The sequence below is a fragment of the Chiloscyllium plagiosum genome, unplaced genomic scaffold, assembly GCF_037043375.1.
Source record: "Chiloscyllium plagiosum isolate Xiang-an unplaced genomic scaffold, Cpla_swu_hap1 HiC_scaffold_39, whole genome shotgun sequence".
Lineage (NCBI taxonomy): Eukaryota > Metazoa > Chordata > Chondrichthyes > Orectolobiformes > Hemiscylliidae > Chiloscyllium > Chiloscyllium plagiosum.
The window spans coordinates 63,794,196-63,938,374 of NW_028270177.1; the positions used below are offsets into that span (position 1 = coordinate 63,794,196).

At 46.3% G+C, this 144,179-nt stretch overlaps 1 long non-coding RNA gene across 1 annotated transcript; it reads right to left on the bottom strand.

Moving 5' to 3' along the window:
- Positions 1 to 67,496: 67,496 nt before the first annotated feature.
- LOC148138740 (uncharacterized) lies at positions 67,497 to 100,374 on the bottom strand. The gene is made up of 6 exons (XR_015753806.1): positions 100,291 to 100,374; positions 97,065 to 97,151; positions 93,242 to 93,346; positions 88,258 to 88,364; positions 77,488 to 77,593; positions 67,497 to 68,019 (listed from the first exon to the last, which is right to left on the bottom strand). It is a non-coding gene; the product is annotated as an uncharacterized LOC148138740 (long non-coding RNA).
- Positions 100,375 to 144,179: the final 43,805 nt, after the last annotated feature.

The window sequence follows — 144,179 nt, forward strand, 5'->3', positions numbered from 1 at the left end:
CGAACTTTCCGTCCCACACCCCCATTTCATTAATTTAGAGATGCCAGTGTTCGACTATGGTGTACAAAGTTAAAAATCACACAACATCAGGTTAGAGTCTAACAGGTTTAACTGGGCACTAGTTTTGGGAGCGCTGTTCTTTCATCATGTGGTTGTGGAGTCATTTCCTATTTCATTAAGGGACTGCAGAATCTTACACTGACTCTCACATTGATACTCTTCACTCTGTGCTGCTGCGGTCACTGTTGCTGGGTGAACGTGCCCCAACCCCACCATAGGGACCTGCAGACCAGTTGCTTCATTTGCTTACCGCTGTTGTGAGGCCAACCCTCAGGTAGCAGCTTTTACTGATATGGACTTGCGATTATTGGGAGTCAAGCTCAGGAAAATGACACAGGACAATTTCGAGGAAAAGTGACTTCATTGAGAAAGATTAGTTTCACGGGTTTTCTGCAATGGCTGAGCAGTATTACCACTGGACTGTTAATTCAGACAATAAGCAAACGAACCAGGGACCCGGGTTTGACTCCACGTGTTAGAATTGAGATTCAATAAATAGCTGGAATTACGAATCTAATAACACCTATACATCCATGGTCAAGTGTTGAAAAAACAAAACCATCGGGTTCACTGACGTCCTTTGAGGAAGGAACCTGCCATTCTTACCTGGTCGGGCCTCAATGTGACTCCAGACTCACTGCAATACGGTTGAGTGTCAACTGCCCGCTGTGCAATTAGGGGTCACAATCAATACTGCCGAGCCAGCGACGCCCTCATACTGTAACAGAATAGAAGAAAAAAATTAATTCGGCACTAGCTAGATTACTTTGTGCAGTTCTGCAATTCACAGTATAGTAATGATGTGATCGCACTGGGAACGTTGCAGGAGAGATTCAATGGGATATTGTCTGGGCTGAAGAGTTTCAGTTATGAGGAGAGATTGGAAGACTGGGGTTGTTTGTCGCTGAGCAGAGGAGATTGGAGAAGATATGACTGAGATGTACAAAATAATGAGGGATATGGATAAGATAGACTGAAAAAAGCGTTTGTTATTGATGGAGGGATCGAACACTGGGGCCAAGAGATTTCGGGAAAAGGCAGAAAGTTTTGAGTAGATGTGCGGAAAGGGTCAGAGAGGTGGAAACCCTTCCAACCTGAAAAAATTGAGATGTTAATTTGTGATGCCAAAACGTATAAGACTATAGGCTAAACAATGAAAAACTTGATTCAGGTCGTTAGCAGTTGTGTTGGACAAGTGCAGCCACAATAGGCTGAAGGGCTTCCTTCGATGTTTTTGTCCTCCACAGTATCGTGGTTAGTGTCCCCTCCTGTCACAGGGCTCAATTCTCCGCTGGGGGCATCGTGAAAGTTTTAAACCTGTAGCTCTGTTCCCCAGTGAAGGTTATTAATGCCTGGCCTTCCATTCTCGATTGGATATGTCACAGGAAGGACAGTGCTGTCTGAATCAGCTGGGGAAGGACTGCAGCTCCTGGGGCAGAGAGCGTCAGTGAAAGTGCAAGCACGTAATTTCTGTAAACTGCACAATGTGTTTGTGTTGCAATGAAAACCATTATATAGAGTTGTTCCTGACTGATATGTTTACTTAAAGCAGGAATCTGAGTAAGAAAAAAGAGTAACCTCACTCAGATCCGAGTGCAAAAACATTTCCGGCAGCACTAATGAGGATGTACAGCGTAGAACCGCGTTTGGATGCATTGAATTCGGGTTTACGGGGGCAGCTTGCTTTCACTAGGCGGAATTACCAGTGTGTAAAGCCATTACACATGATACAGATAGTGTTCAATGTGATGGTACATTTGCTCAGTGGGTCGCACTGCTGTTAAGTCTATAGGTTAGGTGGATTGGCAATGCTAAATTGCGCTGATGTGTCCAGGGAGTGAATTCAGTAAGTTAAGTGAATTAGCCATGGGTAACGCAGTGATAAGGTCAGCAGTCACACGATGCCAGGTTTTATTGCAGCAGGTTTATTTAAAATCACAAGCCAGAGGCCTGCAGTGATAGAGAGGGGAGCTAGTTCTGGTTGAGATGCTGTTCAGAGTGTCCCTGCAGACTCGATTGGCTGAACTGTACTTTCTGCCTTGTAGAGAATCTGTGATTCTATCAGAGAGGACACTGCCAGATTTTACTGGGGAGCTAAGGCATTAGAGATGATGCTGACGGCGTTTAGTGGGGATGGCATTTTAGTTATTTGTGTTTTGGAAAACTTGAAACTGAACCAAGGAAAACCGAATGCAAGTTTTCCAGGGTATGTGAGGTTTGGAGAGAGTAAATAGGTGGTAAATTCACTATTACAAGTTCGTATATTTCTGAACGTCAGGCTTTCAAAACCATCGATGTGGGACAAAGAAATGATGAGAGCAGAATTTCTGTCACTCAGAGAATCCGTTTCCAAAATATTTGGAAAGGCACATTTAGAGACACACAAGCAGTGAGTTTTTCCAGGAGAGAGACAACCTGTGGCTGGGTAAAAGTGTAAAAGTGGGATGTGGGAGTGGAAGGTGCGAGGAAACAATGTCTAATTTGGACGACTTCAGATATAAAGAAATATCGCACACCTATGCAGCTGAGTAAGATTCAGCAAAAAAAATACCTCAGAGTTTTGAAAGATTTCTATTAATATTTCACATGAAGCATTACAAATGGAACTGAGCAGATTTTGTATATTGTCAAGGAAAGAAATTCCATAATGAATAGGAAGTGACCCGTCTCTTAGAGATCGATTTCGTGCTTTAATCCCATGGTTTAAAGGTGGGATGACAATCGCCATGATGTTGGGTTCATTTGATACCCACTGAAATCTGCCAACGTAATTGAGCATCAAAACTGGCATCTTGTTTTGAAATGTAACCTTTTGTTTTCTCATCAGTATTTTCTTTAAGTTGGAATGAATTCGGAGCAAAATTCAATACAACATTAAACATTTCAATCATGTAAATGCAATTCACTTCCGATCATTCCAATGAACAAAGTGAAGTTGCAGCAAAATTAATAATATGAAACGAACAACACCGCATTTCCGGGAATTTTACCCACTTGAGGTTCATCCATTTGAGAAAGTCCATCGATCTAAAACATCACCTTCACTTCTCCCTCCGTATATACTTCTTCACGTGAGAGAGAAACTGTCTGAAGAAATTATTCGTCAAGACTCAGTGTATGAATGTGACGGGAATTACATGTTTGCTGGTTCATTCTGAGACAGTACCGACTCGGAATAAATCAAGGACAGGGTATTCCTTCCAAGGACGAGGTCAATTCCTTGGATTTTGCTGATATTATTATTCCGATGAAAGAAGAAACATAATGGTGTGAATTCGATTCTGCTCAGGGAATTTCCTCTCCCCGAGGTGCACCATATGTAATCTTGATGTGGTTATATGTGAGCCCCTTTTCCATGGACTTAAGTGGCCCAGAGTTTAACGCGTCAGGTTGCTCTTTCATTGTGCATGTGTGGTTTTGAATCCTACTCTGGCTGTTACTTCTATCAAACGCAGCTGTGGATTCCCTTTGTACCTCGAATCTTTAGGATACACTGGATGGAGAATCTTGCTCTTGTCCTTCATTGCATTGGAGATTTGTGATAAATTGATACCTCATCAAAGTCGAAATAAAGCAATTTGATTCTGTTGTTAGTTAAATTGGGATAATGAAAAGGAGTGCAAACGTTTCTTTCCTCCTTTCATTCCATCTTGACTTTCTATGAATTTACTTCGAATGAAAGTGAAACAAATAAGGAGAGATTGGGTGCAATAGTTTATCCAGTGGGATTGTGAATTTGAATGTAACATTCCACACAACGTTCTGATCAGTATTTCAAACTGTCAATTGGAATTGGAACCACAGAAAACTTTTCCAATGAAACAAAACTTTCATTCTTTCACAACCTTTTGCTGTGTGAATCATACCGCGATCCATCAACCAGCATGACGCCAAGTTGGCAACAATATTAGATCCACCAATTTTCTTTAGCAAACACAACTTCTGCACATACCCATCTGCGGTGTGCCCAGTGCCATTTGTTGTCTCCAGGCCACAGGACATTTCTTGTTCATGAGCTTATGAGCCTAGTTCATAATCTGTATGATCAGTTTGGAAACATTTTCTATCACTTCATCCCATCCCCTTAGAATTTTAAATTTATCAATAAAGTAAGGAGTAGGACCACATGATTTAAGATTGGAAGTAGGCCATTCAGCCCATCGAGTCAACTCCACCATTCAATGAACTCATGGCTGATCTGATAATCCTCAACTCCATTCTCCTGCATTACCTCGACAAAGCTTCATCGTCTTTCTCGCTAAATATCTGTCTGGCACAGTTTGAAAATACACAGCAACTCAGCCTCAACAACAGTTTTGGTAAGGAGTTCCACGGATTCACTGGCCCCTGAGCAAAGAAATTACTCCCCATTTCTGAATTAAATTGGCAATACCTAATTCTGAGTTTATGTCCTCTGGTGCTCCCCTCATACCAGAGTAAACCACCTGCCAGTAACTACCCTGTCAAGTTCCCATGAATATTGAACGTGTATAAATGTTATTACGTGTTTATAGAGCTGCACTCAGCGTCCTTTGTTTCAAGGAGAATAATCCCATCCTAACCAATCATCCCACAAAGCTCCATTTTCTCCTCTGTTGACAACATGTTCATTAATCTCTGCTGTCCCCTGCAGCGTCCTTACATATTATTACGGCACGTGGAGACATTTATGCAAAGAATCCATTGAAATTTCAAGCACAGACGGGAATTGAAACTTGAAATCAGACAGCGACTGGAATCAGATTGGTCCACACAAGGACGAAATAGAATAATGATAACTCTGACAAATGAGGATCTAATCATATCCCACTGACATTCAATGGCTTTACTGTAACCAAATTATCCAGTGTAATAGTCCACAGAGCTAGTATTTAGAAAGATAAACAGATAGAAACTGGTTATATAAACAATTGGACAACAAAAACATGTCCTTTGGTAGACATTTTTTGATTATAAACTCAGCTTGTGTCTCCGTGAATCTTAAATCGTTTGCAAGCCACAAATGAGACGTGGAACATAACTCTCTCCATTTGCCTCGATAGGTGTAACTTCAGTAACACTTAAGGAACTGGACACGGTCCACGACAATGCAGTCACTTGATTGTACCCTCGTCAATACCTGCATTATTCATTCTCTTCACCGCTTAGGCACACTTGCAACAGGGTGCACCAACTACAGGATGCACTGGAGTAAGTCATGTGGGCATATTTGACAGAACCTTCAAAGTTCAATAGCTGTACTGACCAAAAGGACAAGATTGGAGGTTGCAACGAAACACCACCATTTTCAAGTTCCCCTCCAAGGCCCATAGCACTCTGATCTGGAAAGGAACCAGTGATAAACTCATTGGTGAAACAGAATTGATGGGCAAAGTTGCATACTTCTGCTTTCCATGTTTTATCTTACAATTAAAAAGAAATGTTTATGTGGTGACTTGACTTGTGCTCAGTCCTTTAGCTGTTCCCTAAACTGGTAATTGCAAAATTGGCCAACAATAGAAAATATCCGAAAACGCTCCCAATCAACTGATTCCCCTCAAGATTAGAGTGGTGTTGGAGAAGCACAGCAGGTCTGGCAGCATCTGATGAGCACGAATAATGAACATTTCAGGCAAAAGCCCTTCATCAGGAATGGGACTGGGAGCATATTGGTTGGAGAGATAAATGGGAGTGGGGAGGGGCTGGGGAGAAGGTAGCTGCGAGTGCAGTAAGTGGATGGAGGTGGAGGGTGAACATGATATTTCAGGGAAGAAGGTGTAGTGGAAAGGTGGGAATGAAGATGCACAGGTGTGACAGGTCAGGAGGACGGTGATGAGCTTGAAGTTGGGAATTGGGGTAAGGTAGGGGGAGGGGAAATGAGGAAACTGGTGAAGTCCCAATTGATGCCCTGGGTTTGAAGGGTCCCGAGGCAGAAGATGAGGAGGCCCAATGTATGAGGCCCAAGATCTGCATGTGCTCGGGAGAGTGGGAGGGGGAGTTGAAATGTTTGGCCATGAGGGCACTGGGATTGATTCTTGCGGGTGTCCTGGCGATATTCTCTGAAGTGCTCCATGAGAAGACATCCGGTCTCCCCAATTTAGAGTAGACCGCATCGGGAGCAACGGACAGAAGAAATGACATGTGTGGAAGTGCAGTTGAAACATTGATGGATGTGTAAGCCTCCATTGGAGCCTTGGACAGAGATGAAAGGGTAGATGTGGGCGCAGGTTTTGCAATTCCTGCGGTGGCAGAGGAAGGTGCCGGGAGGGAAGGGTTGGACATTGGAGGGCGTGGACTTGACTAGGTAGTCACAGAGCGAATGGTCTTGGTGGAAAGTGGTAGGGTTGGGGAGGAGAACCTATCCCTGGTGATGGGATCCGTTTTGAGTTAGCGAAACTGTCAGCGGATGATGTGATTTATGCAGAGGTTGGTGGGAGAGAGGATGAGGACCTGGGGGTTCTGTTTTGTTGTGGTTGGAGGTTTGGGGTTCATAGGTGGAGTACGGAACATGGATGAGGTGCGTTGGAGGGCATCTTCAACCACATAGATTGGGAAGTTCCGGTCTTTAAAGAAGGAGGCCATCTGGTATGTTATGTGGTGGAACTTGTCCTTTGGGAGCAGAGGGTAAAAACAATTATTGCAAATGCTGGAAAGCAGAGTTTAGATTAGAGCGGTGCTGGAAAAGCACAACAGTTCAAGCAGAATCCGAGGAGCAGAAAAATCGAAGTTTTGGGCAAAAGCCCTTCATCAGGAATGCAGGCAGAGAACCTGAAGGGTGGAGAGATAAATGAAAGTAGGGTGGGGGTGGAGAGAAAGTAGAATAGAGTACAGAACACACCAGATGGTCTCCTTCTTTAGAGACCGCAATTTCCCTTCGCATGTGGTTAAAGATGCCCTCCAATGCATCTTGTCCACATCCTGAACCTCCGCCCTCAGACCCAACCCCTCCAACAATAACAAGGACAGAACCGCCATGGTGCTCACCTTCCACCCTACCAACCTTCGCAGAAACAAAATCATCCGCCGACATTTCAACCACCTCCAAACGGACCCCACCACCAGGGATATATTTCCCTCCCTATCCCATTTCACCTTCCACAAAGACCGTTCCCTCCGTGACTATCTGGTCAGGTCCAGCCCCCCAACAACCCATCCTCCCGTCCTGGCACCTTCCCCTGCCACCGCAACAATTGCAAAATCTGCGTCCACACCTTCTCCCTCGCCTCCATCCATGGCCCCAAAGGAGCCTTCCACAGCCATCAAAGTTTTACCTGCAAATCCACCAATATAATTTATTGTATCCGTTGCTCCCGATGCGGTCTATTCTACATTAGGGAGACAGGACGCCTCCTAGCAGAGCGCTTTATGGAACATCTCTGGGCCACACGCACCAAGCAACCACACTGCCCAGTGGCCCAACATTTCAACTCCCCTTCTAACTGAGCTGAGGGCATGGAGCTCCTCGGCTTCCTACACCGCCACTCCCTTACAACCGACGCCTCGAGGAAGAACACCTCATCTTCTGCCTCAGAACACTGCAACCCCAGGGCATCAATGTAGACTTGACCAGTTTACTCATTTACCGTTCCCCCACCTCACCCCAGCTCCAAATTTCCAGCTCAGCAATGTCCCCATGACTTGTCTTACCTGCCTATCTTCCTTTCCACCGATCCACTCCACCTTCCTCCCTGACCCATCACCTTCATCACCTCTCCCACTCACCTATTGTAGTCTATGCTACTTTCTCCCCACCCCAAACCTCCTCTCATTTATCTCTCCAGCCTTCAGGCTCTCTGACTGTATTCCTGACGAAGGGCTTTAGCCCAAAACGTCGACTTTACTGCTCCTCAGATGCTGCCTGAAACGCTGTGCTTCTCCTTTGGGAGCAGATGCGATGGAGGTGGAGGAATTGGGAATATAGGATCACATTTGTGCAAGAGACGGGGTGGGAGTAGGTATAATCCAGACAGCTGTGGGAGTCAGTGAGTTTGTAAAAAGTGTCAGTAACACTGAACTTGAGGGATATACTTCCCTCGCCCCCCCTACCCACTTTTCACTAAGACTGTTTCCTGCACGACTACCTAGTCAAGTCCACGCCCTCCAATGACCCACCCTCCCCTCCCGGCATCTTCCCTTGCCACCACAGGAATTGCAAAACCTGCACCCACATCTTCCCCATCACATCCTTCCAAGGCTCCAGTAGATCCTTCCACATCCATCAAATGTGAATCTGCACTGCCACACATGTCATTTATTGCATCAGTTGGTCTCCTCTACATTGGGGCCAACAGACACCTTCTCGCAGAGCACTTCAGCGAACATTTCCAGTACACCTGCAACATTCAACCTCAACTCCCCATGACCAAACACATCAACTCCCTCCCTCCCCCCCCCCCCACCACTCTCCCATGGACATGCAGTTCCTGCGCCTCCTCCACCGCCATTCCGTCAACACCTGACGCCTCATCTTCCACCTTGTGATGTTCAACCCCAGGGCATCAATGTGGTCTTCACCAGCTTCCTTATCTCTCCACGCCCACCTTATACGAGTTCCAACCTTCTAGATTGGCACCATCCTATTGACCTGTCCCATCTGTCTATCTTACATCCCACCTATCCGCTCCACCCTCTCCTCCGACCTATCACCTTTAACCCCATCTCTATCCACTTATTGCACTCTCAGCTAAATTCTTCCCAGACCCAGTCCTCCCGTTTGTCTCTGCACCCTCGAGGCTCGCAGCTTTATTCCTGATGAAGGGCTTTTGACCGAAACGTCATTTTTTTCTGCAACTCGGATGCTGCCTGACCTGCTGTGCTTCTTCAGCACCACTCTAATATTGATTCTGATTCCCAAAATCTGCATAACGTACTTCCGTCCAAATGATTCCCCTGTCCATTGAGCTTTAGCGATCGTGAATTCCCACTCCATGATCTCTTTGTCCGTCTACACCACACAGAATACTCACTGTTATTGTTTCTTCTCCCAAAATTCATTAACTTTCAGTGATCTGGATTCAAATCTATTCAGTATTTTACCTTTCTACCTGATTGATACATCCCTGCAGTCCCTGGCATTCTTCACCATAATCAATTATTGCATCATCAGCAAAGTTCTAAATCATGGCTCCTACAACTAAGTCTAAATCACTGATATACATCAGAAAACAGTGAAACTCCACTGGAAACACGCATGCGAACAAGTTTCATTGCTGGTTGGGCTTAACAGCTGCAATAACAGCAGAATCGAACTTCTGCCGTCATTTGTAAACTTGCTGGTGACTCTGCCAGTTGGTCTTCTGAGGGATCACTTCTCACATATGGGAGTGGTGAATGATCTATGCGCACTGTGACTGAGTAAGTGAGTTTACACCTCAGCGGGTAATTGAATCCCTTCCTGCCGTCACCCTATGGCCTTGACTTCTTGGCGCTGTGGGTATCCTTGTGTCTATTTAGTTTGATAATCAGTTGAATTCGAGTCCACACAAACACGATTCCCCCTTCGCCTGTTGTCCATGCATTTTTATTCTTCTTTAATATCCCACGGAATGTGGCTATCATTGGTCTGAAGAGCATTTATTGTTCATTCTAATTCACCTCGAACTGAGTCAGGGGCCTTCATGGCTGAACCACATTGTTGTGGGTCTGGAGTCACATGTTGACAGGACTGATGACAGTCGGCAGATTTTCCTTTCGAAGGGACATGAATGAATAAGTTTTCAGCAATATAAAGTTGTTGTCTCTGTTCCTGAGATTGGGTTTATTTTCCAGATTTTATTCATCGAATTTAACGAACAGCAGCAGCCATGTTCCAGTCTCCAAAGATTACTAGCCCAATAGGTCACCGCTGCACTAACAACTCCCTGCTGCATTTCTCCATTCAAAGAATGACATTGTCAATTCAGATTATCCCAGATGGAGCGAGAATAGGACGCGTTTCTGTGTGGAATGGAAGCAATGAACGCTGGATTTGAGTGTTTACTGGAGCAAGAGACTGATGTGGGGACGATGTGAGCAAAAGCAGTTCTTACTGTCAAAGTAACAAAATACTACTTTGTTAAGGAAAATCTCTTAGAACGCTTTTAACACATCGACCTCTCACTTGAAGCTCCAGCACGCTTCCTCTGAGCCAATTGACCAGAAGCACTCCCAGCCTCAGCATTTCACCCTCTTGGATAAGTCAACAAAGTCTTTTCCCTGGGGTCGCGAGTGCAGAATGTGAGGGCATAGATTTAGATTGAGAAGGAAAAGATATAAAAGAGACCTCAGGGGTAACCTTTTCATACACAGAGTGGTGCATGTATGGAATAAGCTGCCATAGGAAGTGGTGGAGGCTGGCACAATTGCAAAATTTCAATGGCATTTGGATGGGTATATGAATAGGAAGGGTTTGAAGGGCTATGGGCCGGGTGACAGGTGGGACTAGATTGGGTTGGGATATCTGGTTGGCATGGGCCAAATAGTCTGCTTCCATACTGTATATCTCTATGACTCTATGACTCCATGAAGGCACCTTTACCAATCATGTCACTGGTGCCACAGAATAGCTACACATGCTCATTTCCACCCCCACTTCCAGTTTGGTATTCGCGGCTGCACCACGAAGTTTGTCTGATTCCGGTTCTAGGGACTAGGGTTATGTGACTGACTGCAGCAATGGGTGCTTCCTTGGGGGGGAAGTTGGTGAAGAAACTGTTATTAACACAATGTTAATAACACATTGTTATTGAAACATAAATTACACCCTATCCCCTGAACCTTTTGTTTTCTAGAAATCTATCAAACTCAGTCTTCAACACGCAGTCCTCGATAGAACCACCACAGCGTCTGGATATATCGAATTTAAAGATTCGGCTAATTCTGAATTCTCACATATCTGCTATTGCGCACCTAATATTCCTGTTGTGCATCTGCTACTCTTCCTAACATCTCCTCTGTCACTGTAATTATTGCTGTTTTTAAACGCGTGTCTCTGCATGACTCAGTGATGGTTTGAATGTTAAAATATTCTGCATTGTGGCCGCAGTCAGCTCGTTCGAATCCGAGCTACTGCATTTTACTCCTTGTGACTCATGCTGAATAAACACAGAAAGGAATTAGTTGATTTTACATGAAAGCATTCTCAGGGATTATGATTTTTCCCATCAAACCCCTCTCTCTCTCACATCTCTGCGAGTCATATATCAGGATTGAGACTCATCCATTCTCGGAGAATTCCCTCCCTCCCGCAATCACTTAACTCCTTCAAGTTCCCCCTCCCATTTCCCTTACAATCACTTTCACATTCACCTCCTTCAGTCTGTGCTGCTGCGCTCACTGTTGCTGTTTGACCATGCCCAAGTTTCACCATCGGGACCTTCAAACCAATTGATCCATTTTGATACCGCGGTTGTGAGATCAATCCTCATGTCGCAACTTTTACTGACATGGATCAGCGATTCTTGAAACATCAGGCTCAGGAAAAGGGCACAGGACAGCATTGAGGAAAAGAAACTTTATTCACAAAAACATCAGTTTCTGTGGACTTTCGCATCATTTATTTTACTTGTTCATTCAGCTCTAGCGAGACTGTTGTGTGTAGTTATGCAATTCACATTATAGCAGGGATGTGACAGCGCTGGAAACGATGCAGGGGAGATTCGCCAGGATATTGTCTGGGCTGAAGAAGAGAGATTGGACAAGCTGGAGTTGTTTTTCTTAGAGCAGAGGAGATTGGGGGGGCGGCATGATTAAGATGTACAAAGCACTGAGAGATATGAATAGCATAGATTGAAATAAATGTTTACTTTGATGGAGCTTTCGATCACGGGGGGGGGGGCACCGATTTAAGGTCAGAGGCGGAAAGATTATAGTGAATGCGTGGAAAAACGTTTTCAAACAGTGGGTGGTTGAAATCTGGAACACAGTGTATACAAGACTCGAAGAGGCAAAAATCCACATAACTTTCCAAAGTATTCAGATGTGAATTTGTGATGCCAAGACATACAAGGCTATGGGTCAAGTGACATTAAAAAGGAGTTACGATAGTTGCGCGATTCTTATTGAGCAATACAGATACTCCGTGCTAAGTACAGGTTATTAATAGCTGTCCTTCCATTCTCGAAGGGATATGTCACAGGAAGAACTGTGCTGTCTGAATCAGCGTGGGGGAGTACTACTGCTCCCGGGGAGACAGACTGTCAGTGACAGTGTAAGCACGTGACTTCTGTCAGCTGTACCGAGTGTCGGTGTTGGCATGAAAATCATTAAGTAATTGTGCTCCGTAATTAGGTATTTGCTTATAGCAGGAAGCTAAGGAAGATATGCATTCTACTGCCCTTTCCCCACTAGCCCATACAACAGAATACTGGCACAATGCGGGACAATTTCTCTCTGTACATCCTCGTGCAATCCTCCTTGACCTCCAACACTTTCCCATATGGCACCATTCCACAAAATCTCAGAAGGTGAAATGATGCACGGTTATGATGTCCCTCCTCATTGTAAGGTTCCAGTGATTTATCTGCCCATCACTCAATTTAGCAAACTGCATTTTCTGCTCACAATGTGTTCTCGTCTGGATTGGGGAGAGAAAAACAGGGTGGGTGACAAACGTGTGTACACCTACGTTCTGTCTGCAAGCAAAGACACTGAGCTTGCAGGTTCCTGTCACTGCAACAGCCCACTGTGTTCCCCTGCCTCCATTTCAGTTTGGTCTGCTGCAGATCTCCCGCATAGCACAGCGCGAGTTGGAAGAGCGGCACGTCATTTCCTGCTGACAGACCATACAATCTTCAATACCCAACATCGAGTTCCATCATTTTAGACCCTATCCACCTTCTTTCACGTTCCTACCCCACCTACTCACACCATTCGTTCCAAAGGCGGATCGTTTGGCTCGAAAATCTCTCCTAGTTGCAATAAACCTGCTGATTTTGTTCAGGTATTTCTGCTTTTCTTCGGATAATTTTGTTCTGTTCTGATTGCCAGCCTTAAAGAAACGTGTGTTTACACGGGAGCGTGGTCAGAGTAGATTTACCAAGGTGGTGCCTGAGCTAGGCCATTCCCTCTTCGAAGATAAGCGAAAGTGAGGGCTGCAGGTGCTGGAGCTCAGAGTCGAGAGTATAGTGCTGCAAAAGCACAGCACGTCAGACAGCATCTGAGGAGAAGAGAATCGATGTTTTGGGCACAAGTCACAGCCATTCCATTACTGGCCGATGCCTGGAGGAAGAACGTCGCATATTCCAACTTAGGACCCTGAAAACACTCGGGATAAATGTGTATTTTAACAACTTCCTCATTTCGCCTCCCCCCGCATTATCCCAGTCCCAACTCGGCTCTGCTCTCCGGGCCCGTCCATCAATCCTCCTTCTGAACTATCACATTCTCCCTCACCTTCATCCACTTTCCCATCACCTGACCACGAACCCCATTCCTCTCCCTCAACTCCAACTCAAAATCCTCATTCCTGATGAATGGCTTATGACCGAAGCATCGATTCTTCTGCTCTTCGGAGGCTGCCTGACCGGCTGTGCTTTTAAAGCACGACACTCACGCCACTGCAAAGATGGATGAGCTCGTCTTGGCCTCTTTATCTGAGAGCGGAGAAAGCTGAGAGAGAAATTGATTAATGTGCACAGAAAGGGATTAGGTCTGTGTGACAGTAATAAACTTCTCATGGAAAGGGTTAATAACCAGGGATATCGATGAAAAGCTGGAGAGAATGTTCAGAGAAGATTTAGGAAGAATGTTTACATCCTGAGAGTGTTGTTTGTTTGGAACTCACTGTTTGAACGTGTGGTAAAGCTTAGAGTCATCAAAACACTTCAGGAGTATTTAGCTGAACACTTGAGGAGCTAGAGCATGCACGGATAAGGCCCGGGTACTGGAAAGTAGGGCGAGGATAAACCGAAGTTAGATGAAAGACTTGAACACCGTAACTTTGGGTGCAGTAAAATGGAGGTTAGCGCAGCTCTGTAGCTCAATGAAAAACGTGTTGGACCTCTACTGCATTGTTAAGATTGCGATTCAAAGTTTGTGGGTTTGAGTCCCACCAGAATCGGAGTGTAGTTCAGATTTCAGCTGAATCAATGATTGTTCTGCTGACTCATCATCATTTCCCATCGTCTGGAGTTCTCGTCCCTGCTACTGACCAGAGAAGACTCCTCACATTCTTGGTGGTGAGTTTTGATGGAATCGTATCATTTGAAACATGATCAGCCAAGAATCCCATTGCATAAGCTCAATGTCTCTAAACACATTTCCCTCCCACAGTTGCACAGAATTTTTCGGTTTATTCAGTGTCTTTTTCCCTTTGGGCGATAGGTTGATGTGGATGGGCTGGGAAAAGACTTTGACTTGTTCGGTCAGCCATAATTATATCAAATGTCGGGGTAGTGCTGGTGGGGGAAATGGCCCTCTCCTATTCCTCCCTGTCTGTGCTGTTTCTGACAGAGGGTTTTAAACAATAACATGATGAGGACACTGTGAACCTACACCACGGAAAACCAAGGACCTCCCCTTTATCCCACCGCTCTCACAGCTGGAATACGCAGCTCCTGTTGCAACTTTAGATCAGACAGTGGAGGATTCTTCCAGGCGCTCTGTCAGACTACATACTCCTTCACACAGGCTTCCCACTGGACACATGGAGCAAGCAAGCGTGTGGATATTGGGGATTCAGCGACAGATTTTCCCTTTTCCTGGCTAGAGTTCTGGCCACGGGAATAAACATGAATTTCGGGCATTATCTATCTCACTGTGGATTCTTATCACTTTACAATTTAAACTGAAAATCAATTTACTCTTGCATGATATTCTTATATCTTCAATATTCCTGAAAACTGTGCAACATGTCCTTGGATGTAGCCATGGTGAAGATTGATGATGAGTGCAGTATGTTTCATGTTGTCTGTAAGAACTTGGGGAAGGAGGTTAGTAAAGTGTCGTTGAATCGAATTCTGTGCCAAATTGATGCAGACCGAATGAGAAGCCCTGTGACAGCGAAAATATAACATTTCCTGTAAACAACGCAGCGACCCACAGAAAAACAGTTTTCAATCAAGTCTACTTTGTACATAAGTTTTCTATGTCCCATTTCCTGAAGCTGATGCTCGAATAGTCACAGGTCCATATGAGTTGCTTCTCCTCTGCCTTAGCTTTAATTTCAGAACCACAGCAAAAGTAGAACAGGCGGGTCGAAGGTCCCAGAGGTACGAGTAGGGCACTTTGTCGGCTTGCTGCCGGAGGCTCCAGTGGAGCAACCGATCAGCGCTTGGCACTGAACAGTGTGTTAAAATGCCACGGTTGTAATTTCAATCCTTATCTAAAGCTGGTTTTACTGACGTTGATCAGGTGTAATTGGAGCACCAGATTAAGGCGTAGTTGAAGAATAATGTCGAATAAAGTAGCATCTATTCTAAAACTCCAGTTTATGATTTGTGGGATTGCTCTGTCTTTGGAAAAGGTAGTAATTATTAACCGTAAAACTGCACATATTCGCCAGGTAATTATCCATCTGTGGATCGAGAAACAGAGGTGATATTTTAGCTTGATGACCTTTTTTAAATCTCTGACACTGCACTGGATTACATTCTTGGAAAGGCTGTCAAACTCGTTTCAGATAATCCTGGTTTACTTCTAACTCACACAGCTCATTAAACCGTTCGAAATGAATTAGATTTATCTCTTTCGGTCGATTGAATGTTGTCAGTGAATCTGGTAAAGTCATGACAAATAGTTTTGCTCTGTGCAGAAAAGAGAGTTCCAACAGGAATAAGGACGAATCTTGTCCCTGGATTTTTCGGGAGGAGATCAGTGAGTATGAAATGGACTCAGTCCCGTTCCTGATCATTGTGACCAAATGTTCAAGGCAACAGATGGCAAAGATAATTGTGCTTGACATTGACAGGTCCATTCCTACTCACTAGAGTCACAATTGCATTACAGATCGCATGAGCGGTGGAGATGATGATCATTATGGCAACCTGAGAGAGTGTGGCAATTAATCCCACGTTGTTAGTCTCACTCTATACCATAAACCAGTTAGCCAGCGGACTGAGCTAACCCGCTTCCATTTAATGCAAAGCTAAAACGAACAGCTCAGTACATTAACAATTTGTAGTAGTTCACGTCGAATCAGTTGCTACACCTTTCAACACCACCAGCTCTTCTTACACTTAACATGTTCAGTTGCAGATATTATCCAATTTCTTTCAGATGAACGCTAAACAATTTGTGAGTGTGTCACTTTTGTCTCCCCATCCAGGCAGCCCAGAATCCCTGCCCCTGTTAAATTCGCTCCTTGTGTGTCTGCAATTGGCCTTTGAAATATGCTGGAATCATCTTCTAATTTTTTTCTCTGTCTGAAAAGTAATCTCCAATATCAAAAACTCAGAAAAAAAGTACCTGCTGCAAACATTGTTGTCGTTCCTCGCTGGTTTTAAAGCACTAACCTCTAGTTATACACTCACCTGAACGAGGTAATTTCCCTCTTATTTACCCTTACCAACCTCACATCCGCTGGAAAACCTGCATTAGGACACAACTCAGTCATTCCAGATTTATGTTGCGTTAATCTTCATCTATTCCACCATCCCATTAAATCCCTTCTTTTCTTTTCTCGTGGCTATACCTCCCAGTAAATCTCATTTCCATCGTCTCGAACGATTTTGTATCAAGGGAACTCTGACCATATCCTTCCTAACCAAATTGAACCCCCCAACGCCCGTGTATTTCATCAGTAAATTTCGCCCCGAGAAATGATGCTGGGTCGACTTCAACTCATGAAAACTTACCACAATGCTATGCAATCTCATTACTGGTACAGGAAAGATGAAGGCTATTTCAATTAAAGCAGAGTCTGTTGGCTGCAGCAACATTGGGTCAAATCGCAGACACATAGGTGACTGTTGTTCTCATTTTTATTTCTTCTCAACGTGTGCTGAACTAACACAGTGCGAAATAAATTAATATTGTTCGACATAAGTAAGGGGCATGTTAAATCTGAGGCTATGAGAATAGGGCAGTTTTGATTAATATTGACCAGAGATTGTTCAAATCTCAGGCACATGAGATTGATAGAGAGCGATGTTGAGAGAAATAAACTGTCTTGGCAAATGCCGGTATTATGAAGTTGTGGGTGTAACGTACTTTTAATGGTGCTGAAATGTCTGGCTAGCACAAGGAGTCCAGAACAAGGCAACAACATCACATTTGATGAAAACAACTAAGAACTGTGTTACATGACTACAAAAATCTAATTTGACTTCGGCCAATCTGTTTAAATTATGTCCCAATCAAGTTTGAATTGTGTATTTTTACAATGTTAAAACCAATGAAACGGTCCGACGTTTTGTGGGACAAATATCGGACATTTGGAACAGTTACCCAGAGCGACAAAGAACAGCAAAGAGGGCAGTTAAAAGACCAACAGATGTAGGATGGCAGTAAAATCTCCAAGAGGTGTCTCTCTGGAGAAATAGAATGCACAGAAAAAAAGCATCAACACCGACCTGGAGAAAACATCTCCAGAGGAAGATACAAAGAGAACATTCGACAACTATCTGGTTTTTAAATTTGAACTTTTTTGTAAAAGTTATTGGGATCAGAGTGAGGGAAGGTATTGCAGAGCAGAAGGTTTCGAGAAAGGAGTTTTAGGTTGATTATTCTCTGTCAATAAAAAACAATAACGTTGTTATTTTTAACTTTAAGCAGTGATTTTTGGGTTGGTTCTTTGCCTCTGGAATTTTAACAGAATACAGCACGTTGTGAATCCTTTCTGTTTTGCTGGTTTACATTAGCAGAGGAGGTTTACCCCCTCATGTAACACCAGATTCTGTGGTTGCTTTGTTGTTTTGCTCATTTGTGCATTTTGCCTCAGTAACGATTTTGAAATTGTCCCTACACAAAACGTCCGTGCTTTTGCAACATTGTACAAAAGGTGCAGTGTGTCTAAGTGACAGGGATCCCTACAATAACATTCGACGCTGATTCAATCTATCTGTCGTGTTATTGACCCATGGAACAGCACTGCGCACTCTCGTCGAGTCTGGAAAACGATCCCTACACAGATAATGTTACATCCCGCTCTCAAGGGGCTTTTCATTCCATCACTTTCAATTTATCACAGAATCCGATTCAACAGATTTTGTCACTGAGTTATTTCTTTGTTTGTGTTCAAATCCGGTGAGCAGAGGGTCCCAGTTGGAGCGTGCTGAGCCCATAACCCACAGGTTAGACCAGACTCTTTGAACTGTACTATGCTTTTCATCATTTCACTAACAGCATGTGGATGTATCTATGTTCTGCAAATTTTCACGCCTGTTTTAAGGAGCAAGATAAACAGTTCCTGGTTCCTGCTTTTGTTGTCACACAGACCAAAATTGTAAATGCTGGGAACATGCACTGGTCGTGACTGTTTGCTCTCCCACATCGGTTTTCTCCCCAGCAGGTGGTAAGATGATGGTCTGAATCGCTTTCTTCTGTTCCGTGTCATTCTGAGATGATGTGAGCTTTGAAATCTGTTCTCTGAGCTGGCGGTAACGTGATAAAACTTATACAGATCAGGTACAACGTGCCTGAGGGTCAGGACTCGCTGCAGTAACATCCCATGCTGATTCAGACAGCAAAGCCCTCGCTGTGATTTCGAGAAGGACAAAGACACAGACACATGACTGAGAGAGATTCTATCTTTCCCTGCAGTTCTTCACATTTCTATCTGTCTCAGATGGCGTTATTTGCACAAGGTTCCCTAGAGAATATTAAGTCCTGTGCATGCGCGATCTCTCTTTTGTACAGCTTTCCAGAACTTCCATAACTCCCACTACCTCTAACCCCCTCCCGCGCTCCACAACCCCGTGTTTGATAGTGGGCTGAAAAGCGCGTTCATGTTTCTCTCCGATAACACTAATTGCTAATTGAAGATGAGTTCGTCCAGCTGCCAATGATGGGAGCCCGCTCGCAAAAGAAGTGGCTAGCACAGCCTCCGGGGAACCAGAAGTCAGAATGACAAGGAGCTGTTATTAAAACTCAGTGCGGCCTTCCCTCCGAAGCAACAGAAAACCCCTATTTTTTAAACAAGGAAATTCTCCTGATTTATGGATCATGCTTCTGTTGCAATTCTGGTTTGTTGGTCTTGGGTGTGATATCGCCTCGGGTGGGTGATGTACGTGTGAGAAGTCACACTTGAGCACTGGAGTTTTGCATATGGTTCTATTTTTGACTCAGAATGTATAATTTTGATGAGCTCGAGTTCAGATCAAGGCACCGAAGCTTAAAGACACACAAAAGCAACTTCTTGGAGGTCGTTACAAGACTGAGAAATGGATTCCATAACTTCAAATGATGCTGATCCTGTTAATGTGGATTTTGCCGAGTGCACGTCCTGTGCGGAGTAACCTGAAATCTGTCCAATTTTTTGTTTTACTTATGCTGTGATCTGCATGTCCTTGATTAGTATGATCTGCCTTTACCAATCGCAAACAAAAGTTTTCACTGTACTGAGGTTCATGTGACAATCAATCAATCAAATAAAGACAATCAATCGACCGCCATAGACATTTCCTTATTGTTTGGGGGCTGCATAGCCTCACTTTGCACTGTGACATTTTTTGTGATTCTGAGTGAAATCACAGTTAAACCAACAGAATGTGGCAAGTTAGTCACAGGTTATATTGACACAGCCGGGACACATCTGCACCACAGAGTGTCACACAATAATAGTTAAGACCTTTTGAAATCATTTTCTGAGGTACATGCCACACGCCAGACGAAATGCTGAAGACTGTGTGAAACTGCTATGGTCAGCGCTAACAGAGCGGCCCAGTGGGAGCGTATTGGGCTCATGACCATGAAATTAATGGATTGAAAACATCCTCTACTCGTTGACAATTCCATGTTTCAGTGTGTGTACTGCCCCCTTCAGTTCTTCTCTATAATAGATCTCCATTCTACGCATTACCTGTTGTTTCACTTTCCGCTTCCTTTCATTCAATGTATCAGAAATGAATATTTCATACTGATACACACGGGAAATTAACACAACTGAGGAAACACACTTGTGAAGTTCTGGAAGCTCTTTACCTGTTCTCTGTCGGTGTGCCCTGATCTGATTCGCAAAATCTCTTGCCAGAGCTGGGAATAAACTGATGAAGGTGAGATACATCAGTTGTAGATTGCTCTATGTGCATGACGCCCTGCAGTTATTCCCCACGCCGTTTCACACAGCAGTGTTCTTCCTGTGATATGAAAACGTGTGAATTACAATTCGATCAATTTGTTGGAGTCAGAATTGCGATACAGGGACAGCTCCGCATTATTAGGACATAAATAACCACAGGGATATACAAGCGGCAGAGAGTCGCTATGGACTCGATGGGCTGAACAGCTTCTGTCGGCGCGTGAGTGACGCTACACTTTGATGCTGTCCCTCTTCCTGTCTCTGGGACAGAGTGGCTGATGGTGAAACAAGTCTCAGTGTTCACCCTATCTTCTGCGTTAAACTGTCTGCAACCCGCAGGTCAGGGGCGTGGGGATAGCTCTCAGTGAGTGAGACTTTCACTTGGATTGTCTTTATCTGGGAAAGTTGGGGCTCAGATGTTCACTGCTGCCCGATTGCAGCAAAGAAGCCGATGTTAGTGTTCCAAAAGCCTTTCTGCTGGATTGCTGTGTGAAGATGGATTTTGAACAGCAAACGGGCTGCACAAAAAATGCCCTCACATGAATTTACCTGAGGGTAGAGAGTCCGGAGTACACTTGTGTCTTACACATGAGCTCAACATCTTTATCGCTTCTCAGATAAATGATATTTTCAGGAAGCTCCCAATCAAACTTGCTGATTCTCAGCACTTGAGGGAACTGGCTGTGCCAATGAGAGCGAGGTTTTGAGTGTGTCCGCGCTTGCCTCCCCGGTGGAGGGAAATAGCTGAATACTCTGCCAATGGAAACAACTTAGTGCAAACGGAAGGGATAAATAGCACTGTCCCGTGAACAAGGAGATGGAATGAGAAAACACTTTGATGTTTAGAAATCTGAGGACAAATTAGGATGTAGTTGGACCTGACCGAATCTCAGCTGGTTTGGTGTTGGCAATGTAAGAGTGTCTAGCGCACGATCTTCGCTTAGTAGCTTGTGTTAATACTGGCATAGGCGAATGTTTGACTTCAAATCGCCATCGAGCCTTGGTTGTTTGATTTCACTTTTGCCCGGTCGTCCTATCAACTGCTTGATAAAAGGATGTAAATCATTAAGTTGCACACTTTGAAATTCCTTTGAGTTTTGGGGTCAGAAGTGTCATTGTAGTGGGCATGGCACAGTACCACATGTGGTGAAAGTGAAACAAGTGTTAGAGTATGTTCACCCACAGAGTCCCACTCTGAGTAAATCCACCATCTGGATATTCGCACAGTTCTGGGTGTGAAACTTTAGGAAGTGGGGACGTGAAATGATTGAAAACAGCGCTGCACAGGTTGATGAGAATGGTGTGGTATATGAGGAATGTCAACAATAAAGGTCATTTGGAAAGTTGGGACAGGTCTCCTTGGAGAGCAGAAGGCCAAACGCTGGCCTTGTTAAACCTTTCCAAGACATGAGTGGGTTAGACAGATGAAATAAGGAAGGGGGGATGCTCCCAAAGCCTGAAAGGATCGAGAACGATTCGGCAGAGTTTTAAAGACATTAGTGAAAGAAGAAAAATGTACATGATGAGAAATGTTTTCACAGAGGGAATGGTTAGGGTCTGACATTGACAAAGACGCAGTTTCAATCGAGTTGTTGAAAAACTAATTCAATGTTCATCTTGAAAGTAAAAATGTGTAGAGTTACAGGGAGAAGGCAAGAGAATGCTACGAAAAGAGAAGCACATTAATCTTTGTAGGGAGCCAGCACAGCTAAGGTGTTTTGTTACACATTTGTGATTCTGACTGGAATCACAGTTCAACCAACAGGATGTAGGGAGTTAAACAACGGTGATATTGGCAAAGCCAGGACACATGACACAACAGAATGTTATCCAGCACGTACATGTCACAGGGAGGATGGCGCTGTCTGAAAATCCTGCAGGGTGTCCTGCGGATCAGACACAGGAAATTTCACTATTCGAACCGAATCAGCCCTATGAAGGGGAGCCAAGGAGCCGGAGGCGCCGGCTTCAGAACTCAATTACAAAAGAAGCTTAGGCTCGAGTCACCCCACTGCAATTTCTGTGGTTGCGGCGTGTTCAAATAAAAAGCAGGACTGGGAGTTGGCTGTATGGAGACCCTGGACTGTTCGCATCTTGTCATTAGTGTTCGCTTCCCACACGGTAAATCGCGGGCTCAAGCTGCTTTACGTTCCTGGCAAGTTGAGGTTTTAACAAATTGGGTACGATTCCTGGAGAGTTAACTGTGTTGTGAGAGAGTGCAAATCTTCTCAAAGTGACTGTGCTGTCATGGCAGTGCTCGCTTCCAGCACGAAAAACCGCAAGTAGCTCTACTGCTGCTTTATGTTCCATGCAAGTTGAGCTTGTACTGGAACCGAATGCAGACTGTTATTTCATCGCTGTTGTGAAACAAAATCCTGCGGTGACTCGACTCGCCCTAATTTGGTTTTCTGGCGAATGCAAAAATCGTTCCGATGAATTTCGGTGTCATATGTTATTGAAGTTCTCCCATTTCCTTCATTTCCGTCCTGGAAGGGACAGTCGAGACTGTGATCTAATCGAGACTGTGAGTGGTGAAATTCACTTAAATGGCCCATTCTTATTATGTTCTTTCTTTCTCTCTTTACAGCATTGTCTCGAAAATGGTGGTGCACTAAGTCTGCAGTATGTTTGAAAGAGTAGTTTGGAATTGTTGTTCGTTGTGAGATTACTTTATAACTCATGCCCTCGGGCTGTCTCACATTTAGCATTCATACATCTCTGTGTCTGAAAATGCATTTGGTTTGCCAGTTTTGTTTGTGTTCCGTGTTAAATGCTTTCAGTTTTGCGTTTCGCTCAATATATTACGAATTAACAGGGTTTCTGATTTAACTTCCAGCAGCAAAAATCCTCAACTGCGAATCTGGGAAAATTTCCTGGAGTATGGTCAGTCGGAGCAAAAGTAAGGAAGTCGTTCGTTTCTGCAGTGTTTCACAATACTACCTTTCCCGTGAGCAGTCGAACAGACTAAATGATTGTGTCACAGACTGCGATGGCAAACTCCGCTAAAAAGTAATCCTTTACAGCCGGTGTAAGCAACACAACCTTATTGGGGTACACCGCGTGGAAACAGATACTTACGTGTATCTCGTCCATGCTCACCACATAGCCAAAATTAAACAAGTCCCATTAAACAACGAGCTATTGGAAACAGAAAGGTGAAAGGTCGAATGGCTTCAACTTTCAGTGCTGGATGCCACTGAGCCTGAGGATAATGTAGCGGTCGTCACGTTCGCTTAACACGCGCAAGGTTCCCCAGTTCGAAGCTGCTTTTTTCTTCAACTGCAGCCTTTTACATGGACAAGAAAGGAGATTTCTTGCTTGAGTTCCCATCTGCAAACCTGCCTTCGAATTTTCTGGAACAAATCAGCTCTCGTAGTGAAATGTAATGCAACTCCATTTAATTACTGTGCAAAGCTTTGTAAAGTTTTTCTCCAACCTGGTTCTGTTCATATGCCATTCCGTTTGAGAGTGTAGTTACCGCCTTCTGATCCTTTCACGAAGAGCAGTACCGCATTTGCATTTCTTGCACAGGCGCTTCGGTACAAAGACAGGGAAGAAGCTGATGCGCTGGTGTCACAGCGCACCACGGATTCCTGAACTAATCGGTCTGTCAACTGTACCCCAAAGTCGTCTCTGGAAGACCTCATTTGGAAGCTGTCTGTCGTTATTCAACGTGCGAGAATTAGCACCAGATATCCTGAATCATGTTTTGGAGCAATTCGCACGTTAGTGGCTCATTCAAGCAGCAACAGCAACGAAAGAAATTCCACTCTCAGAGGAACCTCCGGACCTGTGCTTTCATAGCGTCGCTAGTATTAAGGTCCGCCCCGAGATCTAAGTCATGTTGGAACTGAAACGGAGGAATCGACAGAGAGGCTACAGAATGACATCGCATCCATTTGGTTTTCTTTAAATCACTGACGAGCAGGAAAATCACTGACGAGCAGGGGAGGGCGAGTGGGGAAGTGAGGCAGTTGCAGCTCTGGTGAAATTACTTCTTTGTGAGTCACTCAGCAACCAGAGACATGAAGGTGACTCAGGCGTGAGAGCTCTTCACATCGAGAACAAAAAGCACTCAAGGTCAGTTAGCACCTTTTCCGGAGTGGGGGTGGGGTGAGGTAATTACCTTTTGACATCTGTTACTATGTTCAGAAACTGTCTTTTAGATTGAGGTGAACAGAAACTGCATTTCTAAAAAGCACCATGGAATTTAGCAAAATTTATTGAGTCGCTTCTCCTCGAATCCCACACAGGTTTCCAACTCAGTTGGTATCCATGTGGCTCATATCCAAGTGTGAACATCTCTGCAGCAAATTGCACGGTTCAGGTAAAAGGCAAGGAAAGTGGCATCTCGGACTGGCTCTGAGGTCAGAGTATCCTCACAATGTGATCTGTCGTTCTCGGATTGTAATGCTACCTCCGGTTTTAGGGTGGAGAACATTCTTTGGGACTCTTATTCTGCAAAACAGAGACAGTGACTGAAACGATGCTGCGCGGTATCATGTGGAACATGGCCTGCTCAGCTTTGTGCATTTTCCCTGTAGTCCGGTGTGTTTCATGTTCCGTGTAAACATGAAAGTTGTCCTGTTTCGAACAATGGGTGAAATCATTTAGCAAAGCAAGAGTCGAAATTGCAGTAATGTCAAACAGTTCATGGCTTGTTTCTGTAGTGTAGTGTAGTTCGCTTAACACGCGAAATCTCCCCCGTTCGGAAGTGGGCAGAAACTGCTTTGTTCTTCAACTGCATGGACAAGAACGGAGCTTTCTTGCTTGCTTTCCCATCTGCAAACCTGCCTTCGAATTTGCTGGAAAAATTCTGCTCTCGTCGTGAAATGTAATGCAATTCCATTTAATTACTGTGCAAAGCATTGTAAAGTTTTTCTCCAACCTGGTTCTGATCATATGCCATTCTGTTTGAGAGTGTAGTTACCGCGTTCTGATCCTTCCACGAAAAGCAGAACCGCATTTGCATTCCTTGCAAATAATGGATTAAATCTAAATGTGAAACTCACTATACTTGTTCAAAATACTTTTTTATAAATAATTGTGCCATTATTGTAATGGCAGTGACTTGATAATTAATGCTGTGTTTTGAAGAATTAAAATGATTCAATATTTCATAAGCACTTTGCTGTGATGTTGATTGGATATTTATTAAGATCAGTAAACTGAGGAATAAAACATATTACCTAGCTTTATGGATTGAAGAAAAATGAGCCATTCAGTGATTATTGAGCAAAATTCTTCTTCTTTTAAGTTAAAATAGCATGTAATACAAGAATTGTGAATTTCCATCCACCGGATTCCTTGTAGAGATATGTTACATCAATTTATATGATTAATATTATGATCAATGTTTAAAGATTTGTGTCAGAATTAGGAAGACAATTAGTAGGTCATGAAAGTGAACTTGAAACTGAACAAACAATGTAGTCAATGACATGTGGCATCTCAGCGATTTTAATAATATTGTCATTATTGTACAATGATGAACAATGTTGGAATAGAAATGACAAAAAAAAATCAACATGGTCAAAGCAGTTCTTTTCTCACAATGAAATGAAAACAATAATCATTTTGTAGCACGCATGATTTGAAATAGCAGTTTTTTAATGTGACAAATACAGTGAAGACTAACCCTTTTGCAAAAATGTAGGAATTTCACAAATTTAAAATGCAGCAATTGTTCAATTTGTAATAATAATGGTTATAATTTGAATTGTCTCTTGTACACACACAACAAAAAAGGATCTTAAAGATTGTTAGATTGACAAAAATTTGCTTCCCAACATTATTGTAGTACAGTCAATATCCGTGATAAAGTAGAATAATTGGTTTAAACAATACAAATCAACATTAACGACTGAACTGAAATATAGCACATCAATTGCATTAACTGCATAGAATAGTAAATAAATGCTTACTGTTGTCATTTGTCCTCGGAACAATAAGATACTTACTCAGGTTATTCCACTGAATAGTAATCAGCTGATGATGAATATCTTTGTGTCGCTTTATGTGCACTGTTTTGTGTGAACATTGATTTCAATAAATTTAGATATTTACATGAATTAGGAACAGACTGATAACTAGATGTGAAAGATCTTATTTAAGATTAGACAATTTTTATTATTCACTAGGTTTGCTGAACAAAACACAGTTAAATCATCATGCAATAAATGAGATTAGAGAGAAATATGCAAATTCAATTTTAAATGAATGCACTGGCATATTTTCACAGCATTTCAATCTTACATTTAATATAAATAGATGAGTGGAAAACTAAAAACAAATTTCAGACAACTCATAAACAGATCAATAACTAAAAATTGATATATAGCAGGAAGTGACATTTGTTTATTTAACTGAAGAAGAACTTGACTTTTTTCTCATATTTATACCTTTGAAGCATCACGTTCTACGTGCAGTCTGAACTACGCTCTTCAGAACAAAAGAAAATCAAGGAATATCTTTACTTTGCATATTTCATCTTTGTGAGTGCAAGATTATCAAATATTTTCGCAAAGAATATTGATTGAGTGGAATTAGATACATTCTGTTATTAGCGCACTGAAGAAAATATATAGCAGATACTGTGATTATTGGAATGAACAAATGAAAAAGTACCTAATGCTCAATTGAAAGACAATTCATTCGATTCTTAGATATTTTCGTATCGACATTCAGAGCTGCTCTGGCACAGCTCTGTGCAAGGTGGGAATTGAAATTGTACCCTCTGGTCTGGTAACAGAGACATGACTAGAGTTGCACAAGATTCCTTCATAACATTCCCAACCAGGCTGGGCAGGGCTGAAAACTAATCAGATGTTTATTGTGATAATTGGATTGGAATTAAATGTTTGGATACTGTGTGCAATCTACTGAAAATTCAGTAGTAATTTACAATAATGATGGGAGTTAACAAATGTCTTAATTAAACATGATTTTATGATCATTTGTGGAATGACAACTTGACAGAATTGTGTGATTACTGTGCATTATAAATAAAAACGAATATAATTATTCTATATGTTCATAAGTTTCTCATTTTCTGAAATGCAAATTAAAATGTTTTTGATCTACACGTAAATTGGAACAAAATGATGAATTGGTCGATCAATGTGCCTATTCACCTGAAGACAACTTTCATTCTTTCTGAAAATGTATGATTTCTAAGAAGTCACCATTTCCTGTGATTGTTTAATGAAATAAGATAGATGCCAAGCCCTTTTTGTGTGCTTCGAAAAATTCATGGGGATTTAAATGATTTTGCACATGAAAAATATTCAATTGTTATTGTGATTAAAAACACAATAAATGTTAACATTGAAGTGATTTCCAATCAAATAAATTCAAAAGTGTTTCCAAGTTTAAAATGAAAAGCAATATTCAGAATGATTGAGAGATTGTACATTGCAATGGCCTTGCATTAGTTATTATATGAAAACATGGTTCCACATGTACACCCCTTACCGAATTAAACAATTATTAGGTATTGGCAACAAATCGATTTGAAAACTTCTATTAATGAATTTAAGAATAATGAAGTATGTCCCCTTCCTATTTCACTGAGTAATGTTCAGAAATGAAGATAAATTTTGCAGTGTAAAGTAACTGGTGTTCTCTGAATTCCAATGGCTGAGAAGACTGTGATCTTTCAAATGAGCAAAAGTCAGATATTTAGAAATGATATTGCAATGGCAATTATTGGTCTTTTGTGGGTGTATTGGCCTTATGAAACAGGTGTTAATATTGTAGCACTCACACTAAAAAATATGGGAGTTATTAAAGGCACATTGTACTTGTTACAAAGCCTCTGTTAAAGTATTGCGTAATTATTGTAATTGATCATTGTTTCTAAAATCCTGATAGATAAATTGACTTAATATTTTGAATGCACTTTGCTCTGATGTCGATTGTATATTCATTAAGATTAATTAACTGAAAATTAAAATATAAAACGTGGTTTTAATAATTAAAAAATCTCAGCAACAATTGAACATAGTTCAACTTTTTTTTGGTCGGTTCATGTCTATTTTATTAATGTAACTTTAATCATGATAAATGTTTAGACAAATGTCAGAACTAGGAAGAAAATAATTAGGCCGGGAAAGTGAGTATTATTATGAACAAAACATCGACTTAATGACATTTGGAACAGGAAGTCATTTTGTAGCAAATGACTAATAATTTGTGATTATTGTTCATTGACAACTAATGTTGGAAGAAAATAAAACTATCCCAAAATGAAATTAAAATAAATATCATACTGAGGGTCACATGATTTGAAAAACGGAAATTGTCACTTAATGTGACATTTGAGCTGAAGAATCGTCCCCCCCCCCCCCCCCCCACATGTAGTCTTTTCAATAATTTAAAATTTAGTATAAGTTGAACTAAATAGCAAATGGATGTACCTACATTGTTTTCTTGCACACAAAAGCAAGTAAAAAAACGATATCGCTCTGCAAGTAATAATTTCACAGATAATAAGTGTTCGTTATGAATTTAAATGACACCAAAGCTGTAGGAGTGATTTCCCCTGATAGGGAATGAAGACTGAGGAGATAGGCAGAACTCAGGCAAGTGGAAGATGTTTACTCATGCTGCAATCAGTTAATGCAGGGATCATCCCCCGAGGCCAATGTAGGAAGGGAGGTCCATGACACACTGTAACGCGTACAGTAAAAAGCAGTATTTTTACACACTTTCTGTATTACAATGTCCACAGGCAATGTGGTTACAGTCCTTTCCTCCTTATACAGACACCCGATCATGTAGAACTCCTAATCATGGATGACATTGCTATGGATAGCCCGAGCTTCCTATTGCTACATGATGTTTTGCAGGTGCTATAATCGCCAGGCCTTGGGATCTCTCTGTGCATTTTATTTCCTCAGATTACAAAATTAATTTCTGCAGTCCTTTGGGCCTCTCACTCTGCCTTATTTACGATTCTCAAGAATATGTAATTAGAAACTTTTTAAACGTTCTGGCCAACTTTAAATTAGTAACTATTTCTGACAATCAAACCCTGTGTGTTTCCCTGATAGCAGCTGTGGAAGTTTGCTGGGCTCTATCCTACAGCTGGTGTTTATTCATTCACTGGGACAATTATTCTTTCATTAATGAAAGTCAGGGTTGGTCATGTTTGTGTATGCAGGCATTCTCTTATCACTGTCTGGAATATCACTGTCCTGTCAGTGTTGGATGAGGAATCATTGCTTGGTTTGTGGGTGTGTTGACCTGGAATAAAAGATCAATTTTTCTTTGTAAAATTGGCACGAAGAAATAATGATTTTAAATTGAAATGTGAACCTCACGATATTTGTTACAAAACCTAAATTGAATTACTGTGTGACTGTTGGACTAACAATGAATTGGTAATCTATTTTACAACACTGACACATTAAGTGATTCAATATTTCCAAACGGGTTTGCTGTGATATTGATTACATAATAATTAGTATCAGTGAACTGAGAATTAGAATGCTGGCATGATGTTTTGGAAAATACATTCGATATGCAGTGATAATTGATCATTCAACATTCTCAGATACTCCTGCAATCGGTACTTGCTGTCTCAGTTTTTCTTCTGTAGAAATACAATATATAATCCATGCAACTTTTCATGTCATCAATATTCAGACATTTGTGTCAGCATTACAAAGAAAATAAATCGATAAGGAACAGGGGTATCATAGCAAAAAACAGTCAACAGCATTTATAAAGGAAATTTTTAAACATTGTCTCTGAGTGAATACATGAAAAAGTTTAATGGGGATCTGTTACAATGTATTGAGCCACATTTACATTTTTATCATGACTGGGGGGAACCTATCAGAAAACTCGCCTTTATTTAGGAATTCCTTTATCTCAAAATATGTTACTATCAGCATCCTTAGTCGTAAATAATGAAGTTTGATTAATGGTGTGCGAAAGATTTGTGTAAATTATAAGAAGGCATCTCTTGCATATATTTAGGATGGTGTGAAAGCGTGATGTTTGGTGTGGTTATTCATCTTGAGAATAATATAATACTGACAAAAGGTTTTGCACTGAACAGTAATTAGGTGGCCTTGAATACCATCGTGTGGCATTATGTGCAGTGATTAATTTATTTCAAGAGCTTTGACTTACTTTCCATGATTTGTAAAATGATTAATAATTTTGTGACAAACATCCACATGTGGTCATGAGCTGGATTTAAAGAATCCAATGTGTTGGTGTGAAAACCCTTCATTATTGACATTTCCAAGAGAGATGTATAATGCTCAGGCACTGGCTGGAAGTCAAGGTGTAAGAAAATCTGATTCATCCTGGAGATGATTGATTCTAGCTGCTGTTTGCTGGAATTTGATTGATTTTGTATTTGTCCCGATTTCTCTGCCTGTAGGTGAATTTAGAACATCCAATTTCTGTCCAAGGGTCACATCACATCACTGGACAGTTAAAATATAATTCACATATTGTGACAACAATGAATTTTCAATTAAACTTTTGGTTTTAAAACGATTTGATGTTTTCCGGGAATTTACACTGACATTGATTAGATATTTATTAAGATAGATAAACTGAGAATTATAATCTAGTTGCAGGATTGCTGAATTGTTAAACCACAGACTTAAGAGTTTAATTTTTGAAATGATTTGGAGGCGCCTGTGTTGGACTGGGCTGTACAAAGTTAAAAATCAAACACCAACATGTCTATTTTGAAGAATTAGCTTTCAGATCGCTGCTCGTTCATCAGGTGGTTGAAGGAGCAGCGCTCCGAAAGCCAGTGCTTCCAAATAAACATGTTGGACTATAGCCTGGTGTTGTGTGATTTTTAACTTTGTTTTTTGGAAGGAATGTTTTCTTTTTACAAATATACAGGCTGTTCGAGAATTCTATCATGCCTTTCATGATTTTCTTTTAGAGACCACTCATGTATAATTCATACAATTTTCACTGTAATCAGTATTTTAAATTTCCATCAGATCTAAGATGAAAATGAGGACCAATTACTGAGTACTTCCATAAATGTAAAGCACAATAAATTCACTTTACAGAGTCAAGATTCAAATTTGATCTGAATAAGCAAATAAACATTTTGAATGGAAAATATCTGAAAATGTTTACATTTAATTTTGAACGAAATCAAATTACTTCTTTTTGAAATACATGACCTGAAAACTTGTTTGAAAACATGAACAAATCAGGACTATCAACATGTCTTGCTGTCAGTGTTCTCGGCCAATTGTCATAAAGAATAAATACCACTTTCAGCAACAAGTATCATGTGTAATTACTGAACTGAAAAGTAAGAGGATAGCTCTTGTATTTATTGGCAAGAATGATAACCAGATGGTTACTGTGGTTATTGCACTCAGTAACAATAAGATCAAGACCAATGGCTGTTAGAATCATTGGCCACGCGTAACGAAGAATAAACACTGCTTTGAGCAATAAGTATCATGGATAATTACTGAACAGAAATTTCAGAGGACACCCATTCTACTTATTGGAGGGAATGATGACCAGATGCTTACTGTGGTGATTCATCTCAGGAATAATAAGACAATTACTCAGATTATTTCCTGAACAGTAATTAAATGGTCATGAAGACCATTGTGTGGCTTTATGTATTGTGCTTTGTGTGAGCATTGATGTCAATAACATTGTGATAGTATACAAGTGTGCAGCTGAGGTGAGTTGGCCATGTTAAATTGCCCATGATGCATGGATGTTTCAGGTTAGGTGCATTAGATTTTGTTAGAGTGGTGCTGGAAAAGCACAGCAGTTCAGGCAGCATCCGAGGAGCAGTGAAATCGACGTTTCAGGCAAAAGCCCTTCATTAGGAATACAGCCTGTATTCCTGATGAAGGGCTTTTTCCCGAAACGTTGATTTTACTGCTACTCGGATGCTGCCTAAACTGCTGTGCTTTTCCAGCACCACTCTCATCTAAACTCTGGTTTCCAGTATCTGCAGTCATTGTTTTTACCGAGGTTAGGTTCATTAGTCAGGGGAAATGTCGAGTAATAGAGCAAAGGAGTGTCTGGGTGGGTTACTCTTTGGATGGTCAGTGTGGACTGTTGGGCCAAATGGCCTGTTTCAACACTGTAGGGATTCTATGATTATATGATTTTGGATTAAATTGATAAGCGAGTGCTAAAGATACTACTTAAAGTCAACAAAATCTTTTAAGTTTAGCAAGGTACATTGAAGCCATCATGCATGAAGTGAGATAAGTGAGAGATAGAGAGAGAGAGAGAGAGAGAGAGAGAAATTAAATGTTCAAATGAAAACACGCCAATAGTTTCACAGCATATCAATCTTACATTCAATATGAATAGGTAATGGAAAATAAAAATAAATTCCTGACAATTCATGAATAAGTAATAATTAGAAAATAAATTTGATCAAAGCACATACCAGTATTTAGATGAATTGCAATATTTAGTTGTAAATGTAGATGATCAGCTGACCAATGAACAACATGAAGTTGCATTTGGTTATTTTGCTGAACAGGAATTTCGACTGTTAATATTTTCATCTTTATAATACCGGAGAATAAGGATTTATGTGTTTGAAACGTTTGAACGAGGTTCCTTTAAACAGTAAAACAAATCATGATTACCATGTCTTAGACTCTTCAAACTTTAAGGTTGAAACATCGTCAACTATTTTTCCAAGGAATGTAGAACCAGCAGAATTAGATGCATCATTTTATTAGTGACCTGAAGAAAATAAATAGGAAATATTGTGATGATTGAAATGCAGAACAGATTGAAGAATATCTAATGTTGTTTTGAAAAGCAGTTCAATGTATACTCAGATATTTTCTAATGAAATTTCCGAGTTGCTTTGGCACATCTCCGCTGAAGGTGGAAATTGAAATCATTCCTCCTGATCTTGTTGTAGAGACACTGTCAGAGCTCCACAAGGACCCGTTATAATATTACCATCCGGGAAGGGCAGGTGTACAGTCAAATGCTTACGGCGGCAACTCAAATGAAAATTAATCAGATGTTTCTTGTAATTATTTGAATGGGAATTAATTGCGTATTTCCTGTGTGTAATGAACTGACAAAACGAATTAATAATTTACAGTAATAATGTAACAAAGCAATAATGACTTTAATTAAATATGAATCTCGTGATTATTCATGATAAGAAAAAACCTAATCATTTGATCAGTGTACACTGATGAACGAAACTCAATCAATCAAATAGTTCCATATGTTCAATGCAGTTTGTCACAGAATGAAAAGAAAATTAGTATGCATTTGCAACATAAATGATTAGGAAAATAAATGAATTCGTCACTCAATGCGACTATTCATCTGAAGACAACTCCCCTTCTTTCCAGAAATGTTCAACTTCCCAAAGTTTAAAATGTACTGTGACTATTTCATGAAACAATAAAGATGTTAGTTCTTTTTGTTGTACTTCAAACAGTCATAAAAAAAATTAAATGATTTTGTTCCATGAAAAGTGATTAACTTGTATTGTGTTTATAAATACAGTAAATGTTAACATTGAAGTTGAACATAATTAAATCAATTCAACTGTTTCCACGGTTAAAATAACAATTGATATTCACAATGCCCACTGCAAAATCTTTATTTTATTTAATTTATGAGCCATAATTTCGTAGTCATACCCTGAAATATATTGAGCAATGATTAGATAATAGCAACAATTGAATTGTCAAAATTATATAATTTCATTTAAGAATGCTGAGAAATCTCAGTTAATTTTTTCACTGAGCAATGTGGAGAAACGACCAGGAATTATTCTAATGAAAAGAAATTACACTTCTCTGAATGCTTCAGGCTGAGATTACCGCGATCATTCAAAGGAGCAATCATCAGATATTTACAATGAGGTATCGAATGGGAAGTCATTGGTTCCATTATGGGATCGTTCACCTGAACAGTAAATTGATTTTTATGTTGTAGTGTTCGTACTAAGAAACAATTGATGCAATTAAAATGCGAATAGCACTATATTTGTTAGAAAGACTAACTCCAATAATTGTGCAATTATTGTCATGGCAGTGACTGGAAAATTACGTTGTAATCTAAAAAAAAATTCAATATTTTAAAAGCACTTTGTTGTGATGATGATTGGATATTCATTAAGATCGGTAAACTGATAAATATAATATGGTAGCTAGCTTTATGATTCACAAAAATGAGCCATTCAGTGATTATTCAGCAGAATTGCTTTTGGTTAAAAAATGCAGAATTACATGTTTCCATCCATTGGTTTGCTTTTTGAGATGTAGCTTTAATTTACAACTTTTTTGCTCATGACCAATGTTTAGACATTCATGCCAGACGTAGGAAGTAAATAAGTAGATAGTGAAAGTGCATATTGCGGTGAACATAAGATACAGGGATCTTCCATAATTTTGTGATTATTGCACATCGACAAATAACTCTGGAGTAAAACATAATTAGAAATCAACATGGAAAGCAGTTTATTTTTTCTTATAACAAATTGAAACAAATCCTTATGCGTTGCACATGGTTTGAAAACACATCAGTCACAAAAACACCAGTCAGAAATAAAATCAAGGTCATTAAAAGCATCTGTTTAAGACAATAAGACCCTTATGATGAGTATTCTGCTCAACAGTAATTAGAGGACCTTGAACATCTTCATGTCGTTCTTGCAGAGAAAACTCTTTCATTATTCATAAAGATTTAATATTGTAAATATGTTGACATGTGTATCAGAACTAGGAAGAAAATGAGAAGCAATTCATATGATTGTCTTCGTGAAAGAAAGTCAAAATAAATTAAATTTACAGTGCAACCTTTCAGTATTTTCTCTGAATAAGCAGATAAAGGTTTTTAACGTGCAAAATCAATATGTTTTCACCTACAGTTGTACTAAGCCGAAAGTAAATTATTTTATTTTGCAATACTTCAACTGGAACCTTGATTGGCAAGCTACCAAATATGTTGATGTTAGCATCCTCGGTCATTTGTAATAAAGCATGGTTATTGGTTTTAGCTAAATATTTTGTGTGCAATTACTGAACCAAAATGTAAGAAATCAAATGCATTTATTGGATGGAACTGGTCACCAAATGTTTATTGTGGCTCTTGTTCTCAGGAACGATAAGATACTTCCTCCGGTTTTTCTCCTGAGCAGTAATTAGATGACCAGGAAGATATTTGAGTGGCTGTAAGTGCCCCTATTGTGTGTGCATTGATTTCATTGACATTGAGATATTTTGCTTATGCAGGAAGGGATTAATAATCGCGTTAAAGTTCTTAATTAAAGTCATATTTTCTTTTTAAAAATTATGAGAATTCCTTTGTGAAACAATGATTTAGAGATGCCGGATTTGGACTGGGGTGAGCAATGTTAAAAATCACATGACACCAGGTTATAGTCCAACAGGTTTATTGGGAAGCAGGAACTTTCAAGGTGCTGCCTCTTCATCAGGCAATCTTCATCTTTTCATCTGCTCGGTCAAGAGAATAAGGATTGGTGTACGTGAGGTGTTGAAATGCACAATTAAATGTTTATTGAAACTCTTCTGCAGAATTAAGTTCACAGAATAAACAATATTTGAACATTCTTGAGCTGACTGGAAGTAAAATCCTGTTGCCCACCATATGGATAATACTTGGATGTATTTTGATTAAATAAAATGATTTTCATTACCTAGATACTTTAAAATGTTAAAAACTGCAGTGTCCTCAAATCTAAAATTTAGATATAATGTAATGTGATACATATTTTTATTCATAACCTGAAGATAATAAATTGCAGATTGAGAGATTATTGGAATGAACAACAGACAGAAGCAGATTGAAAATCAATTTAACCTCTGCCTAGATATTTTCTAATCACCATTCTAAACTGCTCTGGCGTATCTCTGTTGGAGATGGGAACTGAACCCACACCTCCTCGTCTCATAGGAGTGACGCTACTAGAGATCCACAAGTGTCTTTCATTATGTTCCTAACAAGGAAGGGTAGGATTATAATCAATTGTGATTACTCAAATGAAAACTAATCAGTATTCATTCCGATAATTGGGATGGGAATTAATTGGACTGTTTCTGTGTGCAATGGACTGAGAATGAAATGGTAATTCTCAATAATGATGGTACTAAGCATATATGCTCTTACTTAAAAATTAAAATCACGGCAATTGAAAGAAAGATAAATACACATATCGTGTGCTTATTGTAAATTCATGAAAAATACAACTACGGAATATGTTTAAAGCAGTTTTTCTTATAATGAAAAGATAACTAGAATGATTAGCAGCAGGATATAATCGCAAAAAAAAATCATTCAATGTGACTATTCAGCTGCAGGCAGCTCCCCTTCCTTATACAAATGTATAACTTTCAACAATTCAAGATTTACTCTGATAAAGAAAAAAACGTGCGCATGTAAATTCTTTTTTCTTGTTGACAAAAAAGTCACAAATTTGAATTTTTTTAGCTTTAAAATATTTAACTATAACTGTGATCAGAAATACAATAAATCTTCACGTTGAAGAAAAATATAATCAAATCAAATCAAATCAAATCAAAATACACATCGATATTCACAATAATTGGGAGAGTGAACACAACAATATCTTTCCATCAGTTCATGTACTGAGCCATAATTGCACTGTTATATCCCTTACTGGATTGATAAATTATTATATATTAACATTAACTAAATTATTAATATGCTGTCAGTGAACTGAATATTAATGAGAAATCTCATTAATGTTTGAACGACCAATGTGTCGACATAAACAGTAATTATTAGTGAAATGTCTTAGATATCTCTTAATCGATGAGGCTGTGATTACTTTGATTGTTGAAACGAGTAGCATTCAGATATTTATATTGAGAATTGGCTGGAAAATCAATGCTTTTCGGTGTCGACCTGAAAGATTTTGTTATTGTAGTATAGGCAGTAAGAAATAATGGATTAGAGTATGATGTGCATCTCACCTTACTAAATATTTTCAAGTTTTCTAACAGGTTTCTGGTCCAATCTTCAGTTTAACAAGGGTAATTTTGGGTCAGAACATCAGTAACTGCAAACATTTTCAACACATCTCCATCAAAGTTATTAATCTGATAATTCAGAACAAATATCAAAAAATTACCTCTGTAAATTTAATTGACTATATTTTTAGATTATAGTAAAGTTCTTTCTCTACTTATTTCCTTCCTATTTATGACACCAGTGGCTAAATATTGATTAGATAGTGTCATATGAGTGAGACATTAGTTTTCTCTCAAAGGCCTGTGCAGCACAGGAATGGGCCATTTGGTCCATAACGTTGTGCTGAATGTAATGCAAAAGAAACTCATCCCTTCTGCCGACCCTTGGTCCATATCCTTCCAAATTATCGAAATGAACATTAAAGAGCCTTAATGTATCTGCTTCCACCACCAACACTGGAAGTTCATTCCAGACACCTAACACTCCCTGTGTAAAAACAAATTTCCCCTTACATGTCCCTTGAACTTTCCCCCCTAACCTTAAACGCATGTCACATAGTTTTTGACGCTTCAACTCTGGAAAAAACTTTCTGACCATCAACCCTATCTACGTATCTAATGATTGTACAGACTTCCATCAAGTCTTTCCCCAGTCTCCGCTACTCCACAAAAAAGCAATCTGAGGTTTTCTCGCCTCTCCAAATCCAGGCAGCATCCTGGTAAACGCCCTCTGTACCCTCTCCAAAGCCTCCATACCCTTCCTGGAACATGGCGAACAAAAGTGAACACAATACTTTAAGTATGCCTTCACCAAAGTCTTATAAAGTTACAGCATGACTTCCTGACTCTTGTAACCAGTTCCCTGACCAATAAAGGCAAGATTGCCATTTGCCTTTCTAACCACCTAATTACTTGCATGGTCACTTTCAGGGAGCCATGGTCTTGAACGCCAAAATCCCTTTGAATAATAAAGCTGTTCGGGTCCTGCCATTAACTATCTACTTTTCTTTAACATTTGAGCTTCCAAAGTGAAACACCTCGCACTTGTATGGATTAAACTTCACATTTAATTACTCTGCCCATATCCGCAATTTATCTTTTTCCTGCTGCATTATTTGACAACCCTCTACATTGTCCCCAACTGCACTGAATGTTATATGATCTGCAAACTTATTAACTCACCCAATTACATTTTAATCCATGTCACTTCTATATAATTGTATCGCAAACAGAAGGGTTCCAGTACAGATCCCTGTGGAAAAAAGACAGAAAATGAGGGGAATGCAGAATTCTTGAAGAAATGAGTTTTTTTTCAATGACAGAACAATTCTGATGAATAATCTTCTAAGTGTGATTTTTAAAAAATTAACCCAATATTTTAATTCTGAGTTTACTGATCTTAACGAATATCCAGTACAAACCGCTTTGAAAATATTGAATCATTTAAGTGTTGCGTTCTCACATTAAATATTATTTAATTGTCATTTCAATTATCACACCGTCATGAGATTTACATTTTAATTCAATCCATTATTTATTAGCGCCAGTATCATACTGAAATATTAACATTCTTTTCAGGTCAACACCTGCAATCAACCAAAGTTCTCTCACCCAACAATCATTCTAATTCTCTCATTCTCTTTCATTTGAATTCTCGTATTAATGGAAGGATCATTAATCAGTCTTATCAATTAAGAGATGGCGAACTATTTTTCACATAAATATTTCAGATTTTCCCAACGTATTGCACAATTACATTGCAATAAGGGTTTTCTCATCATTCTTAAATTTGTTATCAGCCATTTTAAAACTAATTATTACCAAAATCTAACCTGTAATCATTGTTGAAATCCAATATCTCCAGTTGTAGATGTGGAACTATGTCTCTTTACATCAACTGATACAAACAATATTGCACTCTACAATCTCTTAATCTTAGCAAAAATAATTTTAAGTGTGGAATCTTATCTGGATTGAATTGGTTGTGAGAAAAAGTGCAGTCTGAAGAAAGGTCACTAGGCCCAAGTATTAACACTGATTTCTCTCCACAGAGGCTGCCAGACCTGCTGAGTTATTTTCTAGCATTTACTGATTTTGTTTGTGATTTCCAGCATCCACAGTTTTGTTTACATTCTTGTATTGTTTGTATTTCACTTCAATTCTAACATTTCTACATTTCTGATTATTACAATAAGAGCCAAGTATTTTTCATGTTAAGCATTATTTAAATTTCACGTGTTCCTTGTGTAAATAAACCAGAATTAACAAATGTTTGTTCTATGCTTTTACAATAGATCTTGAATTCTTAGAAATCACATTTTTTTTGAAAATGAGGGAAGTTGTCTTTCACTGAGTAGTCACATTGAATGACTAATTCTTTATTTCCAATTCATGTGCATTACAAAACAGGTTAAATTTAATTTATGCAGATGAATAACTGCTTCAAACAAATTGACTTACTTGATTAATCTGAGATTTATGTTTATTTAAGACCATTGTTGCTTCGTTCCATCATTATTACAAATTACTGATTCTTTTTATCAGTCCATTACACACTGGAACTGTCTAATACAATCCTAGACCAATTATAACAATAAATATCTGAGCAGTTTTCCCTGTGAATAAACAAGTAAGTATGTGATTATAGTCCTGCCCTTCCTGCATGGGAATATTATGGAGGGCTCTGGTAATGTGTGTACTAGTAGACCAGGAGCCATGGGTTCAATTCCCACCTTCAACAGAGATGTGTCAAAACACCTCAGAGTTGATTAGAAAATATCTAAGTGTCTATTGAATTGCTTTTCAACCAACATTGTCTCAACTTGTAACTTGTTCATTATAATGATCACAACATCTTGAATTTATTTGCTTCACATCACTAATTAAAGTATGAATGTTATTACACTGCTTCTAAATACCTCTCAACTTTTAATAACTTTGCAGTCTTAAAGATTCTACGGTGTAAATAATATTTAAGTTGAGGGGGAAAGATTTAAAAGGGGTCTGAGGGGCAACTTTTCCACGCAGTGTGTTTCACATATTGGGATGAGCTGTGAGAGGAAGGACAGTGGCTGGTACAATTACAACATCTAAAATACTGTTGGGCAGTTTATTGGATAGAAAACGCCCAGAGGGATATGGGACAAACACAGGGAAATGGGACTAGTTTAGTTGAGGAAACCTGGCCGGAATGCCAAGTTAGGCTGAATGGCCTGTTTCCGTGCTGTATCAGTCTAGCATTCTACAATTCAAACTTCACTGTGATTGGTAAAGGAAAGAACAAAAGGGTGTTAATTCTATTTTGTGTCCATAAAAAACTGACATCAATTTAAAATATTTTTTTCGCATGAAATAGTTCGCTCTTATTGTGATTAGAAATACAATGAATGTGAGCATTGAAGTGAAATATAATTAAATCAATTCAACTGTGTTTCCATGGTTAAAATAAAAATTGATATTCACAATCATTGTGAGTTTGTACATTGTAATATCTTCACATTACTTCATGTAATGAGCCATTATTACACATTTATACCCACGACTGAACTGAACAATAATTAGATATTAGCAACACTTAGATTTTCGAAAATCTACCAGTACACTTAGAAGAAGGATAAATTTAATTTTGCGCAATGACTGTGCAATGTGCAGACATGAACAGGAATTATTGCAGTGAAAAGTAGTTATAGTTCTCTGAATTCATAAGGCTGAGATTACTGTGATTATTCAAATGAGCAAAAGTCAGTTTGCAAAGCATGTTAGATGCAAAATGATTGGTTCCACTGTGGGATAGCTGACCTGAAAACAAAAGCATTGTTGCAATGGATTACATTAATATATGGATTAAAATAATATATGGATCTGACGATACATGTTAGAAAGACAAACAAATTATTCTGCAATTATTATAAGGATAATGAATTCCTAATAAATGTTGTATTCTGAACAAATAAATTGACTCAATATTTTAAAAACACTTTGCTCTGATGTTGATTAGACATACATTAAGATCGGTAAACTGAAGACTGAAATATAATACAATAGATAATAGATAATAGGTGCAGGAGTAGGCCATTCAGCCCTTCGAGCCTGCACCGCCATTCAATATGATCATGGCTGATCATTTCTAATCAGTATCCTGTTCCTGCGTTATCTCCATAACCCTTGATTCCACTATCTTTGAGAGCACTATCCAGCTCTTTCTTAAATTAATCCAAAGAGTGGGCCTCCACTGCCCTCTGGGGCAGAGCATTCCACACAGCCATCACTCTCTGGGTGAAGACGTTTCTCCTCATCTCTGTCCTAAATAGTCTACCCCGTATTTTTAAGCTATGTCCTCTGGTTCGGTACTCACCCATCAGCGGAAACATGTTTCCTGCTGCCAGAGTGTCCAATCCTTTCATAATCTTATACATCTCAATCAGATCCCCTCTCAGTCTTCTAAACTCAAGGGTATACAAGCCCAGTCGCTTCAGTCTTTCAGCGTAAGGTCGTCCTGCATTCCAGGAATTGACCTCGTGAACCTACGCTGCACTCCCTCAATAACCAGAATGTCGTTCCTCAAATTTGGAGACCAGAACTGCACGCAGTACTCCAGGTGTGGTCTCACCAGGGCCCTGTACAGCTGCAGCAGCACCTCTTTGCTTCTATACTCAATTCCTCTTGTTATGAAGGCCAGCATGATATAAGCCTTCTTCAAAACCTGCTGTACCTGCATGCTTACCTTCATTGACTGGTGTACAAGAACACCCAGATCTCTCTGTACTGCCCCTTTACCTAAATTGATTTCATTGAGGTAGTAATCTGCCTTCCTGTTCTTGCCACCAAAGTGGATAATCACACATTTATCCACATTAAACTGCATCTGCCATGCATCTGCCCACTCACCTAACTTGTCCAGGTCACCCTGTAATCTCTTAACATCCTCATCACATTTCACCCTGCCACCCAGCTTTGAATCATCAGCAAATTTGCTAATGTTATTGCTGATACCATCTTCTATATCATTAACAATACCTAGATTGATGGATTGAGGACAATAAATGAGCCATTCAATAGTTATTGAAAAGAATTTATTTTTTTGTCAAAATGCAGACAATACAGAAGTAATGTATTTCATTCAATTAGTTTACTTGCAGAAACATGTGTTTTAAATTTATGTAATTTTATTCTGATTGATGTTCAAACATTTGTGTCTGAATTAAGAAGAAAAAAAAAAGATAATGAAAGTGAATATGAGAGTGACCACAAGATACAGTCCATGACATTTGATAGAAATAGGAATTTGCATAATTTCAAGACTATTTAATGTTAATAAATAATTGACTCCTCAGGTACTGAAGCAGTCCAAGTCCAAGTACAACAAGATCTGGACAATATCCAGGCTTGGGCTTACAGGAGGCAAGTAGCATACATGCCACACAAATGCAGGCTATCACGTATAAGTCATAACCTAACCACCATCCCTTGACATTCGATGGCGTTACCATGACTGAACACCCACTATCAACATTATCCTGTGGATAATCATTGATCAGGAACAGAATTGGTCTCACCACATAAACATAGTGGCTACAAGAGTAATTCAACTCCTGGCTCCTGAAATTCTGTCCAAACGCTACCAGGCACAAGTCAGGAGTGTGATGGAATACTCCCCACTTGTCTGGATGAGTGCAGCCCTAACAACACTGAAGGAACTTGATACCATCTGGAATAAAGCAGCCTGCTTGATTGGCACTGCTGCTACTGAGCATCAGTGGTGGTGAGGGTGGATGCTTGTGAATGTCCTAGCTGCGATCTCTGCCTCTTCTTATTAACAAAGATAAAAGAATCTTACATTGCTCAACTTTCTCATCAAAATCGAGTACAGTATTCACCCCAGCCCTCTTTTATACCAACCAGCAGCATTTCTACCACCAAAAGCAGCTCCTCTTAAATATTTTGTCAGTAACTTGTAATTAACAGGTGACTACAATTACAACTGAAAATGTGTTGCTGGAAAAGCACAGCAGGTCAGGCAGCATCAAAGGAGCAGGTGAATCGACGTTTCGGGCATGAGCCCTTCTTCAGGAAGGTCCTGAAGAAGCAGTGAACCAAATTTTGAAATGATCTTTCTGAGGGAATCAAGGAAGCTGGATGAAATAAACCTCTCCCGACACAGATCACAGATATGGCAAAATATATTCAGATATGGGGGTGGGAAACTGAGGAAGGGACCACTCTGGGAGTTGTCAGTTTAGAAGAGTTAGGACCAACTATTGATGTAGAGACACAAACTGTAATATGGTAATAACCTGGTCAGGCCCGGGACAGGAAGCAAAGGAGAGGCGACATCTCCAGAGTAGATACCTTGCAGGGAGACTGGAACAGTCAGGGAATCTGGGGAGTTATAGCTAAGACCCAAACAGCAGGGTGGATAACTCAAACAGGAATGTGGGTTATTACCTGTAGATCCTGTAAAGATCGAGGGCCCTCTCACTCCCCACACAAACAGAATCCCATCAAAGCTGGGGCCAGGAGGCAGTAATTGTGACAGTAACAGATTGACAGAAGCAGGGAATAGTCAGACCGATAGTATCCCAGACTAACTCACAGAAACCGGATGGCTCATCCCACTTCACTATTGAGTATACCTCGCTCAGTAAATCCGCCAATAAAGAGTATCCTACGTTAGCGAACCACACCACTTTATTTAATGGATTGAAATCGCAGCAGGATATAGCCTCAGCCCTTGATATTGTGAATGGGTTCTGGTCCATACCTGTGGACCTGGAATCCCAGATTAAGCTGGCATTTACTGTCTGAAGAAAACAGTACACCTGGATCCAGTTACCTCAGGGATCCCACAATATTCCACTATATCCCACCGATATATGGCTGATGGAGTTAGTCACATTGATCTTACCAACACCTCATTACCTCAGTTGGTGAGAAAGAACATATCCAGATATTAAACAAAATATAGGGTCAGGTCAGGCAGGCCGGCTTAAAATTAACCCACAGAGAGTGGGAAGGTAGGGAGAGATGTTCCTGGGTCATCACATCAGGGAGATCAAATCAGGAAGGGAGAGAGGACATTCCCAGCAGAACGACAGACCATGATTTCAAAACTATTCACCCCCACACCGTGAAGGGGGTAAGGCAAACTTGAGGATTATTTAATTACTGTCAGAGTTTTGTGGAGAATTCTCCAGAATTGTCAGAACCATCACAAGCCCTGACAGAAGCACTGACATTAGACAGGGGTCAGGGAGTCAGCATATACACAGACAGTCAGCATGCCTTTGGTATAGTTCATGACCATGTGTTAGCCTGTGCTCGGTGAGGGTACATCACCTTGTCTGGGGGCCACATAGAGCACGAAGTACAGGTCAGAGAGTTAGTGGGAGCAGCTAACTATCCCAGTGAAGCAAAAATAATGAAGATTAGAGCTCACAGGGAAGTAGATACCCCAGACCAACGGGGCAGTAAATATGTGGGTAAGGCAGGTGAAATACTGACTGAAACAGGGCAGACATTTGGGGAAGTGGCAGTGGCAGTAGCCGCAGAAGTGAGTAAGGAAAGTTTAAAGACCTTCGCAGATACAGCCCCAAAATTGAGAATAATTTCATCAATAGGCTTATAATTCTAGATTTGTATTGAAATCAAATTCCACATCTGCTGTGATGGGATTCGAATCAGGGTCCCCAGAATATTACCTGGGTCTCTGGTTTAACAGTTCGGCAACGATACCACGGGGCTGTTACCGAGCTACAAAGTGACGGTTTTAAGGGTGGAAACCAAAACCTTGATCAAACTGGTAGAAATTAAGGAGAGCTGATAGAATGAGGAGGATTGAAGGGAATGGGGGAAGAGAATGACCAAGTTTAGGTTCAAGGCAGCTGAAACTAAAGCCACCAACAGGGAGGAGAATAAAAGAAGAAACACTCACACAGCTGGAATTGGATAAATGCAGATACCTCAGGGAGGTGTGGAACTACACAGGGAGGTCAGGGTGATGGCCCGGGTAGGTTTAAAAGCAGTGAACCAAATTTTGAAATGATCTTCCTGAACATAATATAGATCAGGTTAAAACTGAAATAGGTGTCTTACACAACTTGCTGCAAGGACACAGACAGTAGAATCTGAAGTGATCATGAGTATATGGAGGTAGAATGTGGGAGACAAGCTGGGACTGTATTGGAGTAGTCACTGTGAGAGGGAACAAATGCTGGATGCAGGGTTTCAACAGCTGATAGACTGACGCTCAGGTGAGCCATCGGAAACTGAGCAGGAGACCACCATCTAATAGGACAGATAAACTGATCCATCAGCCTGAAACTGACTGACCACGTGGCTGTCTGTGACTCCAACACAAGTGAATGGAAACATTGCCTAGAGCCTGTTTCTGTAACATTCAACACAACCAGGAAATTGAAAGTGAATAATTAGCTGAAAACATGGCCACTGCTCTGTTAGAGTCAAAATCATTCAATGTTCAGTTATTGAACATTATTGACTCTCAGAATATTCTAACCTGCAGAATCACAGTAAAAGGGGAAAGTAAACAACATTCTTGGCAAAGACATAATGAACCAACTGCTTGTATAAAAACAGCTCAAAACAAAGGGGCTGAATCCTCCACAAACTGACAAACACAGGCACCATCAGTTTATAGATAGACAATGAAATTCTTTTGAAAAACACTTCCCTGCTTATGGTGTGTGGTAGCCACCATTCTCAGTGAGAACTGCCACTTATTTCCTTTGAAAAGAATCTCTGTTTCCCCTCAGGAAAGCAGGTGTGTTTGGCACTTACAGACTGACTTACAGACAAAGGAAACCTGATCTAAGACTCGCATGTTAATTAAGCTATTAGTGACAGTCCATTGCACACAACAAGAGCTTAGACCACAACAGATTCTAGTGAAACCAACAATGCAATGAAAAAGGTGAATTAGTCTTTATAATCATGCAGCCTCTCTCAATCAAATAATCCCAGTCAACTTCCAAACATTTTTAAACTATTAATACCAATGTATACATATTTATTTCCTTTCCTAATTTCCTCCAAAAAATATATCTGACTATTCTCTTCAAAGTATATTTTAAATGGTCAATTCATAATCACAATGCATTTCCAATTATTCTTCGTACAAAACAACTTTCAAACTAAAATAGTTTTCACGTCAATAATGACACTGGAAACTTTGTTATGTAGTTTACCCATATTTCCAAATATTGTTTTGGTTCATTATTATGGTGAAGCCAAAATTAAAGTCTATTTATTTTCTCTGATATCCTTCCATTACTTTATTCCCTAATAACAAAGCCCATGGTGTAATGGGTGACAAGCATTAAATAAAATTGAATTTTCATTGCAAGAACTGGAACAAATAATCACATATTATTCAGTTCATTCATTGTCGTTGATTATCAGGGTTATTTTCACTGTATGATCACATTAAATTCACTTAAATAATCACAGTACAATTCTCACCTCTATAGATATGTCGAGTGAATGTCAAATTATTCTTATTTCAAGTAAAACCGAATTTACATTTTGTTCTGTTTTATTCCAGGAATGACAGGATGTGTTACATTATTATGGGAAACAGGAACAAGTGAAGGTGGTGCCTCTCAGACGTGAGGCCTTAAAGACAAAGGGCCAGGTGGTAGTTACAGTGGGGGAGGTACCTAGTGCCCCGCTCTCCTCAGAAGGCAGTGAGGATGGTGACACTGACTGGAACGGGTTAGATGCTGAAGCGCCCACGTATGGACAGAGGGACGGCAATGGGTGGGATGACCCACCGCCCTGTAAGGCCCAGAAGGCCGTGTCTATGGCACCGCTCGGCATCAAAGCTCAACTTGGACAGACAGTAGGGAGCAACAAAGGGAACTGACAGAAACTAAACCTGAACCGTTCACCCGCTGAATGACAGATGTTGGTAAATTAACACTCAGCCTGATAGAGAAATGGTAATAATGGGCCTTATTGGGACAATATGGATTAAATAGTTGAGGTACAGTCTCACCGATGACGAAGTCAGGTCAAGATCTTTCAGGCCAAGATGCCCTGACGTGTACAGCAGAACCTGTCCCTGCAATGAGAGGATGGGGGTGTGAGCCGGTTCCCATCAGTGCACAGCCGATCAGTGGCTCCAGGCATTTACAGATATTACAGGGACACACTGGGGAGGGGACAGGCTGAATGGGCTGAAGTAACCTTGGTGACTCAGGGACCCAAGGGTAATATAGAGGATCATACAGAGAGGAAGTCTGAGGTGCATAAGGACCACGGGGGATTACCAAACCCCAGCCTGTGATGATGAAATCGGTTTGCTTTAAAAGATGACATGGGACCCTATTTAACTGTAATTATAAACTTGGGACTCCCAGCGGGACATAATTCTAACCACATTCTGAATTGGGCCATGAGAACTGAGGCAAACGCAGAAACACAGGGGAATACCTGCAGTACAGGGAGGGTAACCAGAACGGCAATGTTACAAGGGAAGCAGGAAAGGGCACATAGCCAAGGAACGTAGGCAGAGAGAGGGAGATAGATGTTCACAATGTGTGTGGTCTGTGTTCACGTAGGCACATTCATAGCCCATGAATATTTATTGATGCTGTGTTTGCTGTATTAATAAATATTAATCAGGAGCAGCTATATCAGTTACCGATATGGATTTGCGCCCACCCTCTCAATTACTAAAATGAGAGCAGTTGGAGAGGAAATCGAGGAAGGTGGATGAAATAAACCTGTCCCGATGCAGATCACCGATATGGCAAAATATATTCAGATATGGGAGTGTGAAACTGACGAAGGGACCATTCTGGGAGTTGCCATTTTAGAACAGTTAGGAGCAACTATAGATGTCGAGACACAAACTGTAACATGGGAACAACCTGGCCAGTCCCGGGACAGGAAGCAAATGAGAGGTGACATCTCCAGAGTAGTTCCCTTGCAGGGAGACTGGAACAGTCAGGGAGTCTGGGGAATTATAGCTAAAACCCACTCAGCGGTGTGAGTAACTCAAACAAGAATTTGGGTTATTATCTGTAGATCCTGTAAAGATTGAGGGCCCTCTCTCTCCCCACATAAACAGAATCCCATCAAAGCTGGGGCCAGGAGGCAGTAATTGTGACAGTAACAGATTGACAGAAGCAGGGAATAGTCAGACCGACAGTATCCCAGGCTCTTTCACAGAAGCCGGACGGCTCATCCCACCTCACAATTGATTATAACTCTCTAAGTAAATCCGCCATTAAAGAGTATCCTGCAGTAGCGAACCACATCATTGTATTTAATGGATTAAAATCGCAACAGGATATAGTCTCAGCCCTTGATATTGTGAATGGGGTCTGGTCCATGCCTTTGGATCTGGAATGACAGAATAAGCTGGTGTTTAAACAGTACATCTGGATCCAGTTACCTCAGGGATCCCATAAAATTCCAGTATATCCCACCGATGTATAGCTGGTGGAGTTAGTCACATTGATCTTACCAACACCTCATCACCTCAGTCGGTGAGAAAGATCATATCCAGATATAAAACAGAGGTCAGTCAGGCTGGACTTAAAATTAACCCACAGAGCGTGGGAAGGTAGGAAGGGACAAACCTGGGACATCATGTCAGGGAGATCAAATCAGGAAGTGAGAGGGGACAATCCCAACTGAGCGAAAGACCATGATTTTAAAACTATCCACCCGCACACCGTGAAGGGGGTAAGGCAAACTTGAGGATTGTTTAATTATTGGAGGACTTTTGTGGAGAATTATCCAGAATTGGCAGAACCATCATAAGCCCTGACAGAAGCACTGACATGAGCCAGGGGTCAGGGAGTCAGCATATACACAGACAGTCAGCATGCCTTTGGTATAGTTCATGACCATGTGTTGGCCTGTGCTCACTGAGGGTACATCACTCTGTCTGGGGGCCACATTCAGCATGAAGTACAGTCAGAGAGTTAGTGAAAGCAGCTAACCTTCCCAGTGAAATAGCAATAATGAAGTTTAGAGCTCACAGGAAAGTAGAAACCCCACAACAACGGGGTAGTGAGTATGCGTGTAAGGCAGGTAAAATACTGACTGAAACAGTGCAGACATTTGGGGAAGTGGCAGTGGCAGTAGCTGCAGAAGAGAGAAAGGAAAGTTTGAAGACATTCCCAGAAATAGTCCCACAACAGGAGAAACAGGACTGGGAAAAGGGTGGGGCAGTAACAGGACAAGACAGAGTATGGATGATCTAGCAGTGCCACTACACTGTGTAAGACAAACATTATTAAAAACATATCATGGGCAGGCCCTTGTTGGGCAGGATACAATGCAATATCAGGTGATCCACTACAGGGGTGGCCTGGAACAGGGAGAGACACATCAAGATTTTGTCGAAGGGGTGTAGCCTGTACACAGTGTGAGCCAGGGAAAAAAAATCAGGATAAAATAGAGGCAGCGGCAGTGACTCAGGGCCTCATGGGAACAAATACTGATCGATTTTACCCACACCCTCATACCAATCCCAGGGAAGGAAATCCTGCTGGGTCTTAATAGACAGGCTTACTCAGTGGGTGGAAACATTCCCCTGCAGTTTCTGCCCAAGGGAACGTAGTTTAACAGCTATTTTGTTTGTCCTGTTTAATACTGAACAGAAATACCATCCCCCATACCACCCCCAGAGCTCAGGTACAGTAGAAGGAATGAAGCAGACACTGAAAGCTAGTCTGACTAAAACCCTGACAGAGACAGGCAGGAATGGGTTATGATTTGCAGATGCCGGTGTTGGACTGGGGTGTACAAAGTTAAAAATCACACAACACCAGTTTATAGTCCAAAAGGTTTAATTGGAAGCACACTAGCTTTCGGAGCGGCACTCCTTCATCAAGTGATAGTGGAGGGCTCAATTGTAACACAGAATTTATAGCAAAAATTGACAGTGTGATGTAACTGAAGTTATACATTGAAAAATTGATTGTCTGTTAAGCCTTTCATCTGTTAGAATACAGTAATAGTTTCACTTCTTTCATGTGTAAATCACAAAACTCTTTTGTGATTTACACATGAAGTGGTGGGTTAGTGTACTCCCCACCATCCTAATGAAACTAAGGTTCAATATAAGTATATTTAGAAATATATTTATAAATTTATAAATATGTTTGCAAATATTTTTATAAATCTATAAATACCTAACACTTGTTAGGTATTTCTGCATTTTTGAATGCTTGTTTCAAAGTGTTGTGCTTTTGACCTGTGTTCAGGTTTTGATGTATTTGTAAAACAATGGTCCCAATTCAGGAAGGATTTTAAGCTGAGAAAGAACACAAACCCTGTTTTATTTATTCATTCTTGACATGTTTTGTTGCCTACTCTAGCATTTATTGCCGATCCTTAAAGGCCTGGACAAGGTGACAGTGAGGTGCCTTCTTGAACTACTGTCATCCTTGGGGTATAGACAAACCTACATTGCTGTGAAGCAACTCCAGGATTTTCACGCAGTGATATCCAAGTCAGGATATTGTGCAACTTGGAAGGGAACTCAGAGGATGATGTCTCCATGGTCCAGCTGCCATTGTCCCTCCAGGTGGTAGAGATTATAGTTTCATGAATAGCTTTTGAAGGAGTGTGGGGAAGTTGCTGCAATGCATCGTGTTTTTCATACAAACTACTACCACTGTCCATCAATGATGAGTGAAGTGAATGTAGCAGGTGGCTGATGGAGAAAGATTCACATGTCGTGCAGTGTATAAGGAAGCCATTTGACCATTGTGTCTGCATCAGCTGTCACCCAGTGCAATCTCCTACCTCCTCTCTCTTAATCCGTACATTGTTTACTGTAAAGAAACAGTCTAATTCCCTGAGTGAATATCTTGATTCATGTACCCAGATTATAGGGTCTGCTTTGTGTTGGATGGAGTTGAGTTTCTTTAGTGTTTTGGAGCTGCACTCATTTAGGAAATATTCCATCACATTCCTGACTCATGTCTTGCGAATAGTGCAAAGGCACTGAGGAAAACTGTTAGGTTGTAATTGAACATGTTTGCTTGAAATCATAAACTTCCTGTGACTGTGTGCTTCCATCCACTTTACCTGACGAAGGGGCAGCACTATGGAAATTTGTGATTTCAAATAAACCTGTTGGATTATAATCTTCTATCGTGTGTCTTTTAACATTGTCCAGCCCTGACCAACCCTGGCATCTCCACAATCAGGCTTCGTGGAGTCACTGCAGATTTCTGAGCCTCTGACCCCTTGTAATGACAGAGTTGAGATGGCTGGTCTGGTTCAGGTTAAAGGATAATGAAAACAACAAGATGTTGGCAGTGGATGATGCAATGATGTCAATGCCCTTGAATGTCAATGCGAGATGATTAGATTCTCTCCTGTTATAGATGAACATTGCCTGGCAATTAAGCGCAATCAGTCCCAGGTTGAATCTTGTGAAGATCTTGCTCCACGTGGATATAGACCATTTCGGTGACTGAAGAGTAGTAAATTGTACTGGGCATTGTACAATGATCAGAAAATGTCCCCATCCCCAACCTTCTGATGTTGACAAGTTCAGTGATGAAGCAGCTGAAGATGTTTGGGTCTAAGACACCATCCTGAGGGATCCCTGCAGTGATGTTGCAGTCTGAGATGATTGGACTCCAGTAACCACAATTATCAAGCATTTTGTTAAGGATGGCTCCAACTATTGACATTGATTGCAATTTTTCTCCTTGATGCAATACTCCATCCAGTGCAGCCTTGATGTCAAAGGCAGTTACTCCCCAGCTCTCTCCCAGTGTGACAAAACTGCTGTGCAGTGAGTTGAGATCAGTTTGAACCCAGCCCGACATTGTGCATCCTTTCCTGCAGTCAGAGGAATGTGAAGTCACTCTCGGCTGTGACAAGTCAGTGAATACCCAGTTCAGATAAGAAGACAAGTCTCTCCCATATTCCTCGTGTTTACAGGATTTCCCACCTTTGTCAGTGCATTTTGATTCTGATAACACTGAATCATTGTCCACGTGACCGGTCTCTGCCCAATGGGAACAATGATTTTTTCCTGCATGTTCAAAATTCAGGTTACTATAAACTAGCTGACTGTCAGATTCTAATCTGCTATATGGTTTGCAGTTGGGAAACACAAACCAAATCATCGATCCCCTGTGTGCAGAAGGAGGTCACTCGGCCCGTAAGGTTTGCACCAACCTATTGAATAACATCCCAAACAGACCCACAGCCCCCTACCCTCTTCACATAACCCTGCATTTTCCCCTGACTAATCCATCTAACCTGCCCATCTTTGGACTGCGGGAGGAAACCCACACAGACACGGGGAGAATGTTCAAACTCCACACAGACAATGGTGGGTGGAATCGAACTGGGATTCCTGGTGCTGTGAGGTAGCGTTGCAAACTGCTGATGGAGTAACCCCTAAACCCTGTTAATATCCATGCAGTTTGTTAATCAGATATCAGAAATATCATCAAAGGAATGTGGGAGAACATACAAAAGCCCAAAGTCATGTTGTGAAATGGAGCTGAATGAAACTGGAAATTTATGGGGCTGGTTGGAGCAGGAAGTCCTCATGAAAGCTCCTGTATTGTCATTAAAACCCCGACCACCCATTCAATCACATTGGCTGGAAGACCAACCACACCCCTCATGTACTCCCAATGGCCGGAGGACCAGCTCCATCCTCGTTCGCTCCCATTGGATGGAGGACCTGCCACACCCCTTCAGTCCTCCCACCACACCACACATTCACTCCCAAAGCCTGGAGGACCAGGCCCCACCAGCTCAGTCCTCCAGGCCCACTCCTCATTCACTCTCATTGGCTGGAGGGCCAGATCCCACCAACTTGGTCCTCTAGCCCTTACTCCCCCCCCCCCTCCCACATTCACTGACAGTGACTAGAATTCCTAATTCATGGAAAGGATGTGGAGGTCATGGTGATGGGGGTGGACGAAATCACACAACAACAGGTTATAGTCCAATAGATTTATTAGGAAGCACAAGCTTCCGGAGCACTGCTCCTTTGTCAGGTAGATACCGGAAGCTAGTGCTTCCCAATTAACCTGTTAGACTATAACCTGGTGTTGTGTGATTTTTAACTTAAATTGAAGTTTGTCAGGCACTTGGGTGAGCTATGGGGGGTGGGGTTGTTTTGACCACAAAGTGCTGAACTGACTTATGTAAAAACAAGGACTGCAGATGCTGGAAACCAGAGTCTGACTTAGAGTGGTGCTGGATAAGCACAGCAGGTCAGGCAGCATCTGAGCAGCAGGAAAATCGAGGTTTTGGGCAAAAGCCCTTCATCTGGAATAGAGGCAGGGTGCCTGCAGAGTGGAGAGATAAATGAGAGGGGGTGGGGTGGGGAGAAAGTAGCATAGAGTACAATAGGTGAATGGGGGTGGAGATGGAGGTGATAGGTCAGAGTGGAGGGTGGAGTGGATCGTTGAAAAGGAAGATAGGCAGGTAGGACGGGTCATGAGGGCAGTGCTGAGCTCGAAGGTTGGAGCTGGGGTGAGGAGGGGGAAGGGGAAATGAGGAAACTGGTGAAATCCACATTGATACCATGGGGTTGAAGTGTTCCGAGGTGGAAAATGAGGCGTTCTTCCTCCAGGCATCGGGTGGTGAGGGAGTGGCGGTGGAGGAGGCCCAGGACCTCCATGTCCTTGGCAGAGTGGGAGGGGGAGTTGAAATGTTGGGCCACAGGGCGGTTTGGTTGATTAGTGTGGGTGACCCGGAGATGTTGCCTAAAGCACTCTGCTAGGAGGCATCCAGTCTCCCCAATGTAGAGGAGACAACATTGGGAGCAACGGATACAATAAATGATATTGGTGGATGTGCAAGTGAAACTTTGATTGATGTGGAAGGCTCCTTTGGGGTCTGGGATGGAGGTGAGGAGGGTGGTGTGGGCGCAGGATTTATAGCTCCTGCGGTGGCAGAGCAAGGTGCCAGGATGGGTGGGTGGGTTGTTGGCGGGCGTGGACCTGACCAGGTAGTCATGGAGGGAACGGTCTTTGTGGAAGGCGGAAAGGGGTGGGGAGGGAAATATATCCCTGGTGGTGGGGTCTTTTTGGAGGTGGCGGAAATGTCGGCGGATGATTTGGTTTATGCGCAGGATGGTAGGGTGGAAGGTGAGCACCAAGGGGGCTCTGTCCTTGTTACGGTTGTAGGGTTGGGGTGTGAGGGCGGAGGTGCGGGCTGTGGATGAGATGCATTGGAGGGCAACTTTAACCATGTGGGAAGGGAAATTGTGGTCTCTAAGAAGGAGGCCCATCTGGTGTGTTCTGTGGTGGAACTGGTCCTCCTGGGAGCAGAAATGGCGGAGGCAGAGGAATTGTGATTACGGGATGGCATTTTTGCTGGGGGTAGGGTGGGAAGAGATGTAATCCAGGTAGCTGTGGGAGTCGGTGGGTTTGTGAAAATTGTCAGTGTCAAGTCGGAAGGGGTGGGAGGTGTCAGAGATGGTCCAGGTGAATTTACAGTCGGGGTGGAATGTGTTGGTGAAGGTGATGAACTGCTCAACCTCCTCGGGGGCGCACTAGGTGGCACCAATGCATTCATCAATATAGTGGAGGAAAAGGTGGGGAGTGGTGCCAGTGTAACTACGGAAGATGGACTGTTCTACGCAGCCAACAAAGAGACAGGCATAGCTGGGGCCCATACGTGCTCCTATGGCTACCCCTTCTGTCTGGAGGAAGTGGGAGGATTCGAAGGAGAAATTGTGAAGTGTGAGGACCAGTTCAGCCAAACGAATGAGTGTCAGTGGCAGGGTACTGTTGGGGACGTCGGGAGAGGAAGAAACGGAGGGCTTGGAGGCCCTGGTCATGGTGGATGGAGGTGTAGATGGATTGAATATCCATGGTGAAGATGAGGCATTGAGGGCTGGGGAAACTGAAGTTTTGGAGGAGGTAAAGGGCGTGGATGGTTTCTCGAATATATGTTGGGAGTTCCTGGACTGGGGGAATAGGACAGTGTCAAGGTAGGTGGAGATGAGTTCAGTGGGGCAGGAGCATGCTGAGACAATGGGTCGGCCAGCGTGGTCAGGCTTGTGGATCTTGGGAAGGAGGTAGAACCGGGCAGTGCGGGGTTCCCGGACTATGCAGTTAGAAGCTGTGGATGGGAGATCTCCTGAGCTGATAGGTTCTGTATGTTCTGGGAGTTGACGGTTTGGTGATGGGGTTGGGTCATGGTCAAGGGGGCGGTAGGAGCAGGTGTCTTCGAGTTGGCGTCTGGCTTCAGTAGTGTAGTGGTTAGTGCGCCAAACTACCACGGCACCCCCTTTAATCTGCTGGTTTGATGGTGAGGTTTGGATTGGAGCAGAGAGTGTGGAGGGTGAGAGTTGTGAGGGTGAGAGTTTGGAGTGGGGGAGGGGGTAGACAGGTTGAGGTGGTTAATGTCTCAGCGGCAGTTGGAAATGAAGAGATCGAGACCAGGTAATAGGCCAGTACGCGGTGTCCAGGTGGATGGAGTGTGTTGGAGGCCGGCAAAGGAGTCCTCGGAAGGTGGGTGGGAGTCTGATTGTAAAATTGAGCTCGGAGGTGCGGAAGAAGTTTTCGACATCATGGCATGTATTAAATTCATTGATGCATGAGGTGCTATTGTCATGGAGATATTCCTGATAGACAGCCACCATTCAAAGCCATAAACCACAGAGTACCTTTTCCAGTCACACTGACATTTGAAATATTGATCCACAGATGGAATGCACACCTTTCCTTCCACATGAAAAGACCAATGATATTCAGATGGCACAAGGATTAAGATCAGATGTAAGGTTTTGAGACAGCGGGAGATGAGTAAGTGATTCTGCTGACTATTGGCTGGAAATATGCAGAAAATGCTGCCTATTATGGTGGTGCAATGATTGATAAAAACAATTATATCAAATCTGAGGGAAATAAACTTGCAGAGTGTAGGGGACATATGGGGAATGAGAATATGGGATTCTGCTACAGAGAACCAGCTTGGATTTGATGGGTCTCTTTCTGTGGTACAATGCATTTTATTTGGACTTGCTTAACTTGATCTGGTCACTTGCCTTCAGGGGTTAAATTATCATTGAGATAAATCTGCTCAGTGTTCCTACTCAGACCAACACAGGCTGTCTTTCCACAGCAGGAGATAATGTTTACTGCTTTATGCTGGGTTGTTGGGGTGAGGGAGTCCACAGTTAGGGTAGAAAGAACTGAACACCTGCTCCAGGGTGGTTTAACCAGAATTGTTAATATCTCAGAACATTTAGACCCACACCAATACATGAAATGCTTTCTGACAGACTGAGGAAATAAACTATGTTCCTTCCACATACAGCAGGGCAATGACATCCATATCCTGGTACACGGAGTGACTGCACAATGTCTATTTGGGATTTATAAACCCTTCCCATTTCATAGAGACATGCCTTGGACTGTCCCAATCCTGGGAAGGGCTGTGTCAAAGGATTCAGACAAAACCACATCCAGCTCTGACAGTCACTCTATTTATCAGTGTCAAAAAGTGTGGTGCTGGTAAAGCACAGCAAGTCAGGCAGCATGTGATGAGCAGGAGAATCGACGTTTCAGGCATAAACCCATCATCAGGAATGTGGGGAGGAGGGTCCCACGGTGGCTAAGAAATAATCGGGTTGCAGGGTTTATTGGAACCTAATTATCAAAATGTTTTCAACAGGAAACAGCAGCATTCAGACTGGGCAGTAACACGGTGTGTGTAACAGTCTGCCAGCATTTATCTGAAATGGCAAAACACCAGTGCAGCCACACTAGTGAGAGACTGTGGAAATATGGGGAATGTCAGAAGGGAATTCTTTACCTATCCCACCTGGAAACGGGCCAAACCAGTCAGACTGGGGAGAAGCTGTTCACCTGCTCTGTGTGTGGGGGGAGAAGGGATTCACTCAGGCATCCATCCTGCTGGGACACCAGTCAATTTACTGATAGCCACAGTTGAAGGATTTTTTTCTCTTCACACCAAGGAATGAACAATGGTTTTGGCAGTTATAATGCTAATAAAGTTATGTCTGTGGAGACCTGAGTTTTGGAAATGTTCACAACATCGTTGAACATGTACAGATTCACACTCAGTAGAGACTTTTATTTTCCTTTATTCATTCACAGGATGAGGATGTCACTGGCCGGGCAGCATTTACTGCCCATCCCTAATTGCCTAGGGGGCAGGTAAGAGTCGACCACATTGCTGTGGTTCTGAAGTCACAATGTAGGCCAGACCAGGTAAGGATGGCAGCTTCCTTCCTGAAAGGGCATTACTGAACCAGATGGGTTTTTCTGACAATCGATTAATGGTCATCATTAGACACTTAAGTTCCAGAGCTTATTTTTATTGAATTCAAATTCCCCAAGTGCTGCAGCAGGCTTTGAACCCAGGTCTCCAGAACGTTATCTGTGGCTTTGGATTAACTGTCTAGCGACAATACCACATCGCTGTCCATCTGCACAGAGTGAACAGTGATTTTCTGGTTAATCAGAACAGGGTAATCACATATACGTTTGCTGAATGATTGCAGGAGTTGGATGTTGACGGGCTATTGACATCCATCTCCAAACCATGATCCTGGGGTTTGTTTCTGATGATGATTGGAAACACCATCAGTCTTGTTATCTTTTGGGGATAAAAACAGTTTCAGTTAGCTTTCTATTAAATGCATGGCAATCAAGTCGATCCCATAACTCTCAGGCTGATTAGTTTCTTTAGAAGAAGTCTCCATCTCCCCAACCTCCTCCATCCTCACCCCCAATAGTACAATAATCTCACAGAGTATCTTTGTGACTATGAATGAGACAATCTGATCAGCTGCTTCTTTCCCTACTCCTATGTCAAGTGGCTCTTAAACTCCCCTTGCTGCAGTTGTGATCCTGCATCATTGTACAGTGTTGCTCGTATTTCATGTCTTGGCCTATCAGTGTTCATGATACTGCATGTAGCTTCTTGTAAAGGGCTGATAGTGTAAGAGTTGAGCTCTTTCCTTCCAACAACAACAGTAGAGTTGCACTCCAACAAAGCTTACAGAATCATGGCCCAGCATATTCCTCAACTTACCTCTTACCATCAAACCACAGGATCAGCTCTCATTCAACTGAGAGAGTTCAGGAGGGCATGCCAGTAATAACAGCATGAATACCTAAAAATGAGGTGTTAACCTGATGAAGTTACCAAAGAAGACTACTTGTATTCCAAACAGCGTAAGCAGCAAGTGATAGACAGAGTGAAGCAATCCGGGAAACAACAGAACAGATCTAAGATCTGCAGTCCAGCCACATCCAGTTGTGAATGAAGTCAGAGCACATCTGGAGTTCTGAGGACAGTTCTTTTCAAGATATTAACCAACAAGAATGTCAGACACATGGTGGGGAATCCCAGTCTCATGGAGTGCACATCCTGTTCCATGTGGAAAAACGAGGACAATACTTGTGTCAGCAACAACCACAAGAACACGGAGGTCAGCAATACTTGTGTGACCACGGCCAATATACTGCACTCAGTTCTGTTCCCCACATTCCAGGGTGATGTGTTCTCACCAGAGAAGATTGATCAGAATGTTTCTCCAATTGGAGAATTTCTGCTCTGAGAAAGGCTGGATATGCTGGGGATGATTTCCGAGGAGGATGAGCTGAGCTTTTATTGAAGTGATAAGATGCCGAGGAATCCAGATCGAGTGGATAGGAAGGAGCTATCCATTAACAGATGGATAGACCCTAAGACCATAAGACATAGGAGTGGAAGTAAGGCCATTCGGCCCATCGAGTCCACTCCAGCATTCAATCATGGCTGATGGGCATTTCAACTCCACTTACCCGCATTCTCCCCGTAGCCCTTAATTCCTTGTGACATCAAGAATTTATCAATCTCTGCCTTGAAGACATTTAGCGTCCCGGCCTCCACTGCACTCTGCGGCAATGAATTCCACAGGCCCACTACTCTCTGGCTGAAGAAATGTCTCCGCATTTCTGTTCTGAATTTACCCCCTCTAATTCTAAGGCTGTGTCCACGGGTCCTAGTCTCCTCGCCTAACGGAAACAGTTTCCTAGCGTCCACCCTTTCCAAGCCATGTGTTATCTTGTAAGTTTCTATTAGATCTCCTCTTAATCTTCTAAATTCCAATGAATACAATCCCAGGATCCTCAGCCATTCCTCGTATGTTAGACCTACCATTCCAGGGACCATCCGTGTGTATCTCCGCTGGACACGCTCCAGTGCCTGTATGTCCTTCCTGAGGTGTGGGGACCAAAACTGGACACAGTACTCCAAATGGGGCCTAACCAGAGCTTTATAAAGACTCAGTAGCACATCGCTGCTTTTATATTCCAACCCTCTTGAGATAAATGACAACATTGCATTCTCTTTCTTAATCACGGACTCAACCTGCATGTTTACCTTTAGAGAATGCTCGACTAGCACTCCCAGATCCCATTGTACTTTGGCTTTATGAATTTTCTCACCGTTTAAAAAGTAGTCCATGCTTGTATTCTTTTTTTAAAAGTGCAAGACCTTGCATTTGCTCATATTGAATTCCATCAGCCATTTCCTGGACCACTCTCCCAAACTGTCTAGATCGTTCTGCAGCCTCCCCACTTCCTCAGTACTACCTGCCTGTCCACCTAACTTTGTATCATTGGCAAACTTCGTTAGAATGCCCTCAGTCACTTCATTCAGATCATTAATATATAACGTGAACAGCTGCGGCCCCAACACTGAACCCTGCGGGACACAGCTTGTCACTGGCTGCCATTCCGAAGAAGAACCTTTTATCCCAACTCTCTACCTTCTGCCAGACAACCAATCCTCAATCCATACCAGTAGCTCACCTCGAACACCATGGGCCCTCACCTTACTCAGCAGCCTCCCGTGTGGCACCTTATCAAAGGCCTTTTGGAAGTCTAGATGGTCCACATCCACTGGGTTTCCCTGGTCTAACCTACTCGTCACCTCTTCAAAGAATTCTAACAGGTTTGTCAGGCACAACCTCCCCTTACTAAATCCATGTTGACTTGTTCTAATCCGACCCTGCTCTTCCAAGAATTTAGAAACCTCATCCTTAATGATGGATTCTAGAATTTTACCAACAACCGAGGTTAGGCTAATTGGCCTATAAATTTCCATCTTTTGTCTTGATCCTTTCTTGAACAAGGAGGTTACAACAGCGATCTTCCAATCATCCGGGACTTTCCCTTACTCCAGTGACTTTTGAAAGATCTCAACCAACACCTCTGCTATTTCCTCAGCCACTTCCCTCAGAACTCTAGGGTGTAGCCCATCAGGGCCAAGGAAATTATCAATTTTATGACCTTTTAGCTTTTCTAGCACTTTCACTTTTGTAATAGCAACCATACTCAACTCAGCCCCCTGACTCCCTTTAATATTTGGGATATTACTCATGTCTTCCACTGTGAAGACTGACGCAAAGTACTTATTAAGTTCTCCAACTATTTCCTTATCTCCCATCACTAGGCTTCCAGCATCAGTTTGAAGTGGCCCAATGTCTACTCTTGCCTGTCGTTTGTTTCTTATGTATTGAAAGAAACTATTACTATCACTTCTAATATTACTGGCTAGCCTACCTTCATATTTGATCCTCTCCTTCCTTATTTCTCTCTTTGTTATCCTCTGTTTGTTTTTGTAGCCTTCCCAATCTTCTGATTTCCCAGTGCTCTTAGCAACTTTATAGGATCTCTCTTTTTCTTTGATACATTTCCTGACTTCCTTTGTCAGCCATGGCTGTCTAATCCCTCCCCGGATAATCTTTCTTTACTTGGGGATGAACCTCTGTACAGTGTCCTCAATTTTACCCACAAACTCCTGCCATTTTAGCTCTACTGTCTTCCCCACTATGCTCTGCTTCCAGTCTATTTTCGTCAGTTCCTCTTTCATGCCCTCATAATTACCTTTATTTAGCTGTAACACCATTACATCTGATTTTGCCTTCTCTCTTTCAAACTGCAGACTGAACTCTACCATATTATGATCGCTGCTTCCTAAGTGTTCCCTTACTTTAAGATTTTTTATAAAGTCTGGTTCATTACATAGCACTAGGTCCAGACTAGCCTGCTCCCTTGTGGGGTCCATGACAAGCTGTTCCAAAAAGCCATCCTGTAAGCATTCCATGAATTCCCTTTCTTTGGATCCACTGGCAACATTATTTACCCAGTCCACCTGCATATTGAAGTTCCCCATGATCACCGTGATCTTGCCTTTCTGACATGCCTTCTTTATTTCCCGGTACATGTTGCGCCCCTGGTCCTGACCACTGTTAGGAGGTCTGCACACAACTCCAATTATGGTTTTTTTGCCTTTGTGGTTCCTCAATTCCACCTACACAAACTCCACATCATCCAACCCTATGTCATTCAGTGCCATAGATTTAATTTTATTCTTAACTAACAAGGCAACCCCGCCCCATCTGCCCACATCCCTGTCTTTTCGATAAGTTGTATATCCTTGGATGTTTAACTGCCCAGTCCTGAATCCCCTGCAACCATGTCTCTGTGATGCCTACCACATCATAATCATTCACGATTATCTGTGCCGTTAGTTCATTTACTTTGTTACGAATGCTACAAGCATTCACGTAAAGTGCCTTAATGCTAACTTTCTTATCATGAGAGATATTGCAAATCATAGATATCCTAAGTTATCCCTCCTTTTTGCTGTATTCCTAGTCTGCCTTCAGCTTAAATCCACCTGACAACACGCTATCCTGCTGTTTATCTTTCCATTTAACTCCATACTCCCAGTCGCTTTCACTTTCCGGTCGCTTTCACTTTCCCTACCACCCCAACTCAGAAGTTTAAAGTTCTACTGATCACCCTATTTATCCTCTTCGCTAGAACATTGGTACCAGATCGGTTCAGGTGGAGACCATCCCAATGGTACAGATTATGACGGAGGATGTGCTGACCATATTGAAAAATCATGAGGATAGATAAGTCTCCTCGGCCAGAAAGGATATAATTAAGATTGTTATGCGAAACGAGGGAAGGGATTACTGTGTTTTGGCGAACATCTTTGCATACTCACTGTCCGCTGGAGTCATACCAGATGATTGGAGAGTGGCAAACGTTATTCCCTTATTCAAGAAAGGCAATCAAGATAATCCTAGGAATCATCGATGAGTCAGTCTTACATCAGTTGTGGGCAAATTATTGGAGAGGATTCAGAGAGACAGGATTTATTATTATTTGGAAAAGCATAGATTGATTAAAGATAGTCAGCATGGCTTTGTGAGTGGCAGGTTATGCCTCACAAACCTTACAGAATTATTTGAGGTTGTGACAAACACATTGGTGATGACAGAGCAATGGATGTGGTGTATATGGATTTTAGCAATGTGTTTGGTAAGGTTCCCCATGGTAGGCTTATTCAGAAAGTAATGAGGCATGGAATACATGGTTATCCTGATATAATTCAATGTTGAGACATTTGTGTCAGAGACTGCAAGGGGGAAGTGAGAGAGAAAGATTTTTTTTAAAAAGCAGAAAGGAAAGGAACTGGTGAGCAGAGGAGCTCCAATTAGTTTCTCACCCTGCCAACATCGTATTGGGTGAGCTTGGATGCAGACTAGTCGAGCAAAGGCCTGACACAGTAACACAGACAGAATCATAGCTTAAAATGCCCTAGACATCATCGTCACCATCCCTGTATGTCCTGTCCCACCAGCAGGACATGGATGTAACTGAAATGCTGGAACATGCAGGGTTATGGACTAAGGTCTGCAGAATGTGATCAATGTGATTTATTTGACATTTCTCCAGAATATTAAACTCCAGTCTAATTTGAAAATTTATTAACATCATCAGACTTGAACTCCAAATATCAGAAAAAAAAATCAGAGATTTACAGCGCAGGTCGAGGTCACTTGGCCCATCCTGTATGTGTTGCTTGTAATATAACTACCTAGTCATTACAACGTTCTGTACTCACCGATGAGAGCAACTATTTCAGACTGTGTACTCTGCCCTCTATGTTGTTATAATCTATTTTTCCAATGTATTTCTTTGATAGCTGCTCACCTTGTTTCCTGGTTTCTTTCCCAGCCCTAACTCCATTCCTTGTGGCCTTGAGGGACTACCATTTCTGTTATTTAATCTCTCCTGCCTTCCCCCGTGTGACAGACTGTCTTTTTGTCCTTGTCTCACCCCCACCTTGCTCACAAACTGTTACATTTCTGATGGTTCCCAAGCCTCTGTGACTTCACTGCGCCCCCTGGATCAGTGGCACAAATTTTGAATTCTCTTCCTCCAGAAATAATTGGAAATCTTTCTGGCTGCATTCTCCCCCAGATTTTATTTTGAAAAACAGAGCATTTGTGTCAGAGTCAAGTATTTGTGTGCCTTCATCCACAATTCCCAGCATTTGGGTGTAATCTGTGACCTGCCCACAGATGTGCAGTTTCACTGGATTGACCATGTTAATATGGCCTGTAGTTTGCAGGTTCGGCGGGTTGGGTTAGCCATGATAAATGTGGGGTTATGGAGGTAGGGTGGGAGAGCAGGTTATTGCAGACTCGAAGGGCCAAATAGCCTCCTTCTGCACCTACGGGATTCTGTGATTCTCACTAGTTGTGATTGTCGTCACGTTTTCCTCATGCCATGGCCATTCAGCTCAGGTACACATGCTGCCTTGGTGTTTCTATGGGTACTCTCTCACTCCTTTCCTTCTGTTTTATAACAATTTCACACTGTATTTGAGAGTGAGAATGATTTTGTAAATATAAATACTCCAACCGAAACCCGGGCAGGTCAGGACCTGTTTCTGCTGCTGATGTCGCTCACAGGGAACAGGAAAATAAAGGTTCAGTCATACATCTTACAAGGACACAGAGGTTACAATCAGCAGGAATGGCTACACAGCTTAAACCTCTTTTCTCAAGAGGAAGCTGAGACACAACCTGGTACAAGCAGGAAGCTTTGTGCCTGGTTTTCAGAGAGTTGAGATTGAAATAATTGGGTTGGAAGCATGTTTCATTGCCCCAGGACATCAAAGGTGCTATCTAAATGTGCATATTTATTTCAGTCTATCTGTCTGAGTTAACAATCAGATGGACAGGTCAATGTCTGAGTGTCTTACCAAATCCCTGATTGAATGTCTCCCCCACAAACTCAGGTGCCTCACCACTCACTGGGTCATGGAGAAACTCGGCCGTTACAATGAGAACTGTCTTCGCTGTCACCTCTCCTCGTGCTTCCGCCGAATCCCCACTTCCCTTCATTAAATCCCAGCTGCCTATAGTCCACCCACATGGACATGTTGAAGAGCATGACAGGAGATTGGATTGAAACTGAGAGTTCAATAGCCAGAATGAAATAGGAAGAAGGAAATAAACGGTGATTGTGGATCCCAGGGGATACAGACTCCAGGATTAGTCCTTGTGGGCATTCCCGCAGTAATACGAGATAGCATTCCATGATGACAGTTAAACCCGGGTGGCACGAGAGGGAGCCAATGAACATGAGCAGGTTTAGTTCAAACACAGGAGGTTTGTTCAGTCAGTAACAGTGTGTTAGACATGGAGGTTAAGTGAACCGTGAGGGGAAATGTTGCCACAAGCTGCAGATGGACAACTTTCATTGGAACAGGAGGATGCCATTCAGCCCTTCAACCCTGCTCTGCCATTCAATAGGTCATGGTTGATTTGTGGCCTAACTTGCAGTGTTCAAACCTCTCCAAACTCATCAATAAACTCTTCTGCAACAGACAAAATCAATATTCAAAAACGAAACATCTGCAAATGCTGGGAAATCAGGAACAAAAACAGAAATTGCTGGAAAAAGTCAGCAGATCTGGCAGCATCTGTGGAAAGTGAATCTTTGGGTCCAGTGACCGGTCAGGTGACCACCTGCAGCTGACCATTCTGCCTTTTCTGTAACACTCTCTGGAACAGGTTCTGGTGCGAGAGGAATGAGACTGTCAATAATAACTGAGAAAACATGAGGACGTGCTCAATCAGAATAAAACCCATTTTGGTCTTTCACTTTTAATTCAACTGCAAACATTATTCATCATCATTTCAGAAATAAGATAATAGACCAGAAATCAACTCTTCATGTCATTGGGTCTGGGAAACTGAGTTAATTCTGACCTGGTCCAGCCTACGTGTGAATCCAGACCCTGAATAATGGGGTTGACTGTGAACCATCTCCTGGGCAGTTAGAATGGATGACAAATGCTGCCCCAGCAAGTGATGCTGTGATCCCATAAACAAACAAAACAAATCCAATCGCTGTGGTTCGTTGTGAACTCGCCGGTGTTATTGGAAGAGGACGAATGGGAAGGTTTATGGGGTAAAGGGAGAAGATTGGCATTCGGTAAGGTGATCCTTTGGAGAGCTGATGAGCCAATCAGCCTCTTTATGCACAGTAACAATTCACTGAATATTTCATTCTGAGCCATCTAAGGAAATATCAGGGCAGGGTTTGTAAAGAGGTCAGATTGAATGAGTGTCTCGGTGAACACATGTGAGACATAGGTACAGAGAGGTTTTGGGATGGATTAAATTTTATTTTATACATTTGCATAGTCATTAACTTTACAGCAATTAAAAAAGGGAACGATCAAGAGAGTGGAATTAGAGCAGCAAATAAATCTTAAACATTTATGCAGCTAAAGGGGATGCTGGGTAAAGATACCGTGGTTAGTGCTTATTTCATTCCAGGAACACTAGCCTCGGAGCACATCCTTCCTGTACCCATCCTATCGAGCTCTTGAAGATTTTTGTTCCTTTGAAGTGTTTCATGTTTAGATACTCCAGAGAAGACAGCTTCACGCTCCTCAATCTCTCCTGCCAGTGCAATGCTGCTGTTAGAATTCAACTCACTGGTGCATGTTACTGGCTGCTTCATGGACTGGAACTGGCAATTGAGACTGAAAGGTTACTGTATAAAATATCTTCAATGGTATTGCCAGATGTGAGTGGTTTTAGGAAAATGACCTTGACTTACGGGCATTGAGTGTCAGAGCACTTCCTGTTGTGGGGCATCCTGTTTAGATACAATCTATTGATAACTATGAGAACTGACTTGCACTGGCTCCGTCAAAGTGGTCAGAGCATTATGGCTGTCATCGAAGCTGGTAACAAACTTCCCATGGGTTAAAAATCATAAATGATAGAGTAGCTACGAGGTCTGATGGCACTGTTGGAGTATTGATGTTGTTGTTAATCTGGAGTTGACTGAATTTATATTGTCTCTTTCTGAATCTCAGGATGTCTCGCTGGGCAATAAGTCTCCACAAACAGCAAGGAGCATCTGTTTTGATTTAAATTGGGATTATAGCACTGCTGCTTCACAGCACCAGGAACAAGGTTGGAGTCCAGCCTTGGTCAACGGTCTGTGTGAAGTTTGAAGATTCTCCCCAGGATAGTGTGGGCCCACTCCAGGTGCTCTGGTTTCCTCCCAGAGTCCAAAGATTTGCGGGTTAGGTGGATCAGTCATGCTAAATTGTCCACAGTGTCCATGATTGTGCAGACTCGGTGGATCAGCCATGGGAAATGTAGTATTACAGGGATGGAGTGCTCCAGGTGGGATACTCTTTGGTTAGTTGGTGGGGTTTGATGGGCCAATGCTCTCCTTCTGCACTATTGGGATTCTATTCTATGATTGAGGATAAAGGCTACACAGCAGTGTGTCCTTGGAGAAGGAGCATGTAGTGTGTATCAATGCTCTCGATGCCTTTAGATAGAGGTGGGCACCACAGGGGATACAGTGTTTTATCTCCACTGCTGCCCCCTCACCCCCAACTCTACTTTGATTTAGTCCCTTCCCACTCTGTCATTTGTAATAGTTTGCTTTTTCCGTAATGGGCTTTGTTTGTAAATATTCAATTGGTTACACGGGTGGTTTCCTGCTGGTGATTATATATTAACAAGACCCAAAATGGCGTAATGATGATTTTGATGGTGGGAAGGTTGCTGTGATAACATGTCTAGATAGGAGAAATGGGAAAAAAGAACACTTCACAGCTCACAGAACGAGAACTGAAAAGCAGTTAAATCAAACCAAAAGTTCAGACAGGGAGGGAATATGTCCCTGGAGTTTGAGTAGCTGGAAAGTGATGGTGTCCGGGAATAGACAGCATTTTGTTTTACAGGGCGTTTGAAATTTTTAAAAACTGTTATATTCAGATAGTCTCATTTCTTTTCTTTTAGTTTTATTTAGTTTTGTTTAATTTAAAAACAAATTCACAAACCTTGTGTTAAAGACAAATGTTAAATAAAATCCATCAAACCATGCCTCACTGAAAACTGTTGTGGAGGTGCAATCTCCTGGAGAGTCCCTGCCGACTTCTTCCTAACCGGGCTCCATGACTATATGCATACCTGGGAGATAGCAGCAGGAGGAGACCATTCGGCCTTTCAATCCTGCTCCACCATTCAGTGGGAAACAGCTGACCATCCAGCTCAGTCTCCCGTTCCTGCTGTGCTCCAATCCCCTTTCATGACTTTACCTTGAAGAACTATATCTAAGCCCTCCTTTAGCTTCACTGCCATTTGTTCCAGTGACGTTGCGGTGTTACTGTGTGGGTGTACGCAGGGGTAATGTGATGGTGCTGCCTCCTGGACGATGCACTCAGCGTCCCTCTTCATCCTGCAGTAACATCGACCGGGATTCAGCAACAAGAGATAGAAACCATTTCCAGGATATGGGCATCACTGGCTCAGCGAGCATTTATTCCCCATCTCTAGTTACCCTTGAGAAGATGGTAGTGAGCTGGTGTCTTGAACAATTCGCAGTCGATTTGGTGCAGATAGACCAACAATGCCGTGAGGCAGTGTGTTGCAGGATTTTGGCCGAGTGATTCTCCATCTTTGATTCTTCATATGCTGGTTAACTTAATCATGATTTTGAGATTTCAGTCTGCAAATCTTCACCATCTAGCACCCTGTATAAAGGATTATGTACAGATTAGAAATTCAGAACAGACAATTCTAGTTTCTCTGGAATATTGTTTTCCCCTTTCTTCTCCAAAAGCTGTAACACTCCAGCCCACTTACTCTCTCCCATCATTCTGACTCTGCTACTCCCTAATGTACACCCTCCCCATTCTCATGGAGTTGCTGACAAACAGATCCATGCCACCACTTCCCGTCCCTGGTTAGACTCTGCACCCTTTCTGGGTTCACTTCCTTTCTCTTCAGTTGCTACAAGTCAATAATATAACAGCAGAATGAAACAAAAGGAAACAGAAAGGGAGGTGGCAGATCCTGGAGAGAAGAGGAACCTTCAGTCTTGGAGAATGGGTCAGATCCTTCTTTGTTTCTCATTGGTCGATTCCAGTGTTATGACGAGTTGGGGATGGAACTTGGTCCCATGTGGGTGTGGTGACACTTTGACCCTCCAACAGATCAATACTACAAGCAAATACGTTCCTCCTCCAGATAAATACAGTGTGAAATACTTTCCACTAGTTACGCCAAAGCACATGCTCCAAAACCCACCACATTCTGCACGTGTGCAGTGCCGGGTTTCCCCACAGACGTGTGGTCCCTGCCTTGGAATTTGGAAGTTGTAGTCCCCATGCAGCCACTGGAGGCCTGTCTCTGGAACGTGAATTAAAAGTGTGGATTGGAGGATGTTGTGTATCGGATCCCCATTCAGACACATGGGACATGTGGGCTGTCACTGGGATTTACTGAGACATCCGCTTAGACAACCTGATTTCTGATGTAAGGAACATAGATTCAGCCAGTTGGGAGATAGGGAGGTTAATAAGGCACAGTAGGTTTTAAGCAGAGGTGGCTCAGTGGCTAGCACTGCTGCCTCACCTTGTCAGGGACCTTAGGCGACTGTGTGTAGTTTACACATTCTCCCCATGTTTGCATGGTTTCATGCAGTTCTCCAGTTTCCTCACACAGTCCAAAGATGTGCAGGTTAGATGGATTGCCCATGCTAAATTGTTGACAGTGTCCATGGACGTGCTGGTTAGACAATTATCCATGGGAAATGCAATGTTACAGGGAATGAGTGGGTCTGAATGAGATGTTCATCATAGGTTGGTGTGGACTCGATGGATGAATACTCTGTTTCTGCACTATAGGGACTCTATTCTATTCTCATGAGGAAGAATGTACTTGTCTCGATGTGTTGTGAATCTGTGGAATTCCCTATTCAAAATGTGGTGGATGCCAGGACAATGAGCCAATGTAATGAAGAGATACAGATGTTGAATTTGCAATGAGATGAAGGGTGAGAGAGAGCAGGCGGGAAAATCCAGCTGAGACCGATGTGAGCTCAATCATCACCGTATTAAATAGTGGGGCTGGTTCTCCTGTGCCCAGTGCTTATCTTCTTACGGTAATAACTGGAAAGCTGAATCCAAAATTCACCACCTTCACCAAAGGAGATTTTCGGAAAATGGCAGATAGTCAGGTGGATTAGCGTTCCAAATTTAGATAGTGACGAAGTGTGTAGGAGAAAATGATTTTGCAATTTTAAACTGAGGGGAGACAGTGATTTATGGTTTTAGATTGCGTCGTACATTCGCAGCGTCCAGAGTACGCTGTTGTGAATATCCATCCTGTACTTTATTACAAAGCCAAGGTCACTGACAATGAAAACCAAAACACCCAGGAAACAACGTCTCCCCTCGTAATCTGATAAAAGACTTCTGACAAGTCTGGTTGAACTTAGAACATAGATGGAAAGCTGGAAGAATAGATTCACTCCCAAGATCCAGTGCTTAAACAAAAAGAGACTACAATAGGATGAGGCAGGAGTTGGCTAATGTAGACTGGAAACAAAGAAAGTTGACGGACAGTGAGGGAATATCAAAGCAACTTTTTGAAGTGCTCAGCAAAAGTATATATCAGGGAAAAGGAAGGACTGTAGGAAAAGGAATAATCTGCCATGGGTGGCTCAGGAAATAAGAGAGTCTATCAAACTGAAATAGAATGCATACAAATTGCCAAAGACCAAGGAGATTCGAAAAACTTTAAAGATCACCAGAAATCGAGATGGGATTGGGGGAGAAAAGTGATGAGTAGCTGTCCCCAGGGCCAGAATATTAGTTTACACTGCTAGAGGGGAACCTATTGTTTGGGAAACATATGGCCTCTGTAATTGTTGAAGCACTTACTGTTACCATAGAGATAACCCTGATCAAGTTAAAAATCACAGCACACTCCAAATGCTTGTACTTCCAAATAAACCTGTTGGACTATAACCTGGTGTTGTGTGGTTTTTAACTTTGTCCAACCCACCACCGGCTCCTCCACATCAGAATCCTGATAGACAGCCCCATTGAAACTGAAACGTCTGTCAGATACTTGAGGGAGCCACGGGGGCGTGGGGGAGGGGTGTGTGGTTTAACCACAAAGTGCTGAACTGAACTAGACTTTCTAACTGCCATTGCCATGGAGATAATACTGAGAGACAGTGTCCATTCAAAACCACAAACCACAAAGGTATAAGAATGGGAGTGGCACATCGGACAGGCGGGGAGTTACCTGATGCTGCCTGGAGGTGTTCACAATGTACACTATCCAGGTAACTGCCATGTCTCATCAATAAAGACTCAAAGAAGACCTCTCAGAGTTCTGTGCCCAGTTATTCCTATCCAGCAGGGTTCAGGAATCTGAGGACACAGCAGTCAGTCTTCACAGTGGAGGATACGAAGAACATGCCAGTAATTGATAAGGAGACTGAGGAAGGTGAGGACCTAGATAACCATTATCGTGAAAGAGTTAGAGCTGGGCAAGCTAATGGAGCTAAAGATAGACAAGTCTCGATGCCCGAATGGAATACATCCCAGGATACCAACAGAGTTAGCGGGAGAAATAGCAAATGCACTTAGAGTTATAGAATCCGACAGCAGAGACAAGCCCTTTGGCCCACACTGGCCCATGCCGACCAGAATGTCCATCCACGCTAACCCCATTTCCCTGCACTTGACCCATTTGCTTCTGACCCTTTCCTATCCATGTATTTGTCCAAATGTCTTTTACCTGTTGAGTGTTCCTGCCTGAACCACTTCCACTGGCAGCTCATTCCATATACATACCACCCTCTGTGTAAAACAGTTGCCCCTCAGCTTCCCTTTTATTCTTTCTCCTCTAACCTTAAATTGATCCAATCAAGCCGTCCAATCCTTGAGTTCCTGGGAAAAAGACTGAGTGCATTCACCTTATCCAGGCCTCTCATGGTCTTATACACTTCGAGAAAATAACCCCCTCAGTTTCCTCTGCTCTAAACATAAAATCCTCACTTGTCCAACCTCTCCCTATAACACAGACCCCTGGCAACATCCTTGTAAATTGTTCTGCACTTTTTACAGTTTAATAACTGAAACCTACATTACATTCATCATATTTCCAGTATTTCCCCACGGTGCTGGAACCGACGTGACAACGCTAATGGATTACAATCCATGATCGAGAATGAACTCCTTTACAACAATCCCGTTTTCATAGTGTTTCCCATGGTGCAGGTATCCTTGTGTCTTTCTGGTTGCATGGTTAATTAAAGACTTGTCCTTCTACAAAGCAAAGTTGTGGCTTAATTGTTCCTGGGAAATGTGCCATGATTTTTTAGACTTTCAAAAACAAATGAAATCTCTCTCCCCATGCTGACATGGACTTGGCTGTGTCTCAGTACTTTTGCACTCACACTGAGATTTGAAATATTCGCCCACAGACAGAATGCACACCTTTCCTTCCAGATGAAAAGGCCAATGATATTCAGATCGGCACGGCTCAAGTAACGATCAGATCTGAACATGAAGTTCAATTTGTATTTCTCATCCGCAAATCCACCCTTTCAGTACCATACAACAGAGCACACAAGTTACCACTGTTAATACAGGATGGAAATTCATAAGACAATTGCAGATTAAACTGTAGTTTCCTTGTTCCCCCAAAGCTTTAAACCTCAGTCTCACAATTTCTCTCTTCTGTGAACTGAAATCCAAACCAATCCCCCACTCCTTTCCTCCACACCCAGTTCTCACACACTCTTTCTTCGAATTCAGTTTCCTAGCTCCTGATGAGAACCATCCTGCAGACACTGCTTCCTGCACACTCTGGCCAAGACCCATCTTACTAAAATGAGCCAAATTAGAATTCTAACTGCAGACCCATCCTTGTCCCTTTCCATAACAACCCTGAATCTTCACAAAAGAGTTCTGATAACGTTCTGCAAAACGCTGCACCACTGATAGTCTGATCACATGTCAGGGTAGCAAGAAAAGGGCCATTCCTCTGGGTCCTGCTCCCAGAGGGATGAAGCTGCTAATGATAGATTAATCCCTCACACCCACAGACTCCTTCCCAGGCACTGATCTATACTGCGCATACTCCCACAGTTGCCAGCACTGCACCCATGCACTGGTCTCCCCTCCTACAGCACGTGGTCCCGATCATACAGGAGTCCAGTTATTGACAGCAGCTGCTGCCCGATATATCTGAATCCCTACAGTATGAAAACAGGCCCTACGGCCAAACAAGTCCAGACCAACCCATTCCCCCTAACTAATGTAACTAATACTATGGGCAATTTAGAATGGCCAATTCACCTGACCTGGGCATCTTTGGATTGTGGGAGGAAACCGGAGCACCCGAAGGAAACCCGCTCAGACACGGGGAGAATGCGCAAACTCCACACAGACAGTCGCCGTGGCCGGAATCGAACCCGGGTACCTGGTGCTGTGAGGAAGCAGTGCTAACCACTGAGCCGTCTCTATCGACGGGAGGGGCGGGGCTGGAGGACTGGGTCAATGGGATTGTTAACAATGAATGAATGCGGAGGACACTGAGGGATGGACAGGTCAGTGAGGGACAGGATCAGTGCAGCAGCAGGAGGGGATACTGGACAAACTGAGCAATGGGAGAGTCTGACAGGAGAGAAACTACAGGAAGGTTCTGTTTGGAGGCTCAGGCAGGGACAGCTGGGAGACAGTATGGCCTGGTGGCTTGGGCAGGTTTACTAATCAGCCTCTTCAAAGATGCTGTTACTCAACTCTGAGCCTGATCCTCCTAGTCCAGAGGTAAGGACACTTACACTATTTCCTGGTGGGCAAGGGATACAGGCACTGCCTTTCAAAAGGAACTCACCTGTATTGGTGACATTAACAAGACTCAATACACACTCACTGACAAAATGCTGGTGTACTTGAACTTCATCCAGAACATTAACACCTATAACTGGGCAACGCAGACCCCAATGTACAGAGTTAAATCCTGGATACTAATAACAGCTTTGTGCATGGGAAATCATATCTCATGAATTTGACTCAGTTTTTTTGAAGAAGTAACAAAGTGGATTGCTGAGGTCAGAGCATGGATATGGTCTACATAGACTTCAGTAACGTGTTTGACAAGGTTCCTCATGGGAGACTGGTCAGCAAGGTTAGATCGAATGGAGTACAGAACTGGCCCGAAGGTAGAAGGCAGAGGGTGCTTTTCAGGCTGGAGGCCTGTGACCAGTGGAGTGTCACAAGGATCGGAGCTGGATCCACTACTTTTTGCCATTTATATCCATGATTTGGATGGAAACATAAGAGGTATTGTAAGTACGTTTGCAGGTGACACCAAAATGGGAGGTGTAGTAGACAGTGAAAAGATTACCTCAGAGTACAAGAGGATCTGAATCAGATGGGTGAATGGACTGAGGAGTTCAGTTTAGAAAAATGCGAGCTGCTGCATTTTGGAAAAGCAAACTTTAGCAGGATTTATACAGTTAATAGCAAGTTCCTGGGGCGTGCTGCTAAATAAAGAGTCCTTGGAGTGCAGGTTCATAGTTCATTGACAGTAGAGTAGCAAGTAGATTGGATAGTGAAGACGGCAGTTGGTCTGCTTGTCTTTATTGGTCAGAGCATTTAGTATAGGGGTTGGAAGGTCATATTGCGGCTGTACAGGACATTACAAAAGTTGCTGAATCAATATTCCATATCATTCTGTTCTCCTTCCTATCAGATGGATGTTCTTAAACTTTAAAGAGATCAGAAAAGAATTATAGCATGTTGCCAGGGTTGGATAGGTTGTTTTCCCTGGAGCGTCAGAGGCTGAATGGTGACCTGAAAGAGATTTTTAAAATCAGGCTGGGCATGGATATGGTAAATAGACAAGATATTTGCCCTGCAGTGGGGGGAGTACAGAACTAGGGGACTGGGAGGGAGGGTAGGCAGACAGGGGGTGTGTGGATCGAGAGGGGTGAGACAGAAATGGCTGGGGAAAAAGGGGGGGTGACAGAGAGGGCGGCACAGAGACGGGTGGGGACAGAAAGTGGGATTAGAGAGGAGGGGAACAGACAGGGGGAATGGGGGGAGGCTGACAGAAAGGGGGAACAGGCCGACGGGAGGGGGGGTAAAACAGGCCGACAGAGGGAAGGGACGGACAGAGTGGGGGGAGACGGAGGGGGGGAGCAGACAGAGCGGGAGAGACGGGGGGAACAGAGGGGGAAGATGGAGAGTTATTTTATAGATCTAAAACTCAACCCTGTTCCTGTTTTCTCCTCCTCACCTTAATTCCCTCTGGAGGGCTCAGAACAACTGTATAGTTCTTGGAAAGTAGAGTTTCAGGGAGATCAGGTGCTGAAAGTGGCATTTGGGACACTAACATTGAATGGAATGTGCTGATTCGATTCGATTCCACTCTCTGTGTGGTGTTTGCACATTCTCCCCGTGTGTCTGCGTGGGCTTCCTCTGGGTGCTCTTAATTTCCGCCCACAAATCCGAAGACATGCAGGTTAGCTGGATTAGCTTTGGGTAATGGTAGGTTACAGAGTTAGGGTGGAATGCTGTTCCGATGGTTGGTATGGTCTCATGGGCCGAAAGGCCTGCTTCCACACTGTAGGGATTCTATCACTGAGTATAGGGGTTAGGAGGCCATGTTGTGGCTGAGTAGGGCATTGGTGAGGCCAGTTTTAGAATACTGCATTCAATTGTGTTCTCCCTGATTTCAGAAAGATGTTACGAGAATAGGACTCAACCTCTTAATGACAAGTTCCTGGGAAGTGTTGACAGACAAACAGACCATGCAGTGTGGGTGGATAGTTCCTTGAAAGTGGGGTTGAAGGTAGACAGGTCAGTGAAGGTGGTGTGCGGTATACTAGCTGTTATTGGGCAGTGCATTGAGTATAGGAGTTGGGAGATCATGCTTCGGTTGTACAGTTTATTGGCTCGGCCACTTTTGGAATCCCATACTGCTTTCAATTCCAGTCTCCCTGCTATAGGAAAGATGTTGGGAAACTTGCAAGAGTTCAGAAAAGTTTTTCCAGGGTATTGCCAGTATTGGAACATTTGAACCATAGGGAGGGGCTGAATAGGCTGAGGCTATTTCCCTGCAGCACTGGACACTTTAGGTGGCTTTATCAAACTTTATAAAATTATGAGGAGCAATGATAGGGTGACTAGTCATGGTTTCTTTTTTTCCCAGGTAGGGGAGACCAAACAAATATGAATCTTTTTTCCAAGGTGGAAATGACAAATTCTATAGGAGAGATGGCAAGTTTAAAGGATATGAAAACCGAAACAACTGAAGATGCTGTAAACCAGGAAGAGAAACAGAAGTTTCTGGAAAAGCTCAGGTCTAGCAGCATCTGTGAAAAGAAATTAGAATTAACTTATCTGAGGAAGTGTGACCAGACCCGAAACTTTAACTGATTTTTTCTTCACAGATGTTGCATGACCTGCTGAGCATTTCCAACAACATCTGTGCAAGTTTAAACGGAGTTGTTTGGAGTATATACCTGAGAGTAACTTTATAAAGTGCGAGTGAGACCACATCTGGAGTAATGACAGATGTTTTGGTCCCTTTATTTAAGGAAATGTGTCATTTCATCAGAGGCATTTCACAGAAAATTGACTGGGATGAACCCAGTGCAGGGATTATCTTTTAAGAAAAGGCTGAAGAAATTGGGTCTCTACTTACTGGATTTGGGAAGAATGAGAGGTGATCGCATTGTAACATGTAGGATTCTTAAGGAGTTTGACAGGGGAAATACTGAGCGGATGTTTCCCATCATGAGGGAGTCTGGAACCAGATTCTGGGTCACTCACGGAATCACGGGTTCTGTTTTGGATTCGTCAAGTTTAAGGCAACACTGACACAGGTCAGGGGTTTCAGTAGCAATGGAGCTGGGGTGAGGTGGAGATAAGCAACATTTTAAGAGTTTGAAATTCCTGGTGTTTGTGATTGTGTAGATGTCTGATCAGAAGATCATCTTGGGGTCAGATATGAGAGCAATATTGTGAAGGGTGCGGTTCTGTCTCAGATAGTTCCCAGTGGGAGGGAGGGGCTCAGCAATAAGGGAAAGTAATTTGTAATAGCAACTGAAGACAATGGCTTTAACCATTGCAACGTTCCGTTGCAGGAAATTGCAGCCAATCGCATAGTGGGAGCGTGATGAGCAGTTTGATCACTGAGTAATGAAGAGCGATGATGGTGAGGGAGAGCTGGGCATTGTCAGTGTACATGTGAAACCTAACACGGTGCTTTTGGACAATGTCACCTCCTGGAAGTATGTAGACGAGAAACAGGAGGGACCGAGGAGAGATCCTTAAGGGACACCAAATACAAGGAATTAAGAAAGGAAAGGGAGAGTTGGGATGGAGCAGGTTTTTCCAACAACGGTAGGGTCAAATATTAGTTTGCAGCAGAATGGGAGAGAAGGACATAACCAGAAAAGACAGACAGATAGAACAAGGAACAATATCTGTGAACTGGGGAGGGGGAGTGATGAAGAAGAGGAGCAGCCCAACTCCGAAAGCACTATTCCTACATTAGTGACATCACCCAACTCCACCCTAGTCTCAGCTCATTTACTGAAATACTCGTCTATCCCTGTGTTATCTCCAGACTTCATTATCCAAACACACTCCTGGCCAACCTCCCACATTCAACTTACATGTAATCTCAAGAGTATCTAAAACCCTTCTGCCCTAGTGCTCACTTGTACCAAAACTTGTTGATCCATCAAAAGGCTCCTATTAACAAGCAACAATTTAAAATTCTCACCCTTGATGTAAATCCTGGCTGTGAATATCCCTGTCTCCCTGCACCACACAACCTGTGAGACCCCGACAACTGATTTTCTTTCAGACTCCCAACGATGTGTTCATTCATTGCTTCATCTGTCTGGCTGTTTCTACTGTTACCAAGACAACACGGTCTGGAATTCCCACCTTAACCCTCTCAGACCTGCTTTCCTCCTTTAAGGTATTCCTGAAAACCTGTTTATTTGGCCATTCTTTTGAGCACCTGACCTAATATTCCCATTTGTGGCCTTACGTCAGAAGTTCTCAATAGTATTTCTGTGGAATTATAAACATGATAAAAAAAAACAAACTGTTGACGATTTGCACATACATTGTGAACTCTTCACTGTCGCTGAGTGAATAATCTAAAACAGCTCTTACCAAACACATTGTGGAAGCACCTTCACCACACGAACTGCAGCTGTACAAGGAAGTCAAACATCAACTTCTCCACAGGCAATGGGGCTTTGGCACTGATCATTGGTATCTGTGGAGGGAGAAACACACAGTTGATATTTCAGGGAATGCAAAATGCATTATAGGGAGGGAAAATGGTGCAGAATTTGGGATTTTCAAATTTGCGTTTTAGAATATGCACTAAGTTCTGTAAAACCTCTCATCCCATACCATGAAAATTTCCTTCTCTTCCTGGTCAATATGTCTTTCCTTTCCCCTGCCCTTCACCTTCACACATTGCCAATGCCTTGGCCACAACAACACTGTGCTGTCAGTGAAGTTTATCACGTGGTTGAGAATTGTCCCGCCCCTCAGTCACTCCTATTGGTTGAAGGCCCAACTAGCACCTCTGGCCCCCGTTCCCCCACTCTTATTGGTCCTGCGCTGACATCAATAATCCGAGGCCCATTGTGCGCTGGAGCATGCTCAGTGCTTCCTGCTTTTGCTGTTGTTCATCAGGTGTAAGAAAGAGAGGGCTCATCCCTGTTTCTCCTGATGTCAGACAATAACAACAACTACCTGCATTGTATGGAGCCTTTCACATTGACAAATCTCCAAAAATGCTTCATGAATGATGGAAACATTGATTAAAGAGAACGATATTTAGATACATCTTTCAGGCGGACAGAGGGGGTTCGGGAGGATATTCCAAAGGTTTGTGTCCTTGGCAGCTTCAATCGTGGAGTGATATAGGTGGGCAACAGCTTACAATGGAGACAGTGGCTAACCATAGGTTAACAACGTCATGTCGTAGCCCCTACCCCACACACCAGGCCGTGTTCTCACAGCCTGCCATTACACATTACCTATGGTTAGCCACTAACAGTCTCCATTAACAGCTAGTCACCCTCCCCCAGCCAGATGGTTATCCTTTATCCAACTGTTCTTCTCACTCTATCCCCACCTATCCTTTACTCCTTTTATCCTCCCCCCACACTATCTTCTGCACAAACTGACTTTTATTCTCAGTAACATCTGTTCTGTGGAAGGGACACCGGATCTTAAACTTTAACTCTGATTTCTCTTCACAGATGCTGCCAGACTTGCTGAGCTTTTCCAGAACCTCCTGGTTGTTGTTTCTGATTTACATCTTCCGCAGTTCTTTTGGTTTTAATTTACCGGGAGTTTGTAATTCAGGTCCAACAGCATCTGTCCCAGTCTCTGCTGTCTCTCCCAACCCCACCCAGTGACACTGCACCTGCACAGCTCATGGACAGGTGTTGTCTTGCTGGCCACACCCCTCATTCAATCCCATTAGCTGCAGGACCACACAGACTCTGCTCCCATTGGTCTAGAGCTGCGGTCAATCAGCCAGACACCATTGTGATGAGAGTGGAGGGCTAATCCCTCTCTCTGCCCTGGGATGAGCTTCATCATTCACAGTGAATGGGGCAGTATCACAGAGCACAGGGCCTGGGGGCTATTCAGCCCATTGGGGCTGTACTCTCTCCCTCTGGAGATGCTGCAAGTCTGTCCCAAGTCCCCTCCCATGTGCCCACAGCCCCCCAAATCTTTCCTTAAAAAGTAAATTCCAAGTCTGTTTCAGAATACCTGCTGAATCTGTGTCGTTCAGACTGTTCCAGATGCTCAGAACTTACTGAGTAAAATAGTGTTCACATTTTCACCTTGTATTATTTGCCAATTACTTGAAAGTAGTTACTAAAAATTGTGACAGTGTTAACAATTCCTCTCTCTCTCTGCAAATTCAAGACCTTGGAGCCAAATCTGCACCAGATCGAAATCACTGCTTCACCTTCTCAGCTCCAAGGATAATTATCTGTGCTTCAGCTAGCTCTCCACAAAATAGAGGAATGCATCTTAATTTATTAAGATCAAAGAAACAGACCTTCGGTCCAATTCGTCCGTGCCAACAAGGAATCCTAAACTAATGGATTCCCATTTACCATCTATTGGCCTGTATCCATCGAAACCCTTCTTATTCATGTACCCAATTGGAATCCTTTTAAATGTTGTGATTTTGTCAGCCTCCACTACTTCATCCCATACACACACCACACTCAGCTTGAAAACGTTGCCACTTAGATCCCTTTTAAATCTTTGCCCTCTCAACTTCAACCCATGTGCTCTAGTTTTGGACCCACCTAACCTGAGGGAAAAGGACGCCAGCTGCTCACCTTATCCACGCCCGTCATGATTTTATAAATCTTCATGAAGTCACCTCTCAGTCTTTGACTCTCCAGATAAAATAGCCCCAGCCTATTCAGCCTCTCCCTGTAGGCCAAATCCTCCAATCCTGGCAACGTTTTTGTAAATCTTGTCCAAACCTTTTCAGGTTTCACAACATCCTTCCCAGAACGGGGAAATTCAAACTGAAAACGGAATTCCAGAAGTGGCTTAATCAACGTCCTGTCCAGCCACAGTATGACGTCCCAGCTTCTGTATTCACTGCATTGACCAATAACGGAGTGTGTTAACGGAGTCCCATTTGCCAGCGGTTCACCCTTATCCCTCTAAAACCTTCCTCTTCATGTACCCAATCAAATGCCTTTTAAATGCTGCAATTGTACTAGCCTCCACCCCTTCCTCTGGCAGTTCATTCCATACTTGCAATGCCCTCAACATGAATAAGATGCCCCTTAGATCCCTTTTAAATCTTTTCCCGCTCACCTACATTTTCCAAAACAGTATATGTGAGAGGTAATTTCGGTTTAAACTTTTAGATGTGCCTGGACCACAGACTGATCTATAATAAAAGACAAAACGTTTGTTTCTTTTCTAGAACATTTTATATACTCAAAAGTAGAATAGTTTAAATTGTGCAGAATGCTGACAATTTGTGAGCAGAGTAAAAAAACAAACAGGCCCTTGATTGATGAAACCATTAACACAGGCAGGGAAGGATGAGTCCTTGACTGATAAGACTGCAGGATAGGGAAACGACTCGAGAGACATCTGCTACAGATTGATAAGACCGCTAGCACAGACAGAGAAGAATAAGTCTTTGACTGATAAGACTACAGGGTGAGAAAAACAACAACTTTAGAGACTCTGAAGACATTTGTTGCAGACTTTGTGATAAGAGTGCAAATTGGAGAATAATGATGTTTTTAAGAATGTGAACCTCATGGCTCGTTAAAGTCAAGGAGGGGAGGGACTTGTACTGTATATAATGGGAGACTTTGTAAGCCTCAGCGCGCCTTTTTTTTTCAAGGGTGCCCAACTCTGCAGACTTATTAATAAAACTTTGTTTTCCTGAATTTGTCTAGAGCGATTATTGAGAAGCGATTTTCGTTTCGTTTCTATTTGTCCGAGATGGGGATAGCCACAGGAGACTCCTGCAGTTCCTGCCTACCCCTCCTAGCTTTCCTGGCGGTAATCCATCTACCTGACTGTCTGCAGTATCCTGCATTCCTGACACTGCGACCTATCACAGCCCCCGGCTACTGTCAATTCCTCGCTGCCTTTAATCACTCCTCCACCAATCCATGCGATCCAATAGGATTAGCAATCACACTTCCTGCAGACAATCATCAGGATCATTGAAACTCTCCCTAATCTACCACATCCGACAGGAACAGCACGCCACTCTACAACAGGCCATCTCTCCGCCTTAACAATGTACAGACCAAGACAAAGGCACAGTCTTACTGCTTGAAAAATACTGCCCGAGAATAACTTAATGCTTACGTTTCATATCTTAAATATTTAATCAAGAGACCATAAGACATTACAAATAAATCCTCACCTTACTCACTATTGTAGATTGAATAAAATAAAACCGACTAAGATTGATATTTGAAGAGACTGAAACTCATTGAGCTGATCCCCGGCTCGGAGTACTTCCAAGGATGAGGTCTCTCTGAGGGCAGCTGTGAAATGTCTCTGTTTCTCTTCTCTTCCCACTCCATTTCCAGAGAGGTTTTTAACTTCACAGCAAGTCAGCTCAGAGAGGTCACTGCTTGGTTTTATTCACTGGGGGTTGCCTTTGCTGCCCAGACCAGTATTTATTGGCCACCTTCACTTGTCCTGGAGAAAGTGGTGGTTAACCGCCTCCCTGAAATGCTGCAGTCCATGTACACCACAGTTATGTTTGGACAACAATCTCCCTCTGGCCCCACAACCCTCCCTGTCTCTGTAATCCCCCTCCAGCTTCAGAAATTACATGTCCGTGGCATAGGATTTTTATTTGGATTCATTTTTTGTTTAATAAGCCCCCCAAAAAAAGTGAAATATTTCCCCCCAAACAAATTTCTGTTGATTGACCTTTCGGAGAGGCTGACACATGGACGTTGCAGTATTTTATCTCACATTGTACACCTAGAATGATGGAACTTTCTTTTAAGCATTGCTAAAAGGGAGGCAATGGCTTAATGGTATTCCTGCCAGATGAGTGACATGTGCAATGTTCCGAGGATTAGGGATAGAATCCCAACATGGCTGATGGTGGCATCGGAATTGAATACAATCTAGAATGAAAAGGCGAATGATGACCATGAAACTATTGTCGATTGTTAGAAACCCACCTGGTTCACTAATGTCCTGTAGGGAAGGAAACGGTCATCCTCACCTGGTCTGGCCAACATGTGACTCCAGACCCACAGCAATGTGATTAACTCTCAACTGCCCTCAGGAAAAATACTTTAAAAACTGTTAACAAATACTCCACAGGTATCACTTAAAAACTGGCTGTTTCCATTGGGACCATGTGAATTTCTGAAAGGCCTGAACTAAAACTGAGTTTCAGCTTCACCTTCTCCCTGTCTCACATCAGTCTGTTTACACCCAACTCCAAAACACTCTCATTGAGCCAAGCAGCACTCTCATTGCAGCCCTGTCATTTTCATTGTCTGCTCATACCTACATTGCCCTCAGCCTCCTGTACTGTTCCAATGCATCTCAATGGGAGCTCAGGGACAGCACCACATCTTTCAATTCAGCCCTTTGTAACCCCAGAGTCAACATGGACCTCAGCAGTTTCTGAATGAACAGACAGTTGTCAGAAGCTGCAACATTCCACCTGAATAGGTACTGGAATTTGAGTCCGAAAGGACTTTAAATGGGAAGTTTGAAGGTAATTGAAAATATGAAGTTTTTCATAAAGTGGATGATTGGGTCTCAATCTGAGAGTTCTTCCAAAGAGGCGAGGTGTAATTTGGATAAATCTGTGCTCCCTCTCAGGCCAATATCTCCTTCCTCAGCTGCAGGGTCCAGAACAGAGCACACACCCAATGGGTGATCCAACCACGAATTTGTACATCTTTCTGCTTAACAAAAATATTGGAGATATCTTCCCTCAAACAGAACAGACAAACCTTTCTCCTTCCACAATTAAATGCTAATGATATTCAGATCCTGATGACTCCATTGACTGTAAAAACTTGCTTTGAGATCCCAGCCACAATTATTAGGATTTAATATCCTATGAAATGAATTCACAAAACAAAACTCACAGTCAGTGCAGGAAGAATATAAAGACATACTTTTCTCTTGGTATGTGCTTGATCTGTAAATGCCTCTCTTGAAATCGTACGCTTCCCCCCCCCCACCCCCAACCCATCCTAGGAAGGGGACATGCACATGTGCCTCACTGTATCTTGCCTCCAATAAAAATGGCGGCCATACCCCAGGACCTTTCACCGCCTGAGGGCCGCAGCCGTTTTCCAATCTGCTGCAAACGCGGGATTTAGAGTTTCTAATTCAGACTTACGAATCGCACAGAGTGTAATTAAAACTTCCCAGTCTAAAGTGACTCATTATCTCTGTGTCTCCGAGGCCACTCTCCCCTTCCCTGTTTGCCTCTCCCACATTCACCAACAGCCGAGTCACATGGCACTGCATCTGCCGAGTTACTGGTGACCTGTCATCCCAATGGCAACGCCCCTCATTCACTCCCATTGTTTGGATGACCAGCTGGTTCGACTTGTCTACCAGTCCCGCCACCTTTTCCTATTGGTCCGAAGTGGGATCCTCCCCCTGTCTGAATCAAACCTGGAAGGTGTATGGATGGTGTCAATCAGGAACAATAAGCAGAAGGTGCTGGGAAAGCTCAGCAGGTCTGGCAGCATCTGGGAACAGAAATCTGTCCAGTGGCCCTGCCTCAGAACTGATGGGAGCTGGGAAAATTAGGATCCTGACAGTGTGGAAACAGACCACACTGTCAGGACCTCCGAAGTGTATCCCACCCAGACCCATTCCCCTACCCTATTTCTGTATATTTCACCTGACTAATGCACCTAACCTACACATCCCTGAACACTATGGGAAATTTAGCTTGGCCAATTAAACTAACCTGCAGATCTTTGTACGCAGGAGATAGGGGTTAAACAGTAAATAATAGGCAGGGACAGAACCCAGAGAGAGACTGGAACTTTTGGAAAGACAAAGGAGTGGATTATGATCTGGCTGGGAGGGTGCATAGCTGTTAATGGAGGGGACAGGAACTGGTGTCTGGCAGCATCTCAGTGGCCTTGGCGGAAATGGCAACAGATGATCTACGTTCTGTTGCAAAAACAGACCCCAAGCTTCCAGTTGCCTGCCACTTTATAACACACGAGCCTGTTTCCTGGCCAACATCTCTGTCTCATGCTTACTTCAGTGTTCCAGTGAGGCCAGAATATACCAAATGGCCCCGTACTTCAAGGACTGCAATTTCCCCTCCCATGTGGTCAATACCATCCACTATATCTCCTCCACTTCCTGCACCTCTGCCTTTGAAACCCACATCTCCAACAAGGATAGAACACCCCCCCCCACCAAGTCCTCAGCTTCCACCCAGATACAACACATCAGCCTCTGCCATTTCCACCAGCCACAATCAGACCGCACCACCAGATTCTTAAGGGGTTTGACAGAATAAGTACTGAAGTGTCTGAACGTAAATACTGAGAGGGGAGCCTGAAACCAAATTCTGAGCCAGTCAAAGAATTAAGGGTTCTGCTTTGGATTCGTCAAGTTTAAGGCAACACAGACACGGGTAAGGGGTTTCAGTCGCAATGGAGCTGGGGTGAGGAGGAGACAAGCAATGTTTAAGAGATTGGAATTCCTGGTGTTTGGGATTGTGTAGATGTCTGATCAGAAGGTCAGCTTCACGTCAGATATAACTGCAATACTGTGAAGAGTGTAGTTCTGCTGCATAGTTCCCAGTGAGAGAGAGGGGCTCAGCAGTAAGGGAAAGGAATTTATCAGGCAACGGGTTTAACCACTACAATGTTTCATGGGAGGAAACTGCACCTAATCGAGTAGTGGGAATGTGGTAAGCAGTTTGATAACTGAGTAACAGTGGAGTAATGAAGAGGGACAGCTGGGCATTGTCAGTGTACATGTGAAACCCAACATGGTACTTTTGCACAATGTCACCTCCTGGTAGTATGTACATAAAATCCAGAAGGGACCAAGGACACCAAATGCAAGGAATTCAGAAAGGAAAGGGAGAGTGGAGATGGAGCAGGATTTTGGGAGAGAAGGACATAACCAGAAAAGACAGAACAAGGAACAATATCTATGAATCGGTGAGGGAGACTGATGAGGAGGAGGAGGAGGAGGAGGAGGAGGAGGAGGAGGAGGAATGAGAGTTGGAAAGTCTATGGTTTAGTGAGATTAGGGTAAAAGGTCAAGATGAGCTCTTATAAGGCTTGACATGAGGTTGGAGAAAGATGCAAGTTTAGGACAAAAACCGGGAGCACCACGTGAGGCAGTTTGACTCACTGGGCTAGTGGGAGGGAGGGATGCAGCAGATCGGATTATCTCAGTCTCAGTGACAGAGAAACTCCATGTACTCCAAACTCTTGTTGTTGAGGGAAGAATGGAGGAGACAGGATAATGAACAGTGTTTCACAAAGAAACAAAACCTGGGTAAGCGATATTTAAAGTGAGTGAACAAACGTAATGTGTTTAAATTTTATCCAAAATATTAAAACAAACGACTAAAGTCCTGGTTCGAATCCCATCTTGGCAGATGTGGAATCTGAATTCAAGAAAAAATACCTGGAATTAGGAATCTCCTGATCTCCATGGAATCATTGTCAATGGCGGAACAAAAACCTGCCAACCTGACAGTGGCCCAGCCAGCTACTCACTATATTAATCACTGCAAAGTCTCAACAAAGGAATGAAACTGGATGGACCACTCGGCATCTAAGAAGGCACCATTTAATACAACCACAGAATCAGCCCTCTCGATGGTGCAACGTCCTCCAGACTAACATCTGGATTTTGGTGCCAAAATGTGGAGAGCTGTCTCACAGACCAATCAAGGAAGAGCCTGACATACTCATACTCACGGAATCATCCCTTAGAAACAATGACCGGACACCAACATCACCATATCTAGATGTCGAGAGTGTGGTGCTGGAAAAGCACAACAGTCAGGCAGTATCCGAGGAGCAGGAGAATCGACGTTTCGAGCCTAAGCCCTACATCAGCCTGACCTGCTGTGCTTTTCCTGCACCAGACTCTTGACTCTGATCTCCAGCATCTGCAGTCTTCACTTTCTCCTGAAATCTCTGGATATGTCCTGCCCCACCAGCAGGACAGACCAGGCAGAGGTCGTGGCACAGACAGAGAGGATTTGCCCTTGGAGTACTCAGCATTGACTCCGGAGACCAGGATATTTCATGGCTCCTGCTGATTACCACGTCCTGTCCTCCCATGGCTGACGGATCAGTTCTCCTTCATGTTGAACAACATTTGGAGGAAGCACTGAGGCAATAAAATGGTGTCAAACGTACTCTGGGTACAGGATTTCAATGTCCACAATCGAGACTAGCTCTGCAACAGAATTACTGACTGAGCTGGCCAGGTCCTAAAGGACATAGCTGCTCAACTGAGTCTGCAGCAGGTGGTGAGGGAACCAAGATGGAAAAACATACTTGATCTCATTGTTATGAATTGACCAACTGCAGATACATCTGGCCATGACAGTATCAGTAAGAGCGACCATCACACATTCCTTTTGGAGACAAAGTCTTGCCTTAAAGTTGAGAAAAACCTCCATTGTGTTGAGTGACACTATCACCGTTCTAAATGGGACAGACTTTGAAGAGATGTAGGATCTCAAACTGGGTATCTCTGAGGCACTGTGCGACATCAACAGCAGCAGGGCTATACTCCAGCACAATCTGTAATCTCATGGGTTTGTAAATCCCGCACTCACCCATCACAATGGACAGGAAAGGAGGGCATGCCATGAGCAGCACCAGGCAGACCTAAAAATGAAGTGCCAACCTGGTGAAGCTATCAAACAGGACCATCTGCATATCAAACAGCATCAGCAGCAAGCAACAGAGCTAAACGAGCCCACAACCAATGGAACAGATCGGAGCTCTGCAGTTCTCCCACATCCAGTTGTGAACGGTGATGGACAATTAAACAACTCACTGGAGGAAGCATCACAGATATCCCCACCCTTACTGATGGAGGAGCCTCACACATCCATGCACCAGATAAGATGACAGCATTTGCAGCAATCTGCAGCCAGAAGTGCAAAGTGGGATGCTCCATCTCAGCCTTCTCCAGTGGTTTCTAACATCAGAGATGTGAGGTTTAAGCCAGATCGATTCAGTTTGAACAACATCAAGAAATGGTTAAGTAGTGCAAAGGCTACGGGCCCTGCCAATATTCTGGCAATAATACTGATGGCTTGTGCTCCAGAACTTGCCACCCACCAAGCCAAGTACCGCTCCAGCACTGTCATCGACCGACAATGTGGAACATTGCTCAGGGATGTTCAACACAAAAACACAGGGCAATCCAACCCAGGCAATTTCCCTCTGTCAGTCCACACTCGATCAGCAGTAAAGTGATGGAAGGTGTCATCAACAGGGCTACCAAGCAGCAGCTGCTCAACAACAGCCAGCTGAGCGACACTCACTTTAGGCTCCACCAGGGCCACTCAGCTCCCGATTGTGTTACCGCCCTGATTCACAATCTGGCAACCAGCTGAATCCTAGAGGTGAGGTGAGAGCGACAGCCCAGTCCCACTCCAAGATCACAATTTCTAGCTGATTCTACCCTTGTATCAGCTCATATACTCTCATCCACCTTGTGTTATCTCTAGACTTCATTATCCAAACACACTCCTGGCCAGTTGCCCACATTCAACCTCCCTGTAATCTCAAGAAACACTATATCTATGCTGCCGAAGTACTCCCTCATACCAAAATTTGTCGATCCATCAAAAGGCTCCTATTCATAATCAACAACATAGAGCCACAGAGATGTACAGCATGGAAACAGACCCTTCAATCCAACCCGTCCATGCCGACCAGATATCCCAATCCAATCTAGTCTCACCTGCCAGCATCCGGCCCACATCCCTCAATTTAAAATTCTCACTCTTGATTCAATTCCTGGTTGTGATCATCCCGAGCTCGCTGCAACACACACCCTTTGAGACCTCAACAACCCATTCTGTTCGAGACTCCCAATGATCTGTTAATTCATTACCTCACCTGTGTGGCTCTTTTTACAGTTGCCAAAGCAAAAAGGTCTGAAATTCACAGCAAAAACCTCACAGATCTGCTTTCCTCCTTTAGACATTCCTCAAAACCTGCTTATTTGGCAATGCTTTTGGTCACCTGACCTAATATCATCCTTCTCTGGCCTTATGTCTAAAGTTCCCAATAATATTTTTGTGAAATTATAAGCAGGATAACAAAACTACAAACTGTTCTTTAATTGGACATTATCTTCAAATCATCACTGTTGCTGTAATGAATACTCTGTAATGTGTCTTACCCAACCACATTGTGGGAGCACCTTCACCACACAAACTGCAGCTGTACAAGAAAGTCAAACATCACCCTCTCCACAGGCAACAGGGCTTTGGCATTAATCACTGGTATCTGTGGAAGGAGAAACACAGTTGATGTTTCAGGGAGTGCAAAATGGATTAGAGGGAATGAAAATGGTGCAGAATTTGATAGTTAGAAATGGAAGGAAAATGCACTTGCTTATTGGAAAAAAGAATTCTTGACTGTCAAATATTTTCCAGAAAAAAATTATTAAGCAGCACATGGTCAGGGGCTGGGCGGCAGTGAAAAATTAACTTACAAAAATGTCTGTAAAAGTAATAGTAAAATACTAAACAGACCAAATATACACCCATTGTTCGAGACTGAGGAAGCTAGATATTGACAAAGTGGTCATGAGGGAGCCCAGAGATGAAGCAGAACAGTGTAAGCTGTTATGATCTCACAGACATAGAGATGTATAGCACCAACACAGACCCTTCGGTCTGACTCATCCACGCCAACCAGGTATCCAAACCTAATCTATTCCCATTTGCCAGCACTTGGCCCATATCCCTGTAAATGCTTCCTAATCATATCATGTGTCTATATAGATGCCTTTAACATGTTTTAATTGTACTAGCCTCCACCACTTCCTCTGGCATTCATTCCACCCACTGCATGAAAGAGTTGTCCTTTAGGCCCCTTTGAAATTTTCTCCGTTCACCCTAAATGCCCTCTACATCTGGGCACCACCACTCCAGGGAAAACACCTTATTCATTTACTCTATTCATGCCCCTCATGATTGTATAAACCTCCATCATATCACCACTCAGCCTATGGCACTCCAGGGAAAACAGCCCCAGCCTTTTATGCCTCACCCTTCAGCTCAAATCCTCCAACCCGAACAACATCCTTGTAATTCTTTTTTGAAACCTTTCAAGTTTCACAGCACCCTTCTGATAGGAGGCAGGCCAGAACTGCACACAATATTCCAAAAGTCGCCTAACGAATATCCTGTACAGCAACATAACCTCCCACATCCTATACTCAATGCTCTAACCAATAATGGAAAATATACTGAACACCTTCTTCATCATCCTATCGACCTGCAACTTGACATGCAAGGACTATGAATCTGCAATCCAAGGTCTCTTTGTTCCGCAAACATCTCCAGGGCCTTGCCATTCAGTGTATAAGTCCTGCCCTGATTTGCTTTTTCAAAACGCAGCACCTCACATTTATCTAAATTAAACCCCATCTGATCAATATCTTATTGTAATCTGAGGTAACCTTCTTCATTGTCCACAATACCTCCAATTTTGTATGACCTGCAAACTCATTTACGATACCAAATCATTTAAATGAATGATGAAACAAATCCAGAAATAAACATCCATTTCTCTGAGATTGAATGTGCTCCGTGCAGATCCTGCCAAATGACTCTGTACCAGAGAAAGACTGCACATGCGCCTGGCTGCACCTTGCTCCCTACAAAGCTGGCGGCTCCGCACGTGTCCATTGAATTCTTGCCCCGAATAAAGATGGCGGCGCGCACTCATGCCTGCAGCCACACTGAGGCAATTCCCCGTTTACTGAAAACACGAGACTGAAACGTTCAACTTTGTGTTTTCCGATGTGCACATTTTGTTTGTAAAACCTCTCCGCTCATACAGAATCTCTCTGATCTCCTGCGGTTCCACAGACAGCCTTGATGATTTTTGCGGGTACCTATTCTCTGCCTGGTTACTCGTTTGTCCTTAGTGTAGTTGTACAATCACTTTGGATTCTCCTTAAACCTATTTCCGAAAGCTATCTCATGTCCCCTTTTCACCCTCATGGTTTACCTCCTACTGCCCCTACACTCCTCTAGGGATTCACACAAACACAGCTCTCTGTACCTGCCATATCCCTCCTTCATTTTCTTGACCAGGCAGCATTCTTTACACCTACCAGCCTTGCCTTAACAGGAACATACTGTCTATGTACTCTCATTGTCGCAGGCCTATGGAGGCAATGGCAGATGAGGACAGAGAAGCAATCATTCTCAGTAAAGAGGTAATGCTGGGAAAGATAACAGCCTAAAGGTAGATGGGTCGCCTGGCCCTGATGGAATGAAAGAGATGGTGGGGAGGGAAGGGGGGGGGGGTCAATAACAAATAGATCTTGTGATAATTCACTAAAAGTTGTTGGATCCTGGGATGGTTTTGACAGAATGGAAGCTCAAATGTGGTGCCACTATTTTACAAAATGTTAGCTTAACTTCTGTTGTGGAGAAAATGCTTGAACCTCAAGGAAGTAGTGGTGAGATATCTGGGTAGAAACTGTCTCATTGAGCAGACACAGCATGGATTCATGAAAGGCAGGTCATGTTTAGTGCATTTACTGGAATTATTTGAGGATACGACGAGTGCGTTGGACAAGGGGGATGCGGTGGATGTGGTGTACTTGGATTTCCAGAAGGCATTCGATAAGTTGCCACATAAAAGGCTGCTGTATAAGGTAAAGATGCACAGCATTGTGGGTAATGTATTATCATTGATACTGGATCGGTTAACCAACAAAAAGTAAAGAACCGGGATAAATGTGAGTTTGGATTTGTGTTGGCACTACACTGTTTATAATTTACACAAGTGTTTTGGAGTTCAGGACCAAGTGTACGGTGTCAGAGATCACATTTGATACAAAGATGAGGTAGAGCAATGTCTGCAGAGGCCACTGTAAGTCTGCACAGGGATACAGATCAGTTACGCGAGTGGGTAAGGATCTGGCAGATGGAGTTCAATGTTGGGATGTGAGGCCATCCATTTTGGTCGGACTAACAGCAAACTGGATGATGAAATGGTGAAAATGTGCACCATTCTGCTGTACAGAGGGAGCTGGGTGTCTTTGTGCATGAATCACAGGAAGTTGGTTTGCAGGTGCAGCAGGTAATTAAGGCAGTGAAGGGAATATTGTCCTCCATTGCTAGAGGGATGGTTATGCTGCAGCTGTACAGGGTGCTGGGGAGGCCACACCTGGAGTCCTGTGTACAGGTTTGGTCTCCTTACTTCAAGAAGGATGTATTGGCATTGGAGGGAGTACAGAGGAGGTTCACTAGTTTGAGTTGGGAGTTGAGAGGATTGGGGTATGTGGAGAGATTGAGAAAATTGGTTCTATAGTCATTGTAATTTAGAAGAATGGGAAGTTGGAGAGGAAAAAATAAAATCATGAAGGGTGTAGATAAGATAGAGGCAGGGAGGCTATTTCCACTGGGGGCGGGTCAAACTACAGAGCATAACCTGAAAATAAGGGGGAGCAGATTTAGGACTGAGTTCAGGAGACGCTTCTTCAGCTAAAGGGTTGTGAATCTGTGGAATTCCCTGCCGAGTGTACCATTTGACGTTATCAACTTGAATGCCTTTAAGGCAAAAGGTAGATTTGTGAATAGGAAAAGAATTAAGGGTTATGGTGAGAGATCAGGAAAGTGGAGCGGAGGCCATGAGAAGATCAGCCCTGATCTTATTGAATGGTAGAGCAGGCTTGAGGGGCCGGATGAAAGTTCTTGCCTTGTGCCATCAAAATTGGCCTTTGTCCAATTCAGAACCTTAACTTTTAGATCTGGTATATTATTTTCTGTAACTATTTTAAAACTTGTAGAATTATCAGAGACTCCCAACAGTGTGGAAGCAGGTCATTCAGCCCATCACATTGATACTGACCAGGAGAGCCTCCTAACCTCCCCCTATAACATTGCATTTCCCAGGGCCAGCCAACCTACACATCCCTGAACATTATGGGCAATTCAGCCTGGACAATCCACCCAACCTGCACATCTTTGGACTGTGGGAGGAAACCAGAGCACCCGGACGAAATTCATGCAGAAAACCCCAATAAGGTGATCATCCCTTTCTTATTTCCAAGTTCCACCTAAATAACTTCACTGGGCGAAATCCCAGGAATATCCTCCCTAAGCAAAAACATAATGCTATCCCGAATCAAAAATGCTACTCCCCCTCCTCTCTTGTCCCCCTTCCTATTCTTCTTATAGCATCTATACCCTGGAACATTAAGCTGCCAGTCCTATCCATCCCTGAGTGATGCCTCTGTAATTGCTATAATTTCCCAGTGCCATGTTCAAAACCATACCCTGAGCTCCTCTGCCTTCCCTGTCAGGCCTCTTCTATTGAAGCAAATACAGTGCAACTGCTCAGTCCGACTTCATTCTGTGCCTTGCCCTTGACTATTTGACTTCTGAACTGTACCAGCCTCAGACATATCTCTGTCCTCACTATCTTCTTGGGTTTACACCCACTCCCTCACTGGTTTAATGCCTCCCGAGTATCACCAGCAAGTCTCCCTGCCTAGATATTAGACACCTTCCAATTCAGGTACAATCCATCCTTCTTACGCAGGTCAACTCTATTCCAGAGGAGATCACAACGATCCAAAAAACGTGACTCCTTTTCCCCTGCACCAGCTCCTTAGCCACTCATTGAGCACCTCCTCCTCCTCTGTAATATGGACATTTTTCAAGATGTCACCATTTATTTCCCCACATTCTATATCTCCCATGTACTTCTTCACAGTAAACACTGATGCAAAATACTTGTTTCCTAACTCGCCCATCGCCTGCAGCTCCACACAATGGCTGCCTTGCTGATCTTTGAGGGTCTCTATTTTCTCCCTAGTTAGCCTTTTGTTCCTCATGTATTTACAAAAGCCCTTCGGATTATCCTTAACCCTATTTGCCAAAGCTATCTCACGTCCCTTTTTTGCCTCCTGATTTCCCTCTTAATTATACTCCTACTGCCTTTATACTCAAAATTTTTTTGGATTGGAATAAATGCAAAATATAACATCCTGACAAAACAAACGAGGGTAGGACTTACACTCAATAAAAGTACCGCCTTGAGCAGTGATATGGGAACAAAGAGACCAAGGGGTTCATGTCTTTGAAATGTGTGTTACATGTAGACAGGGTAGTTAAGAAGGTGCTTAGCACACTTACCTTCATTGTTCAGACCTTTGAGTACAGGAGTTGGGACGTTATGTTGAGGATGTACAGGACGTTGGGGAGGCCTCTTCTGGAATACTCTGTCCAGTTCCAGTTGCGCTGTTATAGGAAGGATATTATTAAATTGGAGCAGGTTCAGGAGAGATTTACCTGCATGTTGCCATGAATGGAGGGATTGTGTTCTAAGGAGAGGCTGGATAGGCTGGATTTTTTTCACTGGCGTGCACGAGGTTGAGGGGTGACCTTATTCGAGGTTTATAAAATCAGAAAGAGTGTAGATAAGGTGAAAAGCCGGGGGAGAGGGGGATTCAAAACGCGGGTGCATTCATTTTGAGAAGAAATGAGAAAGGTTTCAGAAAAGACATTAGGATTTTTTTTAAAAATGTATACGTGTGAAATGAACTTCCAGAGGAAGTGGTAGCTGTGAATACAATTACAATATTTAAAAGACATTCAGCTTAGTACATAATTAGGAAATATTTGGATGGATGTGGACTAAGCGGAGGCAAGTACAATTAGTTCAGTTTGGAATTATGGTTGGCATGGACTGGTTGGACCACAGGGCCTGTTTCCTTGCTGTATAACATTATGACTCTAATCCTCACTAACTCTAAATTCCTCCATCCTCAACTCTCCCGATCACTGCCACCTCATCCAGCCTCACAACTCTTTCTTATTTATATAATTCCTCACCAGCCACAGAACGCTCCCTATCTCATGTCCTCCAGTTTCTCAAATCTCTGCGATATGTGCCTTTCTTTAGTTCCAGCCTTGAGGATGCCCTCATTCACTCCGATTGGTTGGAAGACAAACTGGTATGGCCTGGTCCTCCAGTACTGCCCTCTGCCCCCTACTGGCCTGCGCTGACATCAATCATCGGGGCCCATTGTGAGGTGAGTGGTGGGATCCTCCCTCTCTCTGCCCTGGGATGAGCTTCAACATTCACACTCAATGGGGCAGTATCACAGAGCACAGGGGCTGGGGGCTATTCAGCCCATTTGGGATGTACCCTCTCCCTCTGGAGATGCTGCAAATCTGTCCCAATTCCCTTCCCATTTGCCAATGCCCCCCAAATCTTCCCTTAAAAAGTAAAATTCCAAATCTGTTTATGAATAACTGCTGAGTCTGTGTCCAGCTGTCATTCAGACTGTTCCAGATGCTCAGAACTTACTGAATAAAATAATGTCCACATATTCACATATTATTTGCCAATTACCTGAAAATAGTTACTAAAATTGTGACGTTGTTAACAATTCCCCTCTCTCTGAAAATTAAATATCCTAGAAACAAATTTGCATCTGGTCAAAATCACTGCTTAACCTTCTCAGCTCCAAGGACAATTATCTGTGCTTCTGCTAGCTCTCCACAAAAGAGGAACACATCTTATTTTCATTTATTAGTGTCATAGAGATGTACAGCACAGAAACAGACCTTTGGTCCAATTTGTCCATGCCAACTAGGAATCCTCAACAAATGGATCCCCATTTGCCAGCTATTGGTCTGTATCATTGGAAACTCTTCCTATTCATGTACCCAATCGGATGCCTTTCAAATGTTGTAATTGTATCAGCCTCCACTTCTTCATCTGGCAGCTCATTCCACACATACACCACACACAGCTTGAAAACTTTGCCCCTTAGATCCGTTTTTAATCTTTGCCCTCCCAACTTAAGCCCATGTGATCCTGTTTTGAACCCACCTAACTGGGGGGGGGGAAGACCCTGGCTGTTTACCTTATCCATGCCCCTTATGATTTTATAAATCTCCATCAAGTCACCTCTCAGTCTTTGACTCTCCAGGGAAATTAACCCTGGCCTATTCAGCCTCTCCCTGTAGTCCAAATCCTCCAACCCTAGCAAAGTCTTTGTAAATCTTGTCTGAACTCTTTCAAGATTCACAACATCCTTTCCAGAACAGGGAATTTCGAACTTAAAACAGAATTCCTGAAATGGCTTAATCAATGTCCTGTCCAACCACAATTTGACGTCCCAGCTTCTGTAGTCAATGCATTGATCAATAAATATAAGCATACCAAACCCCACCTTCACTAGTCTGCCTACCTGCGACTCTACTTTCAAGGAACAAGGAACCTGCACTCCATGGTCTCTATGTTCAGCAACATTCCCAAGGACTTTACCATTAAGTGTACAAATCCTGCTCTGAGTTTCCTTTCCAAAATCCAACAGCTTACATTTGTCTAAATTGAACCCAGTCTGCCATTCCTCGCTCCAATGGTCCATCTGGTCAAGATACTGTTGCATCCTGAACTCACCTTCTTCATTGTCGACTACACCTCCAATTTTGGTGTCTTCTGTAAACCCTCTGACCATATCTCATAGATTCACATCCAAGTCATTTATTTAAGGACCCAATATCCATTCCTGCAGGACAATGCTGCTCACAGGCCTCCAGTTCGCAAAGCAACCCTCCATCACCACCCTCTGCCTCCTACCTTCAAGCCAGTTTTGTATCCAAATGGCTAGTTCTCCCAACATTTCATGTTACCTAACCTTGCTAACCAGTCTGCTTTGTGGAACATCGTTCAGTGTCCATATAGACAACGTCCATAGTCTGCCTTCATCAGTCATCTTTGTCACATCTTCAAAAAAACTCAATCAAGTTAGAGAGAGAGAATTTCCCACACACAAAGCCACATTAACTATCCCTAATCAATCCTCATCTTTCCAAATACATGTAAATCCTATCCCTCAGAATCCCTTCCAACAACTTACCTACCACTGAAGTTAGGTGGACTGTTCTCTAGTTCCCTGGCCTTTCCTTACCACCTTTTTTAAATAATGGCACCCATCTTCCAGCACCTCACCTGTCACAAACAATGAAATAAATACCTCAGGGAGGGGCACTGCCATCACCTTCCTAGCTTTCCACAAATTTCTGGGATACACCTGATCAGGTCCCAGGGATTTATCCACCTTGCTACTGTTTAAGACATCCAGTACTTCCTCCTCTGTAATATAGACACTTTTCAAGTTATCACTATTTATTTCTCCAAACTCTCTAGAATAGAATAGCATAGTATTTCTCCCACCTCCTGTTGTTCCATAGATGGCCTTGTTGATCTTTAAGGGGTCTTATTCTGTGTCTGGTTATTATTTTATCCTTAATGTATTTGTAGAATCTCTTTGGATTCTCCTTAAACTATTTCCTAGAGATATGTCATGTCCCCTTTTTGCTCTCCTGATTACCCTCGAGTATATTCCTGTACAAACGTGATCCTGTACTCCCAATTCCTCCGCCTCTGCCATATCTGCTCCCAGGAGAAGCAGTTCCAGTCCAGGACATCCCAGAAAGGTTTCCTCTTTCAAGGACCGCATTTCCCTCCCACTTGATCAACAATGCACTCCAACGCATATCCTCCACTTCCTGTACCTCCGCCCCCCCCCCCCCCCAACCACAATAAGAATATAATCCCTTGGTCCTCACTGCCACCCACTAATCTCCATTAACCTCTGCTATGTCCGCTAGTTACAGTCAGACCCCACCACCAGGGATATTTCTCCCTCCCCAGCCCTTTCTATCTTCCGCAGAGACCATGGGATCTTTGGTGCTGATGTGCTGCCCCCGGATACCTCAGTCACTCACCCTGCCAAATGGCCTAGTTAGATTATCACTAGATGGATAATCCGGACACCCAGATAACGTTGTGGGGCCCAGGGTTTGGATCCCGTCACGGGATTCAATAAAAATTTGGAATTAAGAATCTGTTAAAGACCATGAATCCATTGTTGATTATTGCAAAAAAAAAACCTCATCAGATTCGCTAAAATCCTTCAGGGAAGGAATCTGCCATCCTTACCTGATCTGGCCGACATGTGACTCCAGACCCACAGCAATGTGGTTGACGCTTTACTGCCCTTTGGGCCCAGCCAGTGACACCCTCATCCTGTGAATGAATAACAAAGAAGATCAAGTCATGTACACAACCATACTATTCTTACAGAGAAGTCATCTCTTAGTAAATTTGCTTTGCAACTCCCTGCTGACTATTGGGGAAGTGTGGTGATGGTGGGGGGTCAATAGTATCATCCCTTTCTTATTTTTCAGTTCCACCTGTATAACCTGCCTGGATGTACTCCGAGGAATACCCTCTTGAAGCCCAGCTGTAATGTTATCCCTAATCAAAAATACCACTCCCCCTGCTCTGTTGCCCCCTATCTTTGCTATAGCATCTATACACTGGAACATTAAGCTGCTGGTCCTATCCATCATTAAGTCATGCCTCTGTAATTGCTATAATATCCCAGTGCGATACTCAAAACCATACCCTGAGCTCCTCTGCCCGACCTATCGGGCCTCCTGTATTGAAATAAATGCAGTGTAACTGCACATACTGTGCCTTGCTCTTGTCTGCCTTGACTGTTTGACGTCTGAACTGTGCCAGGGTCAGACTTAGCTCTTCCCTCATTCTCTCTCTGGGTTTACCCACATTCCTTTACTGGTTTAATGCCTCCTGAATAGCACTAGCAACTGTTCCCTTCCAGTGCCAGTACAATCCATCCTTCTGATGGAAGTCAATTCCACCCCACAAGAGATTCCAGTGATCCAACAATGTGAACTCTTCTCTTCCTATGTCATTGATACCAATAAACAACAGCTTCCCCTCAAAATGGTTATTCTCCTCTTTAAGAATATTCTGCTCCCTTTCTGAGACATCCTTGTACAAAGATTACACATTTGAATAATAAACCTTACACTCATCAGGCCACCATAAAAGGATTACATGACACATTGAAGGTTTGGGGAGACCTTTTGAGAGAATGCGATGATTCAAAGGAGAATTTTTAAGCAGCAAATGGGATTGATCTGGAACACAATACTCACACACACAATGCGAATACCCAGGTCCTGATATATACTGAGTAATTCAATCAGAGTTTAGCAGAATATTTACTGAGATTTCCACCTGTAATATCCTGTAATACAAGTTTCTAAAATCTGTCACTCTCAGTTCAAGTTCGAAACCCACACCATCCCCTCCTCGTGGCCCAGGATTACTGTACATCTTCCTCTTGAGGACAACAGCAGTCAACTCAGGGGGAAATCTGTGGGTTTCTGGGACATTCCAACTTGAGATCTCATGTGACTGAACACAGCAGTTCATTGACACATTGGAGAAAATGATCCAAGCGTCAGTGAGATATGGGGATCTAGAATTACTTTCTTTTCTTTCATTCCGTGCTGTCGCTCTGCCTCATCAATAAGACATGGGTGTGAAAGGCTAATGCCTAACGATGGGCAAGTTGTCTCCACCCTGACCAATGGGGAGAAAGATCCTCTCAATAACTCCAAAGCATATCCCTATAAAGATAGCAACTCTGTCTGCTTCCCACTGCCCAGTGTTCCCAGTAAATGTTTGGAAGAATGGGAAGGGTGGGGGAGGGGGGGGGATATCTCCTAGAAAAGGTATAACTGTAAAGGTCTAAGAGGATTATGAAAAGAGAGAGATGCTCAGGAGAAGGGGGCAACAAGTTGCCAGACGGGGTGTAACTTGGGAAAATGGGATGTTGCTCATTTTGGAAGAGATAATAAAAGAACAAAGTATTATTTAAATGGTGGAAACTATAGAAAGCTGCACAACAAAGGGACCAGTGTTAATTGTTCAGGAAACACAGAAAGCTACCACACAGTTACAACAGGGAATCAGGAAGGGAATCGAATGTTTTGTTTCAAAGGTTTTCAGTATGAGAGTTTCGAGTATATACCTGAGAGTAACGTGTGGAAGTGCTGGTGAGACCACCATGTCTGCAGTAATGAGAGCAGTTTTGGTCCCTTTAAATCAGGAAATGTGTCACTTTATTGGAGGAATTTCAGGGAAGATTCAGTGAGGTGATCCCTGGTTTGGAGGGATTATCTTTTAAATAAAGGCTGGAAAGGTTGGGACTCTACTCACTGGATTTTGGAGAAAGAGAGGTGATCTCATTGAGACAGATGGGATTCTTAAGGGGTTTGACAGGATAAATACAGAGAGGATGTGTCTGAGAATAAATACTGAGAGGAGAGTCTGAAACTAGATTCTGAGTTACGGAATCAAGGGTTCTGTTTTGGATTCAAGTTTAAGGCGACACAGACGCGGGTAAGGGGTTTCAGTGGCAATGGAGCTGGGGTAAGGTGGAGAAAAGCAACATTTAAGAGATTGGAATTCCTGGTGTTGTGATTGTGTGGATGTCTGATCAGAAGGTCACCTTGGGGTCAGATATAACAGCAAAATTGTGAAGAGTGTTGTTCTGCCTCAAAGAGTTCCCAGTTGGAGGGAGGGGCTCAGCAGAAAGGTAAAGGTAAGGCAATGGGTTTAACCATGACAATGTTTCTTTGGAGGAAACTGCAGCTAATCGATTAGTGGGAATGTGATAAGCAGTTTGGTAACTGAGTAACAGTGGAGTAATGGAGAGGGATGATGGGGAGGGAGAGCTGGGCATCGTCAGTGTACATGTCAAACCTAACACAGTGTTTTTGGATGATATCACCTCTTGGCACTATGTACGTGAGATACAGGAGAGACCAAGGATAGATCGTTGAGGGACACCAAATGCAAAGAATTCAGAAAGGAAAGGGAGAGTGGAGATGGAGCAGAATTTTCCAACAACGGTGAGGTCAAATATTAATTTTTCACAGAATGGGAGAGAAGGACATAACCAGAAAAGACCAACAGACATTACAAGGAACAATATCTATGAATTGGCGAGGGGGGTGATGAGGCGGCAGCGGAGGAAAGAGAGTTGGAAAGTGAGTTTAGCGAGATTAGGGTAAAGGGTCAAGGTGAGCTCTGATAAGGCTTGACAAGAGACTGGAGAAAGATGTAGGTTTAGGACAAAAACCAGGAACACCATGTGAGACAGTTTGGCTCAGTGGGCTAGTGAGAGGGAGGGAAGCAGCAGATCGGATTATCTCAGTCTTCGTGACAGAGAAACTCCATGTGCTCCTCACTCGTTGTTGGAGGGGAGGATGGAGGAGACAGGATGGTGGACAGTGTTTCACAAAGAAACAAAACCATGGTTAGTGATATTTAAAAAGGGTGAACAAACCTGATGTATTTAGCTTTTATCCAGAATATTTTAAAAAAAGACTGAAGTCCTGGTTCGAATCCCATCTTGGCAGATGGTGGAATCTGAATTCAAGAAAAAAAAGTATTAGGAATCTCCTGATCTCCATGAAACCATTGTCAATGGCGAGACAAATCCTGCCAACCTGACAGCGGCCCAGCCAGCTACTCACTGTATTAATCACTCCAAAGTCTCAACAAAGGAATGAAACTGGATGGACCAGTTGGCAAGTAACAAGGGACCAGAAATTACAACCACAGAATCAGCCCTCTCAATGCTGTAACGTCCCACTCACAAACATATGGTTTTTGGTGCCAAAATGTGGAGAGCTGTCTCACAGACCAATCAAGGAAGAGCCTGACATACTCATACTCACGGAATCATCCCTTAGAAACAATGACCGGACACCAACATCACCATATCTAGATGTCGAGAGTGTGGTGCTGGAAAAGCACAACAGTCAGGCAGTATCCGAGGAGCAGGAGAATCGGCGTTTCGAGCCTAAGCCCTACATCAGCCTGACCTGCTGTGCTTTTCCTGCACCAGACTCTTGACTCTGATCTCCAGCATCTGCAGTCTTCACTTTCTCCTGAAATCTCTGGATATGTCCTGTCCCACCAGCAGGACAGACCAGGCAGAGGTGGTGGCACAGTGGTGTACAGACAGGGAGGATTTGCCCTGGGAGTATACAGCATTGGCTCCGGAGACCACGAAGTCTCATGGCTCCTGCTGATGACCACGTACCGTACTCCCTTGGCTGATGGATCAGTTCTACTTCATGTTGAACAACATTTGGAGGAAGCACTGAGGAAGTAAAATGGTGTCAAGCGTACTCTGGGTACAGGATTTCAATATCCACAATCGAGACTCGCTCTGCAACAGAATTACTGACTGAGCTGGTCAGGTCCTAAAGGACATAGCTGCTCAACTGAGTCTGCAGCGGGTGGTGAGGGAACCAACAAGAGGGAAAAACATACTTGATCTCATTGTTTTGAATTGAGCAGCGGCAGATACATCTGGCCATGACAGTATCAGTAAGAGCGATCATCACACATTCCTTTCGGAGACAAAGTCTTGCCTCAAAGTTGAGAAAAACTTCCATCGTGTTGAGTGGCATTATCACAGTTCTAAATGGGACAGACTTCGAAGAGATGTAGGATCTCAAACTGGGTATCTCTGAGGCACTGTGGGACATCAACAGCAGCAGAACTGTACTCCAGTACAATCTGTAATCTCATGGGTTTGTACATCCCGCACTCACCCATCACAACGGACAGGAAAGGAGGGCATGCCATGAGCAGCACCAGACATACCTTAAAATGAAGTACTAACCTGGTGAAGCTATCAAACAGAACTACCTGCATATCAAACAGCATCAGCAGCAAGCAACAGAGCTAAGTGATCCTACATCCAATGGAACAGATCGGAGCTCTGCAGTTCTGCCACACCCAGTTGTGAACGGTGATGGACAATTAAACAACTCACTGGAGGAAGCATCACAGAAATCCCCACCCTTACTGATGGAGGAGCCTCACACATCCATGTACAAGATAAGATGACAGCATTTGCAGCAGTCTTCAGCCAGAAGTGGAAAGTGGGATGCTCCATCTCAGCCTTCTCCAATGGTTCCTAACATCACAGATGTGAGTTTTAAGCCAGATCGATTCAGTTTGAACAACATCAAGAAATGGTTAAGTAGTGCAAAGGCTACGGGCCCTGCCAACATTCTGGCAATAATACTGATGGCTTGTGCTCCAGAACTTGCCACTCACCAAGCCACGTACCGGTCCAGCACTGACATCTACCGACAATGTGGAACATTGCCCAGGGATGTTTAACACAACAACACAGGGCAATCCAACCTAGGCAATTTCCCTCGATCAGTCCACACTCGATCAGCAGTAAAGTGATGGAAGATGTCATCAACAGGGCTACCAAGCAGCAGCTGTTCAGCAACAGCCAGCTCAGCGATACTCATTTTAGGCTCCATCAGGGCCACTCAGCTCCCGATTGTGTTACCGCCCTGATTCACAATCTGGCAACCAGCTGAATCCCAGAGGTGAGGTGAGTGTGATAACTCAGTCCCACGCCAAGACCACTATTTCTAGCTGATTCCACCCTTGTCTCAGCTCATACTTTCATTTTCCAAACACACTCAGGGCCAGCTTCCCACGTTCAACCTCCCTGTAATCTCAAGAAAGTCTAAATCTCTGCTTGTTGATTCATCAAAAGGCTCCTAACTAAAATGAACAGCATGCAGCCATAGAGATGTACAGCAAATAAACAGACCCTTCGGTCCAACCCGTCCATGCCGACCAGATACCCCAACCCAATCTAGTCTCACCTGCCAGCACCTGGCCAATATCCCTCAATTTAAAATTCTCACACTTGATTTAATTCCTGGCTGTGATCATCCCCAGCTCCCTGCACCACACACACTTTGAGACCTCGACAACCCATTTTCTGCGAGACTCCCAACCATTTGTTAATGCATTACTTCACCTGTGTGGCTGTTTCTACAGTTGCTGAAGCAGCATGGTCTTAAATTCGTAGCCAAAACCTCACAGGTCTGCTTTCCACATTTAAGACATCTCTCAAAACCTGTTTTTTGGCAATGCTTTTGGTCACCTGACCTAATATCTCCATCTCTGGCCATATGTTTAAAGTTCTCAATAGTATTTTTGTGAAATTATAAGCATGATAATAAAAATACAAACTGTTGTTGATTTGGACATTATTTTCAAATCATCACTGTTGCTGAATGAATAATCTATAATGCCACTTAGCCAACCAAATTGTAGGAGTACCTTCACCACTCAAACTGCAGCTGTACAAGAAAGTCAAACATCACCCTCTCCACAAGCAACAGGGCTTTGGCATTAATCACTGGTATCTGTGGAAGGAGAAACACAGTTGATGTTTCAGGGAGTGCAAAATGGATTACAGAGAATGAAAACGGTGCAGAATTTGATAGTCAGAAATGGAAGGAAAATACACTTGCTTGTTGGAAAAAAGAATTCTTGACTGTCAAAAATATTCAAGAAAAAATTAATCTGATAATAGAGCAGCACATGGTCAGGGGCTGGGCCGCAGCGAAAAACTCATTTACAAAGGGTCTAAAAAAGCAATAATACAGTAGTAAACAGACCAAAAATACACCCATGGTTCGAGACTGAGGAAGCTAGATATTGACAAAGTGGTGATGAGAGAGCCCAGAGGTGAATCAGAGCTGTGTTGACTGCTATGAGCCCAATGACTCTGTACCAGAGAAAGGCTGCACATGCGCCTGGCTGCACCTTGCCCCCTACAAAGATGGCGGCTCCACACATGTCCAGTGAATCGTTGTCCCGAATAAAGATGGCGGCGCTCACGCCTCATTTACTGCAAACACGGGACTGGGACGTTCAAATTTGTGTTTTCCGACGTGCACAATATGTTTGTAAAACCTCTCCGCTCATAGCAACACAGTTTTTCTCCCGTTTCCCTGTTTATTTCTTTCCTTACCGTATCCTTTCTCTCCATAACTTCCCGAGCATTCATTACATCGACTCTGCGCCGCGCGCGAGGGTGATCACATGGTTTAGTTTAGCTCCGCCCTTCATTCACTGATTGGTTGGAGGACAAACATGCCGCTAGGTCCTCCAGCTCCGCCCACCGTCCTTTCATTGGTCCGGTGCTGACATCAATCACCCGGAGTCCTTTGTTGGCGAGAACATGCGCAGTGCGTCCTGCTTTAGCTGATATGTTGGGTAATGTGATGGGAGAGTTTGCTGAGGGAAAGAATTCCCTTTGTGTGAGCTCTGCAGTAGATTTCCTTTATTCATGGAGGGAATTGCCTTCCTACTCATGACGAATCAATGCCATCTGAATCAGTACATAAACACCACTTTTTCACTCCTTTTCACAACATCTGAGATCTTTTGCACATTTTATCACTCTCTTCTTTGGAGACAAAAAAGCATGAAATGGAGCCTCAAGGAATTGGAGCAGGAGGAGGGCATTCATCCCCTCCAGCTTGTTCCCCCATTCTATCAGATCATGGCTGGGCCAACCCAGACCACAACACCTCTTTTATGCTTGATCCACATAGCCCTCAACTGCTCAATATTTCAAAAATCTATCTGCCCTCTTTTAAAATAATTTGAGATAGAATCCCAGATTCCCTACTATGTGAAAACAGGCCCTTCAGCCCAACAAGCCAGAACAACCCTCCGAAGAGTAACCCAACCATTTCCCACCCACATTTAACTTTCACAATTGTTTGGGCGGGAAAATTCTAGCCATTCACTGAGAGAAAACATTATTTACTTTTTCTAAAATGAATGTTCCCTTATGTAATGTCCCCTGGTTTGAGACTTCACTGGTGCTAGAAGATCTAGTCAAATCAAATCTAGTCATGCTCCTCAGAATCCTGTTTCCATAAGATCAACCCTGCTTATCTGTTCTTGATAGGTCAACCCTTTTGTCCTCAAAGCAGCTAAGTAATCTTTTTTGAATGGTCTCCGATGTTACTTTATCCTTTATTAAATATGGGAGCTAACATTGTATACAGTACTCCAAGTGAGGACTCAGCAACAGCCAGTGTGGTTAACCAATCCTCAGTCCATGCTAATACATTACCCCGATATCATGAGCTCCTAAATTGTTCAATTACCTTTTATGTAGCGCCTTATCATTTACATTTTGAAAATCCAAATACAGAACATCATTGGATTGCCCTTTATCAGCCCTGATTGTTATCTCCTCGATGAACTGTCGTAAATTTGTCAAATATAGTTTCTCTTTCACAAAACCCAGTCTACCATGTTTAATGATAAGCTTTTCTAAATGTCCTGCAATTTCTTTCTTTAATATTCGACTCTGTAGATTCTTTCAGTAGATTTGCTAAGTATGATTCATCTCTCTTAAATCCATGCGGACTCTGTCCAATCCCGTCACTGTTCAGTAAGAAACTTCACTGTACTTCAGTATATTTATTAAATGTATCTGTGTTTATTTTTAAAAATTGATTACTTATAAATGCTGGACACATGCAATATCAATGGATTAGTGACTCTGAATTTGGGTTATAATGTTTTTTTTGTTAATTCCTTTTCGTACTGTGTTATGCAGACAGCACCAAGTGATCACTCTTAATTGTGAGTAACTTTGAAAATAATATATATTAAAAATGACATCCCAAAATGCTGCCTCATTATTGTGCAAGGAGGATTTTGCATTCAATAGTTTGCCGATAAAATTGAACAGATGTTTGCTGCAATTTGGCCAGACTGCAGGTTACACCAAAGTGGCAACTCTGCTCTCAAATTCTTACTTGACACTGCCCAAGGCGATACTGATGGGACTTCACTTTGCGATTCTTGTTCACCAGCATTATTTCCAGGTTTAATCGTATAATCATTCTAGAGCTTATAATTTTAGACAACTTCCCCTTTAGGTACATATGTAACTATCATACTGAAATGTTGCACTGAATGGTACCAAATCTGAAATTTATCTCTAATCTGATAGTAACATGTTCTGACCCTTCTACATATGCATTGGCATCAGTCTATGCCAGTTATTTTTCTGAAGTCTGTAATTCCTGATGAAGGGCTTATGCCCGAAACATCAACTCTCCTGCTTCTCGGATGCTGCCTGACTTGCTGTGCTTTTCCAGCATGACACTTTTCGACTCTGATGACCAGTTTCTTTGGTCATCACTTTCTCCTTTGATCAACAAAAAATATTCTTGGTTTAATCTTCTCAAAGTGCAATAGGAACCAATTCATGAAATTCAGATATCTCACATTTACCTTAACGATGCAAAGGCTAAGACATTACTAAATTATTGTCAGTAATTGAAACCGTGCTGACAAACCTGTGCAGTATCAGTGCCTCACGTTTAGAGTGTTCCCAGATATCGTGCAGCTGCAGTATTTTGTTTTACACTCAGCTATATGTTGTTCTCACTTGTTTCTTTGTGAAAGTTTACAAAACTAACCTGGATGAATGAACTTATGATTTCTTTAACCAATGTTGGGAGAAAAAAATGTCAGTATTTCAAGTGCTGATAAAGTAAAATAAACTGATAATCAGTAGAAAGGGTTTAATCCCAATGCTGGCAAATGGGATTAGATTGATTTTGGATATCTGGTCAGCATGGGCAAGTTGGACTGAAGGGTCTGATTTTGTGTTGTACAACTGTGACTTCATTCTCTCAATTATTCAAGAAGTTGAATACTTCGAGGAGGAAAAGGAGAATTTATGCAGAGAGTGCACTTGAAACGATGATTGAGGTATATCAAACTCACATTGTTTCATGACCTTTTCCTCTGGGTTCTTCAATGAACAAACTTGTTTTATTATCTGAATAACTATGTATCATGTGATTTGTTTCGCACAAAATATTTCGTTAGGATCGAGTGAACTATTAAGAAGTGTTCATGTTTAAAATTTAGGCAGTGTGATTATTAAGCAAGAAAACGTTGGCGTTTTTCTCCCACTGAATCATTGCTCGATAAAAGGTAACAATCTTTTTATCTGTTCTGGGCACTGAATATATGGAAGTCAATTCTGAAGGAAAAAAATCCTCGTCGGTAATGTTCCCACATATGTGGAGTAATTGCTTCTGGTCACTCTTCAGGTTATAGAGGCTCGGAAAGAAATGAGTTGGCCAAAGTTAGCAAAATCATGTGGATGGACTATGCTCATTGGGGAAACTTGCAGGATCTGTAGAAGGAACACGTGGTTCAGAGTGTATGCAATAAACCTGAACATTGTTATTTTTTTCACAGAGCTTGGGACCCGACTGGAGCAGCAATGAAGCTCGTATTGTTTTTTTTTTAATTTCCGAGCTCGCCAAATTATTGTTGTTAAATGCAGGTGACTTTATCAAAGCGCATTTCACACTCCGCAGCCAGGAATTTGATCCCAATTCTGTCAGTCCATCCATTCCCAAGGATAACAGGTATTTTAGATGTATGCACTCCATTTCACTATTTGAATTGTATACTTCAGTGGTTACATCCTCTTGGATTCATAATTTCAAATTACTCAGTGATTTTTTTGTCCCCCCTGAATTTGCCAAGCACTGGGCAGTTCTGGAATATTCCAAATATTTACAATAGATGCATTCACACTATTGAAGGCAACCTGGCAGATTTGGATACCATTCAGGTAGTCAACAACAATACATAAGTAACTTTATGAATTGTTTACTGTACACCAACAACGCAAGCCAAGTATTAGTGAAACCACAGCTTATTTTCCATGGATTCCCAAATATAAACAGTGCATTCCAGATATGCTCACTATCACCATCTGGGAGCAGTCTCCCAAAGTGCTCCCAGAATTTAGAAAGCACATAAACTGCCCTCCAAAGCTAAATCTGCTGTCACAGGCATACAATGACATTTATTGTCCAGTTCTTTGATGTGACAAATGATTTTACAAACAATTTATAAAATACTTTAAATCCTGAAGAAATGTGATGTCAGCCCTTTGGAGAAGTGAATGGAAAGTGTGATGTTTGCTTGACGTTTGGCTCTAGGTATCAGACTGAACTGAACCTTTAGCAAGATGTGGGATGTTTCCCACACACTTTGTTTAAAAAAGCAAAGATTATGCTCTGAGATTTAAATGTTCAATCAGGTTTAATGCAATCCTTCCAAAAATTGAGTTTGACTTCAGCTGCTTTAAAGAGACATGCTCTTGGCTTTCAATTTTATGACATGTGATCATTCTTTGCTAAAGGTGGCTGTGTGCAACACTGCAGGATGTTGTGCTGAAGTGCCTCATTGGGTGGATGAGCTTTATTACTGGTGTAACTTAGCTAATTTTGAGATGGAATACTTTTTGGAGTTAAATCTTGTTTTTAAACTGAGACGTGTTTGTGTAACTCAAGTGTGGAAACTATGCTCATGTTTGCAAGGAACCTTTCACTTTTGGAGATTAGTATTTTTCCGATCTGTTTGTAAATAAAGTTCAATATAGAAAGCACAGTGCTGGAGAACCGCAGGTCCAGCAGCATCTCTGAGGGGAATAACACATTGTAAGCTCCAAGTCTCATGACCATTTGTCCGTTCAGACGAAGAGTCACCAAAATTGAAATGTGACATTATTTTTCTCTTCACCGATGCCCTCAGAACTTCTGAGTTTCTCCATCACTTTGTTTCTGGGGTTCAGATCTCCAGCACCTGCAGTTTATTGTTTTGTTATCGATCCTATGATTTGACTTGGGGAGCGAGAGGCAGCAACTGTGATCAACTAGAATAAAACTCCCCACCCATGAAAAAAAGACACATAGTTCTTTATACTTTGCAAAACATGACTGTAAATAAGAAATGCAATTAAGCTAAGTGCAAGATGATATACCACCTGCCTTGTCTCAAACTTGCTACTCATCTTTGAGGACTAATCTGTCAGAATTGCGTTTGCTCGCTTCCTTTGCGATCACAGTCCACAAATGTCCCAGTTCCAGTTCCTGGGCCGGGCCCAGTTACCACATTGCAGTGGCGTGGGGAGCTTTGTGTCAGCCTGAAGTTTTTGTTAACAGCAACATTGCAGGTTGAAGTTGACGGTTTTGACTAATATTGTGTCATCAAACTTGGAGGAAATCCTTCCGAATGTATTGATTAACTGGACTGAGCCTGTTTATATGCAGCCCTGTTAGTAGTGCTGTAATGTTCTAAGAATCACACAACACCAGGTTATAGCCTACCAGGTGTAATTAGAAGTACACTAGCTATCGGAGCGCCGCTCCTTCATCAGGTGATTGTGGAGGGCACAGTTCTAAGGCACAGAATTTATTGCAAAAATTTATAGTGTGATGTAACTGAAATTATCCATTGAAAAATACCTTGATTGACTGTTGAGTCTTTCATCTGTTTGAAAACCATGATAGTTTCATTTCTTTCATGTGTAAATCACAAAACCTTATTTTAAAAGTTGCATTCCTGACAACACTCAACACTCCCACCAAATCACTCATTGTATTAATCACTGTACAGTCTCAACAAAGGAATGAAACTTGATGGACCACATTACATCTACCAATGCACTGGAAAATACAACAACACAATCAGCCCTCTTGACCCTGCAACTTCCGCCTCACTGTGGGCCAATAACAGCAGCAGAACTGTACTCCAGCCCAATCTGAAATCTCATGGCCTGGTATAACCCCCACTCAACCATTAACATCAAGCCAGGGGATCAACCCTAGTTCAATGGAGAGTTCCACAGAGCATGCCAGGAGCAATACCAGGCATACATAAAAATGTGGTGCTAACCTGGTGAAGCTACCCAACCTGCATGCCAAACAGCGCAAGCAACACCAAATAGAACTATTGTAGGGGGTAGTGTAATTTTTAAATGGTTAGCTGCATTTTAGTCTTTTCTACCTTATAGTAAACACAAGCAGACACTCGAAACTGTTGCCGGACCTCCCCCATGTTTTTATGAATGAAACAATTGTAACAGCTTTCCTCGATAGTTGAGAGACCGCCCTTAACCACAGTTGTACAACATCATCCATATAAGGAAAGAACGGGGAACCCGAACACTGATTGGCCAAGTGAGTAACAAAATAATCGCAGGCACCAGAACCCAAATAAGGAAAACAGTGGGGAACCCTAGCACTCGTTGGTCAAGACAGCAGTAGGAGACCCAGCCCACATTTACGTGTATATAATGTGTGGAGATAATTATTCATGTGTGTACCCATGAGGCACTGCACCCGACTTTGCAAAGTTGAATGAAAAGTTTTGGACAGACTCCTCCGTGTCTTTGTTCCTGGGAAGGGAAATAAAAGTGTCGGAGATGGGGCCGGACAGCCGCTTATCTCGCACAATTGGGGGCTCGTCCGGGATGAAATAATTATTGCCGGGGGGGGCAGTCTCTTCGGCTCACGGATCAGGCCTGATCACAACAAAGACGCTTCTAGTATATATTTACTTCTCACTGATCAGCTTGGTCCGTCGGCTGTCGGCCAAGAGAGGATGTGACCCGGCTCATTTAAAAATAATTTTGAATCCTGGAAAAGGAACACACGGACGAGTGCTGGGACGACCGGTTAGTGACTATACGCGGGGGTACACACATTTAAAAAGGCCAGACAACTCCGTGCACGGATCAAGGTAAGAGAGTTTCTTTTGTTCTTCCTTGTTGGCCGCGTGGTTTTGACGGTCATCTGTGAAAACGCTTTGGGCGTTTAAGACCAGGACCGAAGATAGACCATGGGAAATCAGACTTCTAGATTTACTAAGGAGAAGTCAGGGAAGACTGCAAATGGGAAAGAAATACCCCCCGATAGTCCATGAGGTCGGAAGTTAAGTCTATGGACGGACAGTAGTAGAACGAAGGACTTAAAGAAAGAGACCATGATAAAATATTGTTGTTTTATATGGACCAAAGAACCTATCCGCACCCCGTCGGTAGTTTGGCCCGAGTATGGGTCTGATGAAGACTGGGTGTGTCAAATCCTAAATGTATATGTTAACAGAAAACAACCGTTTGACCCAGAAGAGAGCAAATACGCCGCCGCCTGGTTGGCGGGCGACGGCGAGAGTCCCACGCGTCTCTATCCTCTGATTCCCCAAACAGACCCGAGGAAGCCCCAGAAGTCTTGGGACATACTCACCGACGGTTTGCCACCGTCTGCCCCGCCCCCGTATATACCACCCGCGCACGACCAGGCGCACAACCAGGCGCACGACCAGGCGTCCAGCGCGGACCTCCCTCCTGCGACGGATAAATCCGATCCCCAGCAGGCTACGACCAGTGAAGCAGGGACTGCTGCGGGGGGGGGGGGGGCGGGGGGGGCACAGGAGGGGGCGCAGAACCCACCCCAGGCACTAGGAAATCAGTCCGACTCGAGATGCGGAAAGGCCGAGAAGAGGAATTGAGAGCTGGGAGGAGTGACAATATTGAACAGCTGAACCCCTTACGAGAGGTGCCGTTTGGGAACGAACAGACTGTGTTCGTAGTACAACCTTTAAATTCTGGGGATATCCGGCAACTCCGTAACGGACTACCCCGTCTACTGGACGACCCCATCAGTGTGGGAATACAACTGGACCAATTTCTGGGGCCCAGTATATACACATGGGCTGAATTGCAGGCCATGATGAGAATACTATTTAATTACGATGAAATTGTTATGATCTGGAATATTGCAATGGCCATTTGGGATAGGGAGCATCAGGACGGCCCTCAGCATGGAGAGCAGAAGTACCCCTTAGAGGGCCCCCGGTGGGATCATAACGACGCGGGGGGACGGGCAAATATGACAGATCTCAGAAGCCTTATAATCAGGGGGATCCAAACCTGCGTGCCCAAACAGCGGAATTTAGCGAAAGCATTCGAAGTTGGACAGAAAAAGGATGAATCCCGAGTGAGTTTTTAGACCGTTTGCGGGAGTCCATGCGAAAGTATTCAGGTTTAGAACCCGATGGGGAAATAGGCAAGGGCATGCTTAAGGTGCACTTTGTGACTAAGTCATGGCCTGACATTCAGGAGAAATTACAGAAAGTGGAGGATTGGGCTGAAAAAGATGTTGCAGAATTATTACGGGAAGCACAGAAGGTTTACGTTCAGAGGGATGTAATAAGGGAGAAACAGAAGACAAAAATGATGGTGGCAGCCGTACAGGAAGCTTGTAAGTCCACCGGAATGGGGGAGGGAGGTTATGGGGTGGAAAGAGGAACGTCGAAGAAAAGTTGGAGAGGGAGAGAAGCGAGACGGGGCAGAAGTGAGAGAGGAGGATCTCATGGAATTGAGCGGCCTCCGATGGCCGGATGTTACCATTGCGGGAAACTGGGACACTTCAAAAGGGATTGTCCCGAGTTTAAAAGGGAAAAAGAAGGGATGTATGAAATGGAGCGTGAACAAATGGATTAGGGAAGTCAGGGGAGGATCGGAACACGGGCCTACCAAGAACCCCTGGTAAATTTACGGGTGGGCCCATTTAGACAAGATGTTACCTTCTTAGTTGACACAGGCGCCGGCAGGTCCTCAATCCCCCTCCATCCTAGGGTGGTTGGCTTCCAAGCTAAAACATTAAACATTTCAGGGGTTAAGGGTGGGGTTTTTAGTGCAAAAATATTCGAACCACAACCCTTGCGGCTGGAGGAGGAGGAGCTCCAGGTGGAACTCCTTCACCTCCCACATCTTCCCTATGGGTTGTTGTGACGGGATTTGATAGTCCGTTTCGGATTAAGAATAGAAGTGGGAGAAGAGGATGAATTAGCCGTTACCATGTCATACCTTTGTGAGTCCCGATTGACAGAGATAGACCCTAGGGTTTGGGTCGCCAATGGGAACCGGGGGGGACTCGCAATTCGATCTGTGGAGTTAAAACTAAAGCCCCAGAGCCCCGACGTCAGAGTGCGCCAATACCCCATCTCTTGGGAAGGGAGGCAGGGCCTGAAGACAGTTATGGAAGACCTAATAAAAGATGGATTGGTAGAGCCCTGTATGTCACGATACAATTCCCCCATCCTGCCGGTCTGGAAGTCGGACGGGAGCTACCGAATGGTCCAAGACGTAAGGGAAGTAAATAAAATTGTCCAAGTATGGCACCCTGTGGTACCGAACCCATACACTATTCTGGGGCGAATACCCCCGGACCACGGCTGGTTTAGTGTTATAGACTTAAAGGATGCCTTCTGGGCGTGTCCCCTGGACAAGGACAGTAGGGATCTTTTTGCTTTTGAATGGGAGGATCCTGATACTGGCAGAAAACAGCAGTACAGGTGGACCGTGCTTCCCCAAGGATTCACTGAGTCCCCGACTCTGTTCGGGCAGATTCTGGAACAATTATTGGAGGGACTAACCTGGTCCCCGGCCCTTAAGCTTATACAATACGTGGACGATCTCCTTTTATCCGGACCCGCGGAGGAGGACGTCCTACTTGGGACTAATGCCCTGTTAAATTACCTAGCTGAGAAGGGGTTAAGAGTGAGTCAGAAGAAGCTCCAATATGTCCAGAAAGAGGTTAAGTACCTGGGACACTTGATAAGCCAGGGACAGAAACGAATAAGTCCGGAAAGAGTGCGGGCAATAATCGAACTAGGCCTCCCAACGACCAAGAGGGAGTTGCAGATGTTCTTGGGACTCTTAGGCTATTGTCGGTTATGGATAGACGACTATGCCCCCCTTACTAAAGACTTGTACCTAAAACTCATTGAGGAGGCACCCAACAGAATAAAATGGGAGGAGGAGGAGAAAAAATTAATTGGAATTCTAAAAGAAAAATTGATGACCACACCTGTTTTAAGCTTGCCGGATTTTAGTAAGACATTTCGTCTCTTTGTGAACTCCAGAAAGGGAACCGCTCTTGGAGTATTGACCTAGGATTGGGGGGGAGAAAGGAAGCCCGTGGCTTTCCTGTCAAAAATTCTGGATCCAGTCTCCCGAGGATGGCCGGAGTGTGTCCAAGCGGTGGCAGCCACGGCAAAGCTGGTAGAGGAAAGCAGGAAGTTGACTTTCGGGACCCCCTTGACAGTCACTACTCCCCACCAGGTTAGAACTATCCTGAATCAGAAGGCCGGAAGGTGGCTGACTGACTCGAGAATTCTGAAATATGAAGCCATATTGTTAGACCGAGAAGACCTCCGAATAGAAGTCGGGGGCTGCCAGAACCCGGCGGACTTTCTTTGGAAAGGGGAAGGGGAGGAGGAACTGGAACACTGCTGTTCAGACATAATAGAGTACCAGAGTAAAGTGAGGGAAGATCTGAGGGATACCCCCTTACATGCAGGAAGGCGGTGGTACATTGACGGGTCCTCTCGAGTGATAGATGGGAAGAGACACAACGGTTATGCAGTCATTAGTGATACTGGTTGGGAATTAGTGGAAAGTGGACGGCTACGGAATGCCTGGTCCGCACAAACGTGCGAATTGTACGCCTTGCACCGGGCTCTGAGGAATTTAAAGGGAGTAGCCGGGACAATCTACACTGACTCTAAGTATGCCTTTGGGGTAGTACACACCTTTGGGAAGATCTGGAAGGAAAGGGGAATGATAGAGGAAAGGAGTTGGTCCACGAGGAACTAGTAGCCATGATCTTGGAGGATTTGTTGCTGCCACAAGAGATTGCTGTAGTACATGTGAAAGGCCACCAGAAAGACGATAAAATAGAGACCCTGGGGAATCAAATGGCAGATGAACAGGCAAAATTGGCTGGGATGGGGAAGGAAGTAATAAACTGCCTGGTAAGGATTCCCCAGATATCCGAAATTACCGAAGTGCCCACGTTTACTGACAAAGAAGAAACTCTTCTTGCGTCTCTGGGGGGTACAAAGGATAGGGAAGGGAAGTGGACCTTACCCGATGGCCGCCAGCTACTAAATCGACCGTTGACGCGGGACATTATTGCCCGTCTACACCAAGGGGGTCACTGGGGCGCCCAGGCACTGTGTGATGCCTTCCTGCGCCGATATGCTCACCCTGGTCTGTACACGGTAGCCAAGCAGGTCACAGGAAATTGCATAACATGTCGAAAGATTAACAAAAGGGGGTTGAGGCAGCATGCAAGACAAGGGGTAGGAATCCGGCCTATAGGCCGTTTGAGTATGTCCAGGTAGATTACACTGAGCTCCCCACCATAGGTCGCCTGAAGTATCTATTAGTAATAGTAGATCACCTGACAGGATGGGTGGAAGCTTTCCCCACTGCCACGGCAACAGCGACTCAGGTTAGCAAAATTCTACTCAAATAAATCATCCCACGATTTGGGCTACCCCGCGCTATTGAGTCTGACCAGGGGAGCCACTTCACCTCGACCGTCCTCCAGAATATAGTGCAAGCAATGGGGATTGACTGGGATTTGCACACCCCCTGGCATCCCCCCTCCTCGGGCAAGGTCGAAAGAATGAACCAGACCATCAACAAGCAGCTAACCAAACTCACTAGTGAAATCGGCCTGCCTTGGACCAAATGCCTACCCCTTGCCCTATTGCAAATTCGCACCCAGCCAAGGCGGGATTTGGGCGTCTCCCCTTTCGAAATGCTGTTTGGCCTCCCATTCCATGGGCCGAAGGGGGAACCTCCTGTATTCGAGTCTCGGGATATGTTTGTGCAAAAATATGTGGTGGCTCTGGGGTCTGCTCTATCTCGTTTACGCCAACAGGGACTTTTGGCACAGACTCCGCCCCTCGAGTTTGTGGTGCACACCGTCATCCGGGTCAGTGGGTCCTAATTAAAAGCTGGAAGCAACGTACCCTCGAACCAACTTGGGACGGTCCCTTCCTGGTACTTTTGACGACCGAAACGGCTGTCCGTACGGCCGAAAAGGGCTGGACACATTACACTCGAGTCAAGGGACCAGTGCCACAACCGACGGAGGACGAACGAACCTCTCTGACAAAGGCATCTAAGGAACAGAGACCCTGAGAACAAACTAATCGGACTTTGGCGAGTCTAAAGGAACTGTGCCCTCTGGCTACAGGTGTCGCGACAAAATGCCGTCAATCGTATTGTTAACTTGCTATGCCATTATCCTTGGGCTGGGTCATAGTGTGCGTGTTACCCAATTTGGCCTCCAGAAAAAACAAGTAGAGGACCGTCAGTGGTTCTCCATCTCTGTGCTTGCCAACAAGCCAACACAGACATTTAGCTTAGACCTATGTGGGTTGGTGCCCTGCAGGACTAAAAGTGAAATGAATCAAACTAAACGGAACCTAGAGAGAGAAAGGGGATTCCAGGGTCAGACGTTAGTATTACAATTGCATGGTAGGGAAGGCATACATAGGCCTCCAGCCCCCGGGGTCCAGGCTATGGTGTCAGTTGTCCGTGATCCCATCACCCCTGGACAGGATTGTGGGCAGAATCAGTGCAATCCACTCTATCTGACCATAAAGAACTTGGGAAACAACGGGGCGAGCCTTAATAGAACAATACTGGGTATTAGAGTTGGGGGCCAGACAGGACAGGAGGGGGTGCAGCTGTGCTGCACGTATATCACGGTCATTGAAGCTGAGTCTGGGGCTCATCTGCCACCGATGAGCAGGGAAAGATTAGAATAATTGAGGTGACGGATTTGGAAAAGACCTTTGAAATAGTAACGGGATACGGGGAGGCGAATGCCTGGATGGAATGGGTCAAATATACTGTGAGGAGCATGAAAAAGAGTGATGGCTACGCATGCACGGGTGCCCGCCCTAACCCTCAGGTGGTCCCATTCCCGCTGGGATGGGAGAAACACCCACGAGCCTTGGACTGCATGATAAGGCTGTACCAGGACCAAAAGGCCTGGAACGACTCCACTTGTCGACCCTTGAGTTTGAAGTTTCCCCCCGTCAAGTCTGAGGGGGCGCCCCGCCCGCCATCATTCTCAGGGGTAACGGGTACGCACCAGGCCTGCGTCTCTCGGACGGGACTACAGTGGGACAACGATGTGGGGACATTTGACAAGTGCAGCGGATCAATTCGGCTGGTCAATGAAACCACCGGGGGCGGGAATTACTCCCACATTCATGTGCCTAGGGCAGACCTCTGGTGGTACTGTGGTGGGAGGGTTCTGCGACCGACCCTGCCCCGAAAATGGACGGGCACTTGTGCAATCGTTCAATTGGCCATCCCATTTACCCTGACATTCGAAAAACAAGAGCAACCCCGTTCCAATGGAAGAACTGAGAGAGCTTTGGCGACCTCTTTCGATGATAACATATATTTAGATGCCAGAGGGGTCCCCAGGGGTGTTCCTGACGAATACAAGGCTAGGAACCAGATAGCGGCGGGTTTTGAGTCGTCACTGTTCTGGTGGGTGACCATCAATAAGAACGTGTATTGGATTAATTATATTTACTACAATCAGCAGAGGTTCATTAATTATACCCGGGATGCAGTGAAAGGAATAGCAGAACAACTGGACGCCACTAGTGGGATGGCGTGGGAAAATAGGTTGGCCTTAGACATGATGTTGGCAGAGAAGGGGGGTGTTTGTGTCATGATAGGCACTCAGTGCTGCACTTTCATCCCCAACAACACAGCCCCTGATGGGTCCATCACCTGCGCCCTGGATGGACTCACCACATTGGCGGACGAACTGGCCGAAAACTCGGGCATCGACTCTGGCCTCACGGACTGGTTGGAAGCTTGGTTTGGTAAATGGACGGGGGTGGTCGTTCCCTTTCTTGTCTCATGTATAGTGGTGGCAGGGGTACTCACTGCCCTTGGGTGTTGCGTTATTCCCTGCATCCGGGGATTAACTCAACGACTGATCGAAACCGCCCTTACTAAGAGGGGTGTTCCCTATGGGCAGGTTGAACGAATGAATCTCGAGATGGAACAACGTGAATCCCTCTTGGGCGGGGTTAGTATTAGAGACGGGCAGTTTGATGAACAAGCTCGGGAGTTATTAAACGCCCTGGAGAAGAAACTTACGGTTTAAAAATTACAGGCCGTAAGAAAAGACACGGGGGATTTGTAGGGGGTAGTGTAATTTTTAAACGGTTAGCTGCATTTAAGTCTTTTCTACCTTATAGTAAACACAAGCAGACACTCGAAACTGTTGCCGGACCTCCCCCATGTTTTTATGAATGAAACAATTGTAACAGCTTTCCTCGATAGTTGAGAGACCGCCCTTAACCACAGTTGTACAACATCATCCATATAAGGAAAGAACGGGGAGCTCGAACACTGATTGGCCAAGTGAGTAACAAAATAATCGCAGGCACCAGAACCCAAATAAGGAAAACAGTGGGGAACCCTAGCACTCGTTGGTCAAGACAGCAGTAGGAGACCCAGCCCACATTTACGTGTATATAATGTGTGGAGATTATTATTCATGTGTGTACCCACGAGGCACTGCACCCGACTTTGCAAAGTTGAATGAAAAGTTTTGGACAGACGCCTCCGTGTCTTTGTTCCTGGGAAGGGAAATAAAAGTGCCGGAGATGGGGCCGGACAGCCGCTTATCTCGCACTCCCTCACTGTCCCCCTTTCTCTCTGCCCCCCCTCACTGTCCCCTTTCTCTCTGTCCACCTCTCACTGTCCCCCTCTCTCTCTGCCCCCCTCTCTCTGCCCCCCTCTCACTGTCCCCTCTCTCTCTGCCCCCCTCTCTCTGTCCCCCTCTCTCTGTCCCCCTCTCTCTGTCCCCGTCTCTGTCCCGTCTCTCCGTCCCCTGTCTCTCTGCTCCCCTCTATCCACCCCACTCTCTGTCCCCTCTCTCTCTGTCCGCCTCTCACTGTTCCCTATCTCTGACCCCCACTCTCTGCACCCTCTCTCTCTCCCACTCTGTACCTCTCTCTCTCTCCCCCACTCTCTGCCGCCCTCCTACTGACTTCCTCTATCGCCCCCTCTCTCTGTCCCTCTCTCTCTGACCCACTCTACCGCCCCCACTTTTCGTCCCCTTCTATCTCCCTCACTCTCTGCCCCCTCTCTCCGTCGCCCTATCTCTGCCCACCCTCTCTCTGTCCCCTCTCTCTGTTCCCCCTCTCCTTGTCCCCCTCTATCTCTGACCCCCTCTCCCTGCCCCCTCTATCTCTCCCAGTCTGTACCCCTCTCTCTGTCCCCCACTCTCAGTCCCCACCCTCTGACTTTCTCTATCTCCCCCTCTCTCTGTCCCGATTTTTCTGACCCCCTCTACCGCCCCCACTTTCCGTCCCCCTCTATCTCCCTCACGCTTTGTGCCCCACTCTCTGTCGCCATCTATCTGCCCCCTCTCTCTGTACCCCTCTCCTTGTCCCCCTCTATCTCTGTCCCCTCTCTATCTCCCCCTCTATCTCCTCCACTCTCTGTCCCCCTCTCTCTCTATCCCCCTCTCTCTGTCCCCCTCTCTCTGTCCCGCTCTATCTCCCCCACTCTCTGTTCCCTCTCTCTGTTCCCTCTCTCTCTGTCCCCCTATCTCTGTCGCCTCTTTCTGCCCACTCTCTCTCAGACCCCCTCTCACTGACCTCCTCTATCTCACCCACTCTCTGTCCCCTCCTCTCTGTTGCCCTCACTCTGACCCCCACTCTCTCCCACCCACCTCTCTCTGTACTCCCTCACGGTCGCCCTCTCTCTCTGTCACCACTCTCTCTGTCCCCCTCTCTCTGTCACCACTCTCTCTGTCCCCCCACTCTCTGTCGCCCTCTCTCTGTCCCACTCTCTCTCTGTCACGGCTCTCTCTCTGTCACCCCTCTCTCTGTGCCCCCTCTCTCTGTCCCCTCTCTATCTGTCTCCCTCTCTCTCTGTCCCCCCACTCTCTCTGTCCCCTCTCTCTGTCCCCACTCTCTGTGCCCCCTCTCTGTGTCCCCCTCTCTTTGACCCCCTCTCTCTGACCCCCTGTATCTCGCCCACTCTCTGTCCCCATCTCTCTGTCCTCCTCTCTCTGTCCCACTCAATCTCCCCGTCTCTCTGTGACCCCCTCTATCTCCCCCACTCTCTGTCCCCCACTCTCTGTCCCCCTCTCTCTGTTACCCTCTTTCTGCCCCCTCCCTCTCCCACCCGCCTCTCTCTCCCCCCCTCTCTGCCCACTCTCTGTCCCCATCTCTCTGTCCTCCTCTCTCTGTCCCACTCAATCTCCCCGTCTCTCTGTGACCCCCTCTATCTCCCCCACTCTCTGTCCCCCACTCTCTGTCCCCCTCTCTCTGTTACCCTCTTTCTGCCACCTCTCTCTCTCCCACCCGCCTCTCTCTCTCCCCCCTCTGCCCCCTCTCTCTGTCACCCTCTTCCTGTCCCACTCTCACTGTCCCGTCTCTCACTGTACACCCCTCTCTGTCCCCCTCTCTCTGCCCCCCCTCTCGCTGCCCCCCTTTATCTGCCCCAATCTCTGGCCCCCTCTCTCTCTGTCCCCTCCTCTCTCTGTCCCCCTCTCTCTCTGTCCCCCTCTCTCTCTGTCCCCCTCTCTCTGTCCCCCTCTCTCTGTCCCCCTCTATCTCCCCCAATCTCTGTTCCCTCTCTCTGACCCCCTCCCTCTGACCTCCTCTATCTCCCCCACTCTCTGTCCCCGCCTCTCTGTTGCCCTCTCTCTGACCCCCACTCTCTCCCACCCATCTCTCTCTGTACGCCCTCACTGGCCCCCTCTCTCTGTCACCACTCTCTCTGTCGCCCCCCTCTGTTGCCCTCTCTCTGGCCCCCTCTCTCTCTGTCCCCCTCTCTCTCTTTGTCACCTCTCTCTCTGTCCCTTCCTCTCTCTGTCCCCTCTCTATCTGTCCCCCTCTCTCTCTGGACCCCACTCTCTCTGTCACCCCTCTCTGTGCACCCTCTCTCTGCCCCCTCTCTCTGTCCCCCCTCTGTCTGTCCCCCTCTGTCTGTCACCCTCTCTCTGTCCCCTCTCTATCTGTCCCCCTCTCTCTCTGTCCCTTCTCTCTGTCCCCCTCTCTCTGTCCCTCTCTCTGTCCCCCTCTCTGTCTGTCCCCTCTCTCTCTCCCCCTCTCTCTCAGTCCCCAGCTCTGTCCCCATCTCTCTCTGCCCCCTCTCTCTGTCCCCTCTCTCTGTCCCCTCACTCTCAGTACCACTCTCTGTCCCCCTCTCTCTCTGCCCACACTCTCTGTCCCCCTCTCTCTGTCCCCCTCTCTCTGTCTCCCTCCCTCTGTCCCCTCTCTCTGTCCCCCGCTCTCTGTCCCCCCTCTCTGTCCCCCGCTCTCTGTCCCCCTCTCTCTCTGTCCCCCCTCACTGTCCCCCTTTCTCTCTGCCCCCCCTCACTGTCCCCTTTCTCTCTGCCCCCCTCTCTCTGTCCACCTCTCTCTGTCCCCCTCTCTCTGTCCCCATCTCTCTGTCCCCCTCTCTCTCTGCACCCTCCTCTCTCTGTCCCCCTCTCTCTGTCCCCCTCTCTGTCCCATCTCTCCGTCCCCTGTCTCTCTGCTCCCCTCTATCTCCCCCACTCTCTGTCCCCTCTCTCTCTGTCCGCTTCTCACTGTTCCCTATCTCTGACACCCACTCTCTGCCGCCTCTCTCTCTCCCACTCTGTACCCCTCTCTCTCTCCCCCACTCTCTGGCCCCCTCTCTCTCTGTACCCTCCTCTCTCTGTCCCCCTCTCTCTCTGTCCCCCTCTCTCTCTGTTCCCCTCTCTCTGTCCCCCTCTCTCTGTCCCCCTCTATCTCCCCCACTCTCTGTTCCCTCTCTCTGATCCCTCCCTCTGACCTCCTCTATCTCCCCCACTCTCTGTCCCCGCCTCTCTGTTGCCCTCTCTCTGACCCCCACTCTCTCCCACCCATCTCTCTCTGTACCCCCACACTGCCCCCCTCTCTCTGTCACCACTCTCTCTGTCGCCCCCCTCTGTTGCCCTCTCTCTGGCCCCCTCTCTCTCTGTCCCCCTCTCTCTCTTTGTCACCTCTCTCTCTGTCCCTTCCTCTCTCTGTCCCCTCTCTATCTGTCCCCCTCTCTCTCTGGCCCCCACTCTCTCTGTCACCCCTCTCTGTGCACCCTCTCTCTGCCCCCTCTCTCTGTCCCCCCTCTGTCTGACCCCTCTATCTGTCACTCTCTCTGTGTCCCCTCTCTATCTGTCCCCCTCTCTCTCTGCCCCCTTCTCTCTGTCCCCCTCTCTCTGTCCCCACTCTCTGTCCCCCTCTCTGTCTGTCCCCTCTCTCTCTCCCCCACTCTCTCAGTGCCCAGCTCTGTCCCCATCTCTCTCTGCCCCCTCTCTCTGTCCCCCCTCTCTGTCCCCTCACTCTCAGTCCCACTCTCTGTCCCCCTCTCTCTCTGCCCACACTCTCTGTCCCCCTCTCTCTGTCCCCCTCTCTCTGTCTCCCTCCCTCTGTCCCCTCTCTCTGTCCCCCGCTCTCTGTCCCCCCTCTCTGTCCCCCGCTCTCTGTCCCCCTCTCTCTCTGTCCCCCCACACTGTCCCCTTTCTCTCTGCCCCCCTCTCTCTGTCCACCTCTCTCTGTCCCCCTCTCTCTGACCCCATCTCTCTGTCCCCCTCTCTGTCCCATCTATCCGTCCCCTGTCTCTCTGCTCCCCTCTATCTCCCCCACTCTCTGTCCCCACTCTCTCTGTCCGCCTCTCACTGTTCCCTATCTCTGACCCCCACTCTCTGCCCTCTCTCTCTCCCACTCTGTACCCCTCTCTCTCTCCCCCACTCTCTGTCCCCCTCCTACTGACTTCCTCTATCGCCCCCTCTCTCTGTCCCTCTCTCTCTGACCCACTCTACCGCCCCCACTTTTCGTCCCCCTCTATCTCCCTCACTCACTGCCCCCGTCTCTCCGTCGGCCTATCTCTGCCCACCCTCTCTCTGTCCCCTCTCTCTCAGTTCCCCCTCTCCTTGTCCACCTCTATCTCTAGCCCCCTCTCCCTGCCCCCTCTCTTTCTCCCAGTCTGTACCCCTCTCTCTGTCCCCCACTCTCAGTCCCCACCCTCTGACTTTCTCTATCTCCCCCTCTCTCTGTCCCGCTTTTTCTGACCCCCTCTACCGCCCCCACTTTCTGTCCCCCTCTATCTCCCTCACGCTCTGTGCCCCACTCTCTGTCGCCATCTCTCTGCCCCCCTCTCTCTGTACCCCTCTCCTTGTCCCCCTCTATCTCTGTCCCCTCTCTCTCTCCCCCCTCTATCTCCCCCACTCTCTGTCCCCTCTCTCTCTGTCCCCTTCTCTCTGTCCCCATCTCTCTGTCCCCCTCTCTCTCTGCACCCCCTCTCTCTGTCCCCCTCTCTCTCTGTCCCCCCTCTCTGTCCCATCTCTCTGTCACCTCTCTCTCCGCTCCCCTCTATCTCCCCCACTCTCTGTCCCCTCTCTCTCTGTCCGCCTCTCACTGTCCCCTATCTCTGACCCCCACTCTCTTCCCCCACTCTCTCCCACTCTGTACCCCTCTCTCTGTCCCCAACTCTCTGTCCATCTCTCTCTGTGCCCCATTCACTATCCATCTCTCTTTGTCCTCCTCTCTCTGTCCCACTCCATCTCCCCGTCTCTCTGTGACCCCCTCTATCTCCCCCACTCTCTGTCTCCCACTCTCTGTCCCCCTCTCTCTGTTACCCTCTTTCTGCCCCCCTCTCTCTCCCACCCGCCTCTCTCTCTCCCCCCTCTCTGCCCCCCTCTCTGCCCCCTCTCTCTCTGTCCACTGTCTCTCTGTCCCCATCTCTGTCTCCCTCTCTCTGACCCTCTCTATCTCGCCCACTCTCTGTCCCCGCTCTCTGTCCCCGTCTCTCTGTCCTGCACTCTCTGTCCATCTCTCTCTGTGCCCAACTCTCTGTCCATCTCTCTCTGTCCCCCTCTCTCTGTCCCCCTCTCTCTCTGTCCCCCTCTCTCTCTCTGTCCCACTCTATCTCCCCCTCTCTCTGTGACCACCTCTATCGCCCCCCACTCTCTGTCCCCACTCTCTGTCCCCCTCTCTCTGTTACCCTCTTTCTGCCCCCCTGTCTATCCCACCCGCCTCTCTCTCTCCCCCTCTCTGCCCCCTCTCTCTGTCATCCTCTCCCTGTCCCACTCTCACTGTCCCCTCTCACTCTGTACCCCCCTCTCTGCCCCCTCTCTCTGTGCCCCCTCTCTCTGCCCCCCTTTATCTGCCCCACTCGCTGTCCCCCTTTCTCTCTCTGTCCCCCCTTTCTCTGTCCCCCCTCTCTCTCTGTCCCCCTCTCGCTCTGTCCCCCTCTCTCTGTCCCCCTCTCTCTGTCGCCTCTCTCTGACCCCCTCTCTCTGACCTCCTCTATCTCCCCCACTCTCTGTCCCCGCTCTCTGTTGCCATCTCTCTGACATCCACTCTCTCCCACCCACCTCTCTCTGTACCCCCTCGCTGTCCCCCTCTCTCTCTGTCACCACTCTCTCTGCCCCCCTCTCTCTGTCACTACTCTCTCTGTCCCCCCCTCTCTGTCACTACTCTCTCTGTCCCCCCTCTCTCTGTCCCCCTCCCTCTCTGTCACCCCTCTCTATGTCCCCCTCTCTGTCCCCCTCTCTCTCTGTCACCCCTCTCTATGTCCCCCTCTTCTCTCCGTACCCCTCTCTCTCTGCCCCCTCTCTCTGCCCCCTCTGTCTGCCCCCCTCTCTCTCTGTCCCCCCTCTCTGACCCCCTCTCACTGTCCCCCTCTCTCTATCCCCCTGTTTGTCCCCCTCTCTGTCTGTCCACCCTCTGTCCCCCCTCCCTGTCCCCCTCTCTCAGTCCCCATCTCTGTCCCCCTCTCTCTCTGCCCCCTCTCTCTGTCCCCCCTCTCTGCCCCCTCTCTCTGTCCCCACTCTCTGTCCCCTCTCTCTCTGCCCACTCTCTCTGTCCCCCTCTCTATGTCCCCCTCTCTCTCTGTCCCCCTCTCTCTCTGTCCCCCCTCTCTGTCCCTTCTCTCTGTCCCCTCTCTCTGCTCCCCTCTATCTCCCCCACTCTCTGTCCCCTCTCTCTCTGTCCACCTCTCACTGTCCCCTATCTCTGACTCCCACTCTCTGCCCCCTCTCTCTCTGTCCCCTCTCTCTCTGTGCCCCTCTCTCTGCCCCCCTCTCTCTGACCCCCTCTATCTCGCCCTCTCTCTGTAAACGCTCTCTGTCCCCGTCTCTCTGTCCCCCACTCTCTGTCCATCTCTCTCTGTCCCCCTCTCTCTGTCCCCCTATCTCTCTGTCCCCCTCTCTCTCTGCACCCCCTCTCTCTGTCCCCCTCTCTCTCTGTCCCCCCTCTCTGTCCCATCTCTCTGTCACCTCTCTCTCCGCTCCCCTCTATCTCCCCCACTCTCTGTCCCCTCTCTCTCTGTCCGCCTCTCACTGTCCCCTATCTCTGACCCCCACTCTCTTCCCCCACTCTCTCCCACTCTGTACCCCTCTCTCTGTCCCCAACTCTCTGTCCATCTCTCTCTGTGCCCCATTCACTATCCATCTCTCTTTGTCCTCCTCTCTCTGTCCCACTCCATCTCCCCGTCTCTCTGTGACCCCCTCTATCTCCCCCACTCTCTGTCTCCCACTCTCTGTCCCCCTCTCTCTGTTACCCTCTTTCTGCCCCCCTCTCTCTCCCACCCGCCTCTCTCTCTCCCCCCTCTCTGCCCCCCTCTCTGCCCCCTCTCTCTCTGTCCACTCTCTCTCTGTCCCCATCTCTGTCTCCCTCTCTCTGACCCTCTCTATCTCGCCCACTCTCTGTCCCCGCTCTCTGTCCCCGTCTCTCTGTCCCGCACTCTCTGTCCATCTCTCTCTGTGCCCAACTCTCTGTCCATCTCTCTCTGTCCCCCTCTCTCTGTCCCCCTCTCTCTCTGTCCCCCTCTCTCTCTCTGTCCCACTCTATCTCCCCCTCTCTCTGTGACCACCTCTATCGCCCCCCACTCTCTGTCCCCACTCTCTGTCCCCCTCTCTCTGTTACCCTCTTTCTGCCCCCCTGTCTATCCCACCCGCCTCTCTCTCTCCCCCTCTCTGCCCCCTCTCTCTGTCATCCTCTCCCTGTCCCACTCTCACTGTCCCCTCTCACTCTGTACCCCCCTCTCTGCCCCCTCTCTCTGTGCCCCCTCTCTCTGCCCCCCTTTATCTGCCCCACTCGCTGTCCCCCTTTTTCTCTCTGTCCCCCCTTTCTCTGTCCCCCCTCTCTCTCTGTCCCCCTCTCTCTCTGTCCCCCTCTCTCTGTCCCCCTCTCTCTGTCCCCCTCTCTCTGTCGCCTCTCTCTGACCCCCTCTCTCTGACCTCCTCTATCTCCCCCACTCTCTTCCCCGCTCTCTGTTGCCATCTCTCTGACACCCACTCTCTCCCACCCACCTCTCTCTGTACCCCCTCGCTGTCCCCCTCTCTCTCTGTCACCACTCTCTCTGCCCCCCTCTCTCTGTCACTACTCTCTCTGTCCCCCCCTCTCTGTCACTACTCTCTCTGTCCCCCCTCTCTCTGTCCCCCTCCCTCTCTGTCACCCCTCTCTATGTCCCCCTCTCTGTCCCCCTCTCTCTCTGTCACCCCTCTCTATGTCCCCCTCTTCTCTCCGTACCCCTCTCTCTCTGCCCCCTCTCTCTGCCCCCTCTGTCTGCCCCCTCTCTCTCTGTCCCCCCTCTCTGACCCCCTCTCACTGTCCCCCTCTCTCTGTCCCCCTGTTTGTCCGCCTCTCTGTCTGTCCACCCTCTGTCCCCCCTCCCTGTCCCCCTCTCTCAGTCCCCATCTCTGTCCCCCTCTCTCTCTGCCCCCTCTCTCTGTCCCCCCTCTCTGCCCCCTCTCTCTGTCCCCACTCTCTGTCCCCTCTCTCTCTGCCCACTCTCTCTGTCCCCCTCTCTATGTCCCCCTCTCTCTCTGTCCCCCTCTCTCTCTGTCCCCCCTCTCTGTCCCGTCTCTCTGTCCCCTCTCTCTCTGCTCCCCTCTATCTCCCCCACTCTCTGTCCCCTCTCTCTCTGTCCACCTCTCACTGTCCCCTATCTCTGACTCCCACTCTCTGCCCCCTCTCTCTCTGTCCCCTCTCTCTCTGTGCCCCTCTCTCTGCCCCCCTCTCTCTGACCCCCTCTATCTCGCCCTCTCTCTGTAAACGCTCTCTGTCCCCGTCTCTCTGTCCCCCACTCTCTGTCCATCTCTCTCTGTCCCCCTCTCTCCGGCCCCCCATCTCTCTGTCCCCCTCTCTCTCTCGGTCCCACTCTATCTCCCCCTCTCTCTGTGACCACCTCTATCTCCCCACTCTCTGTCCCCACTCTCTGTCCCCCCTCTCTGTTACCCTCTTTCTGCCCCCCTCTCTCTCCCACCCGCCTCGCTCTCTCCCCCTCTCTGCCCCCTCTCTCTGTCACCCTCTCCCTGTCCCACTCTCACAGTCCACTCTCTCTCTGCCCCCCCCGCCCCCCTCTCTCTGCCCACCCTCTCTCCGTCGCCCTATCTCTGCCCACCCTCTCTCTGTCCCCTCTCTCTCTGTTTCCCCTCTCCCTGTCCCCCTCTCTCTGTCCCCTCTCTCTCTGCTCCCCTCTCTCGGTACCCCTTTCCTTGTCCCCCTCTATCTCTGACCCCCTCTCCCTGCCCCCTCTCTCTCTCCCAGTCTGCACCCCTCCCTCTGTCCCCCACTCTCAGTCCCCACCCTCTGACCTTCTCTATCTCCCGCACTCTGTGTCCCGCTTTTTCTGACCCCCTCTACCGCCCCCACTTTCTGTCCCCCTCTATCTCCCTCACGCTCTGTGCCCCACTCTCTGTCGCCATCTCTCTGCCCCCCTCTCTTTGTACCCCTCTCCTTGTCCCCCTTTATCTCTGTCCTCCTCTCTCTCTGTCCCCTCTCTCTCTCCCCCTCTATCTGCCCCACTCTTTGTCTCCTCTCTCTCTGTCCCCCCTCTCTGCCCCCTTCTTGCTGTCCCCTCTCTCTCTACCCTCCTCTCTCTCTGTCCCCCTCTCTCTGTCCCGATCTCTCTGTCCCCCTCTCTCTCTGCCCCCACTCTGTCCCGTCTCTCTGTCCCCTCTCTTTCTGCTCCCCTCTATTTCCCCCATTCTCTGTCCCCTCTCTCTCTGTCCGCCTCTCACTGTCCCCTATCTCTGACCCCAATCTCTGCCCCCTCTCTCTCTCCCACTCTGTACCCCTCTCTCTCTGTCCCCCACTCTCTGTCTCTCTCTCTCTGTCCCCCAATCTCTGTCCATCTCTCTCTGTCCTCCTGTCTCTGCCCCACTCTATCTCCCCCTCTCTCTGTGACCCCCTCTATCTCCCCCACTCTCTGTCCCCCATACTCTGTCCCCCTCTCTTTGTTACCCTCTTTCTGCCCCCTCTCTCTCCCACCCGCCTCTCCCTCTCCCCCTCTCTGACCCCCTCCCTGCCACACCTCTCTCTCTGTCCCCTCTCTCTCTGTCCCCCTCTCTCTGCCCCTCTCTCTGACCCCCTCTATCTCGCCCACTCTCTGTCCCCGCTCTCTGTCCCCGTCTCTCTGTCCCCCACTCTCTGTCCAACTCTCTCTGTGCCCCACTCTCTGTCCATCTCTCTCTGTCCCCCACTCTCTGTCCCCCTCTCTCTCTGTCCCCCTCTCTCTCTGTCCCACTCTATCTCCCCCTCTCTCTGTGACCACCTCTATCTCCCCCCACTCTCTGTCTCCACTCTCAGTCCCCCTCTCTCTGTTACCCTCTTTCTGCCCCCCTCTGTCTCCCACCCGCCTCTCTCTCTCCCCCTCTCTGCCCCCTCTCTCTGTCACCCTCTCCCTGTCCCACTCTCACAGTCCCCTCTCTATCTGTCCCCCACTCTCTGTCCCCCTCTCTCTCTGCACCCCCCACTCTCTGTCCCCCTCTCTCTCTGTCCCCCCTCTCTGTCCCATCTCTCTGTCACCGCTCTCTCCGCTCCCCTCTATCTCCCCCACTCTCTGTCCCCTCTCTCTCTGTCCGCCTCTCACTGTCCACTATCTCTGATCACCACTCTCTTCCCCCACTCTCTCCCACTCTGTACCCCTCTCTCTGTCCCCAACTCTCTGTCCATCTCTCTCTGTGCCCCATTCACTGTCCATCTCTCTCTGTCCTCCTCTCTCTGTCCCACTCTATCTCCCCGTCTCTCTGTGACCCCCTCTATCTCCCCCACTCTCTGTCACCCACTCTCTGTCCCCCTCTCTCTGTTACCCACTTTCTGCCCCCTCTCTCTCCCACCCGCCTCTCTCTCTCCCCACTCTCTGCCCCCCTCTCTGCCCCCTCTCTCTCTGTCCCCTCTCTCTCTTTCCCCATCTCTCTGTCTCCCTCTCTCTGACCCTTTCGATCTCGCCCACTCTCTGTCCCCCACTCTCTGTCCATCTCTCTCTGTGCCCCACTCTCTGTCCATCTCTCTCTGTCCCCCTCTCTCTGTCCCCCTATCTCTCTGTCCCCCTCTCTCTCTGTCCCACTCTATCTCCCCCTCTCTCTGTGACCACCTCTATCTCCCCCACTCTCTGTCCCCACTCTCTGTCCCCCTCTCTCTGTTACCCTCTTTCTGCCCTCCTCTCTCTCCCACCCGCCTCGCTCTCTCCCCCTCTCTGCCCCCTCTCTCTGTCACCCTCTCCCTGTCCCACTCTCACAGTCCCCTCTCTCTCTGCCCCCCCTCTCTGCCCCCCTCTCTCTGCCCACCCTCTCTCCGTCGCCCTATCTCTGCCCAACCTCTCTCTGTCCCCTCTCTCTCTGTTTCCCCTCTCCCTGTCCCCCTCTCTCTGTCCCCTCTCTCTCTGCTCCCCTCTCTCTGTACCCCTCTCCTTGTCCCCCTCTATCTCTGACCCCCTCTCCCTGCCCCCTCTCTCTCTCCCAGTCTGTACCCATCCCTCTGTCCCCCACTCTCAGTCCCCACCCTCTGATCTTCTCTATCTCCCGCTCTCTGTGTCCCGCTTTTTCTGACCCCCTCAACCGCCCCCACTTTCTGTCCCCCTCTATCTCCCTCACGCTCTGTGCCCCACTCTCTGTCGCCATCTCTCTGCCCCCCTCTCTTTGTACCCCTGTCCTTGTCCCCCTTTATCTCTGTCCCTCTCTCTCTCTGTCCCCCCTCTCTCTCCCCCCTCTATCTGCCGCACTCTTTGTCCCCTCTCTCTCTGTCCCCCTCTCTCTGTCCCTTCTTGCTGTCCCCTCTCTCTCTACCCTCCTCTCTCTCTGTCCCCCTCTCTCTGTCCCCATCTCTCTGTCCCCCTCTCTCTCTGCACCCCCCTCTCTCTGTCCCCCTCTCTCTCTGCCCCCACTCTGTCCCGTCTCTCTGTCCCCTCTCTCTCTGCTCCCGTCTATCTCCCCCACTCTCTGTCCCCTCTCTCTCTGTCCGCCTCTCACTGTCCCCTATCTCTGACCCCCACTCTCTGCCCCCTCTCTCTCTCCCACTCTGTACCCCTCTCTCTGTCCCCCACTCTCTGTCCATCTCTCTCTGTGCCGACTCTCTGTCCATCTCTCTCTGTCCTCCTGTCTCTGCCCCACTCTATCTCCCCCTCTCTCTGTGACCCCCTCTATCTCCCCCACTCTCTGTCCCCCATACTCTGTCCCCCTCTCTCTGTTACCCTCTTTCTGCCCCCTCTCTCTCCCACCCGCCTCTCTCTCTCCCCCTCTCTGACCCCCTCCCTGCCCCCCCTCTCTCTCTGTCCCCTCTCTCTCTGTCCCCCTCTCTCTGCCCCCCTCTCTCTGACCCCCTCTATCTCGCCCACTCTCTGTCCCCGCTCTCTGTCCCCGTCTCTCTCTCCCCCACTCTCTGTCCATCTCTCTCTGTGCCCCACTCTGTCCCCCTCTCTCTCTGTCCCCCTCTCTCTCTGTCCCACTCTATCTCCCCCTCTCTCTGTGACCATCTCTATCTCCCCCACTCTCTGTCCCCACTCTCAGTCCCCCTCTCTCTGTTACCCTCTTTCTGCCCCCCTCTGTCTCCCACCCGCCTCTCTCTCTCCCCCTCTCTGCCCCCTCTCTCTGTCATCCTCTCCCTGTCCCACTCTCACAGTCCCCTCTCTCTCTGTCCCCCACTCTCTGCCCCACTCTCTCTGTCCCCCCTCTCTCTGCCCCCCTTTACCTGCCCCACTCTCTGACCCCCTTTCTCTCTCTGCCCCCCCTCTCTGTCCCCCACTCTCTCTGTCCCCCCTCTCTCTGTCCCTTTCTCTCTGTCCGCCTCTCTCTGTCGGCTCTCTCTGACCCCCTCTCTCTGACCTCCTCTATCTGCCCCACTCTCTGTCCGCCTCTCTGTTGCCCACACTCTGACCCCCACTCTCTCCCACCCACCTCTCTCTGTACCCCCTCACTGTCCCCCTCTCTCTCTGTCACCACTCTCTCTGCCCCCCCGTCACTACTCTCTCTGTCCCCCTCTCTCTCAGTCCCCCTCTCTCTCTGTCACCCCTCTCTATGTCCCACTCTCTCTCTGCTCCCCCTCTCTCTACCCCCCTCTCTCTGTCCCCCTCTCTCTGTCCCCTCTCTATCTGCCCCCCTCTCTCTCTGTTCCCCCACTCTCTCTGCCCCCCCTCTCTGTTTTCCCTCTCTCTGCCCCCTCTCTCTGTCCCCCCTCGGTCTGTCCCCCTCTCTCTGTCCTCCTCTCTCTGTCCCCTCTCTATCTGTCCCCACTCTCTCTGTCCCCCCTCTGTCTCTCCCCCTCTCTCTGTCCTCCTCTCTCTGTCCCCTCTCTATCTGTCCCCACTCTCTCTGTCCCCCCTCTTTCTGTCCCCCTCCCTCTCTGTCGCCCCTCTCTGTCCCCCTCTCTCTGTCCCCCTGATTGTCCCCCTCTCTGTCTGTACCCCCTCTCTGTCCCCCCCTCTGTCCCCCTCCCTCTCAGTCCCCCTCTCTGTACCCCCTCTCTCTCTGCCCCCTCTCTCTGTCCCTATCTGTCTGTCCCCCTCTCGCTGTCCTCCTCTCTGTCTGTCTCCCCTCTCTGTCCCCCTCTCTGCCTGTCCCCCCACTCTGACCGCCTCTCTCTGTCCCCCCTCTGTCCCGCTCTCTCTGTCCCCCTCTCGCTGTCGCACTCCCTCTGTCCCCTCTCACTGTCCCCTGCTCTCTGTCCCCCTATCTGTCCCTCTTTCTCTCCCCCCCTCACTGCGCCTCTCTTGTCCCCATCTCTCTGTCCCCCTCTCTCTCTGTACCCCCCTCTCTCTGTCACCCTCTCTCTCTGTCCCCCCTCTCTGTCCCGTCTCTCTGTCCCCTCTCTTTCTGCTCCACACTATCTCCCCCACTCTCTGTCCCCCCTCTCTCTTTGTCCACCTCTCTCTGTCCCCTCTCTCTCTCTCCCACACTCTCTGTCCCCCTTCTGACCTCCTCTATCTCCCCCCTCCATATCTCTCTGACCCACTCTACCACCCCCACTTTCCGTCCTGCTCTATCTCCCTCACTCTCTGTGCCCCTCTCTCTATCACCCTCTCTCTGCCCCCCTCTCTCTGTCCCCCTCTCTCTGTCCCCCCTCTCTCTGTCGCTCTCTAAATCTGACCCCCTCTATCTCCACACTCTCTGTGCACCCCTCTCTGCTGCCCTCTCTCTGACCCCCACTCTCTCCCACCCACCTCTCTCTGTACCCCCTCACTGTCCCCCTCTCTCTCTGTCACCACTCTCTCTGTCGCCCTCTCTCTGTCCACCTCTCTCTCTGTCCCCCTCTCTCTCTGCCCTCCTCTCTCTGTCCCCTCTCTTGCTCTGTCCCCCTCTCAGCCCTCTCTCCCTCTGCCCCCTCTCGCTATGACCCCTCTCTCTCTGTCCTCCTCTCTCTCAGTCCCCCATCTCTCTGTCCCCCATCTCTCTGCGCCCTCTCTATCACCCTCTCTCTGCACCCACTCTCTGTCCCCCCCTCTCTGTTGCCCTCTCTCTGACCGCCACTCTCTCCCACCCACCTCTCTCTGTACCCCCTCACTGTACCCCTCTCTCTGTCACCACTCTCTCTGTCGCCCTCTCTCAATCCCCTCTCTCTGTCCCCCTCTCTCTGTCCCCTCTCTCTGTCCCCCTCTCTCTGTCCCCTCTCTCCGTCCCCTCTCTCTCTCTCTCTGCCCCCCCTCTGCCCCCCTCTCTCTGTCCCCTCTCTCTCTGTCCCCCGTATCTGTTCCTCTCTTTCTGCCGCCCTCTCTCTTCCACCCTCTCTCTCTGCCCCCCCTCTCTATCTGTGCCCCTCTCTCTCTGTCCCTCTTTCTCTGTCCCCCTCTCTATCTGTCCCCCTCTCACTCTGTTCCCCCTCTCTCTGTCGCCCTGTCTCTCTGACCCCCTCTCTCTCTGCCCCTCTCTCTCTGTACCCTCTCTCTGTCCCCCTCTCTATCTGTACCCCTCTCTCTGTCCCCCTCTCTCTCTGACGCCCTCTCTCTGTCCCCCTCTAACTCTGTCCCCTCTCTCTCTTTTCCCTCTCTCTCTGTCCCTTTCTCTCTCTGTTGCCCTCTCTCTCTGTCCCACTCTCTCTGACCCTTCCCTCTCTCTGTCCCACTCTCTCTCTCTGTCCCCCTCTCTCTGTACCTCTCTCTCTCTGACCCCGTCTCTGTCCCACTCTCTCTGTCGCCCTCTCTCTGCCCCCCTCTCTCTCTGTCCCCCTCTCTCTGCCATCCTCTCTCTGTCCCCCTCAATCTGTCCTCCTCTCTCTGCCCCCTTCTCTCTCTTTCCCCCCTCTCTGTAACCGCTCTCTCTGCCCCGCTCTCTCTGTCAGTCCCCTCTCTCTCTGTCCCCTCTCTCTGTCCCCTCTCTATCTGTCCCCATCTCTCTCTGTCACCCCTCTCTGTACCCGCTCTCTCGGCCCCCTCTCTCTGTCCCCGCTCTGTCTGTACCCTTCTCTCTCTGTCCCCTTCTCTCTCTGTCCTCCTCTCTCTCTGTCACCCTCTCTCTGACGCCTCTTTCTGCTCCCTCTCTCCCTGTCTCCCCCTCTCTCTGCCCCTCTCTCTCTGTACCCCTCTCTCTCTTTTCCCTCTCTGTCTGTCCCCCACTCTCTGTCGCACTCTCTATGACCCCCTCTCTCTCTGACCCCCTCTATCTCCACCAATCTCTGCCCCCCCTCTCTGTTGTTCTCTCTCTGACCCACACTCTCTCCCACCCACCTCTCTCTGTACGCCCTCACTGTTCCCCTCTCTCACGCTGTCACCACTCTCTCTGTCGCCCTCACTCTGTCCCCCTCTCTCTCTGCCCTCCTCTCTCTGTCCCCTCTCTCTCTGTCCCCCTCTCTCAGCCCTCTCTCCCTCTGCCCCCTCTCTCTTTGTGCCCCTCTCTCTGTCCCCTCTCTCTGTCCCCTCTCTATCTGTCCCCCTCTCTCTGTCCCCTCTCTCCGTCCCCTCTCTCTCTCTCTCTGCCCCCCCTCTGCCCCCCTCTCTCTGTCCCCTCTCTCTCTGTCCCCCGTATCTGTTCCTCTCTTTCTGCCGCCCTCTCTCTTCCACCCTCTCTCTCTGCCCCCCCTCTCTATCTGTGCCCCTCTCTCTCTGTCCCTCTTTCTCTGTCCCCCTCTCTATCTGTCCCCCTCTCACTCTGTTCCCCCTCTCTCTGTCGCCCTGTCTCTCTGACCCCCTCTCTCTCTGCCCCTCTCTCTCTGTACCCCTCTCTCTGTCCCCCTCTCTATCTGTACCCCTCTCTCTGTCCCCCTCTCTCTCTGACGCCCTCTCTCTGTCCCCCTCTAACTCTGTCCCCTCTCTCTCTTTTCCCTCTCTCTCTGTCCCTTTCTCTCTCTGTTGCCCTCTCTCTCTGTCCCACTCTCTCTGACCCTTCCCTCTCTCTGTCCCACTCTCTCTCTCTGTCCCCCTCTCTCTGTACCTCTCTCTCTCTGACCCCGTCTCTGTCCCACTCTCTCTGTCGCCCTCTCTCTGCCCCCCTCTCTCTCTGTCCCCCTCTCTCTGCCATCCTCTCTCTGTCCCCCTCAATCTGTCCTCCTCTCTCTGCCCCCTTCTCTCTCTTTCCCCCCTCTCTGTAACCGCTCTCTCTGCCCCGCTCTCTCTGTCAGTCCCCTCTCTCTCTGTCCCCTCTCTCTGTCCCCTCTCTATCTGTCCCCATCTCTCTCTGTCACCCCTCTCTGTACCCGCTCTCTCGGCCCCCTCTCTCTGTCCCCGCTCTGTCTGTACCCTTCTCTCTCTGTCCCCTTCTCTCTCTGTCCTCCTCTCTCTCTGTCACCCTCTCTCTGACGCCTCTTTCTGCTCCCTCTCTCCCTGTCTCCCCCTCTCTCTGCCCCTCTCTCTCTGTACCCCTCTCTCTCTTTTCCCTCTCTGTCTGTCCCCCACTCTCTGTCGCACTCTCTATGACCCCCTCTCTCTCTGACCCCCTCTATCTCCACCAATCTCTGCCCCCCCTCTCTGTTGTTCTCTCTCTGACCCACACTCTCTCCCACCCACCTCTCTCTGTACGCCCTCACTGTTCCCCTCTCTCACGCTGTCACCACTCTCTCTGTCGCCCTCACTCTGTCCCCCTCTCTCTCTGCCCTCCTCTCTCTGTCCCCTCTCTCTCTGTCCCCCTCTCTCAGCCCTCTCTCCCTCTGCCCCCTCTCTCTTTGTGCCCCTCTCTCTGTCCCCTCTCTCTGTCCCCTCTCTATCTGTCCCCTCTCTCTGTCCCCCCTCACTGTCCCCCCTCTCTCTGCCCCCTCTCTCTGTCCCCCCTCTGTCTGTCCCCTCTCTCTGTCCCACTCTCTCTATCCCCTCTCTATCTGTCTCCCTCTCTCTTTGCCCCCCTCTCTCTGTCGCCCTCTGTCTCTGACCATCTCTCTCTGGCCCCCTCTCTCTCTGTCCCCCTCTCTCTCTGTTCCCCCTCTCTCTGTCGCCCTCTCTCTCTGACCCCCTCTCTCTCTGCCCATCTCTCTCTGTACCCCTCTCTCTGTCCCCCTCTCTATCTGTACCCCTCTCTCTGTCCCCCTCTCTCTCTGTCTCCCTCTCTCTGTCCCGCTCTAACTCTGTCCCCTCTCTCTCTTTTCCCACTCTCTCTGTCCCTTTCTCTCTCTGTTGCCCTCTCTCTCTGTCCCCCCTCTCTGCACCCGCTCTCTCTGCACCCCTCTATCTGTCTGTCCCCCTCTCTCTCTGTCCCCTCTCTCTGTCCCCTCTCTATCTGTCCCCCTCTCTCTCTGTCACCCCTCTCTGTACCCGCTCTCTCTGCCCCCTCTCTCTGTTCCCCCTCTGTCTGTCCCCTTCTCTCTCTGTCCTCCTCTCTCTCTGTCCCCCTCTCTCTGTCGCCTCTTTCTGCTCCCTCTCTCTCTGTCTCCCTCTCTCTCTCCCCTCTCTCTCTGTACCCCTCTCTCTCTTTTCCCTCTCTGTCTGTTCTCCCTCTCTCTGTCGCCCTCGCCATGATCCCCTCACTCTCTGACCCCCTCTATATCCCCCACTCTCTGCCCCACACTGTTGCCCTCTCTCTGACCCCCACTCTCTCCCACCCACCACTCTCTGTACCCCCTCACTGTCCACCTCTCTCTCTGTCACCACTCTCTCTGTCGCCCTCGCTCTGCCCCCCCTCTCTCTGTACCCCTCTCTCTCTGCGCTTCTCTCTCTTTGTGCCCCTCTCTCTGTCCCCTCTCTCTGTCCGCTCTCTATCTGTCCCCCCTCTCTGTCCCCCCTCTCTGTCACTCCTCTCTCTGCCCCCTCTCTCTGTCCCCCCTCTCTCTGCCACCTCCTCTCTGTCCACCTCTCTCTATCCCCTCTCTATCTGTCCCCCTCTCTCTCTACCCCTCTCTCTCTATCCCCCTCTCTCTGTCCCCCTCTCTCTCTCTGACCCCTCTCTCTCTTTTCACTCTCTCTATGACCCCCTCTCTCTCTGACCCCCTCTATCTCCTCCAATCTCTGTCCCCTCTCTCTGTTGCCCTCTTTCTGACCCACACTCTCTCCCGCCCACCTCTCTCTGTACCCCCTCACTGTTCCCCTCTCTCTCTGTCACCACTCTCTCTGTCGCCGTCTCTCTGTCCCCCTCTCTCTCTGTCCCCCTCTCTCTCTGCCCTCCTCTCTCTGTCCCCTCTCTCTCTGTCCCCCTCTCTCAGCCCTCTCTCCCTCTGCCCCCTCTCTCTTTGTGCCCCCCTCTCTCTGCCCCCTCTCTCTGTCCCCCCTCTGTCTGTCCCCCTCTCTCTGTCCCACTCTCTCTATCCCCTCTCTATCTGTCCCCCTCTCTCTTTGGCCCCTTCTCTCTGTCGCCCTCTGTCTCTGACCCCCTCTCCCTCTGCCCCCTCTCTCTTTGTGCCCCTCTCTCTCTCTGTCCCCTCTCTCTGTCACCTCTCTATCTGTCCCCTCTCTATCTGTCCCCTCTCTCTGTCCCCCCTCTCTGTCCCCCCTCTCTCTGCCCCCTCTCTCTGTCCCCCCTCTGTCTGTCCCTCTCTCTCTGTCCCACTCTCTCTATCCCCTCTCTATCTGTCCCCCTCTCTCTTTGCCCCCTCTCTCTGTCGCCCTCTGTCTCTGACCCCCCTCTCTCTGCCCCCTCTCTCTGTCCCCCTCGCTCTCTGTCCCTCTCTCTCTGTCCCCCTCTCTATTTGTCCCCCTCTCTCTGTTACCCCTCTTTCTGTCGCCCTCTCTCTCTCTGACCCCCTCTCTCTCTGCCCATCTCTCTCTGTACCCCTCTCTCTGTCCCCCTCTCTATCTGTACCCCTCTCTCTGTCCCCCTCTCTCTCTGTCTCCCTCTCTCTGTCCCCCTCCAACTCTGTCCCCTCTCTCTCTTTTCCCACTCTCTCTGTCACTTTCTCTCTCTGTTGCCCTCTCTCTCTGTCCCACTCTCTCTGTCCCTTCTCTCTCTGTCCCACTCTCTCTCTCTGCCCCCCTCTCTCTGTACCTCTCTCTCTCTCTGACCCCGTCTCTGTCCCACTCTCTCTGTTGCCCTCTCTCTGCCCCCCTGTCTCTCTGTCCCCCTCTCTCTCTGCCATCCTCTCTCTGTCCCACTCAATCTGTCCTCCTCTTTCTGCCCCCCTCTCTCTCTGTACCCCCTCTCTGTACCCGCTCTCTCTGCACCCCTCTATCTGTCTGTCCCCCTCTCTCTCTGTCCCCTCTCTCTGTCCCCTCTCTATCTGTCCCCCCTCTCTCTGTCACCCCTCTCTGTACCCGCTCACTCTGCCCCCTCTCTCTGTCCCCCCTCTGTCTGTCCCCTTCTCTCTCTGTCCTCCTCTCTCTCTGTCCCCCTCTCTCTGTCGCCTCTTTCTGCTCCCTCTCTCTCTGTCTCCCTCTCTCTCTGCCCCCTCTCTCATTACCCCTCTCTCTCTTTTCCCTCTCTGTCTGTTCCCCCTCTCTCTGTCGCCCTCTCTATGACCCCCTCACTCTCTGACCCCCTCTAACTCCCCCAATCTCTGTCCCCCCTCTCTGTTGCTCTCTCTCTGACCCACACTCTCTCCCACCCACCTCTCTCTGTACCCGCTCACTGTTCCCCTCTCTCACTCTGTCACCACTCTCTCTGTCGCCCTCTCTCTGTCCCCCTCTCTCTCTGCCCTCCTCTCTCTGTCCCCTCTCTCTCTGTCCCCCTCTCTCAGCCCTCTCTCTGTCTGCCCCCTCTCTCTTTGTGCCCCTCTCTCTGTCCCCTCTCTCTGTCCCCTCTCTATCTGTCCCCTCTCTCTGTCCCCCTCACTGTCCCTCCTCTCTCTGCCCCCTCTCTCTGTCCCCCCTCTGTCTGTCCCCCTCTCTCTGTCCCACTCTCTCTATCCCCTCTCTATCTGTCCCCCTCTCTCTTTGCCCCCCTCTCTCTGTCGCCCTCTTTCTCTGACCACCTCTCTCTCTGCCCCTCTCTCTGTCCCCCTCTCTCTCTGTTCCTCTCACTCTGTCCCCCTCTCTATCTGTCCCCCTCTCTCTCTGTTCCCCCTCTCTCTGTCGCCCGCGCTCTCTGACCCCCTCTCTCTCTGCCCATCTCTCTCTGTACACCACTCTCTGTCCCCCTCTCTATCTGTTCCACTCTCTCTGTCCCCCCCTCTCTCTGTCTCCCTCTCTCTGTCCCCCTCTAACTCTGTCCCCTCTCTCTCTTTTCCCACTCTCTCTGTCCCTTTCTCTCTCTGTTGCCCTCTCTCTCTGTCCCACTCTCTCTGTCCCTTCTCTCTCTGTCCCACTCTCTCTCTCTGCCCCCTCTCTCTGTACCTCTCTCTCTATGACCCCGTCTCTGTCCCACTCTCTCTGTTGCCCTCTCTCTGCCCCCTCTCTCTCTGTCCCCCCTCTCTGTACCCGCTCTCTCTGCACCCCTCTATCTGTCTGTCCCGCTCTCTCTCTGTCCCCTCTCTCTGTCCCCTCTCTATCTGTCCCCCTCTCTCTCTGTCACCCCCCTCTGTACCCGCTCTCTCTGCCCCCTCTCTCTGTTCCCCCTCTGTCTGTCCCCTTCTCTCTCTGTCCTCCTCTCTCTCTGTCCCCCTCTCTCTGTCGCCTCTTTCTGCTCCCTCTCTCTCTGTCTCCCTCTCTCTCTGCCCCTCTCTCTCTGTACTCCTCTCTCTTTTCCCTCTCTGTCTGTTCCCCCTCTCTCTGTCGCCCTCTCCATGATCCCCTCACTCTCTGACCCCCTCTATATCCCCCACTCTCTGCCCCCCCCCCTCTGTTGCCCTCTCTCTGACACCCACTCTCTCCCACCCACCACTCTCTGTACCCCCTCACTGTCCACCTCTCTCTCTGCCCCCTCTCTCTCTGTCCCCCTCTCTCTCTGCGCTTCTCTCTCTTTGTGCCCCTCTCTCTCTGTCCCCTCTCTCTTTCCGCTCTCTATCTGTCCCCCCTCTCTGTCCCCCTCTCTCTAACCCCCTCTCTGTCCCTCCTCTCTCTGCCCCCTCTCTCTGTCCCCCCTCTCTCTGTCCCCTCCTCTCTGTCCACCTCTCTCTATCCCCTCTCTATCTGTCCCCCTCTCTCTCTACCCCACTCTCTCTGTCCCCCTCTCTCTGTCCCCCTCTCTCTCTCTGACCCCTCTCTCTCTTTTCACTCTCTCTATGACCCCCTCTCTCTCTGACCCCCTCTATCTCCCCCAATCTCTGTCCCCCTTCTCCGTTGCCCTCTCTCTGACCCACACTCTCTCCCACCTACCTCTCTCTGTACCGCCTCACTGTTCCCCTCTCTCTCTGTCACCACTCTCTCTGTCGCCGTCTCTGTCCTCCTCTCTCTCTGTCCCCCTCTCTCTCTGCCCTCCTCTCTCTGTCCCCTCTCTCTCTGTCCCCCTCTCTCAGCCCTCTCTCCCTCTGCCCCCTCTCTCTTTGTGCCCCTCTCTCTCTGTCCCCTCTCTCTGTCCCCTCTCTATCTGTCCCCTCTCTCTGTCCCCCCTCTCTGTCCCCCCTCTCTCTGCCCCCTCTCTCTGTCCCCCTTCTGTCTGTCCCCCTCTCTCTGTCCCACTCTCTCTATCCCCTCTCTATCTGTCCCCCTCTCTCTTTGCCCCCCCTCTCTCTGTCGCCCTCTGTCTCTGACCCCCTCTCTCTCTGCCCCCTCTCTCTGTCCCCCTCTCTCTCTGTCCCTCTCTCTCTGTCCCCCTCTCTATCTGTCCCCCTCTCTCTGTTACCACTCTTTCTGTCGCCCTCTCTCTCTCTGACCCCCTCTCTCTCTGCCCATCTCTCTCTGTACCTCTCTCTCTGTCCCCCTCTCTATCTGTACCCCTCTCTCTGTCCCCCTCTCTCTCTGTCTCCCTCACTCTGTCCCCCTCCAACTCTGTCCCCTCTCTCTTTTCCCACTCTCTCTGTCCTTTCTCTCTCTGTTGCCCTCTCTCTCTGTCCCACTCTCTCTGTCCCTTCTCTCTCTGTCCCACTCTCTCTCTCTGCCCCCCTCTCTCTGTACCTCTCTCTCTGACCCCGTCTCTGTTCCACTCTCTCTGTTGCCCTCTCTCTGCCCCCCTGTCTCTCTGGCCCCCTCTCTCTCTGCCATCCTCTCTCTGTCCCACTCAATCTGTCCTCCTCTTTCTGCCCCCCTCTCTCTCTGTACCCCCTCTCTGTACCCGCTCTCTCTGCACCCCTCTATCTGTCTGTCCCCCTCTCTCTCTGTCCCCTCTCTCTGTCACCTCTCTATCTGTCCCCCCTCTCTCTGTCACCCCTCTCTCTGTCACCCTCTCTCTGTCGCCTCTTTCTGCTCCCTCTCTCTGTCTCCCTCTCTCTCTCTCTGCCCCTCTCTCTCAGTACCCCTCTCTCTCTTTTCCCTCTCTGTCTGTTCCCCCTCTCTCTGTCGCGCTCTCTATGATCCCCTCACTCTCTGACCCCCTCTATATCCCCCACTCTCTGTCCCCCCTCTCTGTTGCCCTCTCTCTGACCCCCACTCTCTCCCACACACCTCTCTCTGTACCCCCTCACTGTCCACCTCTCTCTCTCTGTCACCACTCTCTCTGTCGCCCTCGCTCTGTCCCCTCTCTCTCTGTCCCCCTCTCTCTCTGCGCTTCTCTCTCTTTGTGCCCCTCTCTCTCTGTCCCCTCTCTCTGTTCCCTCTCTATCTGTCCCCTCTCTCTGTCCCCTCTCTCTGTCCCTCCTCTCTCTACGCCCCCTCTCTGTCCCTCCTCTCTCTGCCCCCTCTCTCTGTCCCCCCTCTCTCTGCCCACTCCTCTCTGTCCACCTCTCTCTATCCCCTCTCTATCTGTCCCCTCTCTCTCTACCCCTCTCTCTCTGTCCCCCTCTCTCTGTCCCCCTCACTCTCTCTGACCCCTCTCTCTCTTTTCACTCTCTCTATGACCCCCCTCTCTCTGACACCCTGTATCTCCCCCACTCTCTGTCTCCCCCCTCTCTGTTGCCCTCTCTCTGACCCCCAATCTCTCCCACCCACCTCTCTCTGTACCCCCTCACTGTACCCCGCTCTCTCTGTCACCACTCTCTCTGTCCCCCTCTCTCTGCCCTCCTCTCCCTGTCCCCTCTCTCTCTCTGTCCTCCTTCCTCAGCTCCCTCTCCCTCTGCCCCCTCTCTCTTTGTCCCCCTCTCTCTCTGTCCCCTCTCTATGTGTCCCCTCTCTCTGTGTCCCCCTTCTCGGTCACTCCTCTCTCTGCCCCTTCTCTCTGTCCCCCCTCTCCCTGTCACCCTCTCTCTCTGTCCCACTATCTCTCTGTCCCCCCTCTCTCTGTCCCCCTCTCTCTGCCCTCCTCTCCCTGTCCCCTCTCTCTCTCTGTCCTCCTTTCTCAGCTCCCTCTCCCTTTGCCCCCTCTCTCTTTGTCCCCCTCTCTCTCTGTCCCCTCTCTATGTGTCCCCTCTCTCTCTGTCCCCCTTCTCGGTCGCTCCTCTCTCTGCCCCTTCTCTCTGTCCCCCCTCTCCCTGTCGCCCTCTGTCTCTGATCCCCTCTCTCTCTGCCCCTCTCTCTCTGTTCCCCTCGCTCTGTCCCCCTCTCACTCTGCCCCCTCTCTATTTTCCCTCTCTCTATGACACACCCTCTTTCTGTCCCACTCTCTCTGACCCCTCTCTCTCTGCCCGTCTCTCTGTCCCTCTCTCTCTCTCTGTGCCCCTCTCTCTGTCCCATCTCTCTCTGTACCGCTCTCTCTGTCCCCTCTCTCTCTGTCCCCTCTCTCTCTGCCGCCCTCTCTCTGTCCACCTCTCACTCTGTCCCCCTTTCTATCTCTGTCCCCCTCTCTCTGTCCCCCCTCTCTCAGTCCCTCTCTCTCTCTTTCCCCCTCTCTCTGTCCCCTCTCTCTCTGTCCCTCTCTCTCTATCTGTGCCCCTCTCTCGGTCCCCTCTCTCTGTCCCCTCTCTCTCTCTTTCCCCCTCTCTCTGTCCCTCTCTCTCTGCCGCTCTCTCTCTGCCCCCTCTCTCTCTGCCCCCTCTCTCTCTGTCCCCCTCTCTCTGTCCCCCGCTCTCTCTGTACACCTCTCTCTGTCCCTCTCTCTCTGCCGCCCTCTCTCTGCCCCCCTCTCTCTGCCCCCCTCTCTCTCTGACCCCCTCTCTCTGCTCCTCTCCCTCTGTACCCCTCTCTCTGTCCCCCTCTCTCTCTGTACCCCTCTCTCTCTGTCCCCCTCTCTCTCTGTCGCCCTCTCTCTCTGTCCCACTCTCTTTGCCCCTCTCTCTCTGTACCCCTCTCTCTGTCCCCCTCTCTCAGTCCCTCTCTCTCTCTTTCCCCATCTCTCTGTCCCCTCTCTCTCTGTCCCTCTCTCTCTATCTGTGCCCCTCTCTCGGTCCCCTCTCTCTGTCCCCTCTCTCTCTCTTTCCCCCTCTCTCTGTCCCTCTCTCTCTGCCGCTCTCTCTCTGCCCCCTCTCTCTCTGCCCCCCTCTCTCTCTGTCCCCCTCTCTCTGTCCCCCGCTCTCTCTGTACACCTCTCTCTGTCCCTCTCTCTCTGCCGCCCTCTCTCTGCCCCCCTCTCTCTGCCCCCCTCTCTCTCTGACCCCCTCTCTCTGCTCCTCTCCCTCTGTACCCCTCTCTCTGTCCCCCTCTCTCTCTGTACCCCTCTCTCTCTGTCCCCCTCTCTCTCTGTCGCCCTCTCTCTCTGTCCCACTCTCTTTGCCCCTCTCTCTCTGTACCCCTCTCTCTGTCCCCCTCTCACTCTGTCCCCTCTCTCTCTTTTCCCTCTCTCTCTGTCCCCCTCTCTCTCTGTCGCCCTCTCTCTCTGTCCCACTCTCTGTCCCTTCTCTCTCACTGTCCCCCTCTCTCTGCCCCCCTCTCTCTGTACCTCTCTCTCTCTGACCCCGATTCTGTCCCACTCTCTCTGTCGCCCTCTCTCGGCCCCCCTCTCTCTGTCCCACTCTCTCTCTGCCCTCCTCTCTCTCTTTCCCCCTCACTCTTTCCCTCTCTCTCTGCCCCTCTCTCTCTGCCCCCCTCTCTCTCTGTACCCCTCTCTCTCTGTCCCCCTCTCTCTCTGTCGCTCTCTCTCTCTGTCCCACTCTCTCTGCCCCTCTCTCTCTGTACCCCTCTCTCTGTCCCCCTCTCACTCTGTCCCCTCTCTCTCTTTTGCCTCTCTCTCTGTTCCCCTCTCTCTGTCCCCTTCTCTCTCTGTCCCACTCTCTGTCCCTTCTCTCTCTCTGTCCCCCTCTCTCTCTCTGCCCCCCTCTCTCTGTCCCTCTCTCCCTCTGACCCCGATTCTGTCCCACTCTCTCTGTCGCCCTCTCTCTGCCCCCCTCTCTCTGTCCCACTCTCTCTCTGCCCTCCTCTCTCTCTTTCCCCCTCACTCTTTCCCTCTCTCTCTGCCCCTCTCTCTCTGCCCCCTCTCTCTATCTGTCTCCCTCCCTCTCTGTCCCCTCTCTCTGTTCTCTCTCTATCTGTCCTCCTCTCTATCTGTCCCCCCTCTCTGTACCCGCGCTCTCTGCCCCCTCTTTCTGTCCCCCCTCTGTCTGTCCCCTTCTCTCTCTGACCTCCTCTCTCTCTGTATCCCCTCTGTCTGTCCCCTTCTTTCTCTGTCCCCTTCTCTCTCTGCACCCTCTCTCTCTGACCCCATCTCTCTCTGCCCCTCTCTCTCTCTGTGCCCCTCTCTCTGTCCCCTCTCTCTCTGTCCCCCTCTCTCTCTGACCCCCCTCTCTGTCCCCTCTCTCTCTCTGTCGCCTCCTCTCTGCCCCTCTCTCTCTGCCGCCGTCTCTCTGTCCACCTCACACTCTGTCCCCCCTCTCTCTCTGTCCCCCTCTCTCTGTCCCCTCTCTCTATGTCCCCTCTCTCTCTGTCCCTCTCTCTCTATCTGTGCCCCTCTCTCTCTCCCCCTTTCTCTGTACCCCCTCTCTCTCTTTCCCCCTCTCTGTCCCTCTCTCTCTGCCGCCCTCTCTCTGCCCCCTCTCTCTCTGTACCCCTCTCTCTCTGTCCCCCTCTCTCTCTGTCGCCCTCTCTCTCTGTCCCACTCTCTCTGCCCCTCTCTCTCTGTACCCCTCTCTCTGTCCCCCTCTCACTCTGTCCCCTCTCTCTCTTTTCCCTCTCTCTCTGTCCCCCTCTCTCTCTGTCCCCCTCTCTCTGTCCCCCTCTCTCTGTCCCCTCTCTAT